At 45.7% G+C, this 102,961-nt stretch overlaps 1 protein-coding gene across 1 annotated transcript; it reads right to left on the bottom strand.

Moving 5' to 3' along the window:
- Nucleotides 1–45,908: 45,908 nt before the first annotated feature.
- Nucleotides 45,909–87,343, bottom strand: TMEM154 (transmembrane protein 154). The gene is made up of 7 exons (XM_037058390.1): nt 87,089–87,343; nt 69,356–69,619; nt 69,223–69,264; nt 63,426–63,453; nt 62,146–62,231; nt 59,919–59,976; nt 45,909–49,095 (listed from the first exon to the last, which is right to left on the bottom strand). The coding sequence occupies exons 1-7, from the start codon at nt 87,186–87,188 to the stop codon at nt 49,080–49,082; spliced, it is 594 nt and encodes a 197-aa protein (XP_036914285.1). The 5' UTR covers nt 87,189–87,343; the 3' UTR covers nt 45,909–49,079.
- Between the last annotated feature and the right edge of the window lie 15,618 nt (nt 87,344–102,961).

Below are 102,961 nucleotides of genomic sequence, written 5' to 3'. Positions count from 1 at the left end.
TCTTTGCTTGCATGAGATCCATCTCTGGCTGAGTTGTAGTTAGGAGGTGAGATTACCCAACATCACCATGGCAGCCAGCATCCCCTCCCTGTGGAGGGTGGGGGTGAGATGGCACATGGGCTGAGTTGACCCCTAAAACAGGTCACTACAATTTGAATGATGCTGCCATGAACACGTTGGTGGAAAGGTGCCTCTTTTTCTTTGTCCTTGGAGTATGATCTTCAGAGTGGGACTGCGGAGTCTCAGAGTAGGAACAGCTCATGACTTATCCTTAGACGTGCGAGCCAGCTTTGCTCTGGACAGGAGAGGAAATGAGGGTGTGGGCAAATACTGGGCTGGCAACTCTGAAGAAACTCTTCCTTATCTCCATGATATGCCTTGGAAATCATTGCCTGTTTTCACCCTTGGAAAGCACGAATACACTCTTTATATTCCTTTTCATTGTATTTATTTATTTTTTGTTTTTTGACTGAACAGAGGGAATGGGAGGACAATACAATCCAATGCTCATGTGGTAACATATTCTTAGAGTTATGAAGTTGCAAATTAATGTCTTCTCACCAATAAATACCCCACATCCTCTCTTTCTAATTGGTCCCATTTTCCAAACTTTTTCAGATTCTTGGTCATTGCCACTCTCTCCACTTTCTCCCCTCAGGCTGAGGATCTGAGCACTGTCCCTCCAGAATACAGCACTAAGAAATACTCAGTGGCTTAAACAATTCATCCCTTTGAGTAAAGAATAACTTTCAAGGATATTGACTACTTCAGCATTTCATATTTTCAACATTCCTAACAAAATTGCATTGTTCTTTATTACTTGGGTCCAGAATTTTAATCTACCTTTGGATTCTTTAATTCATGAATTTAGGAACTGGACAGAATTTAGTACAAGATTGCAGAAGACAGGGGGAAGGATCGGTTAGAGAGAACCAGGATGGAGGGAGTCCTAGGTCCACTTTGCCCTGGCTGCCCTAGCCTAGTCGACCACGAAAGAGGCCATGTGCAGGAGGAGCTCAAGTGAGGAATCAGCCAGTATAAGATGGGGGCATCTGACTGACTTAGAGGAAATGACCAAGTGTGGCCTCTGAGCTGGCAAACTAGCCACTGAAAATAGGGGTCCTGGTGGGGCAGGAAGGAAAAGGTAGGCTGGAAATCCAAGACTAAGGTCCAAAGAGTAGACGAAAAACATGTTCAACTCAAGGGACCAGAGGATAGCCAGAGAGATCTAAATAGCATTGAGGCCAGTATTTGCCACATGTTTTCAATACATTATAATTCCCCTATATTGCCTTTTTCCTTCACTGCGTTGTAAAGTTCTCATGTTGCTTATTTAAAATTACAAAATTCACAAAGACACTGTCAGAGCATGACTCTTGATTCTAAGTCAAGGTCTCACCCTTTGTTTTGTTTTCCAATGCAAGCGATGAGGGCTGGCACAACCCAGCAAGTGTGTTCTCGTCCACAGCAGGACGAACGAGACTGTAGTGCCACTGGCTGGGGCTGCAGCCCAGGTGTGGGGGAGTGTCCCCTAGAGGGTCCCTCAGTTCCCAAAGGAGTTCCCCCACAGGCACAGTGGGGAAGGAAGGGGGCCTTTCCTTCTATCGTTCATTGTTCTACTCACTCCCACCTAGTTTTAAGGGTATAAGGGAATGGCAGCTGGCTTCTGAGTTTGCAGGAAAAGGGCTAAAAGCAAATAAGTTGGGGAATTGTCTTGGAGTTCATGGAGTGAACAAGGCATTAAGGTAAAGGAGAGGGGCTTAGAACTGTTCTGGGAACACTACCAATGTGTTAGGGAGATGGTTGGCCGCTTGTTTTAAAGAATTCGAAGAATAGCAATAGCCCCCCTGGCAGTTTGGGGGGAAGTGGTGGGCAAAAATTACAGAAAAGGAGATGAAGGACCAATGCACTAAGGCCAGTAAGCAGCTGCCTACTAGGGAACATTTAACTTAAATTAAAAAAACAGTTGTACAGTGAAACAAAGATTTTTGCAGCATTTCCATCCTTTCATCCTTGCCTCTTCACATTTCTGTTCTCAGCCTTTGCTAGAATGTAGGATTAAAAAACAATGTGAAGCTCGGACAGAATATGGCTTGATCGCATTCATCAGTATTGGGAGAAGTATTTGGCATATTTTTCAATACATTATAATTTCCCTAAATTGCTTCTTTTCTTCACTCTATTGTAATTTATTCCCATGTTGCTTTGTTTAAAATTGCTCAATTCATAGAAGATTCAGACTTGTTCCAGTGAATATGCTTAAATTTCTCATCTAACGTAGGAGTACATGTGCTTCTGTTTTTGTTAATGACTAAGCCCTCTCTGCGTGCTTAATTCTTAATAAATTTTAAGTGATGCATTTGCTTTTGTGTTCTTGGCTAGAAACTCTATGACTGGGCATACACTCAAATTTTGCACCTTTTTTGGATAATGTGCTTTTTGTAATACTGAATCAAAATAGATTTATATTCAAATGCTTCCTTGAATTCAACATAGGGAGAAAGGAATTCTAGGATCTTCAAAATGCTGGGGAAATGTGACTCTGCAATGGAATTGCGTCAAAGGAAACCACCAGAGTAAACTGAAGAATGCTCTTCTCACCATGAACTCTAGAAGTAGAAGAACATTTAAAAAGAAAAATGTCTCAAATGAGAGATTTTTTAAAGATTTATTTTCCAGAGAGAGGGGAAGGCAGAGAGAAAGAGAGAGAGAGGGAAACGTTGACATGTGAGAGAAACATCAATTGGCTGCCTCTCACGAGCCGCCTCCCCCCCCACTTCCCCCCTCCCCNTCTTGCCCCCCCGCAACCGGGGACCTGACCCCACAGTCCAGGCTGCCAACCTTCCCATTCACAGACTGACACTCAGTCCACTGAGCCACACCAGCCAGGGCAGATATTTGCAACAATTACAAAAATCATTTCAATTATACCAGACTATGTATGATAACCTAAAAAAATCAAAATGAATATAATGGACTCTAATTTAACTAGAAAAGACTATACTTTTTCAAAGCAGTTAACTCCAACTTGTATTTAGTATGATTAAAAAAATTTTTTCTATGCTTCTGACCTAGTTTCAGGTGTGGACTCAGATGCCAGGCCCTTAAGAGAATAGGAAGAAAAGTTACTTGCGTGTATTCTGCAATTTTTATTACACTAATCTGTGGTGCTTCAAGTCTGGGCAGGGCATGGGCTGTTCTTGTTTTATAGAAGAACCTTTTTGTCCTTTGTTGGGGATGTTTCCAGCAATTTAACAACCGACTCTAATAGAATCTTGTGAATAAAATGAATGAAAACATGGAGAAATGAACTCTAGAGACCAAACACACAGTAGCTTATTGTTCACTCACTGGAGAATAGAAATACCTTCTCTAACAAGGTACAATGGTGCAAACAGGAACTAGCGCTAGTGTTTCAATGAACAAGGCATTTAGAGTCAGGAAAAGGCTAATACTGCCGACCTTAACCTGGTCAGTAAGAAGAGTGAGCACCATACACGGATGTAAGTAAAAAGGTAAATGTGCTCCCACTTTCGGATGTGTCCAGAGGACTGTTGAATTTGTTTGAAGACAGCAACGACTTACTGACTCTAGTTTTTTGTCCTTTGACCCATCTTGGTGTTTTTGGGTTTTTTTTGGAAGAGGCTCTATATAAGGACTGTTCTATCTTTCGCTAAGGTCTATCCCTCATTTTGCTTGTTCTCTTGGATCTTAGGAAGTTTATGGAAAGGGAGAGTTGGTACAACTGAAATACCCACATAGTGTTTAATGACCATATCATTAAAAATATCAAAACTTTTTATATCAAAAGTAGATATCAAAACTTTTGTTGGAATTGCAAATACAGAAACTCAGAGCAAATCACACACTTCCTTGGGGATGTGTTCGCATCTATAAAACGAGGGCTGTATGTGACTAGTGTGTCCCAAGTGTGCCGCCTACACCCCCAGTAGTGCACAAGATAATTTTAGTGGTGTGTGGACCACTCTCTCAAATTGTGTATCTACTTCACTAGCTTATCAGACGTGTAACATTTATTTATGAATATTATGGCTTAGAAATAAAGTGAATATTGTCTTTTTAAAGCCAGTCAACTTAAAATATTAAGTAAATCCTATGAGAACATGACAAAATAGTGACATATTGTTTTTGAATGAGTAACATCTGGAAACTCTTAGACTAGATGATCCCTAAAGCATATTTTAGCTCAAAGTCCAAAATGCCTGTAATGTTTAAGCCTTTGTTCCAAATCTTGCTTGTATGAACCATAATTAAGATGCCAAAACTAAATAAAACTGGCAAAGGTTAATAGCAGAAGTTAAAAGAAAGTAAAGCAAAGTGCTTGGATAATTCTTAGACTTGATCATCACTCAAGGATTAAAACTGAATACATTTCCTTTGATTTCTGACACAGAATTTTCATGTAACTGTCTAAACAACCTCATGCGACACTTTCAGAAAAGCCTTTACAATAAAAACCCATATTGCATTATAAATTCCATACATATGCCCCAAGTGTTCATGTTATGATCGACACTGGGGCTCTGAAAGAGCTGCAGATTCGCGGCAGTTGTCCTTTCACTGCTTGTAGGAATGGGAACGTAAAACACACACGTGATCCTCGTTCATTGAGTGCCCAGCAATGGCCTTGCACTTTATTTTATTTTATTTATTTATTTTTAGACGGGAAGGGAAGGAGAGAAGGAGAGAAAGATCAATGTATGGTTGTCTCTCATGAGTCCCCCACTGGGAACTGGCCTGCAACCCAGGCATGTGCCCTGACTGGGGATCGAACCGCAATCGTATGGTTCGTAGGCTCACGCACAATCCACTGAGCTACACCAGCCAGGGCAGCCTTGCACTTTATTAACTTTGTCTTACGTAATCCCCAGACAGCCTAAAAAAGAAGTATTATTTCCCCCATTTTCAGGTTAAGAAACTGAAGCTTTTTGAGTTTCCTCACTTGCTAACTCTCTTACCCAAGGGCTCACAGTTAGTCTGTGGTAAGCATTCAAAAAAAAAAAAGTTACCCAGGTCTGTCTCCTTTCTAAGCATACATTTTTTCCTACAACATGAAAGTTTTGTGTTAGAGCTTTAAAGGAACATCTCTCTGTCCCTACAAGTGAACTAAAGCAGCCTTTGGACTTCACCAAGAAAAATTTTGGAAGAACTCAAATTCTTAAAGAGTGGGTCAGAGACCTAGGCGAAGGTAGTAGCTACAGGGTGGGTCATTTCAAAGAGATAAGTGGTCATCCTAGAGAGTGGCATCTCTGTCTTAACAGTTTACGCCAAGTTCTTGGGGTCCCTGGATTGAGATGCTTCCTCTACCTCTGCAGATAACCGCCCTGCCCCTTGCCACACCAGCCCGGGGTGAGGCTGGCATCTTTCGTTACTGTAGTAGTTTTCTTCCCCACAGCCTATCTATCTGTCCACATGCCCAGCTAAGGGCCTGTTCTCTCACTGATCTCTCCACCAACTCTTACCTCTCAGCACAGAGTAACCATGCTACATGCCAAACTTGCACAAATCCACCCTTTGACCTTTACTATCCTTAATCACCCAGAGTCTTCTTTGGAATGCTCTAAGAACTCTAAGGTAGATCAACTAGTCATTCCATGAGAATTCTGTTACCCCAAAACAGTGAGGAAAGTTAGAATATGTGAAGTTAGAAATCACAAGCATGTCTGCCAATAAAATTATCAACCCCTTGGTCCTTCTGAGAGGAGAAAAGTTCTTATGTATAATAATAGTTTTTTTCAATAGAGTAAACAAATGTGTCTTATCAAGTGGGAAAATGAAGCTAGAAACCTTTTCAGTGTTTGGAATGAAGTCAGTCCTAAAGGCGCTAAGGAGAGAAGGAAGCTCTTCCTATACAAACCTTGTCTGAAACACAATGACTTCAGTCCAAGACAGCTGACAGGGGCCTGGAGCGGTTGCTCAAGGACAGAGACTAGCAAAGACAATGTGAATGTAAACTCTTGGTCAAATCCCACTCCCAATTGTGTCTGTTATCAGCACCTTTCCCACACACTGAAGCCAGTCCTCAGGAGACACCTGCAGGGCTGGGCCGACCCACCTGTCGGTTTCAGTACAGGAGACTGCTGTTTTTTGCAATGGCATTTTGCAACTTGGTCAAAAATGGCCACGTATCAGTAATGCCAACCTGTACATTTCCTTCCCATTGTAGAAGGTGACACCTTTGCCTTGGACTTGGTTTCTACCTCATTCACTTTGAAGGGACATTGCTTCTAGGTTGTTCCTTGACTGCACCAGCCCCTACATCCAGACCCTGTCGGACTGCTGCCGAAACTTCTGGGTGGGAGCTCTGCGGCCCCTGCCCCTGCCCTGCATGCTGGGGGGAGGGGTTTCCTTTGGAAGGACCATTTCCTGCCAAAAGCAGGGCACAGAGGTGCCTCGGAGAATCCCCACCACTGAACAGGCTCTGGGCCCGGCAGCCAACTTAGTACTCAGCTACACACACCTCAAAACACAGTCGACATTCTCTGTTCTAATTTTTTCTGTTTCATTTAAAAATGCCAGTGGGTACCCACTGCATCTATTTTGTGAGCCATGAATAGGTCATGACCTATTCTTCGAAAAATATTTCTCGGCAAAGACCTTCTGGATAAATTCTTTGAACAGAGAGGAAAACATAAAATCGGGCTTTTCCGAAGGCTTGCTCTCCCGGGAGCCGTGACCTGGTTTTTCTGGTTGTGTCTTACGCCTTCTGTTGTTCTGACTTAGGGTTTCCTGATCCGGGCACCTGTCCTTGCCTCCTTCGGGCCTCCACTCCCCAGCTCCACCCCAGGCTTCCTGTGTAGAGTTTCCTGACCCTTGAAAATGGGTACAGAGCCATGATATGACATAGCTTCAGAGATTCATCGGCTTGCCATTTTAATGATTTTATGTTTTAATCCAATTTTGAATATTCAGGATGTATTTGGCACAGTTTATCTTAACAAACAGCACCGTACACAAACAACTGAGCCTAAATACTAACATCATTATCAATTATGAGAGAGATAGACGTTGAGAAATGGAAAAATTGTACTTCTCAAGTATATTTTTCTGTGGCTGTTCTAGTCTCTAATATTTTAAAAACATCAGAATTTTTTCATAGCTTTTAATATAGATTGTATTATTTATTTGTGGTTATTTGATTAATCACAAGTTCAATGAGATCAGAAAGTGCCATGCTTGATATACAGTAGATTTCAATAAATATTTGGTGAATGAGTCAATGAATGTTTCCTTTGAGAAGACTTTGGCAAGCCCTGGTTGGTGTGGCTCATTGGATTGAGCACCACCTGTGAACTGAAATGTTGGCGGTTCAATTCCCAGCCAGGGCACATACCTGGGTTGTAAGTCAGATCCCCAGTAGGGGTCTCACAAGAGGCAACCACACATTGATGTTTCTCTCCTTCTCTTTCTCCCTCCTATCCCCTTCCTCTAAAAATAAATAAATAAATAAAATATTTTTTAAAGAAAGACGGCTTTGGTAAGATTTCTTTTTTTCCCACAAAAGGTTCGACGTTTTATCCTAGTCTTCTACACTAGAATACTGAATATGCATTTGTCGCTGAATTAAAAAAATAGATGGAGAGCCCTACAGGTAGGGTTATCTTTAGGATTCCAGCTGGGGTATAATCCCTTCAATGCACATCAGCGTCCAGCCTCAAAGGTAGCTTTCTGATACTAACAATTGCCATCTATTGCACGCCTCACAATACTCTAGGAAGTGGGCACTATTATTACACCCCATTACACAGAAGAGAAAATTTAGGCTCCAAAAGGCTTAATCTAGGCCTCTAGATTAAGCAGCAGCCATCCTAGATTCACAGGTTGGCTTGGCCTGGAAATCTCCAAGCCCAGCACAAGTAGTGGCCATCTCAGATGGCTTTATAGCTCAGGCAGAGCGGTCCCAGGCAAAATACAGGTGGGGGCTGATCTTTGCCTGCACCACCTGGAAAACCCCGGGGTCAGCACACCCAGTGGACAGCTACAGACCACATCCAAGTACCACTACCCTGCCCCTCACAGCTGATTCTCCATGGAGGCTGAAAGTAGGTGGTAAGTGGTCACAGCCAGTCCTTGCAGCTGACAGCTATGGGTAAATCCCTCCCATTGATCTGCCTATAGCAACAAGGCTCAACTATAAGAGGAGGGTATACTCAGCCCACATGAAGGGTGCACCTCGAGTACCCAGCTTGGGTGACCACTGGACCCTACAGGACACCTGCTTTATTAGGCCGCACTACCGAGACACAGAGTCAAAGCAGCTCCACCTAAAACATAGAAGAAGAAAAGAGAAGACACAGAGAGGCTGCCAAAACGAGGAGACAAGGAAACATGGCCCAGATGAAAGAACAGATCAAAACTCCAGGAAAAGAATAAAATGAAAAGGAGATAAGCAATCTATCAGACGCAGAGTTCAAAAACACTGGTTATAAGGATGCTCAAGGAACTTAGTGAGGACCTCAACAGCATAAAAAGATCCAGTTGGAAATGAGGGATACACTAATTGAAATAAAGAACAATCTACAGGGAAATAACAATAGAGTGGATTAAGCTGAGAATCTAATGAATGATTTAGAATGTAAGGAAACAAAAAAACAACTAATCAGAACAAGAAGAAAAGAGAATCCAAAAAAACAATGATAATGTAAGCAGCCTGTGGGACAACTTTAAGCCATCCAACATTTGCTTCATAGGGGTGCCAGAAGGAGAAGAGAAAGAGCAAAAAATTGGAAATCTATTTGAAAAAATAATGAGAGGAAGCTTCCCTAATTTAGTGAATAAACACACAAGTCCATGAAGCACAGAGAGCCCCAAACAAAATGTACGCAAAGAAGCTCACTCCAAGACACATCCTAATGAAAATGCCAAAGGTTAAAGATAAAGAGATGGATGGGGGATGTGTGAGGGAATGGATGAGAGGTGAGGGGATTAATAAGTACAAATAGGTAGTTACTGAATAGCCATGGCGATGGAAGGTACAGAATAGGAAAGGGAGTAGCCAAAGGTCACGTACATGCATGACCCATGGTCATGAACAAGTGTGGGGGGTTTGCCAGAGGGAGTGGAGGGTGCTGCATGGAAGGGGAACGTAGGAGGAAAAATCAGTACCACTGTAACAGCAAAATCAATAAAATTAATTTTTTAAACTCTTTCTTTTTTTCAATGCAAGTAAATGAGCAACCTTATATCACTACTGCCTGATTTTAGTTTATATTCTTTCAAATAAAAGTGGATGTCATAGTAACTGAGAGGAGGAGGAGATTTAAAAATAAAACAAATTTTGGGCAAGGAGAGTATAAGGGACTAAATGGTAACAGACAAACATACAATAAAGATTAAATAGAAAATAATTTTAAAAATTTTTAAATAGAAATAAGAAATGATAATTTGGGTATAGTTTTTTAAAAGGTATTCTGAATAGTTCCTTAAAGTTAAAAGAGGGAGATTTTGTTCACCTATAATCCTATGAATAATTTCTACTTTGGAGATTGGAAAGGGTCCTTGAGATTTATTTTCATCTGAAAGCTTTATGCCTCTTACCTTGTCATTTTCCTCTGCTTGAGTGAATAGAATGTGCACGAGATGTTACAAGGGGTTCCAAAGAACATGGTCTGGGTTTTCTGAATTTTACAGAAGCAGTGGCAATTTTTATTACTTTTCTCAGAGTTATTTGCATTTCAAAAGAGTCTGGCCAACAGCAAATACAGTGACCACCCAAAGCACTCAGTAAATGCTTAGTCGGTAAAAAACCTACTGATGTTAGGACTGACCTCAGCAAGCATGGGGCTGAGGCTGCCCTTGCCAGCCCTGAGAGGTCAGTGAGCATCGACTCTGCCTCTTCTACCTCCTTCTGCCCTTCCCTTCCTTCACCCAATGACACCTCTGACCTCAGGAACTAGACTGCGACTCTTTCTGCCGGCTCACGGAGGGAAGATGCCAATAATTAAGTAACAAACTATTAGCTGACAACATTAAGGCGACTGCCCCCTTGATTTCCGTCTGCAGCCAGTACATCTGGGGCTTGGGCAGCTGCCAGGGAAACCATGGTGATCCAGCCACCAGAGATACAAGCCCAGACAATCATGTTTAGGTGTACAAAATCCAAGTGGGAAATTATGCAGATAAATAATGCTGCTTTGATGGTCAACTCTGATCTTGTCACAAATAAGTTAGGCAATAAGATGAGATCATGGATTTTAGAATAATTAGTTGATTATTCTGCAATACTAAAGAAACAGTGATGAGGAAGACCTGTTACTGTTCCTCCCACACTGCCTGGCCAACCACCTCCAATCCCTCACAGATGTGATTCCATCCGAGAGAGGACCACAGTCAGAGACGGACTGAGCTGCTGGCCTGAGTGCCAGCTCCAGGTAAGCCACATGCGGACCAATGCAAAGGGAGACACGTCATTTGGAGATACTGAAATGGACACAGATGGAGTCCCTCAGATGTGGAGCGGCCTCCTATTGGGATTGTACAGGAAAGCTGAGACCTAGTAGGAGCAGCTGATGCAGGACCCGCACAGTGCCCTCCTGGGCACACTCACTTGCAAGCCCCACTTCTCCAAGCTTCTCAGTGCTGTCTCTCTGGGAGCCCCAGGGCAGACAACGTGGGGCTGAGAGTTGGGAAGATATGCGTCCTTCCTGCAGAGCTGGCTACGGAAGCATGGCCAGTTCTGGTTACACCAGACATCACACAGTTGAAAAGCATTATCCAGAAACTGGACAGTCACACCATGTTTATTGAGTGTCACCTGTGTGCCTTATGTACCTCCCCTGATCCAGAACACAGGCCCCTGATTCCAATACTGTGTCCACCTCCTTAGGGTTGCTACCAGCATCCATGCAGACCTGGACCACTAACCACAATGGTCTCCAAACCCCTTCGTCTGCTTCCATTTTGGACACCCCCTGACCCAATTCCTTCTTTTCACTCTTTCTGAATATCTTAGGTCTTGGCCTGGTGGCTCAGTTGGTTGGACTATTGTCTCATAGGTGGAAAGGTCGCTGGTTTAATTTCCAGTCAGGGCACATACCCAGGTTGTAGGTTTGATCCCTTGCTGGGGCACATATGAGAAGATAACCAATTGATGTACCTCTCTCACATCGATGTTTCTCTCTCTCTCTCTTTCTCTCCCTCTCTCCCCCTTTCTGTCCCTGCTTCCTCTCTCTCTAAAAGCAATAAAAAGTCCTCAAGTGAAGATTAAAAAATAATAATTGGTGAGGACTAACAAAATAATAATAAATATGAGTCAGATGATGTCACCCTTGCTCATAAACCATCTGATGGCCCCTTGTGGCAGAGTACAGGGGGATGGGCCAGGAGGCTCTGATCCTGACTCGGAACAGAGACACTAGGGACGGAGAGGGGGCTTAAAGAAGCAAAAGGGCAAAGCCAACCAAAGAAGGAATGCCCCAGGCCCCACCCTGCAGGGGCACATGCTGAAGATGACTTGGTGGGTAGGAGACGACCCTCAGGGCAAACCCTGGGGGCCAGGAGCTGAGGAAGGCAGCCCCTCGTCTGGGAAGAAACGTGGGTCCCCTGAGTCACTGCTTCCAGGAACACTGAGTTTGAGTGAGGGCAAACTGGTCCACGGAAAGGCCATGAACTTGTGAGACCTACCAGTTGTCTTTGGCTTCCGCTGAGTTCTCATAATCGAATCTTAGTCCATTTAGGGAGACCCTTCGGTCCTCTGTTTCTGCCCAAACATTAACCAAACACAGGACAAGGGTGGGAGTCTTGGGAAAGGGCACTCCCTGGGACTTTTGTTGTCGGGGTCAGCCTTCCCTGTGGCAAAAGGGAAACTTGAAACCAAGAGAGTGAGCCTTCCAGAGAAGGCGGGTAGCTCCCCACTCTGCTCTCCTGTGTGGAGAAGGGGTGTGGCATGGCGCTGCTCTGACCCTCTGGGTTTGCCGCGTGTCCTGTACAGCTCCAGCACCTTCTACTCCCCAAAGGTACTTGCTGTAGAGGTAATGTCCCTTCCCTTGTGTACTGTGAGCAGAGTAGTTAGAGAACACAGTTTTCGAGACCTTGGATGCCCCACCCCCACCAGCCTGCTGAAGGCCATCCAAGCGCACAGTCTCCTGACAGCACAGTCTCCTGACAGCACAGTCTCCTGACAGAGTCCTAGACGCCAGCAACTTGGAAGCAGAGGAAAAGAGAGATGCGGGAAGTAGACATCACTCAGTCTCTCCATTGGAAGCCAATCTGAAAAGTGCCATTTTTACCACTAGCTTAAAAGTGTACAAAAAAAAAATCCAGAAAACTGTGAAGAAAATCAAATGAACGATGTACTTATAGGACAAAGAAACTGTCTCCAAACAAAGCAAGCATCGTTAGTCTGTACGCTCAAGGCTCAGCAGTGAGACTCAGAAGCTCTGGCTGCAACTTCAAATGCTGCTGGAATAATACCAAGGGCATGTGAGGCAGCTTCTGGGAAAAACAATCAAGAAGGAAAGTCACTGCCTGGAAATGGGGATGAGATATCACAAGGTGTGTGGAAATATGACCTATAGCCATCAGAAGGGCAGCCTCTACCAGAGGACGGCAGGAGATGTGGGGAAAGACTTGAAGGGCACCATCTTCTCCAGTCAAAAGCAAATTCTCTTCTCTGAGAAGAGCTCAAGAAAGGTGGAAGGCAACTCTGTTGTCTGAGACACAGCTCCACGAGGAAAAATGATGACATCAGACGGATACGGGCGAATGTCCAGTTCAATTCCAATCCTTTCCCACGTGAAGATTTTGCGCCTGAGGCTCCATGTGCAGCCCACAGAAGCCCAGAAGTCCCAGGGCACTGCCTGGGCCCTTCTGGGAGGAGGGAGGTCGTGCTGGGAGGGCTTGAGGAGGGCAGAGGGTCCCGTGGAGATTCGATTCATGTTTCACGGCAGCTGGGCCTGAACACTCGCCACCATGGCAAGACATAGCCTGTGTCTTCTCTCCTTAAATTAATTTTGATTCCTCTCTTTCAGTCTTTACAGAGGACCTGCGATTATTTCATTGGTGCTACAATGGCTCACATGGAAGTCGAACAGGATGACAATGCTTAGGTGGTAGTTTTTCAAATATACATACATCTAATATAATTCCCAGGAATACATAATTTTCATGCCATTGGACCCTCTACAATTAAATAGTATAACCTTTATTTTGATTTTAATAGGAAGTCCACTTTTACCTAATCCATAAACATTTTTAAATGTAAATATTATAACTCTAATAAACTTCATTTTTGCATGTTACCTCCCACACATTATAGTTCAAATATATTTGTACTAATAGCATACATTTGTTTTATGCTGAGATATTTAACAGTAAATAAGTTCACCCACTTGAACAAAAACCTGCTCTTTGAGGTATTTACTACAATTTACTATATATATTGCCAAATCTTTTGTTACAAGCATTACATAAGTTCTTTCACCCGTCTTCCCTCCCAGGAATAGTGTCCTGCCGGGACCTGAGACATTTTGCTTGACTTCTGGACTTTGCTGTCAGTGGAATTTTACTTGTAAACTAAACTTTATACACAGTTGGACTACACAGAGCATTTCAAACCACCGTGACCCTCCATCTGGCTTTGGCTCCCGCTGCTCCCTTAAAATTGCTCCTTTCAAAATGAGTAACCGTCTCTGCCTTCTCCCGGGCACAGTCTTTAAATGTTAGAGTTTCCCAGGGTTCCACCGGAAGCCCCAATGTTTTCTCTCACCATGTCCTCTCTCTTGGGCAGTTCTTCTACTCCACGGTTTCTAATGCTTCCCCCAGCCTCTCGTCTAAGCTCATACATGCAGTGTACTCACCTTACTAATCAGACTGTCTCCTCACCGTTTCCCCCCTTTGACATGAACATTGAAGATGGTGGAAGCAACCACAGAAGAGTCCTAGAATGTGACTGTCCTTAAAAATTCAGAACTTTCCTCAGAGGCAGCTCAAATTCAGTATCTCCAAAATAAAACTTTTGATCTAACCCACTCACCCCTCTATGACATTTTCTCCCCTAGTTTTTTTCTCCACATCAGTGAGTAGAACCATCCTCCAAGTCTAAATCCAGTATGCCGCCATGCTTAAGCCCTCTCTTCCTCTTTTCTACCACTTGCAGGGGCTGCTGCTACTTCTTTGACTATTTTTCACCTTCCACAGCTTCTCTCCAGTCCTGAGCCAGCCATTCTCCACTCTTTCCTGGATCACTGCAGCAGTGGCCAGAGTTCCCTCTTCTCCTCTTGCTTCCAGCCAAAAGATAGCTAGAGTAATTTTTTTAAACAGAGTTTGAATCATGATACACTACTCTTTGACAACCTTAATGGATTGTGTGTTCAATAAAGTCTAACCCTCATTCATGGTCTGCTGGATCTGGCCTCTTCCCTTTTTCCTGTCTTGTTCTACCTGTTGTTCCCTTGCCCTACACATCTCGGTGACACCGAACACTTTCTCTAAATGAACATACTAACCCATTCTCTGCTTTAGGGTCTTGTGCCCACTGATTCTTCTGCTTGGGACCTTACTCCCTGCTCTCTTTTCTTGTTCTCCTTCTACTCCTTCTTCAGGCTTCAGCTTCAGTGTGACGGCCTCCGAGGGGCCTCCCTCTACCTAACTAAATACACACATCAAGTTAATGTCCTACTATAGCTTTTCACTAATAGCATTCAGTGAATACTTTTAATTATGCATTTTTTTGTTCATTGACCATCAGATGCTCTGCCACTTATTTTCTCCCCTCCATCCTCAAGAGGTTTTTTTTTTACCATTTATTTTTATTAGTTAATTGTATGTTAATATTTGTTGAATAGATAATTTACAACTGTGAACACAAGATAATTGTGTTTTAAAAGGGGGAGTGTTTAAACTTCCAAAAATTTTAAAAAAGCAATTTTCATTGCTTTGAAGTTTTGAGGCTTATAATCACTTGGTATTACGAGCCAATAAAATAATTGTAAGTAATAGTACCCTCCACAAACTGGTGTACAAGGAAAGAGAGGCACTAACCTGTGTATTTGTTGGGGATGTTTATCTGAATATTGAAGATGCTGATGGAAGTAATCACGGGGCATGACTATACTTAAGAATTCAGAATTTTCCTTCCTGGTGTTTATGGGAAGAATAATGTCAACACTGGTGTTACCCAACGTTGTTCTTTTTCAGTTATCGGCTATAATGAAGAAGTCATATTCCCCTGACTGGTGTGGCTCAGGGAACTGAGTATCATTCTGCAAACCAAAAGGTCACCGGTACCATTCCCAGTCAGGGCACATGCCTGGGTTGCTGGTCAGGTCCCCTGTTAGGGGTATGCAAGAGGCAACTGACTGATGCTTCTCTCCCTCTCTATCTCCCTTCCTTCTCCTCTCTCTAAAAATAAATAAATAAAAGCTTCTTTTAAAAAAGAAGTCAGGTAATCTGACAAAATGAATGACCAGAAGGTTTTATCATCATGGAACTGGTTCAGAGAAAACATCCGAACATCTGGGATTCCCTCAGAGTTTGGGATCCTTTCCTGGTTGACAATAAATGCATTTAAAAACATCTGGTTTGGATTCCTTCCATTTGTTAGCTTGGTAAGCAGTTTAAAATATCACATAGTCTGAATCAGCCAGCGTATTCAAAAGCTTTGAAGAAAAGCAGTCTTCAGTGAGGAATATTATGGAACTAGAGAGCAAGTTAATTTTATACTATTATTTTGTTTATGTTTACCTATAAAAATGAGTATAAACTATTGTTATCCACCGTGATGGTAGAGTTGGACAGAAATATTTATTGTTGGCATGAGTTCTGTTTCTTTGGTTATGGCATTATATTGGCCTGTATCAATTAATCAGGAAAGGAAATTGTTCAGATGCAAAATCAGGGTGAAGGAGAGCTGAGCTGAGAGGCCACGCAGGCCTTCCCAGAGCCCCCCAGCTCATCCTTTAGATGCAATACCCCCATGGCAGCCATGACACGTGCGCCAGGTTACCAGCCCAGGGAGCAAGACGGCCAGACTGAGAAGGGAAGCCGAGCATAGCCTCCACGGAGAAGGCTGAACAGCAAAAAACCGTGATGTTTATATTAGCTGTTGACCTCTAGGCAGGATAGGAGAATTCTTAAAACAGCATTAGAGCTAAGAGTTATAAACATCCTCTCTGAGAGTTTATAGGAACAGCTCCACACAGAGCAAAGAACCAACTGAAAAGGTGGGGGAGGCTTTTCTGGGTAACAGGTGGCCACCGCAGGCCCCTGAGCATGTGTGCTGATGGAGGCAACACTTGCCTGAGCTCCGCACGCAGTCCCGGCCCACAGCAGCAACACGGCTGATGCAAAGGAGCCCTTTGGGCAACTGTAAGTGGAGAAAGAAAATTAACGAAAGCTTTGCTGCAAAGAAATCACCATTCTGACGACCACAAGCAGGAATGAGGAGCAGCCTGAAGCCTGCTGGGGATGACTTACCCAGGGAAAGAAAAGGAAAGGCCCTGACAGGCTGTCCTCCACGGATGCAGTTGTTAATCTCACCCAAGGTCCCAGCGTGAGCAGACCAGGTCTGCAGAGCTCCTTAAGGACAGGAGTGTGAGCAAGTTCATTCCCACTGATGCTATACTGGCAGGAATGGATGCTGATGGAAAGCAAGCATTTCTAATCCTGAGGTGAAAGTTTGAAGAAATAAGAAAAAAGGATGAATAGTGCGTTCTTACTTGACCATCTCTTTGATTTTTGTCTCTCCCCCTCTCAAAGCCTGTGTTTATCTACTACACCACCATCAGTAGAGATGGCACAGTGCATTATGACATTTATTGTGGGGAGTGATGGACGAACTGTGAGTTAGGAAAGCTGGATTTGAGTTCATGATCTGTACCAGCAACTAGCTGAGTGACCCTGCTCAAGTCTTCTGGTCCTTACATGATCTTGTTCTGCTGACAACATTCTCCCCCTTAGACTCAAAACTTCTTCTTCTTCTTTTTAAGATTTTATTTATTTGTTTATTTTTGAGAGGGGAAGGGAGGGAGAGAATTATCAATGCATGGTTGCCTCTCATGTGTCCCCCACTGGGGACCTGGCCCGCAACTCAGGCATGTGCCCCAACCAGGAATTGAACCGGCAACCCCTTGGTTTGCAGACTGAGCTCAATCCGCTGAGCTACACCAGCCAGGGCCCAGAACGTCTTCTTGCTTAACTCTATACCTGCCTTCATTCTCCATGGCCTATTGATTCCTAAACTCTGCCTTGAAAAGCTTTCAGTGGTTTAGACACACAAGCTCACCAGGGCTGGGGCCTCTTTCCAAGAAAGCCTCTCTCAGCTTGCAGAGGATCTGAGCCATTCTCTGCCCCACTCAGGTCCCCTCTTCCTCTCCCACACCTACCCAGTAAAGCCCAATGCCTTCAAGGACAAGCCAAATCCTAAATTCACCAAGAAACATCCTCAAAGCCTCTCAAAATGTATTTCCTCTGTCCTCCAGAGTTATTTCTGTGTACATCTCTCTCTCCTGCTCCTTCTTGAGTGTGGGGTCTTCAAAGGAGGAATCGACTCTTCCTTGCCACAACCCCTAGCTTTTTGTGTTGTCTGTTGAATTGCTCACTGGGTAAGTGTCAAAGACCTTTGGTTTAGGTTATTTAGGTTATTCTGTGACTTTGTTGAGCTAGAATTCACATGCTATACAATTCACCCAGTGTACAACTCAATGTTTTTAGTACACTCCCAGGGGTGTGCAACCATCACCACACCCTAATTTTAGAACAGTTTTGTCTCTCCGAAAGCAAAAACTGCACCCATTAACTCCCACTATCCCAGTCATTCCCATTATCCCAGCGCCCCTACACTCCTGGCAACTGCTAATCTACTTTCTGTTTCTGTAGATTTGCCTACTGTGGACAGTTATGTAAATGAAATCATATAATATGTGGTCTTTTGTGATCTAAGCTTCATGCTGTTGAAACATCCAGAGACTGTTCTTTTTAAAAGGTTGGCTCCGTTAAATAAATCTCTTGCAAAATCCACTCTCGATGGGAGAAACCATTAATCAGGCAGGAAGAACACTGAGTGACCTTTTTCAGGGTATTTGTGTTTTCACAAAGAATAACAATTCTATCATACAAATAAATGACTCTTATTTAAGGGGAGGACACTTTGGGCGAACGTAAAATGCATCATGGAACAGTTGTCTTCTCCCAAGGCTCGCTGGCCCCTCTAGCATCTGCTGGAGGCAGCCCACCTTGATGGGAACAATTATCAAGTTCTTGGTAAAGGCAAAACATTTGCTATGTACCTTCTCACTAATAGGATGAGGGAGGTGTTTTTTCCGATAACCCTTGAAAAGTGTACTGAGAATTAAATTCATCCTCTTATTATCAACTCTGTGGATTCTAAGATGCACATTTTCCCACATTTAAATGTTTTTTCACTTGGGATGCATTTTATAGTCACCACTGACCTGGTGGCAGTCACAAAGGAGTTGTCATTGGTGGCACAAGCACACACATGTCATAGCTGCTCATAGGGCATTTCAGCTGAGGTGAGTGCCTGGTTGAAACCGCCTGTGCTGAGTCTCCAGGCCGTTTACAATGTCCTCAGAAATCCATGCTATAATTTGACATTGACATTCTTCATGCCCACTGCTTCCAATGGATGGTGCCAAAGGTGATATTATGTGAAGAAACATAGATATTGTTGACTGAGGGTTAGAAAGGGATTCAGAAGACTCAGACTCTGAATGCAAAAGCATTTTACGAACCATCTAATCAGACATTTTCTCCTTATGTATTCACAAGAGTGATACATGATCTTCAAAAATCTGTGTCACAATCTAAAGGAGCATTTTCAAATGGATTTTTTAAAAAGCTTGTGTTAAAGTGGAAGGAGCAGGTATTTGTTTCTTTCCTAGTGGTAATAAAATTATGATTTTACAATCAAATTATGCATCTTACATGTGGCATATACCTGATGTATCTCATTCTATACCCTTTTTGAGTTAGAGAAAGGGCTCAGAAATGGAACCAGATTCTCAGAGACTCAAGCCGGCAGGGCTAGAAAACTGAGTCTGATGTAAGGAACTCAGGAGGTTACTTCTCGTGCCCCAGTGCTTGTACAGAGAATGACACAAACCATGACAGAGATAAGCAAGTTGGGGTATGCAGGATCCAAGCGGGGTTCAGTTTTCACTGTGCTGGCCAGCAGCCTGGAGACGCTCTCTAAGCTCCTGGAACCCTCCCGAGGACTGCAGAACTCCATAAACTATATGCTGACATCATCCCTGTCTGGGCAAAAACAGGACCGGCAGCCACCCAAGAAAGGCCGTTCAGAATCCCTAACGAGTTAGTCACCGTAAACCCGAGCAGGAGCGGGAGAACATGCTGCAGCCGCCGGCCGCCCTCGGCCGAGGAATTCCGCCTCCCGTTCGCCAATAACTTTACAGTCGCATCTGCCTTCCCTGCCAAGCTCTTCCCTAAAGGAATTTATCACCTTCTGTTCTGCTTTTCTTCCCAAACGTGAATCAGAAACCAACAACACCGTTTATAAAGGAACTTTCAACCAGTCCAGTTACGCTCCCCAAGCACCTTTCTATGCGATGAGGGAGCTCTTCCGAGTTTCCTCTTGTGGCTTTATAGGTGACGCTGGCCCAGAAGCTTGCTGCTCCCTGGCGCCGATAATAATAAGAAACACTTGTTCATGCGGCTGACGCTGTTCTGAGGGCTTCGTCTATATTACCTCATCTAATCCTCTCTAGGAGGCAAGTACTGTCACTACACGCGTGTTACAGGCGAGGAAACTGAGGCAGAGAGAAGTTCAGAAACTGGCCCAAGGTCACACAGCTCTAGCCAGAGAAGAGAGGAAGGCTGAGCTCAGGCAAGCTGGTGGCCGAGTCCATGTTGCTAAGCACTTGCAACCATGAAGAAAGGTATCAGGCTCTCGCTTTGCCTTGTTATGTGAAGGTTAGCTAGTTCTGTGGTTTTCACACCTTTAAAATCAGCCTCCCTTAACATGCATATATATATATAACGGATCCAATCAGAGATGCCCTCTTTGAAATGGGGACAAGGGCCTGTAAGCCTCCTGCCAGTTCGGCCTTCCTCTGGACTCCTGACGTGGCCTAAGCATTTCCTGGAACCCCATGGGCTTCTGGGAAACCTCTACTTAGATGTCCCTTCTCATTGACGAGTTACCCAAGACCTCAGAGAAGCCATAGTGCTTGTCAGGGGCAGACTGCAGGCAGAGCCCAGCTCTCCTGACCAGCTCCTGGCTCCCTGGCCCTGCCCCAGCACGCTCGCTGCCTCTGCATGTCAGTTAGCACCTGCTACGCTGCACTTAATGAGGACAAACAAATGTGCTCATCGCATTGAGTTCAAGTGTGAATGATGTGATCATTCAGCTCCTGCTTAGCAACTCTTTCTCTGGAAAGATCTAGGGCAGATGCTGCAAAGCTTTCAACATGAATTCCCAGGTAAAAGGAGCGCACTCGGTCCTGTCCATCAAGGCCACCGGGGAGCTCTGCTCACGGATTCACCGCAGTTCCATCTTCAAGGAAATTTCCTGTGCAGCTCTGACTAGGATTTCATCCCAAATAGTGTTGGGAGTTTGTTCTAACTTATCCCTCGTAAGCTGGGAGACGGAAATCCTAAACCATCTGAGAAACTTTTTCTGGGAGCATAAATCCATCCCCAAGTTCTTCTGTATGGATCACTTTGTATTTGCAGAGAGCCCACAAAGCATCATTGTTTTTGAAAGCACGGCCGCTTGAAAAAGAATCTGTGTCCTTCCTGGAAAGGGAATCTGTGTCCTTTCCTACAGCGGGCGCTCCACCGACCTTTTGTGAGGGCCCAGACCAGACCGATGGAATAATTGGTTATGAAGTAATAGTAACACACAATTACCACTCTGTATTTTTAAGCCAATAAAGAAATGATTCTTTGATTGCAACACTTTCCTTTGTGTACACTGAAGGCTGACTACCTGGCATGGTAGTTTTAACAACTTTTTTAAGAACTCTGATCCCACACATAAAAAATCCTAGGCAGCTTTGCCTCCTTTTCTGGTCTTGTCTGATACTTGTTTTAATAACTTCAACAGTGGGATGCATTTATATCGGGTTTAAAGAAAAAAAGAAAGAATTAAGTTTTGGGCCCATACTGATTAAAAACTATCCATCTTCTTCTGAGTGAATAGATGTATCCTATTTAGAGTCCAACACAAACTGTAATACTATGTTCTGCATCTCCGGACATCTTCAGATATGCCTGCTTTCATCTTTTGTACTTGGCCAAGTTGTGTATGTTCACACTTGACTTCACTCTAGAAATCATGCCATATTAATCATGAGGAAATGTGCATTCCCTCTTAGTCTGGCTTGAGACCAGGGAGCTCTCAGGCATCACTTGGGAAATTGTGAGGAAGGTGAGCCACTCAGTAATGAAAGGCAGTACCAGCGCAGGAGGATAATCCTTTTGCTTTATGTTAGGGTGGCTATCTTCCTCGATCTCACTCAAATCGCAAGTCAGTAGTCCAGGACAAGAACATGCAGTGGGCCAACATCTTCTTGTCTGATGCACCTTTGTACAAAAGAAAAAATGTACTAACTAACAATAAATGCCATTAGAATTGTCTTGTTTTATGCAATTGCTCTTAAGTGGAGGGATTTCAATACACAGAAGTGCAGTCCCCACCCAAGACCTATTAAGTCAGGCTCCTCTGGGATGTGACCCAAGCAGTGTGTTGAAAGGCTTCGCAAGTTGTTTTGTTGTGCCTAACCTAATTGGTGAAGAATGGCTTCTCTCAATATGACTGCCTTCATATTTGCATTCTTTTTAAAAGAATGTATAGCCCTCCCATCCCATTTTGTAATGTTTTACTGATTTCACTAATGGCAAAATTAATTTCCATTAATTAATGGAAATTAATTTTGGTTAAAACTTCACGACTCCAGCAGACAATGTGCAGAGTAAAGTCGACAGCAAACACTGGGAGAAAGGCCAGAGGGATGAAAAGTTTGGAGACTTCACCAAGTTTCAGTTTGAAGGAATCACAGCCTGTGTGGGTTAAAAACTCGTACCATCTGCTGACTTTATGCAATGACATGATGTCCAGCCAGCAGCAGACAGGTGCCTCTTGTCACCAAATTCTGGCTCAACTCTTGTCACTAACAGACAGTCTTAAGCATAGAGGCCCAGCACTGAGCAGACCCAGCAGGGTCTCTGACCTGAGGAGGTGTCCCTTTTCCTGGGGAGGGGAGGGCGCTCCTGAAGTCCTGGGTGAATATCCAAGGAGCAGGCTTTCCAAAGCCTTTGTTCCCAAGCAACACTCACTTCCTTCTGGAAACACACCTCCTGCACACACCTGGTATTGCTGATGAGCAGGTCGCTGGCTGCCCCAAGGTATAAGTGGTGCAAGGGTGAGGAGCCATTAAACGAGGTGTCAAGGGTAGGCCAGACTGTGCCAAGTTTAGGTTAATATATTGCCCTTTTGTATGTCTATGAACTCATTTTACACAAAGAGCATTTTCTCTTGGGTAAAACAGTCCCCTTTCAAAATGGCAAAACACGAAATAAGAAGAGATCACAATAGGTTAAATCTACTTGGAGCTATGGTTTCCTATGTGCAGATGCCTGTCGTGAGTAGCTTGTAAAACCAACCACCGTGACCGTTCATGCACAGGCTCTGCTGATTTTACAAATGCATAGCAATGCAGCCGCCTCTCCAAGGGCAGGCTTCTGCCTGACGTTTGCACAGCCAGCAGAAAAAAAATTTCTTGCAGGAGATAGAATTTCATCCTTTAGCAATATTCCTTCAAAGGAAGCTGCACCCTCAGCCCCACACACTATTTCAGAGGAGGTGGCCCCGCCCTCCGCCCCACTTCCTTTCAAATTAATGGCAGCCAGCAGGTAATCGATGCCTTTTATGTAGGAGGACAGAGAAGATTCTGCAGGTCGCTATCTATGTGGGGGGTATTTATCATGGAAGGCAGACATGAGGTTTTTAAAAACAACATGTGTCATTTTTTCTGGACTAGCAAAGTAAATTGTGTTCAATACAAAAATGCTGAAAAAATCATTTGTAATTCAATCTTTCACAAGTACACATGCTAATGTTTTAGCATGCTCTGCAGCCTCTTGCACCAATTGGCATCACACCATACATTCAGTTTGCAGCTTGCTTTCTCACTCAATACATTGTGCAGCTGTGCATTTAGTTGCTTTTTTTTTCTGTGATAACAAAGAATGGTTCAGTGAATCTCTTTGGATGTGATTTTTGGTCGACATTTCCCAATATTTTCTTAAGGTAGATTCCTAGAAGTGAGATTTCTAGATCAAAAGATACAAATGAACATCATAGCATTTCAATAAAGATGTTCTAGGTTGACTGGAAAACGCACCAAGGTGTTTACTGGCTGTGCACGGCGGTTTCTGGGAAGGAAAAACACCTGCTGCCAACTTTTCTCACGCCAGCATTTTTTTTCTTGGTGGTCTGGTCATGGGTTAGATGCTTCCTCTGAATGTGTAATTGAATGATGGGACCCACACTGTCCAGCTTCCTTTTGTCCCCTCAAAACCCCTTCTCTTCTGCACCCTGCTTTGTGCCTGCATGGCCGATCTTCACGAACCATGTCAGGAGGCCCCTTCACTCTGTGCATTCTCGTAGGCTCAACCCACAAGAGACTTTGGCTGCCATTGGAGGCCCGAAGGTCAAAGAAATTGGATCTTTATCCCCTAAACTGCTCCTTCAAGAACTGCTGTGGGGGTGGTTGCATCCTTTTTTTCTCTTATCTGCATTTAAAAAAAATTGTGATATATATATATATACACACACACATATACATATACACATATGTACATATATAACATAACATCTACTATTTCAACCATTTCAGGTGTACAGTGTAGTGGTGCTAAGTACATTTACAATATGCCACCATCGCTACTACCTATTTCAAGAACATTCATCGTCCCAAACAGAAATTCCATGCCCATTAAACAATATCTCTTTGCTACTTCACCCCATAGCCCCCTGTATCCTCTATTCTACTTTCTGTATCAATGAATTTTGCCCATCCTAGTACCTCCTAGAACAGGAATCATGCAATATTTGTCTTTTGACCGGCTTATTTCACTCCAAAAAATGTTTTCAAGGTTCATCCATGTGGTAGCATGTATCAGAATTTCACCCCTTTTTAAGGCTGAATAATATTCCGTTGTGTGTATATACCACTTTGTCATCTATTCATCCATTGATGGGCATTTGGCTTGAGTTCACCTTTGGCTATTGTGAATAATGTAGCTGCGCAATGGCTACATCCTCTTTCAAGGCCATAGATCCTGTCGGGGGCCGTTTTCATAAGGCTACCCTTCCTTTGTTTCAATAGCCTCTCCTTTTTCTTGGCCTTTTGGGCTTAGCGGGGTAGGGACTCCCTACCATTGCGAGAGTTGGGGTCCTGCACCATCCCTCGTGGGTTTCCCTACAACCTACCCATGCTTTTGCAACCCTTCTCTTTATTAATCCTTCTCTGAACTACCCCGTTTGAGTGTGCTAACTGTCCCTTGCTGGCATTTTGACATCCATTGAACTTCTGCTGTAAACCATCTCCGCTTTACACCTGAAACAACCGAATACTTTGCAAAGAGTACCTGGACACATCACCCATGCATCCCCTTGGCAGACACTGACAAGCCTGAAAATTGAAAATAATGCAAGCTCCATTCCACTTCAATTAAAATTCAAAATATCTACGGTGGTGACCTGGAAATTCTTCATTTGAAAGAAATTTCCAAACGATTTTAATGCTGTTAGTCAAAGATCTCCCATGAGCCCCTGGCACTGGGCCTCTTGCTTGTGGCCTTGAACCAAGGTGCAGTTCTAGGTCCGCTCTCAGAACTAGGCCAACGTTTTGAACCAAAATAACCGAAGTACATTGAAATGAAGGTATGCGGAAATCAATCCTATTTCATTCATACACATTTTCTAAATTAACTTTGTTTCATACTGGGTTGACTTCCAAATGATCAGGCTTTTAGGAAGGAAGGAGAAAGAATGATTTTTATACCCAGAAATTGTCTTCTAGGCTGCCAACATACTGTCCATTTTTCCCCAGGCACTGTCTTACTACGCACTAATCTTTTATGTTCAAGATTCTGTAGAAGTAATAAAAGGCCACGCTTGAGAAGCTGCCAGCATGCAGCCTTCAGGCTTATAAAAGTTACTTCTGAACAGCACTTCTTACAGAGGATTTCCTGAGGAATACAAACACAGCTGTGCTCAGGTGGAATGTCAGAGTCACAGGAGACCCGCAGCGACTGGATCACCCATCCCTCCCGGCAAACAGTGGCTGCGAATTTAAATGGCTCTCGGAGGTAAGTAGGGGGGCTGAAAGGGAAGGTAGGAAAATGGGCGTTATCTACCTCAGTATTTTGCCAAAGGCAACTATGAATTCAAATATTAAATTATTATAATATCCTTTGCATATTACCTCGTTTTTATTCTCAATCCTGCGAGGTGGTAGTTTCTGGCAATTCATTTAACTTCTCTGGCCTTCAGCTTCTTCATCTGCAAAAAAAAAAAAGAGAAAGAGAAAAAAATAGTTTGCTGTATTGAAAAGCATCTAAGCTCTCCACAAATTAAAAATGCAGGAAGGATCAAGTCAAGGAACACGTATGAAAAACCCATGGACAAGGACAATGTAGGGAAGGATTGAATGGGGGGGGCAGGGCAGGGGAGAGCAATGGAGTGAAATGGGGACAACTGTAATTGAACAACAACAAAAATTTTTTTAATTCTTTGGTTCATGAACTCCATACTACAAATGAGAAAACAAGGAGTATAAATGACAACGATGCATTCAAATGACTACACAATAGCAGGATGGAGCTTCAAATCCAGACCTTCTGGTTCTTAGCTTAGTAGATAGAAGGTTATGAGAAACCTAATTAGCAATAAAACAAAACAAAAGAGAGAGAGAAAAAACAAGCGAATAAGAATGGATGATGTGAATACTGCCAGACATTTGCCTTCACTGTTGAAACTGGACAGGAGTGTGTTTGCCTTGGTTAATGCAACCAGTCCACCCTAAGGTTTTAAAAACTGCAAAAACTGTGAAACACCTCCAACTTTAAATGAGCTGGATGGGAGTTACGAGCAGGAGGTGCTAACAAGGGCGAAGAGGCCCTTGTCTGGTTTGCTACGGTGCTCACCTTGGGTCAGGCTTTAAAAATAACCCATGGCTCTGCATTTAGCCTGGGCAGCCGAGAGGCCAGATGTGAACACTTCACAAGGTTCAAAGGGATCCCTTTGGGGGCTGAGGAATTTTTGCAAACTTATCCACAAACCTCTTTAGCCCCTTCATCTTTAAAGATAAGTTGAATCATTGTTTCCTTCTTGCTTCTTAATTCAGAAGATCAATAACCTTCATTTTCCAAGCATCCTTTTAGATTCTACCAGAGCCTGCCTTTTACTCAACTGCCTTCATACTAGCCCAGACTTTGAACTCTTTGGTAAATTTGAGCTTTTAATGTGTAATATTTCAACATAACATTGGGAGCATCGTATTTGAAAAAACTTGACCCTAAAACACCACAATCACGATAGCAAGTTGCTGTTCTGAATCAGATGTGGTTCAAAAAATAGATAACTTTGTTTTCAGCATATAACATAAACTTGTGTTTACTTCAAAATCGGGAACAGGTTTCAACAGGGGCACAAGGGTGGACCTCTCTTTGTCCTCAAGCAGTCGTTTAAGAAAGCACACTGCAGACTGTCCCCAAAGCCAAAACCATGCTTTCACTTCTTGGGTGTGCGCAGCCTTCAACCAGCAGCACTGAAATGTCACTACATCCGACATAATTTTCTAACACGCCACACCCTAGCCTTGAGTTAACGGCTGGAGTCATTGGCACAGGCAGGAATCAGACGCCAGTTTTTGGCAGCAGGGAACAGATAAAATAAAGCACATAGGCTCAGGGCCGCTTCCTGGAAGCCAGGTGTTAACTTCACTGCAGTGTCATGGTGAGGTTCATTGCTAAGTGTTGTCAGTTAATTAGATACCATTGCAAGTCCACTGAGGCCACAGCGTTTTCACGTTGCAATGAATGCACTTAACAAGAAATAAATATTCCTTGTACCCCTCAGGAAATTCAGTTCCTTTTGTCTGGTTCGCTTCTTTAATGGTTATAGCAGTGAGGCCATGGCTAACAAAGAGACTCTCCACTTCATTGTAGAGAGAAAAGGGGACACTCCCCTCTTTTGCTCCTGGCCCTGCAGAGCACAGGGTGTGATAGCAGGTTCAATGTGTTGTATTAGGATGTAGGGGTCTTGTTGAGATCGCGGCAGAAGACCACATCCACGTGGGTGGAGAGAGGAAATCCCCATTTGCGGGGGGGGGGGGGGGGGGNGGGGGGTGGGTGGGGGGGGGGGGGGGGGGGGGGGGGGGGGGGGGGGGGGGGGGGGGGGGCGTGTCTGTGTGTGTGGTCACTGTCAGGGAAGGAGGCTGGACCTCCACAGGGAAGTGGGAGAGCAAAGCAGGCAGACAGGAAGGGCAACCCCTTCTCCTCATGGTCTCTTCATACATTTGGGCCAAAATTTAGACAGAGTTTTCTGTCCCTTTCCCTGGGGGTGGGGGTGGGAGGGAGAGAGGGACTAAGACAGCCTCCATCGTGGAGATGGCCTGGGAACAAGGTAAGGGGGCGAGGCACATCCCGGGAGCCAGGTGGGGGTTGTGGCACATTGTCACTCTGCAGGTCTTGTTTAGGGTTGTTTTATGAACACCAGCCCTGTCGTGGTTGTGCTGTAGAGAACGAGTCGTGAGTCTCTGCTGGGTCAGAGCGTGAGGAGGAGGAGCTCCCGTCTCAAGTGGGAGAGTCCCAAAGGGAAGGTGAGCACCGGCAAGCAGAGGGTGGCACCTGGCTGCCAGCATGGTGGTGCTTTTCCTCTGTTGCCAACTCTGGAGGCAGTTTGAACAGTTATGCAAAGTAGTTAGCCCTAAGCCAGACTTCGTGGGCTTCTGTCTCAGTCCTGTCTGTCACTTATTTGTTGTTGACCTTTGGCAAGTTAGCCTCCCAGGCCCTCAATGTCACTGTCTGTGAAAGGGGGACAGTAACCGGCTGGTTGTGAGGAATAAATGAGTTCATTTGGTAATATGTGAAGGCTACACGTGTGCCAGCTTTTGTCTTAGGTTGAAGGATGCTGTTGGATTTCCTTACAAGATTCTTAGGATCACTGGTGAAGTGGGTGAGCAGCTGTGTAAGGCAAGGCCAAGGAGAAAAAGAAGGCTGGGAAGAGGATCAGAGAAAAGGACGATGTGGCCACCACGTGGCAAAGGGCGAGGGTGAGCTTTCAGCTTGGACTTGGGACTCCCTGATGGCAACAGGAGTGGATTCTAATGAACTGACCCCAGCATGGAATGAAAATCTGTACCTTTTACAATACAGGGACCTGGAGCACAGACGCTAAGGGTATCTGGTACAGCAACTCATGGAGCTGCTGATGAAAATTTAGTCATCAGGGGGGCCTGTTTGGCTCTCATCTGGTGATTTTGTCTTGTGAGACGCAAGGTCAGCTGGTCCCCAACTGAATTAGTTTCCTAGGACTACCATAGAGAATTGCCACAAAAAGAGTGGGGCCAGACAACAGAGATTTATTCTCTCGCAGTCCTGGAGGCTGGAAGTCTAGAATAAAGGAGCTGTCGGGGTTCCTTCTGCAGGCAAAGTTAGGGTTCACGATGAGCCTGATGGTTACTCATACCTTCAGCTGTCAGACCCTCCAGGGACTGACACTGGGGTGGGGCACCTTTGGCCAGCTTTGGTTTTGCACAGAATAGCCCCAGGGCAAATGCTGGAGGGAAGGGTTGCATAGAGCACAGGGTTCACAGCTGTTTGTGCTGCCTTTTTCCACACTAAATTGCTAAGCCTCAATCAGAGACGTGTCCAGGCTCCTCAGGGCACAGCTGGCCACAGAGAAGGACAGGGAGCCCCTCGCAGGTCCTCTGCCCATAGAAACAGCCAGTGCTCCTGACAGCTGCCCCAAGGTGCCGGCTGCCGTCCTGAAGGATGGCCTGTTATTAGACGGAACCAAAGATGACATTCCAAGCCACTTTCTTTTCCAATGAGCCAAAACAAATCAACGGCCCTCGCTTTCATCTGGCTGGGTATTTTCTTCACGCAGCGGCACTTAGCAACGGCCTCATCCCTCCTGATTAGTGCTGCCATTAGAGAAATGATTGCTCAGCACAGTGAGTCATCTCAGATCCTGACAACTGTAACCATTCCAGATGGTGAGAACATCAGCGACCATAATGGCCCTTCCTGTCAGCGCTGGCTGCAGATTGTTCTCGGAACCGCAGGGGACAGACACAAGCTTGTTGTAGCCTGGAGAGATTCACAAGGTGTGGCTGCAAAGGAATGACCTGATTGCCACAAGCCCCGTGTGGGAATCAGTTGCTTTCCTTCAGTCACCACTTTCACGAGGTGCAAGAGCACAGCCGAGAGAAGCAAGGAACAAAAGGACTCAGGCCACCCAGCAAAATGCCCAGCAAGAAACAAGGAGTTCAGGGGGTCCCAGGACCGCGCTGCCATCATGAGGCTCATTGGGCTCCTTTTATATTCTCACCTAGAGGGACCGTGGGCCCCAGAGCAAAGGACAGGCATCCGATATGCACGTCTTCCCCCGTGAAGGAAAAGAAGCCATCTGCAGTTGCTCATGCAGACAGCAAAAAGGCACAACTTCTTGGCAGTTCCAATTCTCGGGGGGAAATATGCTAAGTTAGAGGAGACTGAAGTCAGTGTTTAGAATGTGTGCAGACGACTTTATATAGCTGGTTAAGTTAAGCTGTTTCCCCCACGCCCACCCAAATATCCTGCTTCTTTGGAGAGCTGTACTAAGCCCTGCTAATTTTATTTTTACCAACTTTCAAGCTTACGTGATTAAAAAAAAAAATAGTATCAGGCGAAGCCTCATCATCATTATGGCAAAGAGATGCGCTCATTTCCCAATTGGTTGTTTAACGTTAATGGTAAATCAACTGAGCAACCGCTAAAAAGATGATGCACTGACTTAATTCCGAGTTGTTACAGAACTCAGCAGCTGAGTTAAGATATACGTGGCGATGTTGGCAGATGCTCCTTTTGGTAATAATATTCATTTTTATGAATGGCTCATTTATTTTTTATATGTTCCTCTTTAGCCCTGCCTTCATTTCTCCCCTCTGCACTGAGCCAGGCTCCTGGGACTCGGAAGGTGGAAGAGAAAGCCGGGCTCTGTATTTTAATAGGGAGAATGAGCAGGCTGCTGCTTACGACAGCTCCAGAGCAGTGAAAGACGAGGAGGAAAGAAATTAGGAAAACGAATCAGGGGCAGCCACTGGCTTCAGAAGCGTCAGTTGGCTGGTTATTTACCGAGTCTACACCCTGCGTATCTCTGTAGGTGTGTTTGTTCCAAATCCAGGCAGTGACTCATCATGACAGCGATTCTCTCTGCCTTCCACTCACCTCCTGCAGGAGGAAACTTTAGATGCACGAGGCATTGTATCTTTTTCATCTAATCACTTGAGGAATAAGAGGAGCATAGTTCGTTGGGGGAAAATAAAGTACAACCCACAAAGGAAAATGCTCTAGACCTTCATCTTGAAAGTTAGGGGGCAGGGTGGAGGGGGCTCCTGGTGGCCCCTGCTTCTCCAGGAGTGAGGGGGGGTGGGGCGCGGTTACGGCAGGGCCCGGGAGGGGCTGGTCTTCCCTGCTGAGCCTTTCCTGTGCTTTCGGGGCCTGCCAAGCACTGTAGTCTCCCGAGGGTTTTCTGAATATTGACTGTGCTCCCTTCTGCTCCAGGACACTCACTCCTCTTCGTTTGGCTACCGTTCTGCACAGCCCTCCCCTCGAGGAACAAAGAGGCCAGTGGGGGAGCTGGGAGAGGGGTGGCCCTTTGGGGTTGCAGGCCTCAGCCCAGGGAGAGCTGAGCCTCTGTGAAACATACAAGAGGCACCAGGGCCAAGCGGTTAAGAACTTGGGCTGCAGAGTCTGACTGCTCACTAGACACATGCCCCTCAGCAACTTGCTTAACCTCCTTGTGCCTCGGTTTCTGGGAAATCAGTACCAGCAAACACCTTTCTCTGAGGTTTAAATGAGTTAGTGCAGGTGAGTTACTTAGGACCTTGCCTGGCACAAAGGAAGTTTCAGCCGTTGACTGTGCTAAACAGTCCCTGATATAAATGCCAAACCAATTGTACATGCCCCCCTCCCTAAATTATCAATAATCAGACCAGGTCAGGGGAAATTAAAGATCTCCCTCTCCCGCTCTCAGATCCATAATGAAAAAGGAGGTCTTTGAAGGTAATTTCACCTGGGTGCTGAGGAAGAAATGTTTGAGTTTTCCCAGAGGTGGGGACTGAGAAGACTTCCTCCTCCAGGACCCAGCCGCGGCCATCCTAGCTCCCTCGTGTTGGCATCTCATCCAGTCCAGCAGCCTCCCCGGGCACTGCACAGGGGCAGCTGAAAATCCCAGTCAGTCAAAGAAGACGCTTCCGAGGGAGGACTCCCACACTGCAGGCAATAAGGCACTCGTCCCTAGGGAACAGCTGGGCCACACAGGAGGTGGCCTCGGATCAGACGTCCCCAGTGTGCGGCACAGATGGGAGCACCCGGGGTCCGGGCAGAAGAGGTCAGCGCCAAGAGCCCGGCCCTGGGAGCCACAGCGATTTCCTTCGGACGTCTTTTCTCACGGGTGAGAGGGTTCTCTTTTATTCTTTTTCTTCCTCTTTCTCCTCCTTCTTTGAGAACGTTAATTGCAATATGCTTCAGAGGAAGCCTCAGCGTTTGCAGCTGGATAAGAGTTTGAATGTCTGAGTGTAGCCCTCAGACTCCCTGTCTGAGAATGATCTGGGGTGCACATCAAAACTGCTCTGCCTGGACCAAACCCTCTTCCTGTGGTGACCCAGGGCTTTTAACTGTTAAGAGGCTATGCAGATGCTTTTCCCATGTACTTGGTGTGAAAACTGTTGACTTGGAAATGATTGAATCTAGTGTCTTTTTTTGCAGGTGGGTAAACTGAGACCCAGAAAAGTGAAGCTGTTACAGAACAGAGGTCCAAGGGTGGGGGCAATATTTGGCCCACCCAGGGATGACAAAAACTGTTACAGAACAACAACCTCCCCCCCACCCCGCCCAAGGACGGTATACTAATACCATCCGGACCACCTTCTGGGCTCATCTGTCCGCCGCCAGAGGAAAGATGTCTCTCAATGCCAGAGAGCTATGAAAAGGAAAGGAAAGATTTATTTAAAGCTATACAGACTTGAAGTAGTGACCCAGTGTCCCCATTAAAATATCAAAGTCCTTTTGGATACCCATAGACACCCACAGTGCTCCCTTCCCCCCTGCCCTAATTTGGCCTAACATAACTAAGGAAAAGAAGCCCCCGTCCGTGTTACAGGCCGCTGGCACCGTCAGCTGCGTCACGGTCCAGGTAGGATTTCTAATTACTCTAGAACCATGTGGCACCTTCTCATGGCCTACTGGCAAAGAGTTCTTTTGCCCTTCTTCCAGGCAAAGTCTCTCCTGCTTCCCAGACCACACAGCCAAAAGGAGCACCCTGAAGTGCATGGTCCTCTTCTACCAGAGCCGTGTGGTCCACTTCTACCAGGTCCCCACTCTGGCAAAGCCGAGTGGTACTCTCTCAATAGCTGCCATGTCTGGGTTTTACATCCCTGCTCCAGTCCTCCTTTGCAGCCCCATTTCCAACTCCTTCTACAATCGGCTACACTTGCCAGCATTCCTGTATTATTCCAAGTTTACTGGGCTGCCATCGTGAGTCTGGGAAGGTGTGGCCCCATGGTGTGGAGCCAATCATCTCCAAGCTCTCACCCAGTTGCTATAACAGGGGCTGGGAGTTGCCTCCCAGTTACATCTTGGATGGAAGTCACTCCCTTCTCCCTGGCTCAAAGCATGGCCACAGCTATTTAGTATATCTGTGAAACCAGTAAAAGGTTATAGATATGTTAAATGACATTCTAGAGGTTATCTGTGAAACTGTTGCCATGTAAAACAGCTCTCAATGGCCCCAATTCATTTGTCCCTTCCCCAACTCACACCTGTGGCAGGGGAAGGGTGAGTACATCTTAATATTTCTTGGATACCTTGGACCCCATTCCAAATCCCTTTTTGGGGCTCTTCTTCTGGCTGCGCCCTGTTACAAAGCAACTTTTCCCAAGTTATCCAGCTGGTTGGTGGTAGAAGCAGAGCCCCTCAGGAGAGCAAATGCAAGAGTTTTCTTACTGCAAAGAGACCCTCTCAAGCAAGCCAATACCAAGTTCTGTTTCCTCTTCAGCTGGTGTCTGATTCTGGCCTCAATGCCACATTATACAATAGACATAAACTCTACATTTCCAAATAAAACTAGCATCTGGCATATGCCCAATGAAAATAAATGAATTTTAATGAAGATCTTGCTTATAGAACTTACAGATTTTGCATGTTTTATTGGCAATTTATTGATATTTCACCTTGAGTAGTGATATTAAATTGACGAAAAAAATTTAAGACAGGAAATAAAGACCATAAATACAACTATTTCCCAGCCTTTAAAATTCCACAACAATTACTAATAAAACACAAAATGATGCTAAGTAGCAAAGGTTACATAATGATAGTTGGGAAAATGTCAGCGATAAAGGGGGAAGGGAGGAAAATTTTGCAGTACAGCTATTTGTGTCTTGCCTCAAAATAGGGATTGTCCTGGAAAACGTTGTGACTCAGGCATTTGTCATCACATTGTAAGTAACTCAAGGCCAGAGTCTGCCTATTGTCTTTTTAAACTATTGTACAACACTAAGCTCAGTTTTACACAATCAAAATATGTCGTGTGATAAAGAGGAGAGGAAGTGGAGAAAGTGAACTAATGAGAGAGGGGATACGTGAGGTTGAGAAAGGGAAAATGAAATCAAGAAATGGCGGGAGATGGTCTAGCTAGTCCTTCATGGACTCGGTGTGGTGACAAGGGGTCCAGGTGTCACGGAGAGTGGCCCGGTTTGGCGGACAGGCCGTAATGAGTCCAAGAAAGCACATGGACTAGTAGGGAAAATGCAAGAAGCTGGAGCGACAGACTTGAAAGCTGGGGCATATTAAGAAGCGGCCTATCCAACTTTATATCTTTTAGCAAACAAACAGCTAAACCATCTGAGATGGAAAACTGTCTGTTCTAATTTCATTCATTATGTTTTGTTTGTTCACCAGTTCATACAGTAGTAATTCCAAACATGTTTGTTGTTTTCTAAGAACAGCAATAATAATGGCAACCCTCTGTGGAGTACCTACTCCATGCCATTACCCCATCACTCAGATGACGGGCTGAGGTTCAGAGAAGCTGGGTAACTTGCCCAAGACCACACAGCTAGGATGCCAGTCGGGGTCTGCTCCATGCCAGCCTGTCCGTTGAATCACCATCATGTTGCATAACGTCAGCCCTTATTCAGGCATGTTCAGACGGGGCTGGTGGTGCCCCCTTCACACTGTCCCATCACTTTATCCAGGAAATCTGCCTCTGGCCCTGCTCTGCCACCCATTTGTGTGTGACCTTGGCCATCTCTCTTCTGGGTCAAGTCTCTTTATCAGCAAAATACAGCAAATGGACAAGACGGTTACTGGAATTCCTTGCAACTTTAACATTCCCCATATCTGTTACTGGGTACTCATTCCTCACACTTGGGGGAACATTAATGAAACTTCACATTTCTCTCATGACCTCATTGAGGTTGTTGCTTCCTGTGGTAGAATCAGCCATTGCTCACTTGATATACACTATCCTTAGTACGAGAATCTTTGACTTTTCTTCAAGGTAGCAATGCACCTATCAAAAAAGCTGTTTTCTGGTTTTTACTTAAAGCAAGAGGCACTCCTTTCTAAGTTTTAGCCAATGACCTCAGTGAAGTAGATCAGGTTTCCAGGGGAGTCCATTTCTTCCTTCCTGCTTCCAGAAAGACAGTTTTCGGATGTTGGAACGTTTAAAGATGTCCTAGAGTTTCCTAAGCCTCTCCTCATTTTTTTGGATTCTCATTTCTTCATTCTTTTCTGGTTGGATGTTTTGTTCTTCCTTCTGGTCCATTCCACTGATTTGAGTCCAGAAAGACAGTTTTGATGACCAGCCCGGCAGCCATCTGGGGCCAAAAGTGACTCTGAGGAAGAATCCACTCGCTAAGAATGGTGCAGGAGAACATGGCTCTCGGGTGACAATGGAGCCACCACACCGGTCCTGGGCGTCCTGCCTCCAGACTTCTTTTAGGTGAAAGAGAGGGTGAGGAGGAAGACCTTTCAAAATCCAAGCCTGCATGTTTTTTTTTAAAATGCTATATTCAGGCAAATGAATTCTCACCGATATCGACGTACAAACACTTCACCCTTTCTTTAGCTCTAATGTTTCCCTTGAATTATAGTGTTAAATTTGCCACAAACTGCTGGACAAATTGATGACCTGCTGGCACCTGCCACTCGGTACAGACGACATACTAGATTCATAATCATCCTAGAAAACCATTTCACCTGTATTCCCTGTTGCTGTAAATGGCAACATCACTTTTCTGCTGCTAGTGTTCAAAAGCCTGGTGTTAATTTTCATCCCTTGTATCCCATCAGTTACCAATCCTATAGGTTCGCCATCCATTGATCTAATGTTTTGAGGGCATGTTATCTCAAAAGCTGCTTGGTGCTGAGGCTACAAGGGTAAGCCAAACAGATGTCTCTCTGTTCTCCTGATGCTTACAATCCAGGGCAGGCATTCACCTGTTCTCATGAGGCTTATAATCAAGACTGGCACTAGCTGAATAATCACAGAAACACATAGAAAATTGCAATGGTAGCAAGTGTGGCAAGGGAAAGAAACCATGGACATGTGATGGGGGCTGGGGAGAGCTTTGACTAAGCTGAAACCTGACAGATGAGTGGGGCCTAACGTGGCAAAGAGTGGGGGGGGCAGTGTGGGGGGGCGTGGGGGGCATGGGGGGGCAGGGCAGCATTGCAGGAAGAAGAACCAGTGTGTGAGAAGCCCAGGAATGAAAGGGCAGGGTCTGTTCCATGAAAAAAGGCTGTTGGCTAAAGCACTAGATTCAGACCTTGTTAAGGACTTTCGGCTTCATTTTAAGATCACTGGGAAGCAATATGAAGGGGCCACGAAAGGGTGCGCAGTGACCCAATCATATTTGCAGTGTCTCCCTATTTCTTGTCTCTCCTTAATTCCCTCTGCTGTTTTCTCTTTCCCTATCACCTGCTTCTCTTCCTGAAACTCACCCTGCACGTACTGGGGATCACTCTTACAACTCCTATTTTTGAAAGTCTTCAAGAGCTCCTCATTTCCTGCAACCTGAAATCCAACTTCCCAAGCCAGAGTTCAAGGTGTCTGGCCTCCTGGGCAGCCTTTATCACCAGCCACTCTCCCTCACATACCCTGGGCTCCAGCCAAGTTGTACTGAACTGCACTTCATACTTTCTTCACGCTCTCCTTTAGGATCTAGCATGCCTCCCTCTTGATCTGCCACCACTTGTCAAAAGGTCCTGTCCTTTACGACTCTGCTCCAAGTCCTCTCTCCCTGAGGTCTTGCCCGCTCTCTGCAACCCATCCATCTTCCGTTCTCTGTGTCCCTGAGCCCTATAACTAATCCTCACCAGGAACTTGTTACCCTCTGCATTTGGACACAAGCCTTATCTCCCAAAACAGCTTGATGGGAGGATCCTGGCTTCCTATCTTCAGCTGACAGATCTCCCCCTGTGCCCTACTTACAGCAAGGGGCTCAGTGGGTTTCAACCAAAGGAACAAATAAGCAACACTCAAATATGCAGGCATATAGCACCCAGGGTCAGAATTTGCACCATTTCTTCACAGTCAATGAAAATGGCATATCTGCATGGTGGCTCTGGTAACATGAAGGCTGATTTTGGAAACAGATGACCTGGGTTCAAATCCCAGCCCTACCACATACTACCTGTATGACCGCAGTGAACAAAGCACCTTATCTACCTATGCCTCAGTTTCCACATCTGTAACATGGGATAATAATATACTTACCTGGAGAGTTAAGTGAGTACTTAGAAAAGTACTTGTAACATAGTAAGTACTCAGTGAAAGTCTTTATCATCACCTGGTCATTCCCACTCAGGACTCTTACCCCTTGAGAAGGCACATATAAGCCTCTGTGACCCAGTGACCTACAAAATGACACCTGGGGCCCAAGGTGCAGGATGATTTCCAGATGATTTCCTATAAGCTGTTCAGCAGGGGGGCCTCCCAACAACTCCCCACCTTAACAAAAAGAACCTGGCAGGTACTCATCTTGTTCTATAGATCTCCAGCTTGTACAGTTTCTGCTCTGAAGTGTGAACTCCTTAAGGGCAGAGACCACGCATGCAGCACTACACAGTTGTTACCACGCACGGCTCAGAGCACTCGCATGGATCCAAATCACATGAGGTTTTCCCAAAAGTCCCATGGGAGGTTAGGCACCCTGCCCACAGGCGCATGGCCGGCGCTCAAACTCAGCCTGTGTGGCTGGTGGGCTATGGGCTTTTCTATGCTACCCACCCTCCCCTGGCATCTTTAACTCCTGGTACAGAGTAGGCACTCAACAAATGTTTGCTGGATGAGTGGATGGATCCCAGTGGCATCTTCAGGGAAGCCTTCTAGGACTTCCTCTGCTCGGGATTTCTGACTGGCTTCCTCTCCCACTGACCCTTCTAAGCCCTCCGAGAGCAGCCAATAATGCTTCTGCTCCTTCAGGAAACCATGCACCCCCTGCCCCACTTGAGGAAGTCACCCTGTGTGACCACACACCAGGGTCTATGCCCAGCCCTCTTCTCACTTTCCCTTTCTTAGAAAGAGGTGATGGAAACTCCAAAACACTCTGGGAGTGGGGGGCAGTATTTACATGGACTTTATTTTCAATATTTTTAACTCATTGAAATATGTATATATTAATTGTATAAACTTTGGCAACTACAGTAGTGCATAAGAAAGAGGATTTAAAATGGAGGATTTTGTTGGTCTTTATTCAAATTCTTCTTCAATGTTAAATGGCCCTTATAGTAAAAAAATGAAAAGAACCCAAGTGCTTAGACATTATGCCTTGTGGGGAGAAATCTTTCTGATCCTGCCTTGTTCTCACTGGGCTCCTCAGGGTCTTGACAGACACCTCAATGCCCTCTGCTCCTGTCCTAAATGGTGAAGTGACCTGCAGGGTAAATACAGGGCACCAGAAACCGCCCTGCTTTTCCCACAGGCCCGGAGTGGAAGTGGGTGAAGTGGGCCCGGGGTGGGTCCCAGGAAAGTGTGCAGAAAAATATACTGCATATTCCCCACTGGGGAGCAAGTTTTCGAGGGCTTCTGACCTCTCTTCTCAGAACCCTTCCTTTTTCCTACAAAAAATGGTCCTGGTCACACACACCTAAATACAGGGGCCGGCAAAAGGGAGGCCTGCCTGAGTGTGGTTGGTAGGGTAATCACACAGGTGTAAGGATTTATAGTTTTCATTTGAACATTTCACCTAAAATGTTATGTGGTGTGCTTGAGTGTGATGCTGCTACGTTACAGAATTCCATGCTTACGATTTTGTAACAAAAGATTCTGTAATTTAAAAAAAGAGGTGTTATTTGTGCTGGACCCTGAATATTCATTCAACTTTGCTAGGAAGTTTCAAAAGGCATTCATACTGCAAGAATATTAGACCTAAAATTAGGATTTTCCCCTATGTTTTGGTTCTTAATATTTCTGCATTGGTTAATGAAAACACACCCACTCCATTACGTGACATACAGTGCAAAGGAAATACATATTCACTATGGGATATTTAGAACATATTAAAAATACACAAGAAGGAAATGAAAAGCATAAGTAAATTCACCATCCTGCGAACCTGGCCCATTCTGGAGTCCTGACTCTCTGACCGTGGGTAAGTGGAGTGGGAAAAGGAATGTTCGTAGTGCGGGGTAATTGTGGACTCAGTCTCAGGTGCTCTGCATCTTGTCATAACATTGATTCCCCAGAAACTGCTCACTGCCCCATCCCCCATCATCTTACCCACAAGCAACCAACCAATCAACTTATCAGACACCTACCCACCCACCTGGCCAACCAGCCGCACTCACCCACGCACACCTGTGGCCATGGAGACCCATGTTGATCTCCAGCAGTCCAGATACCTGTATTCACGGGGTTAGACATAAAACTCAGACTGTCTAATCTAATTCTTTCTGGAAGACATTTCATAATTTGATCCGAGGAAAGAGATTTCCTTCTACTCTGATGACAAAGATAGAAAGATGAGCTCCCTGGAGCGGCTAGCACGATAGTTACAGCCTTACAGAGAAACCTGGTTTCAGAGCAGAGGAAAGGCACAGGCTGAAGGGGCCGTGTTGTGTTCGAGTCCCTCGTCTGGCTGCCCCCGAGGGCAACGACATCCCGCCCTTGTCCAGTCTGGTTACGTGAGCTCATACATTTCTCTTGGTCTGGGTTAGTTTGAGTTGGACATGTTCTCACTGGAACCAGGTGTCTTATTTAAACAAACACACCAATATTATATTTCAGAAGAGAAAATGAGGAGAAGCATACTTATTTAGTCTAAATGTATATATTTTTTACTTGTTTAAGGGAACATATGGGACCGTGCCTTGTCCATACCTCGTATTGCCTCCTGAGGATCTGGCCAGAGATGGAGGTGGCTTGAGCTCTGCCCCAGGTTAGCTGCCCCCAGCCCCCCAGCACTGACAGCAGTTGGGACCTGTGCCTGGGTGCTGTGAATGCGTGAGGCCACGCCCAGGCTCTGTTCCTCCTGCGGTCTCTCTGGAGCTGGGTTCCCCCCTTAACAGGGAGGATGGACGCCACTCCGACAAAGCTGGCCATCAGGGCAGGCTTTGGACAGCTCAGCGCCACTGGGGAAATCACCAGAACCCTCCTCACCTCGCTCCCAACACCCCCTAGTCCGCTCCTGTCTACCTCCTGCCAGTGTAATATCTCAGATGTTACTCCTCTCCTGCCCTTTGGTCTGCACAGCTAATCTTGGTTTCTCCTGTTTTAGCAGAGAACTCCCTATAAACGTTTTCTCATATTCTCCCCACGCCCCCCAGCCCACTGGGCTCTCCTTGCTCATGCTCCAGCCCCACCCAGAAAACAAATCTCGACATTAATTCACGTGGCTGCGGCCCCAGATCTATCTATCCCTGAAGGCAGAAAGTTGGGCCTTAGGGAGGACGGAGGCCCATCTGGAATGGCTCAGGGTGGGCTATGCACAGAAAGGCACAGTCACGTGAGATAGAAAGTCAGCCGTCACCACTTGTGACAAGATGGGGACATTTCCTGCCCAGAGAAGAAACAATCTGCCTCTGGTGCTTATATCATCATCTTGAATAGATGATTTAGACTTTTTATTGATAAAACCTGGATTTCTCTTCTCCATGGACTCTCCAGAGAACAAAGACAGGAAGCTCCGAGCTGAGTCAGAAAGCGCTGCCGGCAGGCTGTTCACGGGTGGCTGAGCGGCTTCCCAGGCGTTCCTCACCTTCCAAATCCGGACCGCGGGCTCTCCTCCACCTCCACTTGCTGGTTAGTTCACTTACGTTGTTCTCTGTGTCCTTCCAGATTGGATTGAAGGTAGCTAAAAAGAAAATGCATGTACAATAGGACAATTTCAAATAAGGATAAAAGATGATATCAGAATCCATTAGATGGAAGGTGAGAAAAACATAATTATACTGAGAAGTGGGGAGAAAATGGTGATGGAAAATGACCAGTTCTCTATCCGGGTCCTGCTTTCACTGAACATGAAGACTAATTAGATGCCTGAGTAAGAGCAATACAGTGACCTTAACTGAGCAGATGATTGCTTTTCCTATGATTATTGAGCATCTCCTAGTGCCAAACACTGTTCAGGACACAGAGAGGCTAAGACTTTTTCATCCCTGTCCTCAAGGTGCTCAGACTCTATCTGGTCCCGTTATATCCTTATGTACATAGATTTCTATGTGTCTGATGCACCCACAACCTGTTCTGTGCCATTGATCCTGCCTCATATAGTGGGTGAGACCAGTTCTACCACCTACCAAAAATTATTGGACCAGGGACATGTGTCCAATTTGAAGACAGTCACACAGGCACTGGACTCAAGGGTGATAAAATATTCATAAGGACACTTGACATGAGACTGCCTAATATATTTCCTCTGTATTGCATGGACTATTCCAATTCTGACAGATTATATTTTCCAAAGATGCAGACAACTATGTCCTACCCCACCTGCTCTCCTCACAATGTGACCCTGATGCCCCTCCCATTGAATGGTTGGGTTTGTGTCTTCTCCCCCTTGAGTTCTGTGACTGCCTCAAACAACAGAGCATGCCAGAGGTGATCGCCCATGACTCCTGTCTAGCTTACAAAAATGCCATATACTCTCACTTCATTCTCTTGAGACAATTGCTCTTGGAACCCAGCTACCATGCTGTGTGGAAGCCCAAGGAGGCCATGGTGAGAGCTGCGTAATAGGAGCGAAGGTTCTTGGCCTATAGACCTGCTGGGCTCCAAACCAACAGCCGGCACCTTGCCGGGCATGTGAGTGAGCCCTCTGAAAGTAAACCACCAGCCCCAAATGGGGTGCCCAGCGGATGCCATGTGGAAGAGAGATGAGCCATTCCCACTCGATCCCACCCACCTGACAGAGTCATGAGCAAAATAAATAATGGTTGCTGTAGCAAGCAAGCTACTAAATTTTGAGATGGTGTTTTGGGTAGCAACAGAGGGCCCAAACAACAGTCCAATCAAACATTCTTTTGGGGGAAGTACGAATGCATCCAGAGGTGGGCCTCTCGAACTCAGGCTGAATCCCAAACAGCGCTGCATTTCCTCTTGCACACAAGTCCTACGTACGCCCTAGGCTTGGCTATTCGGAAAGGCGGAGCGACTGCAGCTGTGAAAGAGCTGATATTTCAGGCTACTTTAAACTATGCGCATATGCAAAGTCCACGAACATAGACAGCAATGTGATGAAGGGCAGGGTGGGGGGATGCTGAGAGGAGGGGGCAAAAGGGGGGAATGGGGGATATCTGTAATTGTGTCAACAACAAAACCCTACATTTTGCCCTGGCTGGTGTAGCTCAGTGGATTGGGCAAGGACCTGCAAACCACACAATCACGATTCGATTTCCAGTCAGGGCATGTGCCTGGGTTGCAGACCAGCTCCCAGCAGGGGACTCACGAGAGGCAACCATACACTGATATTTCTCTCCTTCTTTCCTTCCCTTCCCCTCTAAAGATAAATAAATAAAATCTTTTAAAAAACCCCAAATTTAAAAAATACAAGTTAGCACTCTTCAATTGAAAAATAATTCTTTCAAATTCTAGCACTACACACCTATTCCTGAGCGTATCTGGGCATGCCTCTCCATTGTGGAGCACAGCTACCTAAAGAGAACAGCTACTGTTCTGTCAACTTCAGCTCCAGTAAACAGGAATGCTGTTTTTTCACCCAGTAACCAAACCCTTGCAGGTGCCTAGGTCCAGAAACTAGAGTTTTCCGTATCAGCCCCATTCCAAGCCCTGGCTTTTTTCTCAGCATGCTATACGATTCCCACTGTCCTTGGGGTCCAGCCTTCACCGCCATCCTGCAGCTTCTTCTACTTATCTCAGGCTGTGCCCACCTTCTTAAATATTTTTCTATCACTTATTACTGGGGAGGCAGTGTTGCATGACAATTTAAAAGTATGTGCTTAGCCCCTGACTGACGTGGCTCAGTTGGTCGGGTGTCGTCCCACAAACAGAAAGGTCACCAGTTCAATTCCTGGTCAGGGTACATGCCTGGGTTGCGTGTTTGGCCCCCAGTTGGCGGTGTGCAACAGGCAATTGATTGAAGTTTCTTTCCCTCTCTTTCTCCCTCCCTTCTTCTGTCTCTAAAAACGAAATAAATAAAATCTTTAAAAACACGAACATAAGTGTTTTGGAATTGGGGGGGCATGGGACAAGTGTATCAGTCCTCTAAACCTACTTTCAAAGCATATTCTGAGGGTTAAAATGAGATGACCTATGTTAAACACTTAGCACCTTTAGGCCACATTGCTGCCTCATCAGGTACCGAATAATCTTTCACAGCTTGGAGGAGCAGAAACCTCACTGTTGGGCGTGACGGTGCACCGAACCAGGGAAACCACAGTCCCTCGCTGTCTTGCAGATAGGCTGGCCAGCGAGATGTAGGCCGAGGTGCTTCATCGGGCGGGTGGCTGGCCTCGTTGGGAGGCTCAGCCCTACACTGGCTCCCTCTTTCTCCTTCTTGTGAATACCACCCTGGAGCCAGAGCACCATTGTGGTCACGTGGCCACCCTGAAGAAGGTAGCTGTGCACTAATGGATGTAGGGCGCGTGTAGCTGGGGCCCAGGGCCCAGGTGACCCCAGAGCTGCCACATCAGCTGACCTCTGTGCTCTTTCATGTGTGGGGAAAAGCCAGCCTTATACAGAACAACTTAATTTTGTGTCTCTAGTATTAGAGGCTCGTACAGCACCTGGTACACATAATAAATGCTGATCGAGTTCACTGTTCTCACCTGGCATCAATCCCCTTACTCTGTGGGAGTGTCTGCTGCGGGCTCCAGGCTGGTCTGACCCAACACCTTAGTCACTTAGCTGTTCCAGGGAAACAAGGAAGGGACACACACACTGCTGCAGACTCAAGAGGTATGTCAATGCCAAAATTTACCAGGTTTTTCTCCAGTTGGTACCACGAGGAGCCATCTTTCTGCCCGTTGTTTGTCAACGTGCCGACTGGTTTCTGTGACCTGTGAGAACACACCCTTTTTCAAGGAAGTATTCACAGTATCTGCACGCTGTGCACCGGCCAGTCCGCCTCACTCTAACTGTTACAACGCCAAGGTGTAGAAAATGAAATTAGAGCCAAATGCACGAAGAACAGGGAGCAATCGGAAAAAAGAGGTTTCATCACTAAAAATTTCCTATTTTTTACTACAAGTATTTTTAATTACATTGCCATAAATAGTTAAAATTCCATTCCTCAATTTAAAAATATTTTGTAAGTACTTGAACAATTAAAATAAATAAATTTAAAAAATAAAAAATATATATATATTTTGTAAGGAAGAAAAAAGACAAGAATGGATAATGATATCTTTTAGATATGCAGGAAATCCAATTAATTTCTAGTCTGGACAGTTTTGTCATAAAACAGGTCCAGTTCCATAAGAAGTTTTTGAATTGACACTGTTATGTCGTTTTTCAGGGTGTAAATGGGTCAGAGAGGGCAGTTATGAAGGCAACAACCCTTTTTCTTAGTCATAGAGGTTCAAAGAATTTTCCTTTCCTTTTGAAGGATGCAAAATTCACTCCTTTACTCTTGCAATCAGCATTTTAGTAAACAAATATCTTACTTTCCTTCAAATAAACATTTGTTCTAAATACTGATAGACATTAACCCTCCTATTTTTCCTCCTATCTCATAGTGCTTTGCTTTTTTTTTTAATTGTCCAATTACAGTTGTCCCCATTTTTCCATTAAGGGTATTATTTAATTAAACCTAGAAATATTTTTCAGTCTATCACTCCTGAATGTGTAATTTAGCATGCAAACATGTATATACTTATTTATTTATTATTTAAAAGCATTCCACTGAGAACAGAGTAAATTACACATGTATCTACATGTACACCTGACACTAATAAAGCCCTAAGTCATAAAGGAAATATATTGTTATATATATTATTTTCAGCATGCAAGTTAGGAGAAAAAAATCTAAAACCTTCAATCAATCTTAAAACTTTGATAGTTTTGCAGATCAGTTCTGATCAGTAGCAATGGGACCATTTCTGATATAAGGCTTACAAAGCAGAATTTATATGTGGCTGGGACAGAAGCCAAGTTAAACATGACATCTGATGACCTTACTGATCTCCTGAGGAAATACTTGACATTGCTTGTACAATGAGAGAGTCTAATGCAGTGAAGTATGTTTTTTACATTATTCTCGTTTAACTTTAAAGATTTTATTTATTCATTTTTTAGAGAGAGTGGAAGGGAGGGAGGAAGAGAGGGAGAGAAACATGGATGTGCACATTGACCAGCTGCCTCTCGCATGACCCCAGCTGAGGACCCAGCCCACATGCAACCCAGGCATGTGCCCTGACCAGGAATCGAACTGGCGAACTTTAAGTTCACAGGCTGGCACTCAGTCCACTGAGCCTCACCAGCCAGTACTATTCTCACTTAACTTTAAAAGCAAGATGAACACATACTAACTTATTACTGATCTACTAGATTGTTTTTAACTTATTAACTACAATCCCTACTCCTTCTCAAAGTTGGCATTTGTTAAACCTGCATAATTTTCACATGTTCCTGATGTTATTTGTAATTTCAGGGGTTTTGCCTAAGTCAGAGTAATACTGTGATCACACTCACTGATCTTCACATGTCACTTACTATTTGTAGTATCCGCATTCATTCATTCAGTCTATCGATGCCAACCAAAGAAGTGAGAAGAATATGCTTTTGTAAAATGTTCAACTGCTCAGTTTTGAAGTACCAAAGGCCAGTGATGACACTGTGATGTGAGCTCAGGAGTTATGATTAACTGAGCCCTCTGTGCCGGAAGTTCCATTGCAAAAAGAACACATCCACCTTCAGTTGTCTTAAATAGTTCAACATTGTATTTCTAATTTTGCACAGAACTGAAATTAGAGTATTCATGTGATTGTAAGCACTTTGGTTTAGAAATTGAACTTCTTTTTTAAAAATTTTTTATTTAATTATTGTTCAACTACAGTTTTCTGTCTTTTACTCCCATCCCAGCCCACCCCCCCCAGGGCTCCCCTCCTCCCTCCCATTTCCACCCCCCTTAGTTGTTGACCATGTGTCCTTTATACTAGTTCCTGTAAATCCTTCCCCTTTTTCCCCAGAAATTGAACTTCTTAATTGATCATTTCAAAAAAGCTGAAATGTATAGAGTTGGTAAAAAAAGTTTTATTTTATATAACTGTATGGATTTCTCTCTCATGAATATGATATTATTTAGAAAAGGTAACATGGCAAAAAAACAAAAAAAACCCACCAGTTATCTACAAATAACCACCCCCAAAAGGATAAAATTTTGGTGCTAGACAAGGCAGTATCAGACAAGGTCAAAGAGATAATAATAATAATAATAATAATAATAATTGGTTGTTTGGGTTCTGAAATTATTAATAACCAGTTTGACTAATTCTATTCCAACTAATATACAGTGGCTCTTCTGCTTATTGTAAGATAAAAAATAATAATCTATGAGAGAAGCTACTCAGGACTGCTTATTGGAGATAGTAAATGGAAACCCCAGAATTTAGCCTGAGTGTCTCCTGAGTGTGAAAAAGTATCATGTGTAAATTTTTTTAATTTTAAATTTCAATCTTTTACCCACTCTGAGAACTTTAGTGGGGTCTTCCCAGCATGAAACCATGTCTTATCACTTCACCATATTCAGAATTGGTACTAATTCTGACAGAAGTTGAAATTAGCATCTACATTTCATGTTCACTCAACATAGGGCCTTCTCCCAGAGCTGGTGAAAATGGACTTTTAAACATCCAAAATGAAAAAAATGGACAAAATATTTTTTAAAGAAACTATTTGCATTGCTAGAGCTACAACGGTGTCCATGCAAGCATCTGTCACCCCCTGGGTGTCACAGCTGACCCATGCTGTGTGCTCATGTTTGGGTGACGGTGGCCTTCTAAGACGGTGGCCTTCCACATCACTGTCATAGGACAGTTACTTTTACACACTCGTTAACACAAGTTTCCTGAGGAGTTGAACTAGGCAATGCTGTTAACCTGGTGTGCTTAAAGTGTACAAAAATGCAACAAAATATATATTTTTAAGTATTCTAAAGCCAGGTTTTGCTCTGACTGGCTACCTAATTTGGGCAAATGAATGAGATTTTTTACTAATAATCTAAAACATAAAATTAAGTTTTCTTTAAAAAGGTTTTCATTATCATGAATCTGTGATGCCAACTGACTGGAACAGTAATAAACCCACAGGGCACCAGAAGTGTCCCTTGGCTGTTCCAACCCACACCAACTCCACGTGTCTTGCCAGAATTACCTATAACTTTAAGAAGAGCCTTGTACAGTGTACAATTATAGAAGTTAGGGCGTTTTTCCACCATAAACTCAATGACTTGCTGCTGAAGTTTGGCTTCTTCTGGAATCTGAAGTTATTTTAAATACTAAGTAAGAACAATTTTATATAAAACATTGCTTTATCAAATGAGATTCCAAGACTCTTAAACTTCTCAGAACTTCTCAAGTCCATTATTGCATTGGGTCGGGTGGAGTTCACGGGTCAAAGTGTTCAGCTAGAATCTTAGCTACCCAGAGAGAGAGAGAAGTGGGACTCTTCTGAGAGCCAAAGGCCAATGAGGAACACGCTCCAAGTAACCACGTAGGCGGAATGGGGACTCAGAAAGGGGCAATTGTGGCATAAAGATCTGAGAGTCACTGTGGACCACAAGTTGAATATGGATGTGTACAACAGCACTGGAAACAAAAATGGCATATTAGGATGTCCCAAAGAGAGTACGACAGAGCTCTCTGTTGAAGTTAGATATCAGCAAAGTGTCTTTTGCCGAAGCTCTGTGCCGTGTAGGACGGCGGCGTAACAAGGTGGTCGAACAACCCCGGTTCTGCCTTTCACTGTGTGGAACGACCTCCCTGATCTGGGACCCTGCGTTCAAAAGTAGGAGCTTAGTTCATAAGGCAAGCACTAGTTAACTGGATTCGGAAAGAAAGGAGGGGCCGGTTTTTGTTACGCATGAAAGGCAGCCTTTCAGACACAAGACCCCAAATTCAGCAGCAAATGTTTGGTAAACCTCCCCTTCCTTCAGTTTATATGCAAGGAGTAAAATAAATAGAGCTTTTTATTCTTTGTTTTCTGGAATACAATATCCGGTGTTGGAGAAGGCCGGAGGAGCTCCTATGTGCGAGATTGCTCTAAAGGTCAGAATTCGAAAACCAAGGATTACGTGGAGATTGATTTTGCGTGAGTGGGAGAGAGAAACAGGCCCTTCCAGGTGTTGCACCATCACCTCTAGCGCAAGGATGTCAACACAGATGACGGAGAAATCGCAGAGAATGTCCTCTCTGCTGGGCTCATAGCGGCCTAGAGAGCAGGTTGAGGAGGATCTGAGGCTTGTTCCACCTTAGCAAGAAAGACCACTGAGGTGGTGAGTGACATCTGCCACAGGCACAGATATTTCCCATTCCCCTTTTGTTTGTTTCAAGTGGCCTTAAAGATCTCAGAGACAAACAGTACGAGGCTGACAGATGACCCCCACATGCGCACATTCCCTACCGGCATGCACTCCAGGGAGCTGTGGTGACAACAAGAATGGGCTGGGGGAAATGTGAACAAGTCGCTGATTTTAGCTGAGAGAGAAACGTTTGCTCTTTCACAGGAGATTCTTCTTCCTCTGAGAAGTTCCCAGGAGTGGCTGGATCTGGCCAAAGGGCATCTACAAGTCACCCGACAACATCTCAGGACTGTGGGCTCTCCCTGTCTTCTCAGCTGGCAGAAAGCACTTTGTCAATCTCTGGACTGGTGTATACAGTAAAACACTTACATTGTTTGTTTGCATCCTTTGACTCACCTTGAGAGAAGGTCCTGCCAGATGCAGGTGACCTATCAAAGCACTTGACTAATCAGAGGAAATTATCCAAAGCTAATTGGGTAACAATGTGACCCAGAAGGAAACCATAGATAAAACAGCTTCCTGATTTGAACCCTGAGGAATGAAGCAGAAAGGTACCAGGGACGCCACCTAGAGCAGAGAGCAGGGCCTGGCCAGAGTGAGTGTGTCAGCGAGAGCCTGGCCGAGGCCAAGGTATCATAAGGCTCCTCCACCCTCAGCGATGGATGTCAGCCAGGTGTTTTCCTCGGACTTTTCAATAGCACATTCTTCCAAGTACAGGTGATGCCATCGTTAGGAGCAGTGGGCGTTGGAAGAAACAACGGGAGATTCTTGTGTCTATGTTGATTTGAAATTAATTAGATTTGTATCTTCTTCATCCTCTCTTGGCAGGCCCTGCAGGCTCCCTCCGAAGCTGCTTCTCTTGGAAAACATGAGCCCCATTCAGTTTCAGGATTCATTGTCACTGTAAAAAACAGAACAAGAGTGTATTTCCAAGAAACCACTAAGAGCTGGTCACTCCACTATAGAGGCGAGTCAAGAGAACATAAACAGTCAGGAAGCCAACAGCGTCCAGTTGACAATTTCCAAAACAAAGGCCTGTTTGGATTTTACATTTGATCCCTGAGAAGAAAATCCACGAAGGCCAAGAAATAATCCCTCACCATTGCCCTGATACCCTCCCCTAGTGCTGACGTGGAGCAAACCACATGGAGTTGGGGATCCCCCGTTTAATTAAATCTTAATCCCATTGGCTATGAATAAATGCCAAATTGTCTTTTTCCCCCCTTTAAAAAAAAGTCCATGTGTTGTTTTCCCGGAAGAGTTTGTGATCCTGGCATGTTTTCAAAAGCCCATTTTGTTCATATCCACAGGATCTGGAGGTACCTTCTCGGTGTCATTTAGAAGCTAGTCATCAGACAGCCTGGGGTGTGAGTAGACATAAATTATGGACGTGGTATTTGGACAGGACCATGCTGGCTGGCTAATGCATGCTTTTGCTTCTAACTTGGCTTTGCCACAATCTGGCTCTGCAGCTTTTTCCCAGCTGGACTGTGACACCACCCCAGTCTCCTAGAAGGCGGGCCACTCTGCCACTCCTCTGCATCTCCTTTTAGTCTGGTGCCCCCTCACTCAAATCCCAGCACACCTCTACCTGAAGGGACCTCTGTTTCCAAGGGAGGGCCTGAATGATAATAATCACCACCACCTGGTATATCTCCTTAGCATGTCTAGTCTACAATGGATTCTGTTCTTCCCACTCCTCCGTCAGTGCCCTCCTGCCCAGTGGAACAGCACGTGTTTCCAAAGAGGACTCCGAAGCAACCGAGTCCATGAAGAGGGAGGGAAGCCGCGTGTGCATGTGTGGGTGTCCGTGTTTGTGTTATGGAGATGAGGAAGAAGCTGTGATAAGGAGGGACAAACAATAGGAAAGGGAAGGCCGACATTGTCAAAAGGACAATGACTTCTGTAGCGACACTTATTTAAAATGGAAACTGAGTTGAAAACTAGGACACATTGTTTTTAATCTGAAGAATAGATGTAAGAATCCACTTCACTTAAGTCCCTCTGAGCAACTCTTACACTGGGCAAGGAGGTGTCATTTCTTGGAAATTAGGTGGTGGCAAGATAATATTTCTAAGATCCAGAGTTCATCTCTACAGAGCACAAGGCTCTGAATTGCATGTTTTACTTTTGTGGTTTTACCTTGAAGTTTCTGCCACTCTGAGCAGAGCATATTACAGAGCTGAGTGAGAACAGGCTGTGTTTCCTTCGTCCACTGCACTGACCTGTGTCCAGCAGTCACAATAGAAGTCACTTTTAAAACTAATTAAATAACACTAATCCATGTTCATTGTTGAAAAAGAGAAAATACAAATAAGTGAAACAAGAATACTAACGTTCTTGCCCTGGCTGGTGTGGCTCAGTGGGTTGAGCGTGCCCTTGAACCAAAAGTTGCAGGTTCAATTCCCAGTCAGGGTACATGGCTGTGTTTTTGGCCAGGTCCCCAGTTGGGGGCATGGGAGAGGCAACAATTGATGTTTCTTTCTCACATCAATGTTTCTCTCCCTCTCTTTCTCCCTGTCTCCCTCTCTCTCTAAATAAATAAATAAATCTTTTTAAAAATCACTTAAAAAAGAATACTAAGGATCTCACTACAGTTAACATTTTGCTCTATACTCTTCCAAACTTTTTTCTGTAATAATGACATATTCTTTTTGTATGAAATGGGATCATATTATGCATACCGTGCAATACTCTGTTACTCACTTTGACTCACATATAGGCATCTTTCCTGTTAATAAATATAAAATATCTTTTTAGTGGCTACAGAGAATTTCACTATCTCATGAGACCAAAGAACTTTTTTTAAACCCATATATTTATTGTTAAATATGTAGGCTGTTTCCAATTTTTAGGTTTTATCTATTATAAAATTGCCACATACTTCCAATGACGAACCTTTGCATAAATATGGAGAAGAGAAATTGCTGAGTTAAAATGTAATCAGCCTGCTGTCAGATCACCCCCTTCCCGAGAAATTCTGTTCAATTTGCCTTCCCCCAGCACTTTACTTCAGGGAAGTATCCATTTCCCCTGGTCCTCTCCAACACTGGATATTATTATTTTCACTTTTTTGTAAATCTAATAGGTGAAACTATTATAGTATTTACCTTTATATTTTATTATTTTTTATTACTAGGAATAATAAACATTTTTCAAAGCTCTATCAGTAATTTTTTAAATTTTATTTATTTTTCAAGTACAGTTTTCTGTCTTTTACTCCCATCCAAACCCACCCCCTGTGCTCCCCCCTCCCTCCCATTTCCACCCTTCTTAGTTGTTGTCCATGTATCCTTTATATTTGTTCCTCTTATCAGTAATTTTAATTTCTTCATTTTCTGTATTGCTTATTGATATTGTTTGTTTATATTTTAAATGGGATGATGGTTTTTTATTAGTTTGTGTATTAATAATAATATTTTTGTTCATCATGTGGATTTCTCAAGTTTGTCATTTTCCTCCTAATTTTATGTATTGTGGTATTTGAAGTACAGAAAATTTGAGTTTTTAATGCAGTTAATCATTTTCTGATGTGGTTTCTGACCATGTGTCAGGCTTTCATACCAGTCTCCACCTTAAAGTTATAATATTTACCTACATTTTCTTGAAGTTTTCTTTATTTTTAATGTTAAAATTTATCTGGGGTCTATTTATTTATATTTATTTTTAGAGAAGGGGAGGGAAGGAGAAAGAGAGGGAGAGAAACGTCAATGTGTCCCCTACTGGGGACCTGGCCTGCAACCCAGGCATGTGCCCTGACTGGGAATCGAACCGGCAACCCTTTGCTTCACAGGCCCTCGCTCAATCCACTGAGCTACACCAGCTAGGGCTATCTTGAGTCTATTTAAATCTAAACAGGAAGTAGAGTTCTAAATAACCCCCTCAAATGTTAGCTGTCCCAAGACTATTTATTTATTGAATAATCACTGACTGCGAAAGGCTATACTTAAACTATATTAAAGGTTTAGAGACACCAGAGGCTATTTTTCATTATCCAATTCTATTCCACTAATGATTCTTGTTTGCTTCTGGGAGTACATAGGTTAGTGATAGGAACTCGCTCCCCGCGAATCTGGCCCCTGTCTCCTGTCTCACAACCCTCCCCTTTCCTTCTTTTAGAACTGTCCCGGCTATTTACATAGTGGTTCTTCCAGACGAAACCTTCATTGGGATAGTTAAGAGACAGCTTGAACTGAAAATGATGATTTTCATATGGTTGAATCTTTCATTCAGGAACACAGTGTGCCTCTCTCCATTTGTTTAACTCTTTTATGTCCCTCAATTAAAATGTGAACAATTCCTTTTTATATGCCCCATGCATTTTTTTGGTTACGTTTATGCCTATTTCACATCTTGCATTGCTTTTATGGTTTCACTAATGCTAGTCTTTGCTGACAGGGGCTTTGTCAGCCTGGAAGACAGGACATAGGGTCAGGGGGCCAGAGCTTGAATCAGGGCTCAGCCACTTCCTTGCTGTGTGACCTGGCCAACTTAATCTTTCTCAGTCTCGGTTTTCTGTTCTCATCGTATCTGCAAAACATGCATAATAATACCATGCACTTCATAGGGCTGTTGCAAAGAATAAATGAGAAAATGGAGGTAAAGCACTGTGCCCCAGGCTTGACGCACAGACCCAATCTCATTTTGAAGATCTTATACTAGCAAATATTTGTCTATTAAACAGGGGCTCAAACATTGCTTCAAATACCCAAAGGCTTTTAAAAAACCATCCTCTGAAACAAACTCTCAATTTCTGAGCACAGTGTAATTAAATTCAGTCTGTTTAAAACGCTCTACAAGCAATCCGAGAGCTTAGTGGGTGGCACTGTCCACCCACCAACCAGAGCTCAGTTACTTCAAGCACCAAAGAGCAAAGGGGCTCACATCAGTGCTTCCCGCTAGATAGCTCTGTGGACCCTGATCATGTGACAGACTGTGCTGCCCAGGGGACAGCCCCAGTGAAGGTACGAGCGTCGTGTGATTCCTAGTGTTGCAACTCACATGCAAACTCACTGGTGGTGTGATGGCCTGATGCTGGTAAGTCAGCAACCCGAGATCTGGCCTGCAGTCAGAGCCCGGAGGCGTTCTCTCTCCCCTGCTCACTCCTGTGAGTAGTGAGACCTGCTTCCTGCTGTCTTTGTGGCTATTTATCTCCTCTGTGAAAGAATCAAAGAAGCCCAGACGTTTTTAACTCTGGCGAACTCTAGAGTTCCCTGTTCAAAATATCTTGGCAAACTGCCACAGTGTTGTAGCAAACAAAATAAATGATCTTGCTTCAAACCTCTATTGCTTACCTTGATGTTAATTTGTAAGGTCTTAGTTAACTTACTTATGAGAGGGGCATTAGTGAGTAATTTTTCATGGAGTGTTATATTTTAGGAATATGGAACAGCTTTCCCCAAAGCCTGCGTAGTGACAGGGCTACAAACAGGTAAAATTAATTAATTAAAAAGTGCCACCTTATTATTTTTAAGAAAGCACTTCACTGGACTGCCACCAGTTAAATGAGGACAGATGCAACTCTGACACCGGGTTTCATAACGGCCCCTCGGTTTCGGTCAGGGTCAGATAAGCCATCTTTGTCCTCCCGACCCGTTTGTCTTGTAACAATCCTTCCTTATGACCAGAGTCAACATGCCCTTTCTCCGAAGATGGCAATGAACCTATGCTAACCTTTCTTGAGCTAGGATGCTCTCTAACTGGGTTTTTGGAGAGTGCATTTTTTCAGGTTAGCACAAAGTCACATGACAATTAGATCATGCTCCCTTTCTCTGCATCAATATAACATCCCTTCTCCTTCCCAAAAGAGGCCTGGCCCAGGTGAAACTACAGAGGTCACGCATTTGGCTAACATCAAAGTCAGGCCTAGAATTAGTCCAAGACACATAGATCATGCCCATGGTGTAGACGTAATCTGGGCCACTACTCAAGCAATGCTGTGGTTTATTAAATTTAGTACATTTTCCCTCCCCGTCTCCCCCACACACCTGCATTTTAACAATGTTACTTGAGGTTATCATCTTGTAGCATTATAAACTGTTACTTTGTATCCCTCATAATACTTAGTTTCAATTTGAGGGAAGCCAGTTGACACTTAATATACTTAATATTCAATACTTCTTGATTTATTAATGACTTTAAAAAATTTTATTTATTATTTTTAGAGGGGAAGGGAAGGAGAGAGGGAGAGAAATATCAATGTATGGTTGCCTCTCATGTGTTCCCTGCTGGGAACTGGCCTGCAACCCAGGCATGTGCCCTGACTGGGAATCGAACCCCAAGCGCTGTTAGTTCGCAGGCCGGCGCTCAATCCACTGAGCTACACCAGCCAGGGCTATTAGAGACTTTTGAGGAACTACAGACGAGGAAAGAAACTCACAAAGAAAATAACTGGAAGTGGCCAAAGAGATTTAGCTGAGTGGAGAGGCAGTTCATACAAAACAGTTAATACAAATCACCTGTTTTCTCACAATTAATGGTTCAGGTCTTGTCAACGACCACACTAGATGATGAAGGCACCACCCGCCAAACACTTTTGTGTATTCACCTGATGGTTGCTGGATTTCTGCTGCTTTTTTCCCCCCTCAAAATTTTCCTTTAATTTATGGAATATCTCTCTTATTTTAACTAATTTAAAAATGAAAATGAAAAGTGCATTTTTAAAAGAAATTTCTCCAGATTAATCTTTATCATAAATTCATTATATAAATTTAAAGAAGTTAATCAATTAACCTCTGTGAGTTCCAGGTTTAGTGAGATGAATTATTTCGTTTTTCTAACTGGTTGTCTTGGCATAATGTAGACAGTGTCAGACACGTAGCAGCGGCTCAATAAATATATTTTGAAAAACTACATCAACAATTGTACTTTCTCTGAAAACAAACAAAAAAAGACAGAAGGGAAGAAATAGAAATAAATTCAAAGTATACTATATTAAAGGAACCTGGATTTTCTGAAAAGTATTGAAGTGATACATTTTTTAAAAAGATTTTAGTCCTAGCTGGTGTAGCTCAGTGGATTGAATGTGAGCCTTCGAACCAGACAATCGCGGTTCGATTCCCAGTCAGGGCACATGCCTGGGTTGCAGGCCAGTTCCCAGGAGGGGACACATGAGAGGCAACCATACATTGATATTTCTCTCCCTCTCTCCTTCCCTTCCCCTCTAAAGATGAATAAATTTTAAAAAGCTTTTAATTGTTTATTCTTAGAGAGAGGGGAAAGGGAAGGAGGGAAAGAGGAGAGGAACATCAATGCAAGAGAGAAACCTCGATCGGCTGCCTCCCCCACTTGTCCTGACCGGGAACTCAACCGGCAACCCAGTCAGGTGCCGTACACCAGAATCAAACCAGTGACCCTTTGCTTTTGAGAGATGACACATAACCCACTGAGCCCCATGGGGCGAGGGCAGTGATTCATTTTTACAATGTCATTGAGTTCACATATGAATCAATATAATAAACAATAGAGTTATTACAAAACCAGAACGGGTATACTGGTACTTACATTCTCTGACAAATTTCTAGGTAATAGGGCATTGGGCATATAGAAAATGCTATAGAAATGTCTTATGGTTGTTATTACAGTACTTACCAAAGTATAAATCCACTTGGATGGAACCTAACCTCCCCAAAACCATCACTGCGGCATAAAGGGAAAGAAGGTGGGCACTTGGCTAATATTTGCAATTTCTTTTCTGAGGTTGCTCACCTAAGTGTGCAGAGGCAGAAACACTGGGCCTTCAGGACACTAACTACAAAGGCCTCGGGAAGAAGGGAGAGGCAGGCTAGCCCGTAGGCACCTTAAGGAAAAGGACTCTACCTGTCTTGCTTCCATCACTCTCTACTGACACTGGGGGAAAGTGTCCTGAGGGTTAGGGGAGACAAAGAGGGAGTGTGTCCTCTACAGAGAATTTAAACACCAATTAAACCAACTCAGTGGACCTGTGTTTTGTTATCACCGTGGGCTGGCTGGCAAGGCTTAACAATGTCAGTGATGCACTCTCTTCAAGTCTAAGGCAGACAGGCCTCACCCACTGCCCAGCCCCACCCCCTGGACACCATTCCATAGACACTGTCCCCAGAACCTCAGACAAAGCCTGGCATATAACAGGTACAACTTACCGAGAAAGGTGCTAATGTGAGAAATGAGAATATAGGACTCCTTCTCCCCTACAATTCCTTTGTCTTTTCCTATTTTTTTAAAACATGAAAACCATAACATACAGCTTCCATAGTACTTTGTATATCTCTGGCCCTTATTTAAATCCTAGGCAAAATTTTAGGTTTCACAGCTCAAGGGGGAAAATGTCCTTTCCCTGAGGATAGGGCTGGCTCATGGGATACGTGGGGAGTTCTGAAAGGCCTGAGATGATGGCCCCTGACAAGAGAAGTTGGAAGAGTTGAGGCTTCTTTCAGCATCGTGGTGCATGAGGTATAGGGTGGTGACCAGATCGACTTTTTTACACCCAAAGCACAAAGGACTCTGTATAACAGAGCTTCTATATCAGGGTGACTTCCTGGCACCAAGAAGGGCTGAGCCCTATAAACAGGTTCCAGAAGTCTTAATTAGCGGGAGGATGGGGAAGGGTGTTGTACCCTGAGTTCAGTCCTCAGGGACTACTACACACTTTCCGGAGCATTAGTGTCACCTGAGTGCTGCTTACACTGTAGAGGAAGGGGACTCATGTGGACCAAAGTCAAAGGGGGACTTTGAGGGTAATGGGGTGTCAAAGAGGGTTGACTGATTGCAACCAATGGACCACTCTGGTGGGGAATGTCACTAGTGGGGGAAAACCTCTGTACTTCCCATTCCATTTTGCTGTGAACCTAAACTGCTCTAAAATATAGTCTCAAAAAAAAAAAAAAGCCAGTTGGGGAAAGAGGCAAAGCTGTCGCTAGAGCATCAGACAGTTCATTCCATCTGCATGGTGGTTTAAGAGCTACAGAGTGGTGTTTTTCTCTTATGATCCTGAGAGACTGCATGGACGGGTGTGTTATTTCCATTTTTCAAGATGAGGAACCCAAAGCTCAGAAATAAAGCGACTTGTCCTTGTATGGGGAACAAATGGCCATCAAGCCAGGTCTTCAAACAAATGTTCTGACTCTAAGCCCAATGACCGAGGCACCCTCCACCTGTGCTTCTCAGGGGTCACACGCTTTTAGAGAAAGGAAAAATCTTGTTTCTGTCCTCAGTTAGACATTCAAACTCGGGAAGGCCTGAGATGATGAACCCTAGTGAGGGAAGGCTGAGTCTTCTTCGCGCACATGGCGGTGCGTTCCGGGCTGGGTGGGGGCCAAACCCAGTGACCATTTCCCCAACTATCAATGTAATTAAGAGGGTATTAGGAGAAAGAAATGCAAATGCAATCACAACAGAAAGGAAAAATCACCCAAACTATAAAATGATCCAAACGATACTACACTATAAAGATATGTCCTTTGAAAAACTCCATACAAGTGAAAGAAGTATTCAGAAATTATCAATATGAATGTGCCCGTGCTTGTAGTGGAGAGGAATTGAAAGTCTCCAGATCATTCCTAGAAGATGACACAAATTCCCGATTTCTCAGGATTGGTGAGATTCAAAAAGAAATCACTGGGGGAACCAGCTGCAAAAATAACGCCCCAGCCAACAACATCCATGTGCCTGAGTCTGAGCCTGAGGACCCAGGCTCACTGGCCCAAAAGACAGTGAGTTTGTGTATCTCAATTTATATTTGTTAAGAGTAATAACCCATACTTACTGAGAATGTATTTTATGCCAGGCTTTGTTCTAAGTGTTTTGTACTTCGCTTAGTTTTTAATGAACAAAAATTAAATTTGTTTTGCAATATTGTAGTGTCCTTTGAAGTAGCCAGCAAGTGCCCATGGTGCCAGACTTGGGGGCCTGCCACTCTGGTTCTCCAGCCTGGTGCCAGCTTCACAGAGGAGGAGCGAGGTGAGGGCCTGACAGTCAGCCTGCGAATTAAAGCCCGGCCATTGTGGACCCACTGAGGAGTGTACACATTCCCTCTAAAAACAATAATGTAGCATGAAGCAGCTCTCCAAATAAATTAAGGCTTTTTTTTTTTTTTTTGCCTTAGAGGCAGAAATGAGCTAGAGTTTATATCTAAGACCAACCTCTTAATATTTCAAAAATATAATTTCTAAGGAGCTCTCTCCATCATACAATTCTCTAATGCTATGCTTCTTCAATGTCACCAGTAATTTTAGAAAACAAGAGACAGACAGGTACGCTGAAACCACCAACATTCATTCTTCAACAGCACCCACCAGAGACGCAGGAACAAGGCATTTCTAGGGTTTGGGAGGTGACCTGAGCCCTATCCTGGACACACACAGCAGCTCCTTTCTAGGTTAGATAAAAATGCAGGGAAAGTATTCCTCCGTAATATCCTTTGTGATACTCCCCTTAGCAATTTTTTTTTCTTTTATCTGCTGGTAAACCTCTGGTATCTCATTCAAATAAGCTAGAATCTTTTCTGAAGCAGCAATAAATGTCAACGGGCAAATACCTGGTGAGGTAACAATATCTGCTGTCTGCAACGAGCTGCAGACTCCTGCCTCGGAGCAGAGGTTTGATCCTGGGGGTTGTTGTGGGGGCGCATGCAGAATGGTGACTTCTTAGGTGAGGTTTAGGGGAAGAGGCAGAATAAGGGTCCAACATAAAGACAAACATGTGACTGCTCCAGTAACTGATCTGTCCCTGCAAGGCTCCGGCCTCAGGGACCCCCAGTGATCAGAGACTGCACTCGGGAAGCATTGAAGATTATCGGCACAGGGCCTCTGGTTAACAGGAAGGGGGAGAAGGTGGATGGTGTTTATCCTGCTCTGAAAATTTATTCTGTTTATTCCGACAGAAATGTAATATCATGGTCATGGGCTCAGTCAAGTTCTCTGCCCACTGGTCATCTTGAGCCACCTCGTCAACGGGTCAGGGCCTTCTGAATCACAGCCATACTCTGCAGAGCGAGTCCCCGGCCGACTGGATAGTCACTCCTACTTCCCACGAGCACCTCCCACATCTTTTTTTAAATATATTTTATTGATTATGCCATTACAGTTGTCCCATTCCCCCCTCCTTACTTCCCACATCTTGATGAAACAATTCTCCATCAAAAATACCCCAACACGGTGATTTCTATCCTTACAAAATGTAATTTAAATGGGACTGTAGAGTGCTAAAAGGCACCCAAAGCCCCGATGCACTAAAATTTTCTATCAAGCAGAGCCACCTAGTGGTAGAATGGAATGTTTCTTAAATTTCTCACTTAACTTGTCTCCTTTAACAGTCCCATCCTGGTAGGGTTTCCTCCCTCCCTCCCTCTCTTCCTTTTCTGTATATTCATTACTCATTCTTACTCACAGCTACCCTCTTTGAGACCACCACCTTCATGTATTTTTCTTACTGAACATCTACTCATCCGACATAAACAAGCCAACAGTTCATCATGATCAGCAAGTTTGTGACGCAAACAGGAGCCAACTGAACAGCCTGTGTCTCTTTAAAAGGGCAAGAAAATATCAATACTAAATTATTTCTAAAAATAAAGAGTAACTATTTTCTTTGCACCTTTCTAGTTTCCCTAACTCACAGTTCCTTTTCTCCACACCCAGTAAAATGTCGTGTCAAATTTACAGGCACAGAGGTGAGCGAAACGCCCTACTGTGGTCTCCAATCCCCTCCTCCCACACACAGAGAATCTATAGGAGAGATGAGAAGTACCTTGGGCTGTGGTTTGATTCCTTTTCTTCTTGCAAAGTAGGTAAACATTCACTGTCGGCTAGGACAGAACAAAAGCAAACACATGGTGAGTCCCTGAAATTCTATTTTCTGCCCATGAGACTCAGACAGGCAAACATCCCATTCCCCGCCCCCCACCCCCCCCCCACCCCCAGTCTGTGTGGCTCTGTGTGCAGACTGGCCTCCCCAGGGAGACCCAGAGGNCCCCCCACCCCCCCCCCCCCCCCAGTCTGTGAGGCTCTGTGTGCAGACTGGCCTCCCCAGGGAGACCCAGAGGGTCAGAGGCGAGTGGAGGCAAGGCTCTGGATGCGGAAAAGGCACAGGCAGGAGACTCCAGTGTGCTTCTGGGCCTGGCGGAAAGGGCCCCTTCCTCGCGGTTTGGTCATTTCGGCCCCAAAGAGCCCTCTGGGGCACCAAAAGCTGGGCTCCGCAGGATTCCGGACCAACGCTGGCCTGAAGTGGCCTCCCCTGGGGTCCCGATGTGCCCCCGATGTGCCGCAGGACGGCTTCCATAGGGAGGCACGATCAAACAGAAGCGGGTGGGGTGGGGAGCAGCTACCCTTGGAGAAGTCTGAGTTCTCCCCTCTCACACCGCGGCGTTTTTTAGGGGACAGAAAGAGCCACGGGGTCTGCCACCTACGTGTCCAAATAATTCTGCTTCAGTGTCAAACAGAAAGCGTTTCCCCCATTTTAAGACTTAGTGAGGGTAACAGGATCATCATGATTTTGTATTAAAACGACCCCAGGAACGAAAGGAAATACACCAAGATTTTAAGAGAGGTCATCTTTGGGTGGGGGACTTCTTTTCTCCCTGCTTTCTGTTTGAATTTCACTAATTCAAACCTAATTCTACTGTGTACGTACGTTACTTTAATGAATGAATACAACAAAATGAACGTACTTGAAGGGTTATCTCGGTGACCCAATTCTTCACTCACGTGCTGCCCAGGGCCACCCTGCCCTCAGTGTTGGGTGAGGAAAAACTGCTCCCAACTGTGCACTTGGTTGGGTGGTGCCAATCTTTTGGGAAACTCATCCTGACAGGCCTCTGCTACAATCGTTCTGATAAGAAGTCTTTGGACTAGAGAAGTGCCATTGAGGACTGCTGAATCCGACAGACCCGCGGGGGATTTTTTAAGGTACATGTTAAAAACACAAATGATGCAGCAGGATGAATAGTGGATGGTATTAAGTTAATCCACTGATTTAAAATAATGTTTTGATTCTAAGAGAAATTTGAAAAAGGAAAAAAAAAACATCTGTCATTACTTGTAAGTCCAAATATGAATTAAATAAAAGGTGAGGATCACATGCTACAGCTACTGCCAGGTACTAGTTGGGAATGAAGCTGCTTGGGGACGTTTCTACTACTGGCCACATCAGTACTGAAGGCCCGATCTCCCCACAGTGGTGCACACGGTCTAGGTTTGCATGGGGCGATGCAGCAGCCGCTACCCACCAGTGGCCGCTGAGCACGCAAAATGTGGCTAAAGTGACCGAGAAAAGACATATTTTTTAAAATATTTTATTTATTTGTCTTTAGAGGGGAAGGGAAGGAGGGAGGAAGAGAAACATCAATGTATGGTTGCTTCTCATGCTCCCCTACTGGGAACTGGCCCCTGCGGGGAACTGGCCTGCAACCCAGGCATGTGCCCTGACTGGGAATTGAACTGTGATCGCCTGGTTCACAGGCCCACGCTCAATCCACTGAGCTACACCAGCCAGGGCAAAAAGACATATTTTAAATTTTACTTTTAAAAATTTAATTTGAAAAAATAAAAAATAAAAAAAATTTAATTTGAAGAGCCACAAATGGCCAGTGTCTATGGTCATGGGCAGCACCCCTTTCGTCACTATAGCTGATAAAGTTGGTAACCGCACGCAGGTTAAAGTCATAGATCTCTAAATATAAACTGATGCCAGGTGCTAACTTTTTCCGGCATGCTCAGATTTCCTTCATGGAGAAAAGACCACCTTCTTCTTGAAAAAGGCCATCCAAAAAACTTGCACACAAATGCAAACGAGCGGTCACGGCGCAATAATGGAACTGAATATTCAAAATGGTCAGACCCAAGCGTGTCGTCTGTAGGTGCCAGACCTAGCGTGGACTGGGCCTCCACTGTCCCACTCCAGGGTTGAGGGGGCTTTTATGAAGCTGTCACAGCCTTCTCTTGCTACAGAGGACAGAAAAACCAAGGGCCCCACGTACCATTTCTGTTCATGTTGTTCATCCATTTATCAAGTTCTTCCACTTCTATCTCCATAACAGAGGGTGTGTCTTCCTCAAAAATTGGGCTAGAAAGAGAGCAAAAAGCTTGTTGAAAGAAAAAAAAAATGTGTGGTGTGCTGAATTTCTGTGGGGGGCACCTGAAATGTCGACTGTGAGGAAGACAGACTCGATTCAGGGCCTTACACTCCAGGCTAGACTCAGCATGTGCTCTATGCAGTGTACCAAACTCTAACAGGAAGAAAAAAAGAAAAAACAACCTTCACCATCACTGATCCGAAAACGGAGGGTGCACAACCCAGGGCGTGGGCTGAAAGGGAAGCCAGGAGCCTCTGCCCCTCTGAAGGCACACAGTCGGGCACACGGGCTTCCACCACAGCGGGGCTGCTCTTGGGAGTTGCCACACTTAGCAACTTCACCTTGCTTAATTTCACTTCCCTTTCTTCGGGGTTTTTGAACAGTGACCCCAAGTCAAGAAGCCACAGTCAACAGACTCCTTGCATCACCTCCCCCCTTCAATTCCCACACTTGGCTGTTTCGGAGAAAGGGAGAAGTTGCTTTCACAGATCCACTGCCCTCGCTTGCCAGGGTTTAGAGGGTTGGAGGGCCCAGTTAGGGGAAAGGCGTCCCCAGTTAGTGGAGGTGGGGCTAGGGAGGAGGATCGCCAGCTCCAAAGAGCTGTGAAGGTGTTACACCCTGCAGAGGAAGTGAGCAAAGTGCCTGAGTAAGGCTGCTGGGGGTGGGGGGGAGTGGGCAGGAAGAGGAGTGGGCGTCGCTCTAGAACACTCATCCTGTTGAATCATCTATTTCCCTCTCTCTCCCCCTCCCTTCTCTTGGACCTTTCTTCCTCTCCTCTATCTTTCTTCTACCAGGGCTCGTCTCCCTTAATACCAACCCAAGTAGCTTCCCTGCTGATAAAAGTTTTCATCCAAACAAATGGACTGATGTCTTTGAAAAACACCCAGGGTCAGAATATTTCACTACTATGCATTTGGAATTGGCAGCAGCAGTCAGAAAAAGATTCTTTTCCGAACACGGGACCCAGTCCTCAGCCTGGCTCCCCTTCTGGACTGAGGTTTGAGGACAGGGACATCCTTCCTAGGGCTGTTGGGCCACTGGGGGGCTGTCTCCTGGGGCCCGGGAAGCAAGGGGTCCCCACCAGGAACAAAAATTCTCGAAAAGGCAGATGCCCCTCTAATCTGCTCCTCTCCCTTACATCCTCATCCCCACTGAGCTGCACTGGAGGGAGTGGGGCTACTTACAGTTTCAAGCTGTTGCTTCCCAGTTCATCTAAAAGAGAATAAATAAAAAGGCCGTGTTAGCTTTGTCTGTCTGTAACAACTTTTTAGTTCAACAACAGCTGAAATCTGCTTTACAAAGAGAACAAAATGGCATTAAGTAAATCGCGTTTTTGAAGAAGCAACAATCAACCTCCAAGTAGAACATGTGCCGACTGCCATATTGCAGTGTGGCCCCAACCCACGTGAGATCTGCTTTCTCTTAGATAAGAAGGCGCTCTGAGAGCACTCACTTCAGATCAGATGTTCGTCCCTGTTCGTTTATTTTCTCCACACGAAGAGAAAAGCAGTGTGGAGGGGAAGAAGAAAAGGGTCTCATAAGAGGGCTTGCTCCGTGGCCCCGAGCTCCTGCTTTGCATCTCTTTGTGACACACCAGACCGAAGGCTGTGTGACCGTCCCTGTGTCCCAGAGCAGGCCATGGGCACTCCATCGGAGCTCCCCTGGATCTCTCCTCACACCTGCTCTTTGCACAGCTGGATCCCTCACTTCTGTTCTCACACACTTTCCTCAGGGAGCCTGCCCCTCAACTCCTCTCTTTGAAGGGGGGCCCATCTTTGCTGTTGCTCCCAGCTTAACACCTTGCTTGCTGCCTTCACAGCATTTGCCACCATTTGTCATTGACTGATTCATCTGTTTAACTCTCTTCATCTGTCTCTTCCAATAGACCACAGCTCCAAAGGGCAGGAATCACGTCTGACTTTTTGACACAGCACCCCTCACCTCCCCCCACCTAGCACAGTACCTGGTAAACACACAGTATATCTTTCCTGAATAAACTAACAGACTTAATATGGATTGTCCAGCACCTGGGTTACATTCATGGCCAGTGTTCTGGACTTGGTGTTATTGTAATAGTGAAACCTCCAACGAGCCTGCTTTCCCCTGCTATTCTCTGAGGTAAGAGTCAGATAACAGCCCTGGCTGGTGTGGCTTAGTGGATTGAGCACAGGCCTGTGAAGCAGGGGGGTCGCTGGTTCGATTCCCGGTGGGGGCACATGCCTGGGTTGTGGGCCGGGTCCCCAGTGGGGGACACATGAGAGGCAACCACACATTGATGTTTCTCTCCCTCTCTTTCTCCTTCCCTTCCCCTCTCTCTAAACATAAATAAATAGAACATTTTTTTAAAAAAGAGTCAGATAACAGTTGGCAAAATGGCTCTAAGGCAGATCAGACTCCAAATGAACATGTGGCAAGAATTAGAGGCCGATGTCCCCACTCAGGCTCCGTTGTGTTTGGCAAGGGGATCAATGCACCCGGAGAAATGAGGCAACGGTGTCGAGCAAGTGGAGAGAGCAGAGGCCTGCTGCACCCTGTGTGATGTGAAAACCGTCAAGAAGCAAGCCACTCTGTACGGGTCCACCAAACAGGTTGATGTTCCCAGTCCTTGGCAATCAGAGACCTCATTTTGCCTGGCCTGCAGAAAGGCGAGGTCCCCAGCAAGGGGACTTAACCAGCAGGCACCTGGAGCCGGAGCTGCTGTAATTTCCTGTGGGTTGGCAAGCTTGAACGGCACTGCTAATCCAGGGAAGCTGGGCACAGGTGTAAACCTCATGCCACCACTGCTTACCTTCCTGGGGCTGTAGGTTTTGACCCCCCCCTGCCCCTCCCCCGCCTCTACTCACCAGGGGAATCCGAAGGTTTTTGCAGAGGTCTGACTCCTCAAAACTTTGGGGAAAGAGGAGTGTGTACATCTTATATTTTATACACATTTTTCATCTAAAAGTGACATGCTATTTCCTTAAGGGATTTTAATACAAATAAAGCCCCTGTACAAACTGAACTTCCCCTACAGGTGACCCATAAAAATCCCCCTGGGTTGTCATTCCTCCTCTTCCCTCTCCGCTTTCCCAGTTCAATAACCGCCTGCTAATTTCTCAGGGAGCAAGTGTTCCCACAGCCCCACTGTCTGGGGCATCGAATTTTCTTTCTAATCTGAACACCTGCAGGCTTCGCAGCCAGCAAAAGCCCCACCTGCAGGTGATGGAAAAGTTTAAAACCCCATTACCAAAGTGCTCCAGATGCATCAAATTGGACGCTCGTGTTATCAGTATTCAAACAGAGCAGAAAGCCTTCTGTGGCCTCATCTCCCCTGCTCCTGGACCATTACCCCTGCCCCGGCCGCCATGGCAACGGGAAAACACTTGGGAGAGTGCCCTGCCGCAGAGCATTAGACCAGGAGGTAGACCAATTACTGCCGGTCCCCAGCAGTCAGGCCCTGCCCGCTCCACTCCACCTGGCCTAGGTCTCTTCATTAACAGCCACCTACTCCCTGGCAACCAGGAGGCAAATGCAGCTTTTACGCAGCCCCTCACCTACACTCGCTTCCATTTCCCCTCTCACAGCTCTGCCATTTCTCAAGCTTCTCCCCACTTTGTCCTCCCCTTTCAGTTCCTCCATTACACCCCCTTGGCCCTGCAATGCCCCCCTCCCAGCTGCTCTGTGCACTGGCTGGTGGGATTGCTGGGGGGCTGGGTGGGGGCGGGGGTCCAGCAGGAGCCTGGCTTGTTTCCATGCTGAACAGTGAGCAGGGAGACAGTCTCTGTCGGGAAATGTCCTGAGCAGAGTCAGGCGTCATTTAGCCACGGCCTGTGTGATGTGATGGTTTCCCGCCAGCTGTCTCCGCAGCTCTTTCAGAGAGAAACAGCACCCCAAGACCCGTAATAAATGTTAAATAATGACAACTGCACATCTACTGCCTAGGGGTGTAGGAAGAATGATAATAGAACATCGAGTCACTCACTATACAGTGCTTCGCTTTTCTAGGACTTGAACCAGCCAGGCCCAGAGAAAAAACTAATTCCCAAATGGATGAAGTGTTCTTCCTAAAAACGTGGGCCAACTCCTCCCCAGCTGTCCAGTTTAAAGACTTTTTCCTGGTGTAGAAGAATGTACCAGACTCTATTCACGTGCGGAATGAAACCATATCTAGGTACCCCCGATTCTGAGAGGACATCATCTGTGCTCTCCCCCAAAATGGTTCTTGGGGAATTTTCCCAGCAAAATGCTGACCCACAATGGCAGTTTTGTTTTTCCTGAGGGGTGGGGGACAGGGGATGTACTTAAATCAGACCTTGTTAATTTAAATATTCTCCTTCATTGACTTGCTTATAACATTAAATACAAATGGGTGGACTTCAGTGGGCCATGGTCATTAACCCTTTAGCATTTGCCTTGTCTAAAGAGGTATGAAAATGCTAAGCAGTTAGCCACCTGTGGCTATACTGAAGAAGCAGACAGTAAAAGAAAATCCTCAAATACTTTCTTGACCCAAAACTTTTGTGATAAGCAACTGCTCTGAAGTTCTAAGTCTCCTACACTGTGCTTGCTTCAAAGGGAGGCGTACTTAAACTAAAAAGAGTGTACCTAATACCTGGCTGGCGTAGCTCAGTGGATTGAGCGCGGGCCTGCAAACCAGACGATCGGGGTTCGATTCCCAGTCAGGGCACATCCCTGGGTTGCAGGCTGATTCCTTGCAGGCTAACTACCAGCAGGGGATGCACAAAAGGCAACCATACATTGATGTTTCTCTCCCTCTCTCCTTCCCCTCTAAAGATAGATAGATAAATAAATAAAATCTTTAAAAAAAAAAGAGTGTGCCTATTTATAGTAAGGATATGTGAAAATTTGTTTTTAATCTCTGAGAACAGGTGTTCTTTAACATAGGTTCTAACATTGTTTACTCGACAATTTACTCGACAAACACTTTCTGAGCAGCTAATCTATGTGTGGGGCTAGGCACGATGTTAGATAATAAGTTAGATAATAATAATAAGTTAACACAGTATGTCAGGGATTGTTTGTTCTTCAGTGATTTCCATAGATGAATTCATTTCATTCTCATAACAATTCCAGGACGGAGGTTTGGAATTTTCCCGAACTGCAGATGCGGAGGCCGACAGAGAGCTCACAGAACTAGCAAGTGCAAAAACCAAGGAGGCAGTGCAGTTCCAGAGTCTGCCCGCACAGCCTCCGTGCCTCACTGTTAAACAAAACAAATAAGACATGGTCTTGCTTCTCTCAGACCTTAGAGAGAGCATAGCCTAGTAAGAAAGAAAGACCAAAAAAAAAAAAAGCCACGTGGACAGCTTATGCCCGTATCACTGCTGTGCACACACCGGCAAGCGTGGCCACAGCCTCCGAAAGCATACAAGAGGTGGCAATTATTTTTGGCCGAAGAGTGGTACTCAAGGCTTCATAAAATCTTTAGAACTGGGCATCGCAGTGTGGGGCTGCCGTCTGCCGAGCAGAGAAGAAGGCGATCCCACACAGAAGAGAAACGGCGTCAGCTGGGCGCGGAGGCACAGGAAGGCACAGGCCGGCCGAGAACAGCAAACGCTCCGCGTGTGGCGGCTGCCGTACCGGGTGCATGTGCAGGGCAGGTCTGAGGGTGGGCCGCCTCTCCCTTGGGACCGCTTCTGAACTTTGAGATTCTCATGATGAGGTTCCATGAAAAATCCCTTTCTGGATTCAGAGCCTAAGAGCAGGACTGTCCAACTGAACACCCCCAAGTTCCTCCCAACCCCATGACCCTGTCCATAGGTCAGACCAGCTGTGGGCTGATTTATGGTGTGGGCAGGATATTCTCACTTTCGATACTTCGGAAAAATGATGTCCAGGCAGATCCGTTTGCCTTTTGTTTTTCTTTAGCTTACAAAGCAGCTCCCACGTGATCACTGTTACTAGGTCACCCTGAAATTTCAAGCAGTGGACAAAGTGTGTTTCCCACTTCCTTGGAGTCTCTTGTGTCAGCCCCTGTCATGAAAGGGAACGCACTGCAGTGCTTCTTCGCAGCTCACCTTTGCTTACCCAGGAGAGAATGGAGAACGACCGTATACCAGAGTTCCTGCCGGGAACTCTCCTGGTCTAGGACAGTGAGCAAGGCCTGTAGGCCAAGGGCATGACCTCAAAGACAGAGATGCCCTGTTAACGGGTGGAGGGACATATTCTGAGTTTTGTTGCATGTATGAATATGTATCTTACTGGAGAAATTCTCAACCCTTGAGTGAGTTTTGGAATGACAAAAGGCTTCCACTTAAAAATCTAATTGGAGTCATTTTTCCTGGCACAAGCCCAAAGTACCCGAGTCTTCTTTGGACCTAGAACAATCCTAAAACCTAGTATTCAATGCTCCTAGAGTTGGCACTGAACACTCTCAGAGTAAATCTCTGGTCTAGGGAATTCTCTATGAGATTTGTTTTTTATGAGATTAATGATAGTAACCTTTACCAGTTAAGACTTTACTTATGAAATCTAGCATCGCTTGAATGGGGATAAGAACGCTACTTTACCCAGGCCTTTTCAAGATCAAACTGGGATGTGGCATGGGAAGGAAACAACATCTGTGACAGAAATAGAGGTGGCAGAATCCTCTTCTGTGGAATGACCCCAAGGTCTCCGCCCTCCCATCCCTGACCCTAGTCTGTCCTACCCCCAGTGAGACCCACTGCTTCACCAGCCTCACTCTCTCCTCCAATGGCAGAGACATGCTACACTGACCTATATTGGTCAAGGTCATATGGGGTCCTCATCTGGATTTGGTACAGAGCTGGCAGCTATGTATACTAAATTTCCATTTAGGCTGAAAACATTCTCTTTTTTAAAAAGAAAGAAATGTGGCATTTTTAAACTCTGAAAAATTTCACTGAAATTTGTCATTCATGACCTACTATTTTACTTGGTCCTTGTGGCTTAACTTAAAACCTCTCAGTTCCTTTTCCTACCCCACCCCCAGCTCCAGGCAGGCATTAGGACAATACTCACACGTCTGGAAAATACTCTGAGATCCTTGGATAGAAGAAGCTTCTGTATAGAAGAAAAAAAGAATTTTGTTTTATTGATTGTTCACTGGCACATGAAGCAATTGTCTGGAATTGGGAACATGCAAAATATTTACCTTGTTTAGTTTTTCTTCGTTTATATCTTATCATAATGAATACCACCGACAAGAGTAGGAGTGCCAATAAAATCAGCGGGATCAACACCATTAATATGAACTCTAGCTGGTGATCATCTTCATCCAGGAAGGTAGAATTCGTACTCTCAATGAATGTTTCTAGGGCCATTGTCGCAGCAATTGTAGTTACAATAGTAGCATCTTTATCTGCACTTCCTGCTTCCTCGGGTATATCTGCTGGTTCATCTGCTGCATCAGAATTCTCTGTGGGGAACACACACAAAATTGAGGTTGCCATGGAGACAAAACTAACATGTCCTGTTTTCAATGATTTTTAAATTTATTCAACACGCATCCAGTGATACACTTGATTCACTATATCGGGTCTTCCAGTTCAGTGGGATTCATAGTATTGATTTAACATAAATGGAGCTCACACTGGGAGTATATCGAACACAGAATCAGAGTCCAAAGATATAAATCTCCCACAAAGGCCGGCAGTTTAGCCTTGACCGGTACTTGAGACACATTTGAGCAAAGGCATTGAGAAGCTTTGCCCTGTCATGGGTGATATGCCAAGACCTCTCCTCTAGGGTATCATGGTTCAATCACATTTCTGAGTAAATCTAAATTTATATCTACTGAAAGGTAAACACTGGCCACACACCACTTTTAGGTGTGAAGCAATGCACTACACCCTGATTTTTAAAAAAAGGTTCCCCTGAGGCCCTGGCTGGTGTAGCTCAGGGGATTGAGCGCGGGCCTGCGACTCAGACGATCACAGTTCGATTCCCAGTCAGGGCACATGCCTGGGTTGCAGGCCAGTTCCCTGCAGGCCAACTCCCAGCAGGGAATGCACGAAAGGCAACCATACATTGATGTTTCTCTCCCTCTCTCCCCTCTAAAGATAAATAAATAAAATCTTTAAAAAAAAAGGTTCCCCTGTCCATGGAAAAAAATTCTTTGAAATTGGGGTGACTGCTTAGATTTCAGGGTCAGGTCTCATGTTCTTCAGGGAAGTAAGTCTGCTTCTGAGATTATCTGGCAGAAATCCTCCAGGATTCTAAGGAAAAATAGAATGGGTATTTCATTTTTAAAGTAAAGCTCTCAAGGGGAATTTAGAGACTAAAGAAACTGTATCAATATTTCCATTTACTCAGTAAGAGGCATCTTTAGAACTTTCCCTGTTTAAAAGACATACGCAAGTTAATTCTTTCTGAAGTTCAGATTGTGTTGGAAAACCATCACAGGACAGGCAAGGACTGTGATTCAAACAATCCTTCCTCACCTGGCCATGCAGAGGTCGTGGTAAAGTGGGCTGAATGTTTTCATCCTATCACAGTATAATGTTTTCTATCACCAGATGGGGCCCACTGAGGAAAACAGAATGGAAGTTTAGGCTACAGAAAGCTTATCAAATGAGATCATTTACGTGAAAGGTCTTTGCAAGGCGACAGGTGCTATGCAAATGGAAAAGCTGGCTGATTTACATGATGCCCTGTTCCCACAGGTTAGGCCACTGGTCACAGGATGTCCACGCTGGTCACTGCACAGCCAATTCAGTGTCTCATCTAGATGTGCAGCTGTGTGACAATGGTGTCCTCTGACTTGACTTATGACAATATTTGCTTGACCACAGTCTAATTATTTTGGTTATACAGATAAACATTTCCGTTTTCTCCAAGACCAGGGGATGCACTTGACAATCACATGGGTAAATGCCGGCCCAAACCGTTAGAATCAATTACAAACTACAGAGTGTAACTGGTGTTTCTTCCTCCCCAGTGTGTACCAAAAGCGGGATTTAATAAAAAATCGACCATGTGTTGACCTCTGCCTTCTGGGTTAAGTGACTTTGCCCTCTATTGATGTCTTTGAAACAACATAAGTCAATACCATATTCACTCATGTTAAAAGCTTTTATATATCACATATTATCCTGGATCAGCAAAGACATTTGTCTAGGAGGACAATGTCCTCATTAAAGTCACCCTGCTTGCAGAACCTACCAGAACCAAACAGCATTCCTTACTGAAAGCCCAGGCCACTGAAGATCAGACTTACAAGGAGGGGTGGGGAGGGAACCACAGGGAGGGACACAGACACAAGTGCAACTGGTGGCGATGACCCTTTTCCCTGAGATCGGAGCTTATCCTCAAACACCCAAACCTCCCTTTTCTTACTTCTTTTTTTTTTTTTTTTGCTTACTTCTGCTATTGCTGTAGCAGCTGCCACCATTTCAAGCTAACCTCTGTAGAGAATTTACTAAGAGCCCAGGCCTGTGCCCTGCCTTATACCTGGATTAACTCGTTTCGTCCTCCCATTTTTTCAGACAGAAACTGGGGTGAAGGGGTTATACAACTTGCCCGTGATCGCAGAGTTATTGTGGAGGAGGGAGGGTGTGACCCCAGGAAGGCCGATCGAGGAACCTGGAGTGTAATCATTATAAATCATGAGGAGAACAAGAGAGGGGACCTCACATTCTTGCCCATCAGCTTATAAGGAGGTGGCTTTGGGGCCGAAAGGGGAAAGGAGGGGAGGGTTTTCCCAGAAAGCTCGGGTTCGCAGGGCTCTTGTTAAGCTTTTCAGCCCACACAGCTGTGAACAAAGCCGCCCAGGAGGCAGGGTCCCCTCCGTGCCTCTCCAGGGAAAGCCTTCAAGTCCCCAGAAGAACACTCAGCACTCGGAGTCACCACTTGACCCATGGCCCCAGAAGAAAAGAAAGCAGGAAAGGAAATAAGCTGGCAAGGATAATGAGGGCTTAGTCTCAATAGGGAACGGAGGGGAAATGAAAAGAAGTGCATGAGATGGCCCCGTATTGTGTGCGTTTGTTTTGTTTTTCAGCATAAGAGACAAGGCTGGTCACAGAGGCCCTCAGTGGCCTTTCTGAGTAAAAGGGGCTGGAAGTCTTCTCTACCATATCCCTCTCATACATATGTTTTCCACGTAGAACATCATTTATTCAATGAGATTCTCTAGCGTCTATTTAAATAAATGAGAATCAAGTGTCTCTCTCCCCACCCCTTTTACTCTGCAAGCCTTCATCTCCAGACGCTCCTACAACCTCAGAGCTCTCCCTGCCCCAGCCAACTCCAAAATAGCCTCAAAATAATAAACGATGTTTACTGGCACGTATCGAAGGCGCAGTATGCGCTAGGCACTGGGTTAAATGTGCGCTGCCTAGTTTAATCGTCACAACTATCTTGTTCCCATTTTACAGATGTAGAAACCGGGTCTCCAATGTCTCACCCTGGGGTGTAGCCTTGTCGTTTACGGTGTGAGTTCCTGAAACTGGCACACAGCGTTTCAAAGCTGCGTTCCCTGGAGCGTAGGTGCTGAGTGACAGTGAGGGGTCTGGTCACAGCTCTGACCCTCAGTGGTTGTGGGAATTTAGACAAATTATTTACCCCTGAACGGCTCAGTGGTCTGATCTGCACAACAGGAGTGACCCCCAAGGTCTCGTCTGTTTCCACAGCCTCCTGTGGATTCCAAAGCCTAGATCTTCTCCTTTATTAGAACTGTGCAACGGGCGCTATACACGCGGTACTGAGCTCAGCCAGGAAGTTCCACCGCCGCCCTTTCCCGTCACTCGCCCTCCCCGGAGACAACCGCCGTTTCTGCTGCCTTCCAGAGAAATTCCGGGCACCCACAAGTACATTTCCCGTTTTCTTTTATTAACACACATAGTAGCAAAAAAGGTTAAATATTGTTCTTCCTTTTGCTCTTTTCACTTAAAATTTGACTCAAAGAATCTTCCGAGTCTGCAGGCTGAAAGCTGTCTTCCTCTTGTTATTTGGAAGTATCATAACCTACTCCTGTTAATGGAGATCTGGGTCACTTCTTCTGTATTTCCAGCGATGCTGCATCAAACACCCCAGTACATCCTTTTGTTTACATGTGTGCCGGTGTATTCTGCAGTGCCTGTCAACAGTGGGGGCAGCCAGGAGGGTGTTGGGTGCAGGGGAAGGGGGTCAGCACCAAACTACTCTTGGTGGTCTGCCTGCACAGCTTCTCCAAGACAGCTCTAGCTCAGTCCTCACACAATGAGAATCAGCAGAGACGAAACAGGGGAGGGCTGGGGATGCGGGGAGTCTGTGATGGGAAAAGAGGGGGAAGTTGAAAACACTGGGGACCGGCCCAGGAATTTGTGCCAGGAGCATCAAATGTCGTCAACGGGGAGCTGGAAAACCAGGTGGGCCATAGAATCAAATCAGTAACTAGGAGTAAAGACCAAGGGAACAGGGCTGAGAGTGAGGGAGACAACGGGAGGTAGACAAAACCAAGGGGGAAACAAGAGGAGCCAGAGTCCCGAGAGCAGGGGTGGGAGTGGAGCTGACAGCGCGCAGCTGAGGGACTCTGCGCGAAGCATCACCAGTTCCTCCCATGGCCTGTGGGCTAATAGCAACTCTTAACCCAAAGGACATGGGACCCCACCACCACCGGGCAGCCTCAGGCATAAGGAGGGACCCAGCCTTTTCACGAAACACCCACTAAGGCCCGTAATAGTCAACGGCGATTTCCTGTAGGAGCCATCCCATGCTTCTCGGGTAGAAGCGACACTGACAACCTTAGGAGCCCAGCCCTGCCATGGAGGAGTCCAGACTCTCTTGCAGGTAATGAGGTGGAGCATGGCTCCTGTGGGAGGTGTAGAGCAATTCCCGTGTTGTGGGAGGGCCTCTTGGGCATCTCCATGGCGTGGTGGAGAGAAGGGTTTGGATTGAGCAGAGTGGGGCTGGGGACTTGGAGCTGCCCTCTCTAACCAGGGTACCTGGGAAGAGCCCCTCACTCCTCCAGCCCTTCCTTTCCTAAAGGCCAAGAAAGGGAGCCTGCTGCTCTGCCTATCCCAAGGTATGAAGAGCAAAGGAAATTTCAAATGTGGAAATGCTGTATAACCCACAAAGCACCATGCATGGGCCGGGCGTTGGTAGATATGCCCTTTTCACTGTCCTCCAACCCCTGGGCTGTTCCCCACCTCTAGACGTAGCTGTTTCTGTGCTACTTCCCGGGAGACTAAGCTTCCTGATAAAGCTTCATTGCATTGCTGTATCTTCTTAACTGAATTTGGATGTAGTTTAGGGTAAAAGGGGTGGGGGCCCCGGTGGGCAAAACCAGAAGAAGCTGCAGAAGGTAAAGATGAAGATCACACTAGAGAGTGGAGAGAGGGGTGTGGGCACAGATACAGATGAGAAGAAAGAACGAGGACACCGTGCTACAAGCGGAAGGGCTCTGAGAGGTTCCGCCTGGCGTGGCTGGCAGCCCTGTGTGGGACCTGCCTGTGGAGTCACTGGGTGGGCGGGCTCAAGGTGGCAGATGGACCAAAATTCTCTTTTCCTTTCAAGTGGCCTGGTCATGGCTGTCCCAGGTGCCTCTGAAGTCCACCCCCCACCCCCAGGGATTCTTCCTCCCTTCATCTCTTGATTCCTGCTCAGATAATGGAGCAGTAAGAAGAGATTATGGGAGCGGTCCTGCAAATGCTGAAACGGAGCCAAACTCTTTCCTTTACTTTTAATCCCCAAATCCTAAAATTACCACATGATAAGCTGCCCAGAGTCCCTTACAAGTGATGATAGACAAGATCCAGGCAAACCTATCTGGCACTCATCTTTCAGAGATCTGACATGGCCCCTGGGGTATTTCTGGTTAAGTGGGAGAAAGGGGTAGATGCGTGAGGTGAGCCTGGCAGTTCCCGCAGCAGAGCGGGCGTGCGGCCGCCTTCACCACCTCTCAGAGCGTCATCACGGAGTGGAAATGACTCTGCTTCCTGGTGAAACAAACTAGCTCACTTCTCTTTTTTTTTTTGAAAGTGGAATAAATGTGCAACCAAGCTCCAGTCTTCAAAGTAAAACAACATCAACAACAACAAAAGCCCAACTGTATTACATACCAACTGAAAGATCGCCACAGCGATATTACAAAGCACAACAAAATAATGGTGAGCGGACGTTATTAAATTCAGGATATCATGAAGTGTGTTGGACCTCAATCAGTCACCCCGTTCTCTCATTTTTGTAGGCTCCATACACAGATTATTTCAATGATTTCAGAATATAGATTGTGAAACGGTTTCTTCAGGTGGCGGGTGTTGAAACGCCTTCCTGCTGTGTGCACAACCGGAGCATATGATGTCAGACACTCAAGAAACCAAACCCAGGGAGTCTGCCTGCACTTCCTACCCACCCGCCACCCCCCACTTCCATACACAAAGAGCCAGAGTGTTGGAAGGATGAGATCAAACCAAAGCAAGATGTTGTGTTGTGGTTCTCAGCCTTGGCTGCATGTTAGAATCACCCAGGGACCTTTTAATACTCCTGATACCCAGACCACGGTCCAAACCATTAGGTCAAAACATCTGGGAGCAAACCCAGACCTTGGCATTCTTAGCCCTCCCCGGGTGACTCCAGTGTGCAGCCAAGGATGCCAACCACTACCCCAGACCCTACCCACTCTGGCCTTCCTCCGGGCAACCGCAAGTCAGGCTCCCCTCTTTGCTCCTCCTTAGTGAGCTGGAGAAGAAGCGGTGGTCGGGGAGTTGGATGCCAGGGGCTGGCCTAGCACCTGCCAGCCCTGCTACCAGAACACAGCAGCATAAGCATGACCCCTGAGGCCCTGGGCCCCCCAGAGGCTCTGGCCGGGGTGGACGAGAGAGAGAACATGACAGTCAGGCCTTCCCAAGTAGCTCTGCACAGGAATCTACGGTGGTTTTCTCTCAAAAAGCTACCTGAATTTTTTAAAAACACTGGGGTATGAGAAGACTTGTTTAATGTTAAAGTCGTGAAACCCTAACGATGAAACGTTATGTTTCCACTTTTTTGTGGTTTTGTTTTTTTTGGCAGGGGGATTTGGTGTTTTCCATGCCTTCCACGTGTTGAGCCTAAGTGACTTATTCTCCGGGGAGCAGGATGAGTAACATGGAGAAAGTGTTGTTTTCATTGTAAGCTCTGTGGTACTTCATATTTGACAATTTTTATTAAGTAAAAAAATAGTCACTTGATATGCTTTTCTGACCTATTTACTTGAAAATAATATGGTCAGAAAAAAATAGCTGGTTGAAGGGATGCAAAGCAAAAGCATGGAAGCATGGAAGATTTTACGTATTGAAGAACAGTTTAGGTAAAGCCGTGCCCATGTTTTGTACTCCCTTTCAAGTCAGCCCTCTGATGGTGACGATGCCTCATATCGAAATACTGTTAAAAAATGTTTCTTTTGCTCATTTGGAGGAGGGCCATCTGGTAAACCGCTTTCAGGCAGTCGTCTGCTCTGGGAGCCGACTTGTGAAGCCAGGTTGTATTTTTACGTCGTTGCCTTGAGAAATGCACACCTGCATTTGCAATTACTATCAGATTAAAACACACCCAGTGATGGGGGCCCATGAGGCTCTGATGTCTGTTTCTATTTTATTTTGATGTCTTTTTTTAGCAAAAGCTTGCTCATATCTAATCAGACTTGCCCAGACCCTAAGGCTGCCTCGGGTTTGAAGTTAATCAACTGGGGAAGCTGTGTTTTTTACCGCATGACTATATTTTCACACACTGGAAGCCTACTCAGGCCTGCAGGACCTAGAGGTTGAAAGGAATGTATTTTCACAGGACAGTGCACACACACACATTTTTAACTAAAACCTTTTCCTACCATCATCGGTGGGAAAGTAGACATGAAGTGCTTTAAAAATGGAAAGAGAAAGGGTTGTTAAATGAAGTTATTATCATTACTAACCTGATTACTTTTCTATTTTTTATTTCTCTCTTTTGAAGAGCCAATTTCAGAATTACAGTCTAAAAGAGTGACTTGATAACACTTGTTCCTCACCAAGCCCTGCCCTCTCCCTGGCCGGGCCCGTCAGCCTCCCTTTGAGGAAGCAAGGAAGACACAATGCCATTGGATACAGTGGGTGGGCTCCTGTTTGGGTCACCCAGACCCTCCATCCTGGCACGACACCCTTGCCCAGATCAGCACAAACTCAGTGTTGCCAGAGAGGCAATTGCAAGACAGAGACAAAGCAAACAATAAGTATGTCTGTGATAAATCAGAGACCGGGAAAGCAAGGAAAGGAGATGTGGGCTATTGTCTTGTGGCTAATACGCCTCCCCCATGAGCTATAGGAAGAACTGGAGAGGGTGCAGCCAAAAGCCCCACACTGCCCGCCTGTGGTGGAGCAGAGGGCCAGGGTTTGTATGTTGTGGGAAGGTTTCTTGGAGGCTCAAGAAGGAGGTGAGCTCCTGAGGTGTCTGAGGGTAGCAAGGTCGGGAGTGAGATTTTCTAGAATCATCAATGTCCCTTCTTAGTGGGTCTCCAAAGCTGGCTTGCCCCTGATCCTCATTTACCTTGAAAGAGAATCACTCCTGCCCTTCCATCTCGGAGAGCTAACCAGCCTCAAAGAGCTGGAATTTTAGTATTGCGGCTTGAGCAACTAATGTTGGGCTATTCTCACTCTCTTATTAACCTCTTTTCAATATTTATTAATGTAACCCTATGATTTTCTTTCTCATTTAGTTTTTATTTATCTTTATTTTTAAAAATGGAACTGCCTTTTTAAAAAAGATTTATTTATTTATCTTTAGAGGGGAAGGGATGGAGAGAGGGAGAGAAATATCAATATATGGTTGCCTCTGCCGGGGACACACAATGTATCGTGTGTCCCCTGCCAGGAACTGGCCTGCAACCCAAGCATGTGCCCTGACTGGGAATCGAACTGCAATCCTCTGGTTCGCAGGCCCACACTCAATCCACTGAGCTCATTTGGTTTTTAATGGAATGAATTACATTAATAGATTCTCCAAAATTGGTCCATTCTTGGATTCCCGATTTTATTCAACTTAATCATTGGTAGTTTTTTTTTCTTTTTTTTTCCAGAGATGGTTTCTTGTTATTTAAATGACTAATCTAGGGCTCAGCCTAAATATTCTTCTAACATTTGTTAGCTGGTGACAGAGCCAATATGGGTGTGGTTTTCATGATGAATGAACGGAGGGGTGGCCGTTACCTGACAAAGGATAATCACGATGATAGAGTTACTAGGTGAGATACAGGATGCCCTGTTCGACCGAAGCTTAAGAATAACAACATTTTAGTACAAATGTGTCTCGTGCAGTCTTTGTGTATCCTGTGTTTACATTAAATTACATGGGGCATACTTATGCTAAAGAAATTTTTGGAGGCAGTTAGATTTGAGTCCGAACTTCAGGGGAGAGGGACTGCTTGGGTTTTGACTTTTTAAAAAACACAAAAATGGAAGGCATTGCGATGCCTCATTTTTTTAGAGCTGTGACCCATTTTAAGTAAAACTGTGGTACAGCGTGAAGCTTAAAAGTTGAGGTTCGCTTTTATCTTAATGGACATGGCACGTCCTACAGCGTCATTTACTGAGAAGACTGTCCCTTCTCCATCAGGTGACTTTGGCAATTCTGTCAAAACTGATGGGCCGTACTTTAGAAAACTCAAGAGGAGAAAGTTTATTTAATTTACCCATGTGTCTGACTTCTGGTCAGAATGGTGGCATAGGTAAACATGGCTCACCTTCTCCCACAGCCACATCAAAATTACAACTAAGTTATAGAGAAACCATCACTCAGAACCGGCACGAATCAAGTTGAATGGCAGTCTGACAAATACGGAATTAAAGAAACCACATTCATCCAGACTACTCAACTACAGGAGAAGGGTTTACTCAGCCCACACAAAGGGCACATCTTAAGTGCCCAGCTTGAGTGATAGGGGAGGCTGTGCCACTGGACCATACGGGAAACCTACTGTATTAAGCCACACTACCAAGACACAGGGTCAAAGCAGCTCTCCCTGATACATAGAAACAAACCCAGGGAGGCTGGCATAATAAAGAGACAAAGCAATACGGCTCAAATGAAAGAACAGATCAAAACTCCAAAAAAAGAACTGAACAAGATGGAGATAAGCAGTCTATCAGATGCCAAGTTCAAAACACTGGTTATAAGGATGCTCGAGGGACTTAGTGAGGGCCTCGACAGCATAAAAAAGATCCAGTCAGAAAGGAAGGATAGACTAATTGAAATAAAGAACAATTTACAGGGAAACAACTGGTGTCCTATGTTTTTACTTGCTAAATCTTGTGATCTTAGTCATAAAGAAATAAACAAGAACATTTGGGGGAAAGGGAAAATGAATTTATAAGTTAATTAATCAACTGTGTTGTCACGGGTTGGGGGGGATGTCATGAAACCCTAGTAATCACTGGGCTCCTCTTTCTGAGACTGACAATGCAGTGGGGAAGAAGGAAGTAAAAAGTATGGTTTTGATTCACACGACGTAAAGAAACATAGAAATAATGTCAAGCTTCAAAACCAAAGTAGATTAATTGATTTTAAGAGAAAGAAATCTGAACATCCCCAGCAACCAGACTCTGCTCTCTCAGGTAACTTTTTCCTAATCACCTGTCGTTTCTCAGGAAATGCTTCTGTCTGAACTCGCTGCTGGAGGCAGACTTTTGTTGTTGTTGTTAGTTTTACATTATATATTTTTTATTTCTTTTTCAAGTTTTCAAGTCTTCAAGTCAGCATTCAGTGGCTTAAAATGAGTGTCTATGGAACTTGTACTCCTTTTGTTTTCTTTTCAAAAGTCTCCCCAGCATGTTTATAACTACCTGGTCTTTCTGCAAATCATCGTGCTGCCCAGCACCTACTTTCTGGGTCTAAGCGTGCACCCCCATTTTCAGAGGAAAATCCCCCCCACAGACGCAGCCGTGCAGTGTTCCCTGCAGCGGGGGCCACTCGCTGCTGCCTGTCTTGGTCTGAGGAGACTGAAGGGAGGTGTTTATGCTAAAAAGATGTGGGATAGTTCACATTTTGGAATAAAGTAAAGCTGGGTTAAATAAAGATCACATTTATCCACGTATGAGCACAGTTTTTCTTCATTCTTTAAATGACTCTAATCTGTCAGGAAAACAAGTAAGTCTGGGACCATAAGATGAACTTCACGTCATTTGGTCAGCCCGTCAGTTTGCATGGCAACTGTGTGCCAGGCACTCTTCTAGTTCCTGGGACATAAAGGCAAAGGAGCCCAGGCCCCTACCTCCCAGGGAAGCGACTATTAAATGGGACAATGGCATGTGAATCCATACATATAATACAGTTTAATAAAAACCATGTTATATGATGCGTTTGTAGACAAAGCGCCACAAGGGAGAGGAACGCATTCATCTGGGTGAGGACCCAGAACATATTCACAGAGGACGTGACCATGAACTGAACTGTGGGAGTTCATCGAGCACAGACGTCAGGGAAAGGCGCTCCGTGGAAACACAGCAGACAGAAGGCTCAGGGGCTCGGCAGAGCTTGGCATACTCAGCAGTTGCATCAGAGCCTGTGTGTTGGGAAGTGTCGAGGGTTAAGTGGGGAAAGGACTGGGACCAGCTCATGAGGGGCCTTGTAATGATTCCAAGGGGTTTGACTCTATCCCAAAGAAATGAAAAGCCACTGAAGAGATGCGGGCAGGAGAGAAAAGCTTATATTTTTGTGATAGAACGATCACCCTGGAAGGTATGTGAAAATGGGTTGGAGACGAGACCAAAGGCAAGGAGACCAGTCAGGAAGTTCATGAAGTAGCCTTAGGTGCAAGCTAACGAGACCCTGAACTAGCAGGGGCCAAAGAACCATTTCTGTTTTCCATGTGCTGAGCTCTGGGCTCAAAGAGAGAACTGAGGAGGAAAATTCAGGTCCAGGGTTGGGCAGAGAGGTCTGAAGGTGATCAACTGTGAATCATCAGCCGAAGAGTGAGACAATCAAAAGCCATGAGAGTGGGTGTCACTGCCCAAGAATGATGTAAGAGGGGACGAAAAGATCAATGTTAATATGAAACAGGCAGGTGAAGGAGAAAGACTCACAACCAAAAACCGCGAAGGAGCAGACAGAGGCACAGGAGACTAAGAGTACAACGGCATCGTAAGACCCAAGGAAGAGGCGAGTTCCCATAATCAGTTAATTATGTTAAGTGCTACAGAGAAAAACACAAAATAAGGACAGAATTGGGTCCCGTGGGTTTAGCTATTAGGAGGCACGGGTTCCCCAGACAAACCAAGGGCTGCGGTGGACACAGTAGCCAGATTGCCCTGGGCTGGGAAATGACTGGAAAGTGAGAAAATAAAAAATGAAAATGTCTTTCAAAGAGGTTGGACAAATCTCTGGAGCGGAACGATGGGGGAGCCCGACGGAGGAGAGCAGTGCTGGGAAAGAACGCAGGGGCTCTCACATTGTTTTTCATGGTGCGTGTCTACCTGCTGAAAAGAATGGAGACTACGGTAACAACTACCACGGTTTTCATCGCTAATTATATTGCATTTTCCCATATTGACTAGATCGGGGGTTAGCAAACTTTTCCTTACAGGGTCACAGAGTAAATATTTTAGATCTTGAGGCCAAGAGGGCAGAATATCGGCTCTTATTTAAGTTCTTACGAGACCGTTAAAATACACATGTAATCATTTACAAATATAAAGACCATTCTTAGCTCAAAGGTCAGTTACCTTGTTTTGTTATTTTGAGGCTACTTTGGAGTGGGTGAGGCAGGCAGAGCTGTGAGGAAGGCTGTCATAGGAATGTCCAGAGATGAAGGGTTGCAGAATGAAGAACAACAAAAGGGTGAGAAGGAGGGGGAGAGAGAGAGAGAGAGAAAGGGAGAAAGGAAGAACAACAACAAAAGGCAATTGCAGTAATTTTGGCCAAGTTCAAAGTCAAAGTCAGGTGAACTACCCTAGGCTGATCTCACACCATCATCCTGACACTGTGGATCCTGGCTGGCCTCTCCTCTGATTTTGAACTTGGTGTTATCTATTCCTTTCTGATTGGCCTTCTTGATTACCTGCTTCTGGTTACCAAGTTGACTCACTGCTAATGCTGGTTTGCTAGCTTGCACTTTTAATAATGTTTTCACACCTCCTCATGTGACTCCTGAAGGCTGACCCCCAAGGTCTGCCCCCTCCCCATCCCAGGCTGAGGTTTAAGGCTGAGGTCCGAGCAGGGACGCTCCTCAAGCCCAGCACATCCCTGTCTGAGTTCTCTCAAATGCCGTTTTGTGGTGACCAAACGGGGTTTGCTCTGGTGGAACATTTTCAGCCCGGTGATAGGATAAGAACATTCGGGGTTCTGCTAAATAGGGTGAGTCATCCTGTGTGCCAGGTTCTGCCTCAGTGCCCCCCAGATTTGCATCGTGCGTGGGAGCTGACAGATACAGCAGGCAACAAGATTAGGTCTAAAAAAGTTCAGATGCAAGTTATCAAATAGTAGTATGTTCAAAATAAGGACATAAGGAGAAGCAAATAACACAAGAAAATAAAACTGAGACATATATATAATATGTATATATATATAGTATATGAAGGAGTTTTTAGAAATGAAAATAGATCTTCTAGAAATGAAAAATATAAAAACTGACATTAAAAGTCCAATGGATAGATGGGCTAAGCAGCAAGAGAGACTTATTAGTAGCATTAACCTACCCCCCACCCCAACCAGGGGTGCAGAGGCCCTGTCTCTCCACATCTTTGCCAACATGTGAAGGTGCCGCAAACTACACACAGGAAGGCAAATTGCAGGTTGCCCTGTTTCTTCATAGAACTGAGCTCACCCCAGCCAGGATCCTGCCCTCTCCTAGTTTCCAGGGTCAGCCCTTCTCAAACAGAGGGACTTGGAGCCTCAATAAATCCCTCTCTGCTTGTTTTTGTTTTGTTTTGTTTTGTGGTTTGCCTTTGTTTTTGGAGTCTGGCCCTTGGGGCCCCTTTCCAGCTGGGCTCTCCCTCAGCAAGGCTGGGCTCTCCCTCCCCGGTTCCCACACCCACAAGCCTCTTACCCAGTGACTTTACAATCGCTTTTCCTGCTTTGGGTTTTAACTATGCTAATCCTCAGATTCTGTTTTGCTCTCTCTGTACCTTTCGACCCCACCCTTCCCCCTCTTCAGTTCAAAGTTTAACCCAACTCTCACCACCCCTTTCTGGTCAGCCTGTCTCTGACCACACCAAATATAGCTCCTCGTTTAACGTGGGGTAAGCAACCGTAGAGATCTGAGACTAGACACGCAGCCTGAGAACCCAGGGGCAATCTAGCATGTGGCTGGAGGGTGGATTCCCGAAGCTGAATCTTACTTAGATCTACTACTTAGCTGTGTGACCTTGGGCAAATCATATAGCCTCTCTGTGCCTCAGTTCTCCCATACATAGAACGGGAATAATAGTACCTCTGTATCAGGCTGTTAGGAGAGTTAAATGAATTGGTGTGTGGAAGGTGTTCAGAATGGTATCTGGAGCATAATGAGTGCTGTGTATGTTCCCTGCCATCATTGGTAATGCTTCATTGGGACGGTCCCAGAGAATAGCAGGTGGCAGTCACGTTCATTGAAACGAGAACGGTGTCAGAAAATGCCACCTTATCCACACAACAAGTATTTTCTTCTATTCTTTACCTTCTTCTCAAGGTTCACTAATCAAGAACTGCATGGTTTTCCCTCTTCCAAAACCGCCGCCAGTGTCTGGTCCTCTCTGTCAAACGCAGCCTTCAACTCCAATGGCTGCCCTTCCCGCTACAGGCCCTTTGTTTCTGCAAAGGGGAAAAGCCCTCCGCTCTTCTTTCCGCAAACCGTTTTGCTTGCCGCAGCTAGCGGCCCTGTGCTTCTGGTGTCTGGAAGCGGCAGCTAGCTTCCTGAGAGTGTTCGGTGGACACTGACAGGCCCAGGGTATGGTGACAGGTGGAGATGCCTCTCTTCGCTTCAGGGGCAGCTGTCACCTCGAGTCTGAACTTGCTTAGTTTCCCACTCTGGCCAGGACACCTAGGTCTGCGGCTTTCTCTCACTTAGGCTCATTTGTTGGGTCAAAAACCCCAGGAAAGCCATTCTCTCATTTCCCTCTTGGTAACTTCTAAGTAGACTATTCACTTGGGATAGCAATCGATTCTGTGTCCGACCTGCGTAAAGAGAAAGGCGCTGACTCAGAAGTGAAGGCGCAGGAGTCTCGGGTGACTGCAGGTATTAGATCATGTTGCCTGATGGTGGTTCGTGAAGGCCTGGTGTGTGCTATATCCCATAATACGCTTGCAAGAGAGAAAGAGGAGGGCTGTTTGGTAGAGTGGATTCTTTCACCAAACATCTCCAGGTTGGTTTTTTTTTTTTTTTGAAGAATTCAAGGAAGTACAAGTGTGACACGGATACACTAACTCATCTTAAAGTCTTAGGCACCATCAGCTCAAAAGGATATACATTAATTACTTTCAAAAATGTATATTCAGCCTTTAATTTAAAATAGCCTTTCCCTTGACTAATCTTAAAGTAATAAGCTTGATGATACAGCTTTTTGCAAGTGGTGTGTTTGTATTTTCAGACCTTGGGAATCCAGGAAGGGCCCAGCACACGTGCTGGATGAGCCGGGTGATGCCTGTGTTCTCCTAAAACGCAGCTGAGATTAAAGGCAGCTTTTTATCTCTGACTTCTGACATGCTAACACTACCTGTTATCCGTAGCTCATCAGTGCTTAGGATTCAGCCTCCTATCCATTCTAGGGTGATTTTAGTATTTATTAACAATTATTGAGCTCCTGATCCATGCTGACTCCTTCCTGGGTTTGGGGAAGACAAATATGAACTAAAGAGGATTTTCCCTTCGGGTGCTCACAGCCCGGTGGAAGATATGGGCAGAGACACAGTTCGGATTCAAAGCGACGAGTTGACTGTACGTACATTTAGGTCCATGGGCATAACAGGGGGTAAAGACGGAGCACCCGGGAGGGAGAAGCAAAGGGAGGCGTTAAGGAGGAGGTGACATTCGGCCTAAGCTTTTTAAGGATACATAGAAGTTCACTAGAGAGTAAAAAGAGAACTTGTCACTCAAATGGCAAGAACCACGAGGCCTGGAGGGGCTGTGGCTGGGGAGTGGGGGACACACGAAGGAGGGGCCACTGGCAAGGAGATTGACGTGAGAGTCTAAGGAGCATAAAGGAGGAGCCACCGAAGGCCTTCAAGAGTTACAAGATCACATACGGGTCTCAGAGAGAGAAGTTTCATGGATTGGATCTCCTCATGTATTTCTACTGCATCTCCTGAATTGCAAACACGTGGATTCAGTCATTTTCAGAGAGCTCAAGAACCTCGGGCAAGAGGTCCCTATTGCAATGAGGGGTGTGTGTGAGGGGCACATTGGTGGTGGTCATGAAAGTTGCGAGAGATGGAAAGCGGATGGCAAGCCTCGCTTTTGGGGGCAAGCTCTGAGGACTAGTCCAGTGGTGGTGGCAAGGGGTATGGTTGGTCCCCTGCAGGAGAGGAGAACCCTGGAGTCCAGGTCAGAAAAGCTGACGAGCAGTGGGAGTCAGACATCTCAACTTCCTCTGCCTCAGTTTCTTCACCTGTACCCCCAGTGGAGCTGGAGCTGCATAACCTTTAGACTCTCTCCCAGCTCCAAAACTTTATGCATAAACAACATACTGTCCCCCACACTCATTTGGAATGCCAACCTCCATTTCAACCAAACATCTTTCCAGCTGGAATCGTTTGCCTTTCACCTTTCATTTCCCACCTCAAAAGCCTGGAGAGGCCATGCAGAGAGCCGCAGGGAAAGAGCAGTTGGTGGGCTAGGGGTGGCTGGATGCCAACTGCTAATCTCCAGGGAGCGGTGACACCTGTTAGGTCATCAGTGCCCGATGCCCCTATCCTCCTTAAGAACTGAGGCTTGAAGCCCTGGCTGGATAGCTCAGCTGGTTAGAGCATCATCCTGATATGCCAAGGTTGTGGGTTCAATCTCTGGTCAGGGCACATACAAGAAGCAATTAATGAAGGCATACATAAGTGGAACAGCAAATTGATGTTTCTGACTCTCTCTCTCTCCAAAGTCAATACATTTTTTAAAAATTTAACTGGAAAACTTTCCCCTTAACTTGAAGTACTGCCCTGCATTAGAAGTAGGCAGCACCCATTGAAGAAACCACGGGCAGGCAAGTCAACAAAACCACCGTAAGAGGAGTTTGAGGGTGACAGGCATGTTGTGACAACTGTCAAGGATATAAACCAATAGCTGCTTTTAGCTCAAAAGAATGAGATTTAATATTTGGTCTTTTCCAATACCTTTGATGCACTATATAATCATATTACTTTTTTAAACAAAGCTTCATCAGTAACAGTCAATGCAAAGGAAATACCTCTCAGAGTAACAAGATCAAAGAGAAACAGATGAAAAAAAAAAACCTTTCTTAAAAAGTTACAGTGGATGCCTGGGAACTCCTCAGACAACTTCCGGTTTACATATTTATGAACTTACGGCTTCTTATTTTTAGTACACTTTCCAGTAGTAAATTTCCACACTCCAGTTTTCCCAGGAGTTTTGAGACCAGTAGCCTTTTCAGCCCACATTATTCAAACCACATTTGTTATCATTTTGCTGTTTCAGCCGAATGAAACGTTCTTTTACACGAACAGCCAAAGACTTTATGGTTTTCTTAATATGCCCATTAAAGCTGGCAAATTACAGGGACCCACATATCTTAGAAGACAAAGATTGCAGGCAGATTACATTAAATGAGCAAGCTAGAGCGTGATTCGATAGCTGCAGGGAAAGCCAAGTTCACCCTCCCAACCCAGCACCTTAAAAAGACAGTTCTAATTTTCTCCACTTCTTTCACAAAAAAGGATTACATTTTCTGGGTGTCAGCTTCCCTGGCAGAGTTCTGTAGCCTCTGCAGCCTCGGGCACCAAACAAGGCTTCATTCTCCTCCACCCTGGCATGGAGGTAGCTTACCCTGAGCCCGGCCATAGGGAAGGAGCACGATTATCAGGGCAAAGATGAGGGCAGCGTGGGGAGCCTTCCTGTTCGCTCTCCTGGGCTCTCCCTCCGGCATGATGCTGTGCTGGCTTCAGCCTCCCTGAAACGTGAACATTTCCTGTTTCCTGCTTGTTTGGGTAGGTGCGAACTTGAAGGAGAAGTGTTTGCCTGCTTTTTAGGAAGTGATGTAATTCTGCAGGAGCCCGTCAGACCAGCAAGGATTGCGAAAGAGAAGCTGCTCTTCAATCACTGGTGCAGTCAGCACACCTCTCAAGCCCTCTGCAGTCCTGGCCCACCCACGGGCCTCTGTCCTTTGGGACCGTCCCTGTGGAAATGGTGTCCGCTGCTAGAGTCATTCGGAATCTGGAACCGTGGGTTCTCAACCTCGTGCATTCTTGACTGGTGATTTTACTCAACCTCCGAGGGAGTCCCTGTGGCTGCCTGGAGCCCAGGGTAGCGCTAGTCAGCTGCAGAACTTTCTGAGATGATGAAAATGTTCCCAATACAGTAGGCTGTATACAGCCCTACTGGGCTGTCCAATACAGTAGCCAGTAGCCACGTAGGCTATCCAGCACTTGCATGGAGGCTAGTGCGAAGTGAATAGGTAGTTTTCAGTTTTACTAATTTAAATGTAACTGGGGCTAGTCCTGCTGCGTGGGACTGTGCGGACCCAGACGACAGGGGCATCTGCACCCTCAGGACACGGTCAGGCCTCTTCCCTCCTCCAGGCCCAACCTCCGTCCTGGGCCCTGAATGAATGCCCCTCCCTCGGGGCGCACAGAGAGCGGAAGGGCCTTGCCACACCCGGCCCGAATGAGGTGCTCTGCCCGGGAGAGAAATGATCTTTCCACTTTTTTTTTGTTTATTTTGGTTTTTGCTTTATAAAGACTTCAGTTTTTAAAGTCTTCAGTTTTAGATTCACGGCAAAATTAGGAAGGCACAGAGATTTCGCATAGGTCCCCTGCCCCGCACGTGCATGGCCCGCCCTTCGGTGGACACCCCCAGGGAGCGGCACGTGTGCTACCGCTGAGGAACCCACACTGACGCGTCAGAACCACCCAGAGCTGCTCTCGGTGGCAGACGTTCTGTGGGTTTGGGCAGAAGCGTCATGACGACGTGTATTCTCCTTGTAGTATCGCACAGAGTGGATCTGCTGTCCTAAAACCCCTCAGTGCTCCATCTGGTTACCCCATCCCCATGCCCCGAGCCGACCCCTGACAACCCCCAATTTTTTACCATCTCCATAGTTTTGCCTTTTCCAGAATGTCGCATGTCGGTATGTGGCCTTTTCAGCTGGGCTTCTTCCAATGAGCAACATGAATTTAAGGTTCCTCCATGTCTTTTTGGGGCCTAACAGCTCCTATCGTTCAGCTTCGGGTGATATTCCGGATGCATCACGGTCCTTTATCCATTCACCTACTGAAAAACACTGTGGTTGCTTCTAAATTTTGGTAATTATCAATAAAGCTGCTGTAAACATCCCTGTGCAGGTATTTGTGGGGACAGAGTTTTCAACTCCTTTGGGAAGATACCAAGGGGCCCTGTTCGTGGGACCATATGGTACAAGAAAAATGACCTTTTAAAGGGCCTATTTCCAAAGCAGAGTCTGTTCTCAGAGCGAGTGGGGGTGGTGGGGGGAGCAGCATTTCACCTTTCTTCCTCCTTTCATAACAATAAATTTCTCAGAGGTTGTTAACAACAACAACAACAACAACAAACAAAAGACAGGGCTGAGGTGGATTAGAATGAGGGGGGAAATTCTACCCAATGGAAACAATGCATGAAGGAGGTGTCCATTTAGGCCAGTACGCAGGGGAGATTAGAGTGTTTTGTGTCCAACTGAAGTCCCTCCTTTGGTTTAGGATTGGAGCCTAAGCCCTGGAGAATGCAGTTTCATAACCACGGTTGTCGTGGTGCTGCGAGAAACAGGCGGAGAGAGAGGGAAGCATCACACCCTCTCTCTCTGCCCCCTTTCCTGCGGGTTGCCATGAGTCACCGCCACTTCCCGGTAGGTTTCATCTTCAGCGAGCTGGTTGGCGTAAACACTGGAGCTCACTGGAGTTTCTCTGCCCCTGATGTAGCCATTAATTTTTTGCTCAGCACGTTGCTGCCTTTCAATGTCATTAGTCACTGCTTGTCTCAGTTCTTATGCACAAGAAATAGGTGAGTGATTCACATAATGATCAGTCTGTTAATGAATTTACAGTATGGATTTTAACATTTTCAACTAGCGATTAAGTCAACCCCTGATTTAATATGATCTGCCCTTTGGGTGATGGTATAGAACAAATGGAAGAAAAGAGACACGTTCAAAACTGGATGATTGATTGGAAAACAACAGGGACAGAACTATTCATCAAACTCTTGCTGAGCAAGTGAACAGACCACGGGCTCTGAGACCCTCTGGGGCTGAGTTTGGCTGGCAGCCTCTGGCCCCAGCACGAGTGCTCCAGCTGCTGCCTACGCACAGGAGAAAAGGCCCAGGGCTTGGGAGTTCTCTTCATTTTGCCACTTGCGCCCTGTGAGAGCCACTGGGGCCTCCCAGGCTTGCAGCACCTGTGCAGCCAGGGCACGGTGTGAGCTTGATTTCTTTGATTTTAAAACCACAGCTGGATGGAAGCTTTGCAGAGTTGGGTGCGTGTGGCTGAACCAATCGGTCTTACTCTGCAGTCCTCAGTGTGGGCCCGCAGCACGGCCAGCTAGTCAGCTAGTTCCCACAAGTGCCCTGCACTTACTTCTGAGGGAGCACAACACTGCATCCGTCAGAACGATGTGCAAAATAAACCGAGGCCACAGAGACATGTGTGCAGCCGTGTAATTTTGTTCTGACCCCTGTGCTCTCTTAGACCCTTAGCATGATTAAGTTGATTGTAGGGGGAAGAAAATTACCATCATTGATCAGAAAATTGCAGCACCTTAGCGATCTCTTTACTGCAGTTGAAATCACAGGGACACCGTGTGGTCAGTAATGGGCTGTTTACCTCTGTTTGCTCTAAATGTACCAACCGTTAATTTTGGCAAGTGGCTGCCCAGCCTCAGATGAAATAAATCTTGATACACTCACAGCAGGAAGGCAGGGCTGAGTCTCAACCAGGAGGCACCGGGTGCCTCTGGAGGGAGGGACAGACACACAGATGGGGTAATGATGTATTGACATCGTATTAACATCCATACCTGCCGTTGGCTTTCAGCAATGAAAGGAGGAAGCGAAGTGTAGTGCCTAGCAAATGCCCAGAGATCTCCTCACACGCAGGTGGGTGGGAAGAGAAAAAATCTCTTGCTGGTTCTGGGGACTCTGTATTACTTCACCCCGACAAATCTGGCTTTCACAATCACCTCTCTGTACTACAGAAGAGACTCTCACCCAGTTCCCTCTCCCTTCCCTCCTGTCTCCTTCCCCGACCCCTCCCATCAGCTCCAAAAGAGAAGAGACACCAAGGGCACAAACCCAGAAGTGGTAAGATCTCATGGTCAGTGCAGGCTCCCCCGAGGTTTTCTCTTACCCTCAACATTGCCATCCCTTCCCCCTCCACACACACAGGCATGCACACATTCACACGCACTCGCACATGCACACAGAGCCCCCTCTCACACGCTCCATGAAGACCAGCCAATGAGAACAAGTGAAGGCTGTTTATTCCGGGCTTGCTACAGCAGGGAAGGTGGCTGCCATCACTGGTGTTCTGGCTGAGACACACAGGCAGGCAGAGGAGTGGGAACACTTTGCAGTGGAAAAGAGAGGACTGCAGGTTCACCCTGATGGGATGCTGTTGGTGTGGCAACCTAGAAGTGAGTTCTAGTTATTGGTTTAGGGCACGTGTGTACTCCTCCTGAACTGAAAGCAGGAGGGAAAAATCAAGGCCAACTGCCACAGGGACTGTGGTTTGGCTTCCTGGACTACTTACTACAGATGGGGTCTGACTTCCTACAAGTCCGATTTGTAACAGGCTGGCTTCCTGAGCTGCAGGTTGTGGGTCAGAGCTCTATTCTGTATGGTCTGGCCATTGTCCGAAGGTATTCAGTCTCTCAACACATACCCCCGTGCATGCTCACACACAAACCTCATACCCACACGGACATGCCTGCATACACCTTCTGGGGCTTCTTGTTCTGTCTAATGTTAACTGGTGGTCACTGATGGCTCTGCACTATTTGCATCACAAGGTAGCCAGGACTCAGACACCAAGAGTAATACCAGGTGGGCCTGCAGCTTGCTCCAAAGCCCATTAGGAGGGGCAGGGAGCAGGCTGAGGTTCCAGGTTCTGAAGGAGTGCCCAGGGAGGTGAGTGGGCCTGGCAGGGGCTGGGGCACAGGGCTTAAATGGAACCCCAGAGTAAGCAGGAAAGCCACAGCCAGGAGAGGGGCCGACAGCCGTGCTACTGTGTCTTGTCAGCTCTGGAGGCCACAGCAGACGTTTATCTTCTCATAGATCTGAAGGGATGGAAATCAGAGGTGGGGCCCCCGCCCCCCCAGCACGGTCAGGTTTCAGTGAGAGCCCTCTTCCTGGTTGGTCCCCTTCTCACTGTGTCCTCAGGTGGCAGAGAGGGAGAGAACAAGCTTTCTGCTGTCTCTCCTTACAAGGTTCTAATGCCATCATGAGGCCCTCACCCTAGTGACTCCATCTAGTCCAGTTACTTCCCACCGGCCCCATCTTCACATGTCATCATCTTGGGGGCTGAGACTTCATCAGAATTTGGGGTGGGGACACAATTCGGTCCATAGCACACTGCCCTTGAAGCTGGGAGTCCACACACCGAACTGCACCCTGGTCAGCCCCGCCGCACGTGTCAGAACCCCCAGTAGTTTCTGTCCTTGCATTCCAGCTGTTCACCCTGGTCACCTGCTGTTCAACTGCTCACTCAGAGTGGCTGCTACGCGGGTTGGAGAATCCTAGGGCCTTCCACCCCAGGCCTCAGCCTGGGCTTTTTCCGTGACAGAGCCCCTGGGGCCTAGGCAAATAGCCTGGTGACCAAAACTGAAACCAGGGGGGGACTGTGGTTAGGAGCCACAGAGGCCTTGGACTGTGGGACAGGTGCAGAGGTGTGAGGGGCCCGCAGGCAGCACCTGGGGAGCAGAGGCAGCAGCTCAGATTCGGTGGTTTTCCCAGAACTGAGTAGAGGCCCCCTGAGCGCTGGGGCTTCTCTGTCTTGTTCTCCCCTCTCTCCCCAACAGTGAGGACAGTGCTTAATACTTCTCTAATGAATAACTGAATTTAACCATTTTTTACAGCAGTATATTTTTAAAGGGGGCTGGAGGGGCCTACCTACATCAGAATTATTTGGGGAATGTGTTAAAATTCTGAATCCTGGACCCCACCCCAGAACTACTGACTCAGAATCTCTCAAGCTGAGGTCTCATGATGTTTGGGGTATTTTTATACAGAAAATACTTGAGAATCATTGTTCTAGATTTTCATTTTCCAGCATCCAGAAAGGTATGTCCCTTTTCACAGATACTAAGAAATAAATTACACATATTTTCCTTTTTGCCTTGTTTGCCAGGAAGCCAAAGTTTTCTCATCATTTCTAGGAACATTTCCTTCCCTGGTGGACTCTACCTCACCTTTGAGCACTTGGTTCAGGAGCCACCTCCACCAGGGAGCCTTCCCAGAAGCTCCGGGCCTCGGGCTAGACTAAGTGTCCTTCCTCCCCCTGACCCCCACCCCATGTGCCCACCAGAATACACCAGGAGCACCTCTGGCCACATCTCCCCAAAACTGACGGCCCCAGGCTCACCCATCTGCGGCTTCCCCAACCTGCTAAAAGGAACCAAACTTTCACTGCCGCTCTGTTTTGTTTTGTTTTTTTTCTAATCAAATTCTATCTTGATAACTTATTTTTTCAAAATCTCTTCAGGTAGTTTTGAAGTAAGACATACATCATTAGTAAATATATAGTATCTTCACCAAAGCTCACTCAGAATGATAAGTGCTGATCAGTGATCTCAATGCTTTTTTAAAAATTTGTTTTCCTGGTTAATCTGACTCTCCAGATTCACAGTGATGGTGTCCTGGCCCACTACACCCTTGACATCAGTGAAACTAGCAACTATTACAAAGGCACACGTTTGGGGGATATGGCCAGCTGTAACAGAACTGGGAAGGATGCTGGGGGGACACACTCAGTGCCAGAGGACATGGGAACCCCCCAAACAGGTGGAAGTGGAGAAGATTTGTATCAGGTCGGAGAGACAGTAGGGGAGGAGAGTAGGTAGGAGGTGATTGTTTTAAAATCAAAACAGCCTATCTTTCTAAGAACTAAAACAGTGCATGTTCATTATGGAGAAATTAAAAATGCATATCAGTCAAACAAAATTCTTCCATTTTTAAATCCTTCCAGATCTTTTTCTCTGTATATTAGCTGGCAGTATTATGCCTACTTTCATTTTCAGTACTAGTAGTTCCTATTAATATCTTGCCAACACACTGTAGGTGTAAAATTCAAAGGATAAAGGATAACTTACTTTATTTTTCTATTATAGCATCAGTTTTGAACTTCATGTTCTGGCAGTGGTAACTGTGGTAAACTGGTAAACTGAATACAGTCACAAATACAACCAGTCAGGTCAGTGATTCCCCAGTTATTTGGGGTTAACAACATCGCTGATCTCAGGGGCCCTCCTTCCCAGTCCCTCCAACTCCCGTTTTTCTCTGACAGCGCTTTGGGAATGCCAGAGTTGGTTGGAACGACGTCTCTAAAGTGCCACTCTGGTCCTCGGGCCCTTAGAAAATCAAGAGCTAAGAACTCTTTATATGTGTCTTTGTATTTTAGCTGACACCTCCTTTTCCTTGACCAAAGAGTCTCATTACTAGTTCTGGCAGCCTTGGATGGGTGTTTGCACAGAGGGACCCCAAATTCATATAGTCACAGAACGTCATCTAGTATCCTGCCACACATGTTTGTGACAGTTTTCATATAATGTAAGTAACCCTGCCCCTCCGCCCCCACCACCACAGAAGGATGCATGTGGTAGGACACTGTGGGTCCACTGCATTGAGAATCAGAAGTGCAAGGCCATGGTTCTTGTTCATTTACCAACTGGATCCTTTAAGCCATGTTTGTTTTATCTGTAACACAGTGGGACTGACTCGATGACCTCTATAGCCCCCAGCATTCAGTCTATGACCCTCCAAGACTCTTTTTGGGGCAGGCTCATATAATGATTTTCAGAGGACAGAGAGGCCTCGGCTTCTAAGGACAGAACCCAGCCAAGCTCTTGAGTCTTTCCTTCATCAGCAAGATGGAGAAATGCAGGCACATATTTACAGCAATGCAGCAGCCCCGGGCTGGGTGAGAATGGAGGGGCCTTGTGGAAGTGACCCATCGGCTGAGTATAACCGAGTTGAAATGGAGCCGCCATACTCAGGAGTCTTGGAGGGGTGTGTCAGTTTGGAACTGGGGCAGGAGGGAGGGAACAGGAAGGCAAGGGCACTGAAAAGAAAGATGGAGCGGTTCCTTCACCGCCTGTGAAGCAGCTCGTGCAAAGTGCAAAACTTGTCTGAAGTCGGAAACAGAAGTGTTCACATCCGCAGTGATGGTCATTTCAGCTAAGCCACACGGGGCACTGGACACTGGGGTCAGTCATCATGTCTCAGTTCCCACAGATCACAACTCCACTGTGTGGGGAGAGGTCACATGAATCTCATTGTTAGGCACTGCAGGAAAAGTGACAGTCCCTTATAGTACATTAGAGAGTTTTCCCCAATTCTTTATGCTTTCCCTGAATTCCATGAAATATGGCCATGCCCTTCTGGCGAGACAGTTCCTTCCACTCCCCAAGGCAACATTAATTTCCCTGCCTTATTGATATTCCCAGCCTCACACGACTTGCTGTGGCCAAAGAAATATGAGTGAAAGAGACAATATGGGCAAAGTTCTTAAAGAGTTCTTTAAGAATCAGGCTTATCTTCTTGTGTTCTTGTGGTCTTGCACTTCTTTTTTCAAATTGGATGTATTGGTGGACATTGACTGATAAAACTATATAGGTTTCAGGGGCACAATTCTATAGCACACCATCTGTGTATTGTATTGTGTGGTCACCACCCCAAGTCATGTCTCCTTCCATCACCGTTTATCCCTGCTACACCCTCCTCAGCCTCCCTCCACTCCCCTTTCCTTCTGGTAATCACCGTACCGTTGTCTGTCTATGAGTTTTTGTTTGCTTAATCCCTTCACCTTTTTCACTCAGCCCCACAACTCCCCTTTTCCCTGACAGCTGTTAGTCTGTTCTCTATCCATGAGTCTGTCTCTGTTTTGTTAGTTTACTTTGTTCATTAGGTACCACACAGGAGTGAAATCATGTGGTATTTGTCTTTCTCTGACTGGCTTATTTCACTTAGCATAATGCTCTCCAGGTCCATCCATGCTGTCGCAAAGGGTAAAATGTCCTTCCTTTTTACAGCTGAGTAGTATTCCATTGTGCAGATGTGCCACAACTTTTTTATCCACTCATCTACTGATGGATGCTTGGGCTATTTCCAAATCTTGGCAATTATTAGTAACACTGCCATGAACATAGGGGTACATATATTCTTTCGAATTAGCGTTCCGTGTTTCTTTGGATATATTCCCAGAAGTGGAATCACTGGGTCATAGAGCAGTCCCAATTTTAATCTTTTGAGGAAACTCCACACTGCTTCCTCGGTGGTTGCACCAGTGTGCGTTCCCACCAGCGGTGCGTTTCTGTGATCTGAGATCACGAGCTCTGTAATGTGAAGCAGACCTGGCTTCCAGCCCAGCTCAGCCTAGATCAGCCAAACCTCCACTGACTGACACACCCATGAACCTGAAAACAAATATTTGATTGTGAGCTACAGAGAGATTTAGAATGATTTGTTCCATAGCTAACACCTCTCACGTTCTTCATTCACAGCTTATAAGCCTGAATGGAGAAAATCAGATAAGAAAGTAAGAGCCGCTTTTGACAAAGCCGTGAAACCCTGAGGAATACGGCTGTCACTCCTCACTGTGGACAGGAAAGCCGGGGCTTGTAAAGACAGGGCTGTTCACCCTTCACTCACTGCTGCCCTCTCCTTCCCTCCTCCTGCAGGGACCACTGTTCAGTCCCGAGCCAGCAAACACCCATGTGGCCGAGTCACGCTGTGGTGCCACCCTGGCATTCCTGGAGTTTCGAGTCCTGGGCAGTCGTCAAACCCACGGCCACGGCTATGTTTACTGGGGAGCAAGTACTGGGTGGCACCTGTAGCATTTTAGCTGCACCTTTGATCTGCATCGCATCATATTTGTCCTGTGCCACTTAGATGACCTCTTTCTGACCTCACCGACCAGGCGCTTCTGGAAGTAGGCGCCATGTCTGGGATAAATGTATGCCTTCCTGCTACTCAAAGCTCTGCCCCAAAAGAGAGCCTGGAGCCAATGAATACAAGTTGAATACACAAATGAGTAAAAAATAAATAATGTGAAAATGGCCCTTATTCCATTGGGATTTCTAATTTTTAACAAATTTCTTCTTTGCACTTGGGCACCTCTTTTTGTGAACCATCACATGTTACCGAATCAGAAGCTGAATAACCTTGACCATCACCCTGCCAGGAGTTTCACTCGCGAAACTCCGCAAGGGAGAACGTTCATTGGGAGGAGCCCCTGGGCATGCACACCCCGCCTCCACTCTCCTGTCTTAGAGCCCTTTCCCTCATTACATTGACATAGCTGTCCTCTCTCCTCAGAGTCCCTTGCAAAACACACTGACTCTTTAAAAAAAATCAAACACAATAGAAGGAAGGTTTTGACATTTGGGTTTTTGTGTGTGACTGACTGACTACCTGAAGGGGTTCGCTTGGCATGTCTGCAACCTGTTCAGGCTGCTGGCTATCCCAGCACACCTGGCACTTCTGAGGGGCTGTGGCCACAGGGGGAGTCTGTTTTGAATACCCGCTGAGCCCTAAAACAGCCTCCTCTTTGGCCATCTGTAGGGATGGAGAATCCCTACATCTGGGGACAGAATCAGAAGAAACTCATTGTCTCCACATACAAACATTAGCATGCTGAAAAGCAGTGAGAAGAAAAACATGCTTGCCATATGACAGAAAACAGGAAGGAACAGGGTGACCGTGGAGTGGGAAATGAAGAGGATAGATTTTCTTTAGTACATGTTGATATTATTTGGAAAAAATGTGTTGCCATGTATTACCTTCCTAATGTTAAAAACCAACCAAAGAAAACATGTGAGGGGAGAAGGAGAACAACAATTCGAGAATGACTTTCAGTCCCACGGATGGGCTGGTGATGCCCCTGGGGGAGAGGAGAGATGGCTCCAGCACATGCCTGCATTTTTAAGAGAACTTGTATGTCAAAAGGACTGTCTAGTAAACAAAGATGGAAGGGATGAGTTAGAAAAGAGGAAGCACACAAACGTGCTTAGGTTTGTTGGATGTCCAGGAAGTGAAGTTCTGTTGCAGGAGAGCACGCGGATGGAATCCGGAGAAGCTGCTAAGTCTGCACACGGACAACTGCAGAGACAACTTTGTAGTGGGTCGGCAGAGAATGGGAATGGCCTCCCAGTGTGGAATTTTAAAAAGTCGTGTTTATCTGATGATCAGGAAAGACCGTGGATGGGGTGGGGCGGGGAGGATGTTGGAGGAAAGAGATGGAAAATAGTGGTTCTCAGTGGAGCAATTTTCTTCCCAAGCGATATTGGGAAAATGTCTCTACGCATAGAGACATTTTTGGTCGTCACAAGTTGGTGCTACTGGCATCTAGTGGGTAGACATTCTGCAACACACGGGCCAACCCCCCCCACCTCCACCCAGCAAAGAACCATCCAGTGCTGAGGCTGAGAAACCTTGTGTTAACTAAAGCGAATAACGAGATTTATTGAGATGTGAACACCTCACACTGTGCACGTTCTAAAGTCTACAAGGTGTTTTCACATCTGTTTGTTCCTCGTACCAAACCCTGAGGTAAACAGGGCAGATACCCTTATTTTCCTGTGGCAGCTGAGGAAGAGCAAGTCCAGGGACAGACCCAAGGTCGCACACCTTGGAATCCAGGCCTTTGTGCCTAGCTCCCTGTTCTGCCAATTCTCTGCACTGGACACACTGAAGTCATCTTTGGACTAAATGGTTGATCGAATATGTGCTGTACTCCAGAAGGTGACTTGGGGTTAAGGGATGGCTGTTGAAGCAAAAAGGAGACAGGAACCAGGTCTACAGTGCAGTGATTAGAAGAAACTGATGGAAAATCATTTGTGTCAGTGAAACAGCTGGAGAGTTTTCTCTTCAGTAGCGGCTCGTGGTCACATTTTGTCTGCGCCCACAGGGAGAAGTTTTGAAGTGCAGAGAAAGTGCTAGGCTTGCTCAGGAAAGGGCAGTTCCACGCAGTTCGAGAGTGGGGTGTGTGAAGAGGTACGGTGGGCAGTGAAGCTGGAGAGGAAGGTTGGGAATCTCTATGAAGCCCTGGAAATCAAGTGATGAACGGACCTGGGTTCTACCAGCAATGCGGAACCCAGGACATTTTTAAGGGCGGTTAGTGACATGACTTCACAGGTATTTTAGTAAGCTTACTCAACAAAGAATGCTTCTTTTCAAAAACATTTATTCCTCCTGACCATATTACAAAATTCATTTTTCTTTAAAGCACTGCATTTGATGTTGGTGGGTTTTCATCAAGGACTGAGTGCTTTGCTACATTTTGGGGAAGCAATCTACTGAGAAGTCGAAGGCAGATGAAAATAGCGCCATCCACAGCTGTCCTCTGGTGCCTATTTAAGTACACGGTGAGTGAAGTCATAGCACAAATGCTCACATGAGTGGCTGTCATCTGACACTGACCCAAATAGGTTTATTACCACAAGTCTAAATTCAAATGGATCGAAATCAGCCACAGTGTGTTCCCAGGTTGTCTGGAGTTGTTGACATTGGCTAACTCTGGAATGGAGATCACCACCTTCAAAGGCTGAGAAAGGAAAGTGCTTATTTAATTATGGCACCAGGCTGGGTACTCAACTGAGTGAATTGCTCCTCTCTGCATATAACTTTTTTTTTACTGATTGACTTTTTTATCTTCATCTTTTAAAATTCTGATAACTTTTGACTCCCCCCAAACTTTGTTATCTCTCAGTATCGACAGGGCATTGGCTCCAGGACTCTCATCCCCCACTTCGGGCACTAAAATCCACACATGCTCAAGTCCCCTGTGTAAAACCAGGCGGATCAGTGCACACAGTTGGCCCTCTGCACCCATGGACTCCACGCCGTGCCTCAAAGACAGAGCAGTTGGGGAAAGTCCACCTAGATGTGGCCCTGCACAGTTCAAAGCCATGCTGTTCAAAGGTCAGCTGTGTATCACTTTGTGCAAGAAGGCCTTCTGTGCCTGTCCTTAAAATTTCCCTCTTCTCCCTTCACACTAAGTTCTTTACAAGTTCCTGGTGTTTGTTCTTTTAACTCAATATTTAGCTCTATGTTCTTCTCTATATCAGAAAACAAGAGTTCTTTGGGAGCAGGAAAGAAAAAGCCAGCCTCCCACCCACATGCAGAGCAAGGAAAAAACAAAGCCGCCACCCAACATGCCCTTGGACTCCAACGTTGTGTGCGAGGTGAGAGCACTCTGCAAGGACCTGCAGGAACAACGAGTATTTAACAATGACTTCTTCAGCATTCTTGGGCTCTGCAGGGTGTTTGGCAAGAATGGAATGCACCAACTGGTAAATCTAAGTGATTTGTAACTGCAGAAAATATATCATAATAAATACTCACAGAAATCAATGAGCAAAATGAATGTATATGCAGCAGCAGCACCTAAGCAACATTCAACACTTAATAGCTGGAATTTGAGGCCCTCCCTAGGGTAGTAATTGTAGCCCAAGAGAGTCTGATTCAGCTTCCAACACAATCGGGTCTCACAGCTGCACAGGTTCAAAAAAGAAAGATTCTGCAGTGTAAGCCAGAGCCTCCTGAGAAACAAGCCTCAGGTACTGGTATCTCCCAGGACAGATTTCTCTCCAGGGAAGCAGGGGCCACCAGGCAATGCCCTGGGCTGGGGTGAATTCCCTCAGTCACACCTGTCACAACCTGCGTCAAACCACCCACTCAGGTAAAGGATGGGAGGGCTATCCTGTATGCCCCAAAACAGAACCACCCTTGACCTCTAATGCCACTGGAGCCAGAAAGGGAAGGAATATGTCTCCTTCATGTGAGTTTATAGAAAGTGTGTATGTGGGGGTGGGGGGGGTGCTCATTCACTGAGCCCAGAAGAATGTTTGAACATCACTAGGCTTGCAAGTAAAAATCTATAAATCTTCAGAATAGAATCAGGAGAGTGAAAGCCATTTCTGGCCCAGGTTCCAATCCCTAAATGCATCACCAAGACAACCCTCTGAGGAAAACAAAGGCACCACCCCTCCTCTGGGCCTGCCGGGTCTGGCTTGGAGGCTGGTTGCTTAAATGAATGATTGTTTTCTGTAGCGTTCTCAGGGAGAGCAAAAGTAATGAAACCATTTCTTGTTTACTATCTGGGAAAGTCAGCCTCCGGCATTCTCGGCACTTCTCCGGAGCCTCCTCTGTCTTGTCACCACTAGACATGTGGCGCCAGCACGGGGCATACAGAAAAGGAGGACTCCCCAGACCCCACCCTGCAGCTTAGGGAGCAGGGCGACTCATCTGCGGGTGGGCACCTGATGGCCAAGGGCAAGGCAGCGCATTGCCACATTTCTGCTGGGTGCTTATTGAAGACGTTTCTTCTGAGTTGTATCCCGGCCCTATTGCTGAACTGACTGTATTCCAGACTCATTCCTATCTGAAGTGATTTTTGGAACATGGCTGTGTGCAGGGTGCCTGCTCCCCACCCCAGCCAGCCTTCCTATTGCAAATGAAATCCACCCCTCAGTCCGAGCCTCCCACAGGGCAGCCGGTCACCCATGACTGTCCGTCTCCCGCTCTCAGCACTCAGAGGGTCTGTGCACTGAAGCCCCAGAAAGACCGGCCAGCCGGGAAGCACCCCACACACCGAGCCCTGGCTCAGGCAGCACTGAGAACACTCCTTGAACAGTCTAATTTAAGAGCTAACTGCACATTGCTTGTCTTAATGCCTCTGCTTCAGCCAAGAAGCAAAACTGTTACCTCATCTCCAAAAAGGGGAAGAGAACTTTTGGAAAGATTCAAATGCAATGAGGCACAAAGTTGTTTTAAGCCACAGTCTCATATTTAGTTCCACGATTTGTGTTTGTAACTTCTAGCCACTCCACATTATCACTGGTCCCCTTCTCCCAAAACTCCCAAAGCAATAGTATCTCTCGAGTATGGCTTCTAGAATAGCAGAATGTGTCTCCTCTCCTGCACGCTACAGGGGGCACACCTTCGCGCCTTCTATAACAGAACCAGGTGTCCTTTTCCCTCCCTGTCCTCCATCCTGAAGATCCACTTGAGAAAACGAACTGTACCTTTCTACAGTCTAACTCAACACCCTCCTTTGGGCAGCATTACACTGTTCTCTGTTGCCCTCTCCCCTCTCCCACCACTGTCTCGGGGCACACTGTTTAACTTCTGAGTTAGCATGGGCAGGTAGGTACAAGAGAAACAGTCCTGTCCTGTGGAGACTCCCAACCTCAGCTATGGAAAAGGAAGCTAGAGCAAAGCATTGGAGTGGGTCACCTGAAAAGCTAGAAGGACAGCAAAAAAGCACAGTATCACTTGTCATTAGAGAAACGCAGGTTAAAACCGCAGCGAGGTACCACCTCCTGTTAGAAAGGGTCTAGTAACACGAAAACAAAACGAACAATACCGACTGCTGACGAGGGTGGGAAGCAACTGGAACTCTCATACATCGCTGGTGGGGAAGTACAATAGTATGGCCACCTTGGAAAGCAGCTTGCTGGTTTCTTACAAAGTTAAATAGATGCTTACCATGTGGCCCCTCCATCCCATACTTAATTGAAATAAAAACCTATGTCCACCAAACAGTTTGCTGTGAATGTTTGTGAAAGCTTTATTCAAAATTGTCCAAAGCTGGAAATAACCCAATGTCTTTCTACTGGGAATGGATTAAAAACCACTACATCCATACACTGAAATCACCCCCAGCGATGAAGAGTAGCGAACTACTGATGCGTGCTACATCACAGATGAACCCTGAAACATCATGCTCAACGCAAGAAGCCTGACACAAGTCAACATACGCACTGTATGTTTCTGTTCGTATGGTATTTATGTGATATTTTCACAAAGGCAAAACTTCAGGGACAGAAAACAGTGGTTGACTACCCATGGCCATGGGGGATTCTGGGGGCGATGCAACTGTTCTGTATCTTAATTATGGTGGTAGTTACACTTCTGTCCTCGTTCATCGAAACCCACCAAACTATACACTTAGGGTGAATTTTACTACATATGAATCATAGATTAATTGTTAATATTTAGAGCCAAAGTCAGAATCCGTCTTCCAGCTGGCTGTGCACATGCCCGCGATGCCACACCCCCAGCCAGCCTTTCCTCAAGGGGCATGTCCCTGCGTCTCTCTTCCCCCAATGTGGCAGAAAGGTCACCTCAGAGCTGCTGACCATGAGTGCCGCTCTCCCACAGGCTTCTGGCCCTGGAGGACATTGCTACTGCTGCTTAGTGGACAGAGGTGACATTAGCAAAGAAAGCCAGGCTGTGTGGCTGGTGAAAACCAACCGGAACGGGCTCTGTCAGGGCTGCCCCTTATAAACAATGTCATATAGTCAGTGGTCCTGTAGTAAGTGGCTGCCACTGATGTTGGACCCATTTAACATCATGAGCTATTTAACACGTAGGACAACCTCCAGGGTCAAAGTGATAGGAGGCAGCCCTGCCTACCATGTGGTGAACACATGACAAGCTCATGAAGCTTCTCAAAGCCAGGTCACCCTGCCCCTCTC

Source organism: Sturnira hondurensis, unplaced genomic scaffold (assembly GCF_014824575.4).
Source record: "Sturnira hondurensis isolate 20B ecotype Veracruz unplaced genomic scaffold, ASM1482457v3 Scaffold0010128, whole genome shotgun sequence".
NCBI lineage: Eukaryota > Metazoa > Chordata > Mammalia > Chiroptera > Phyllostomidae > Sturnira > Sturnira hondurensis.
The sequence above is the reverse complement of the archived record's forward strand: the minus strand, read 5'-3'. Positions and strand labels throughout refer to the sequence as shown.

Excerpts from the sequence above, each read along its gene's own strand:
- TMEM154 (XM_037058390.1), bottom strand. The coding sequence starts at position 87,188 with ATGCCGGAGGGAGAGCCCAGGAGAGCGAACAGGAAGGCTCCCCACGCT. Across the intron at positions 69,620-87,088 it reads TCCCTATGGCCGGGCTCAGG|AGAATTCTGATGCAGCAGAT; the intron begins GTAAGCTACCTC and ends TGTTCCCCACAG. Across the intron at positions 63,454-69,222 it reads TCAGAGTATTTTCCAGACGT|ATGAACTGGGAAGCAACAGC; the intron begins GTGAGTATTGTC and ends ATTCTCTTTTAG.